At 41.7% G+C, this 144,179-nt stretch overlaps 2 protein-coding genes and 3 long non-coding RNA genes across 6 annotated transcripts in view; 3 read left to right on the forward strand and 2 right to left on the reverse strand.

The window, feature by feature from the left end:
* Positions 1-40,217: 40,217 nt before the first annotated feature.
* On the reverse strand, positions 40,218-50,732 carry LOC310892255. Its single transcript, XR_014577988.1, has 2 exons — positions 50,294-50,732; positions 40,218-41,244 (listed from the first exon to the last, which is right to left on the reverse strand). It is a non-coding gene; the product is annotated as an uncharacterized lncRNA (long non-coding RNA).
* Positions 50,733-52,250: 1,518 nt separating this feature from the next.
* Positions 52,251-72,657, forward strand: LOC310895833. The gene is made up of 2 exons (XR_014580986.1): positions 52,251-52,849; positions 70,086-72,657. It is a non-coding gene; the product is annotated as an uncharacterized lncRNA (long non-coding RNA).
* SLC38A4 (solute carrier family 38 member 4) lies at positions 71,658-93,933 on the reverse strand. Of its 2 annotated transcripts, XM_083827535.1 has the most exons (17): positions 93,782-93,866; positions 91,183-91,326; positions 89,456-89,686; positions 88,785-88,875; positions 87,537-87,652; positions 84,477-84,550; positions 84,249-84,341; positions 82,524-82,605; positions 82,340-82,422; positions 82,187-82,245; positions 81,512-81,790; positions 81,314-81,393; positions 80,112-80,212; positions 79,026-79,150; positions 76,486-76,630; positions 75,761-75,858; positions 71,658-74,290 (listed from the first exon to the last, which is right to left on the reverse strand). In XM_083827535.1, exons 3-17 carry the CDS (start codon positions 89,572-89,574, stop codon positions 74,189-74,191), a joined length of 1,647 nt encoding a protein of 548 aa, XP_083683661.1. In that variant the 5' UTR covers positions 89,575-89,686; positions 91,183-91,326; positions 93,782-93,866; the 3' UTR covers positions 71,658-74,188. The 2 variants fall into 2 exon arrangements, with proteins under 2 accessions (XP_083683661.1, XP_083683660.1); XM_083827534.1 differs by lacking the exon at positions 91,183-91,326 and having other exon boundaries at positions 93,782-93,933.
* Positions 81,797-88,791, forward strand: LOC310895837. Its single transcript, XR_014580987.1, has 2 exons — positions 81,797-81,944; positions 88,251-88,791. It is a non-coding gene; the product is annotated as an uncharacterized lncRNA (long non-coding RNA).
* A 24,794-nt stretch (positions 93,934-118,727) lies between the features above and the next one.
* Positions 118,728-144,179, forward strand: part of LOC310883482 (uncharacterized protein) — a 121,384-nt gene continuing 95,932 nt past the window's right edge. The window contains exon 1 of the mRNA XM_083803925.1: positions 118,728-118,867. The gene's annotated coding sequence lies outside the window, so the exon portion shown is untranslated. The remainder of the gene's footprint in view (positions 118,868-144,179) is intronic.

The following is a 144,179-nucleotide window of genomic DNA, read 5'->3' on the forward strand; positions in this document are numbered from 1 at the left end:
GCTTTCTTTCAGTATCAGCAGGCAATCAGAGTTTCTATGGGCCTGGTGTTAACAGAGTTATAACAGCATGAAACTTGAATAATACGGTGATGAATGAGCCTGCAGATTGGCGATGTTGGGGGGGAAATCATGTGCTTTGGAACGGAAAGATGTTTGGTAGCAAGGAGGATGCTGCCACTATATATGGTCACTCCTTTGTTCGTGTTCGTTCAGGAAGAGCCACGCCTTGGACGCTTCATGGGTTGACACTGCAGGGTGATAACTGACTGTCACTTCTCTGTATATGTGGGAAGAGCACTCTAATGCAATACCGTGATTTGGACAGGCCTGTTTGCATGTTGCAGCTTGTGTTACTTTCATTTCAAGCTTGCGATCACAAATAAGAACTGAATTTCTGCACCTCTGTCCATTGGCATTGATGGAGTGGGGTTTCTCAGCAACCATCTCTGAATAATTCTGGAAGGATTTGTGTCTGCAACATAACCACTTATTTACATTAGTAAATAGCTTATCTTTATGACTGCTTTATATCTCTACCTGTCACTGAAATCTGCATGTTTTCTTTCCATTGACAAATAGAGTTCCCTGACAGCGAATGGAAAATACCCACTGATATAATGGAATTGAGGATTAACCCATTGTCACTAAGCAGAGAGAGAAATGGGGATAGACAAATGAATCAGGTGGGAAAGAGGAACAGAGGCTACATCTATTTCAGGAAATGAATTATTATATATTAATTGACTCGTAAAGCTTAATTATTTTAATTAGATATTACATAGATATATACACATTGCTTTTCAAAAGTGGCCTTGAGGACATAAGCTGCTGCCATTTTGTTTTCTCTTGAGCATTTGCCTGTGCTTGACTATTGAGCCTGGCAGACACCCCAGGTCTTGCACGTCCCAGCAGGCACCTTCTGGCTGCTCCTGAGCTGGGGATTTGCTCTTCACGTGGGCCATGAGCGTGGCATTGATAATGGCCTCCAAAGACAGCCTGTATTCACCTGTCATACTACCCACATTGATACAGGATGAAAAAATGGAGAAAGCACAACGCTTATCTTCCATTATGCATCTCCCTGCTTGGTGATTTCCCACTTGCCCTTGGTCTTACTGAAGCCCAGCAATGGTGCTGTGTGCCACCGAAAAGGAGCCTGACTCCATCTCCCCAGCCTGTGGCTAAGGGACGTGGTAGAGCAGCACCTGGGATTAGTAGGCTTCTGCCTCGGAGATCAAGGGTCAGAAAAAATAGTTTAAAAAGATGGACGATGCATTCCAGCAAAACTTGATTTCACTGTGGTGCCAACCCTGCGGAGAGCAGCATGAGAAGATTGACTACTTCTCTGGGTAATATTTCAGGTGACTTATTGCATTAATTTAACTGACAAGACACAGAATCAGCTCAGTGATTTTCTCCTGCCTGAGTGGGTATTTTGTGAGAAATGTGACAACTATATGTCTTTCAACCTGGATCACAGCCTGTATCCAATGCACGTCACAAGCAGATAGAAAAACTGTTCGGTGCTAAGACTTGGTCTTATATGCCTACTGTAGTTACTGCAGTGAGGACTTGGACCTTTATTTGGGTTGTATTTGCATCTAAAGAGCTGTGATAAAAGGTCTGAGAGATCAAAACAAAAAAAAAATAAAAAAACGTAGTCATGGTAACCTTCAGAAGTTCCCATGCATGAAAGAAGTATGGGGGTTTAGGAACAGTCAAGGGATGGGCCATATACCCAGTGGTGGGGCAAGGTTTGTCTGTTGCTCCTGGTTGGTAGATTACTGAAATCTGTCCTTCTACCAGTCTCAACTATATAGCGTGGCTGATTGATGAGAGTAAACCACTATTGCTTCTGAATTGATTGTTTGGTCTTCAAGAGTCCATCTTTTATGCCCGTAGGGGGTCTAAAGACCTCTTCTCTGTTCAAAATTCCACCAGATTTCTTTTTACCCAGTGTCACATCTCCCAGGGTGTGTTCATGTAGCATTTTAGTTTGGATCAGGAACGCTTTTTGCAGCAAGCATTCCCATCGTCACCACCTGCTGTGTTTTGAGTCAAGCTGCCAGTCTTGGAGCACGCAATTTGATCGAATTCCTTCTGCATGAAGCTAATCCTGTCGATGTTCTCCAGAAGCACACCTAGTGGGACATGAGGTCAGGCTACAGCTAATCCAAAGTAAACCTTAAAATGCACGTGGTGTGGTTGCTGGGTCCTCAAGCAACAACTCCCTTGCTCGACAAATCTGCCTCTGTTGGGGCAGAGAGTTTACAAAAGAGATTTCTTCGCCTTGTTGTGTCTCCTACTTTCAGTAGCTCCGTTCTGGTCATTCCAGATTGTTCTTTCCTTTCTTCAAGTCCTTCCTCAAAACTGAACTTCTTCACTCTTGCACTGTTGCTTTCCAGTCACAAGCAGGCTATCTCTGAGCATGGGGAGAGCATCAAGCAGGCCGCAGAGTGGCCAAGAAGCCACAGGTTGAGTGTCTGCATTTTTTTGGAAGGAATTAATAAGCCGGACAAAGGGGAAGGTTGGGCTCCTAAGAATTTTTCTGTCTCCTGTTCTTAGTCCTCACCAGCCATGAGATTTGCTCTCTCAGCTGGGTGGATGTTTTTATAATTTGTTTTTAAATATGTGTGTTTTATTAAATTTAAAAGGAGCTAGTTTCAAAACGGGATACAGTGCTCTAGACTGAGGTCTCTGCTGGGCAGAGGGTGTGTATGTGATTCTCGCTGTCCCACATGAGCAAAGTCCACATGTTTTTACTGACCAAAAAGCAGCTAATCCAGTGATGTTGAAGATGGTTGGAACTCGGTTTCTGCTCCCGAAAATGCTGGTGTGTATTTAACCTTGTGCATGGGAGTGGTACGGATATATATTGACTACACACATATTTTGGGACCTTCAGGGAGCAAGGTGCTTAGCTAGTTAAGTACAGACATGTGCACATAGAATAAGAATGATTAAACTTGGCTGCATGAAGCCCTCCTCTGGTCCTTCTCCTCCTCCTCTCCCCAAGTCTTCCCTCCAAAAGTGCATTAAATGACTTCCAAACTAACATGTTCTAGGGATTGTGACTATTTGAGATTACTGTACTTCCCAAGCTCTGGAGGCAATTATCATTTGGCCTTATCCTTCAAAGTATGCTAGCTGGGTACAGTGCTCTTATAACTGCATGCCTCTGGAATATTCCTTACATAACTCTCAAGTTATGAAAATACAGTGTTTGATTTTTACAGGCAATGAGATTGTTTGATCTATTGTTTCCTGTTAAATACACCATACCAAATTCCATCCCATGGGAACTGAAGCCAGTCAGTAACTGAGATGTGGATTTAGCCCATTCTCTTCTGGGAAAATCAGGATCTTTGAAATTGTGCTTGTTAAGGGACAAATTCTTGTGCAGTATATTGGCTACTATGTGTGTATCAGAATTTTAAATGCACTAAGTTTCCCATTCAAACTTGTTGAACGATTTAACTTACCGAGCAAAAACAAATATATGTTTTTTCTGTACTCATTGATCCTGTCTTTTGATGCCATGCCCATTGTGCTACAATGTGTCTGGAAAACAGCCCATGATATTTCTTGGGGCAGGAAATAGTTATGCCTGTACAATAATGTTTTACAGTGCAAATGATCAAAAGATTACCAACTTCATTTTCAAATCAAGTCCAAACAATAACAGAAGCTGTCAAGCTACTGTACTTTGTGTCACAGCTTCTCAGGAATATGCCCAAAATTCTGCCATCACTAGGTATGGTTCCAACACTATACCAACACTATACGGTTTGGTGCCTGAACAGATGTGCTGCAGGCTGAGAAAGCACAAAACGAAGTGTAAAATGAAACAAATTTAGCAGTGAAGCATATCTGTAATGAATAGCTCTAATAGATACAGTCCTGCCTGTAAGTTGCCCTAAAAGAAGCAATATGTTGAGCGAGGGTGAGCAAGAATTTCTGTATGTCCTTTAATGATAAGTTACGTAGTTTCCAGGTAGCTGCATTCAGGGCTGATAATCAAGCAAAACCTTTTTCTTATAACACATGATTAGACAGTGGAGTTCATTCCCACTGTATGCTTTAGAAAATAATAGTTGGCAAAATGGAACAATTCATGTGAAAGTTCAGGTAGGCAGCTGCCGTATAGCAGTACCCTGAGAGACCATAGCAATGAGTGCAGAAAAAAACACAGGCTGTGAAATGCTCTGCCATTCTTAATGGTTAGGATAACTTCAGTGGGAAGCAGAGTCTTTACATCAAGCTGTTGCAAGGGCTCATGTATCATTTTTTCTTTAATGTGGTAGTGGTACTACTTGGGGCTAATGAACTAGCTGGAGTAGAGAGCTGGTTGCTTTTGACAAATCCAGCATTTTCCTTTCATTTTCCTTTCCCTTCTGTCTACAAAAATGTGTCATTTTGATTGTGCTGAGAGGAGGGTTTTGTGCAGGCTTCATAATTTATCAGTGTAGTTTCTGAGGGATATAGTTGTGTGAAGATCTCCTTTCTTCAGGAGACAAAATAACCCACAAACAACAGCATTAACTCTCACCTCTCAGGCTTTTTTACTGTCTGTAAAGATCTACAACTAAACTGCACGTAATATGGGTTTGATTAAAGCCTCTTGAAATATACTCTGTTCTAAAAGGAATTTGGTTTCTTATTCCTTATTTTTGTAATAATATAATATTTATGGTCTTGGGGCAGTTTTAAAGTAAGGTATCTATACAGTCTAATATCAGTAGCTGACCAGTGATGCCATTCCAGTTATGGGGTCTTTGATGAGCCCAGGGACCAGAGTGCCCCAGTGTCCTCTTTCTCCATGGTGCTGCAGCAGCAGAAGAATGCTCTGCAACTGCTCTGGCTTCTCCTCCTTTGTAGCAGGAGGGAAGAAGAAGGAGTTCACAGAAACTAGGAGCCGTATTTTCTGTCCCTGCCTTCATCTGTCCAAGGCCACCACTTCCATCGTGTGACTGTCACACAGTGTGTGTGGGCACAGGTAGGAGTTTCTCTCTGTGGTGTGAAACCTGGCAGAAGGGAATGGCAGCCACACAGCTTTCTCCTCCGCTCCTTCTGTGCCTTATTTACACTTCTGGGAATTGGGCTTCCGAGGAAAAATGCTGGAAACAGATGTTTTCCATATGGATCTGGGGGGCATACCAATTGTACGTCGTGGTGAGACTGACTTGCTCTGAAAGTTGCAGTGACCTAAGGATGCCCTAAGTAGCTCAGAGTTCTTGAAGGAGTGAGTGTGTTATTGGGATGAGAGCTGTCTGAAACCTCCTGAAAGCTGATGGCTATAAAGGCTGTCTTTTCCTTACAACCAGTGTAGAAACCTGAAGTGGCACTGACAGTTGAGGGTGACACAGGATGCATTGGAAATTACCTGGGACGTGAGCTGTATCACTGCAAGGGCTTCAGAAGGGGCGGAAAGCAAGGGATAGGATAGGTCTGGGTGTGGGCTGGATAACTGTGTAGGCAGTGAGCCGGGATACCACAAGAGCAGGCAGAGACCACTGGAGAAAGCCAAGAGTGGTCAAATGAGCTTCAGTAGTGGGGCCCTGAAAGGAGAAAAAAAAAGAAAAACAAAAAGAGTAACGTTCACACTTTTTGGGTGAAGTCCTGGCTGGTGAATAAAAGGCTTGGAATAAAGAGCAAAGAAATTCCTTCTTACTGTTTGATGATTGTATTAAGAGAAATACAATTTAATGCCCATTTTCAGTAAATAAACAGGTTTGCTACCCTGTTTATACACAATTCAATCTTCAGTTTCCTCAACAAAAACAATCTAAGCATTAGCTAAAGACTCTGGCCCAAAGGGGTAATAGTATTCTTTAATGGGAATAAATAGAGGGTAGGCAGTGCTCTTTCAACCGGTTCTTTGAAGAGTGAGCTGAGTACAGCCTTTAAGAAAGGTACAGGTACACAAATATTTACCTATTAGGACTCTATTCACCGTGGGCTCAGCCCTATTGTATTTGGCATTTCTTTGCTTCTCCAGAGATTTGCGTTCGGAGGCCGGAACTACACTTGCAAGCAGCAATGACATGGGGTGGCCACGCACCCTTGCCAGGTGTTTTGTACCTCCAGGTCCACGCAGAGCTGATGGTGCTGAGCTGCAAAACCCTGTGCGTGGCCCTCAGACCCAGGGCAGCTCCAAATTGCTCCCTGCATCAGCACGGAGCTCCTAGCGCTCATACCTGGGAGCCCGTGGTAACGCTCATGGAGGATTAGGGCCTCGTTATGGTAATTGCCAGATAGAAAGTGTCGTCTTGTGTAAACGTCTAATCACAGAGCTGCCTTTCTCATTTACCTATCCTGTAATTAAGATACAAATGTGAAAAGTATTAGGAAATTACTGCCACTTCCACATTGTGCCTGTCAGGTAGTTTGGTCGTGGTAAACCATTTTTATGGGGTTAATTTATTGTCATCTTGGGTTTGCACTTTCGTAAGATTAACTGAAGTGGTGTACTTTTTATCAGACCTGGCAGATAGTCTGGGATTAAAGTGCTCCAGCCCTGACTATTCTGAAGGAGCTTCTGAACAGTGACTGGCAAGACCTCAATGCAAACACACATCCATGAAGAACGGGGCTGGGGTTTGTGCTGTGTTCCCCGTTTCTGTTTTCCTTCATCGCTGAGGACTACGGGCAGGGCACACCAGGGCAAAGCCTCTCCCGGGAGGGCCGGGGAGGCCTCGGGCCCGAGCCGAGCACCACGGCTGACAAAGGCCCCATTAAGCCGAGTGGGGAGGAACATGATAGCTGCCTCTCGAAGCCAGGGAATCTGTAAAGTAAACCGCCGGGCAGCGCGGACATGGAGGTGAGGAATGTGAAACTGGAGTCGAGCTATTTGAGAGCAGCGCCCTTCCAGCGCTGTGCGAGATGGTGTTGGCTCTCAGAAGCGGCGTAGCTGGTTATAAAATATACCGTTGATGGGACAAATGCCTTGTTGGTATAAATAACTTAAACTCTAGTCAGATTGAGCCATCTCTGCCCGCTTAGCTGGGGTAAGCAGGCTCAGTGTCCCCATCCCAAGTCCGGCTCAGCACAAGTATTGGTGCAGGCCTATGGGGAGCTTATGGGACTGTGCAGGCGGAGGGGAGAGGGGCAGGAGGAAGGCCCTGCTGATGGGAAGCATGGTCCCAAACCTGCCCGTGAGGCTCCATCAGGGGTGGCAAGGGCTTGTCTGGGCATTCAGTGCCCTCTCTAACCGACACAGTGGCTGGGCTCTCGGATGCTGTCATGAAAGGGGACGTAACTATAGCCTGTGCTGAAAAAGCTGATGATCAGAGGGCAGGAAAAAGGTTAAAATCCTGGAAAGGCTTTTCTAGCAATTTCCCACAGAGCAGTCATCAGGTTCAAGCTACGCACCCTCTTCAATTCTGCTTCTCTACTAGACCAGCTGTGAGCAGAGCAGCCCAAACCACCTGAGAATAGTGACTGGTGCATTGCAGCCAAGGGTAACAAGAGACAGAAATGAAAATTAAACTCAGAGTGCGCAGTCAGTCTTCCCATTGATTCCCATGTTGCGTTATTTCACTCTTAAGAAATCTTGCAACTCTAAATGTTAAGGAATGTTGCAGTTGAGTAAAAAGAAAAGAAAGACCCAAAAGAACCAATTCCTTTTGATGCAAAACAAACTGATGAGCAAACAAGCAAAGCATATGGTAGGCAAACCTGGTTTTAACCACCAAATCTTCCTATCTGACAAATTTTGTGTAACATCAACTTTGTTTACAGTTCATAGCATTACTAAGAGGAGTGCTCTGAACTGAGACTTGAAAGTTTACTATCATAGCAAAGGAACAAACAAACAGAAAGTGGAATAAGATCTGTTTTAAAAGGAAAAAGCCCGATTAATACTAAGACAACTGAGCTATTGTCTAAACAGTGGTTTCAAACTTGATTTAGCTTGTAACAAAATGTAACAGTACCCACCACAACATATATTATGTCTAATGCTTTCCCTTAGGCTGAAATGAAGGAATAGTTCATTCTTCTAACTTGTTCCAGGTATAAAATGAATGCTGCCTTTTATTACTTTAAAAATGTCCCCAGAAGCTGATGGCATTATTTCATAAGACACATCAGCACCTTGTGTTGTGCTCCTGAAGAACATGCGTGCCTTGGTGGAACATGACCAGCTATGTGTTAAACCATGGGGATGAGGAATATGGCAATGATAATCTGTTGTGCGTGACTTTTGCTTATCTCTTTTGGTTTATGTCGCTTACCTGTATGCATTTCATGAACCTAAATTCTGATTAAAATCAAGCAATAAACTCTAACTTTTCAGTCATAGTGTTCCTGTATCCTCTCTTTAACAGCAATATTTTAAGGAAACTGAAAAATATTTGTAGCTTCTCCAAGCTCTGGATCCATTTTCCTTGTTTAAGTGTTTAAAGGGAACTAACTAAATATTTGTAGCCAATAAAGAGTATTTGATTTATTTGTGGAATCATTTTATTCATTCTTTGTATATATTGGAATGACTTAATTTATACTGAGGTTCTTGAACAGATGTTTAGACATTTCAGAAATCGCCTGAATTTTTAGTTGAAACAATTGTTCCTAAAATGGAAGCAATGTCTTGCTATTGGCTGATATTAACTCTTTGCTAGTGCTGTTCTTCCTAAGTTTGGTTCTGCCTGGGCATTACAGCCATCTCTCTGGTTTTGATTACCTGGATGTTATTATCTGGCAGCATGCAAAATTAATGCTTTGCAAATGAACTATAGGCTGAGACTGCATTCTTCACCTAATCACTGAGATTTAAAGACAATCTAGTAACCCAGTCACCTTTTCGTGAATGTTTTAAAAATGTGGAGAAAAGGAAATAGAGTTTATAATCTGTAGCATCTCATTCTTCCGTAGACTTTTCTCATTATTGGGATTCATGGTATTAGCTGTCAGTGGGAGCTGTTGCTTTTAGTTGTGTATTGCCATATTCTCACGTATATGCATGCATTACTTCATTTTCAGCAAAGCCTAAAATTGTTCGTCTGTGTTTCCAAGAAAGAGACTTTCTTAAGAAGGACTTAATAATTCTTCATTGCCGGAGGAGTATCTGTTTTCCCCAGCGTGTCACATGTGTTTTGTTCTTGCCTGTAGCTTGCTGGCCTAGCAATGGAAGTTGAATTCTGGCTCCAGCCTAAGTTGTGCCTATTTATGGTAGGACACAGAGAGCAAAATCCTTCCTTTCCCCCTTTAAATGTAAATCAGTGCTGGGATATGTGATGACAGTCCTGATGAAGTGTCTGAAAGCCTGTCTTCTTGTGAAACAACATGTGCACTTAAACAGAATAATTTCTAGCTTCCTTCTAATATAGGAAAGCTATTTATTATGTAACTTTCAAATCCTTTTCTAAAGATAGACTTGCTTGTGAAAAACACTTAAAGCATTGGAGACTGAAATTCCCAGTAAAGCGCTGCTGTTGTGCCTGTGGTATTTTGGCCATCAGCTTCTGGTGGGGTGTCTGAGGATCCAGAGACAGGGCAGCGCTCTGCTGCTCTCCGAGAGACTGCAAGGCTTCTAGCTGTGTCCATTCTTCTGATGCTTCCTCTGCCACTTCTCTTCCTCACCTCTCCTCTGTCCCAATTGATCTGCGTGTCCAGAAAAAGTTGGACAGAGTTCAGCCCATTTGGCTACCAGCAGATGTCTGCTGCTGATGACTTTTGTTCTATCCTCACTCGTACTGTACGTAAATCAGTAGAAATGAAACGATCCATTTTATGTTGGTAATCTCCCATGTCATCTGATCTCCACTTAGGAATTTAGATTTAATTGTTCTTGTGTAGGCTGGTAGATATTTATCTGTGGTGTGGGATAGGCAGTCTTTAATATTCCTTTGGATTGTGTATTTCAGCTTTTGCACTCTTGTGCCCAGAGCATAGGATGCACATCAATTGTTAGATCAGGCTTCCACTGCAGTCAACAGCAGTGAGAACAAGATTTGCCTCTAATGTAATATTTTATTATTCTAAAGAAATAATTGTTCATCCTTGTTCTGTTTTGCCATTTTTAAAAATATCTCATAAAAAAAGAAAAACAAAGAAATGCCTCATATAGAAATGCTTGTAACGCTTGTATCAATGTTGTATCACAAATTGAAATGCAGTGTTGCCTTTTAGAGCATCATTCTTGCTCGGACTCTTTGTTCCCAAACATTTAGGCTTTAAAACAGAGAATATCAACACGTATAATAGTATGAACTGTCTTTTGAAGTGAAAGCTGAAAGAGATGAGGGCAAAGGGGAAAGTGTTATATGTGTGTACTGTTTTAAAGCAGGGTACTGTATTGTGAGAAAACTACTGTACTTGCTCTCTTCATTCAGCTGGAGAAGAATCACAGGCCTGTTATGTCAAAATGCAGTGCTTTTCCAACTCAGCTGTTCTTACTCTCCAGAGTTGCTGCCCGGGAAACTGAATAGGAGGTTGACAAAGTATCCAGCTAAAAGGATGTCATTTAAAAATGTACTGCTGTGTTTATAGTTGTGCAAGACCAGCCAACAGATCACTTGAAAGCACAGAAATTGGAAAATGGCAGTCTAGAGTTGTGGAAAATCCCATCGCTCAAAATTCAGATGTTTTGTAAAGGAGAGAATTTTCTTCTGCAGATTTGGCTGAATTTTTGACATTCTTCTATTATCTCCTTCTGCAGAAGGAATGTAAACAGTACTCATCTGTCAATATAGCTGTTGCAGCTGGATGGCCTTTGGGACTGGGATTTTTTTTTTGTAAATGGAGATGTATCCCGAGTGTGGTGCTTGCATACTGTCAGCTCTAAACAATAAAATTTCCACTGTGATGGGTGAGGTATGACAGACATTTGCTTTGTGCTGCCCCATTGGTCTGTCTGCTGTGACTTGCAGAGGAATTAATTCCAGGCTGGATATGTAATCAGATTTGATGCTTGACTTCCTGCTCCACTAAAGTGACCGATAAAGATACCATTAATTAATAGTGAGCTAATACAAAGGCGAAAACTAAAATCCTCTTTTTGTCAATTTCTAGAAGGCTGAAAAATTTGTCCTGTAATGATTGGAAAACATTCACTTTTCCCTGTCGGCACTCTCTACAACAGTAAAATTAATTCCAGTCCTGATCTACCCTGCATCTCTGGCTATCTTGCAAAATATGATTTTCTTAACAGCTGTGAACTTCAGACTGGGAACTGCATAGCTGTTAACCACCCTTCTGTCTGCTTCCTGCTCCTTTGTCAGAGCTACCCTTAGCCATTCATTCCCATTCATTTCTTTTCTGAATGTTATGACTACACTGCAGGCAGAAGTTTGTGCAGATACCTGAACTCAGCTGGAAGAAGCCAGCTCTGGAAAACAGTCTAGAGCAGTGGAGCCAACTGTTCATCTCTGCCGTAGCTTATTACATTTATCATTTGTACATCTTGTACTAACCAAGATAGGGCACAGGAGTGTGAACTTGGGACTGTTGTCCCCTTCTTTGGCTTTACTCTTGCTCTGAATATTGTATTCCTCCTTTCTGTACACCAGTTTGTCATCTCCAAAATGAGAATTAATCTCTTCCCAGCAGCAAGGTTTTTAGGGCAGGAGGTGGCGAGTGAGAGTGCTGGGTCCACACCTGACAAGAATGAAGAAGGTGGATGAATTTTAGGCTTAAGACATGCCCACAGTGTTTTAGGCTTAACTCAGCCTAGAGGCAGAGTTTGGAGATGCTCAGAGAATGCACAAGAACTTGAACACCCCACAGCCCAGGCAGCTGTGTGGAGAGCTGATGGATCACTTGCTTGAACTTGCATACCCAAATTTCTCCTAAATTGCTCTAAGTACCTATTTATTTATTTATTCATTCAGATTAGGTCCTTTCTTTCTCTTTGCCTCAGTCTCCATCCAGAAAAGAATAATAACAATTTTCCGCCTCTCCAGGATGTTGTGTAATGAATATTCAAAGGCTTGGAAAACACCTATCCAAGATGATAGTGGGTGTTAGTATGTACCGAGCACCATTAAGTTCCCTGGTCACTGCAGCTTCTGACCCAGGAGAAGCAGACTGAAGGAACTGTTATTTCTGCCACCTTCTCTAAATGAATCTTTGTGCTAATGAGAAGTTATGGAAGGATGCTCTTTCTCCATGTATCTCCCTCTTTGTTTTCTCTCCCCTACACACACAATTTGAGCCACTCTTTACACAGTTTGCCCTATGCAATTATGGTAGAGAAAACTCTTATTTGGTACTTGTTATCATTTCTAAGTATAGTGGGATTTTCATTTCCTGTTAACATGGAGGCTTACATAAAAGTAAAAGTGCATTAATTTGTCAAAAGGTAACATGCCTGTGTGTACATGCACCCTTCCATGCAAGAGCGAGAGGCACTGCTGTGGATGCACTTAGCCCTTACTGTATAACATTATCTCCGTCCTATATTTGTAAATTAAAAAGTTTGTGTGTAAAGCCTTTTTAAAAAGCATAATCCAATTGTAAGTTTCATTAACAAAATGAGTAATCTTACTAAACGTTACAATGAAAGTGCTGACAGATCTTAAGTTCTAATCTGTGAATGCAGCATTATAATTTTACAAGAGTAGCTGTTCTTAATAAACATCAAAGTGAATGTAATTATTATGTGACTTTAGCCCTTTTTTTCCCACGATACTGTAGTTAATCTTGACAACAGCTAACATTAAGCACAATGTTTTAACTCCCCTGATGATAAAGTTTAAAAATACTTTAGGTTCAGATTGTTCCACTCTGCCATTATCCCCCTTTGGTTGCCTCAGTGGGTGACCTTCACTCTTTTGGCTTGGATGTGTTGGACACTGTCCTGTAGAGGGTGGTTTGTGTGTGCTTTGGGAGATGGAACTGGGACAGAGGACAGTGCGAAGAGCCCCATTCTCTTGTGGAAGAGCATCCCCATTTTGAAAATAAACTTGGACTGCGTTAGTATCGGGAGGTTCCGTCGTATCTCACCAAAGCTCATTCATCTCAAAACCAAAGCAAAACAAAAAATGAGCAATTGCAAGAATTGGAGAGATTACCTTCCAAAGAAAAACTGTAGATTTAGAGCAATGATGGGTACTTTGTCATGGTTGGAGCTGAGTGTACAGCCTGCCCTGCTGAGGGGGAAATCCGGTGCATGGCTGCACACCCTGCAAGGTGGTAGGCATTGGGGCTGGGCTTTGGGGAAGGGATTGTGCTTTTGTCTAAATAGCCTCTATTGAGATTGTGATAATAACTTGGTGAGGGGGAATAATTTAAATTAAATCTTGCACAGTTGCAAAGTGAAATGGACAAGGGTCTCTTTTAGGGAGTTTAAGATGCAGTTGTGGCTTAGATGGAGACTACTTGGAACAGGATTGAGATTATCATTTACCTCTGAAGATTTTAGACATGTTTTTTCCCCTCCTCTCCACTAATGATATCATCTGCTAAGCCCGAATCTGAAATATTAATTTGAGAAATTCCCCTAGAATAAAGACAAGTACATAGTGTGCAACAATTTTAGCACATCTGCTGCCACTCGCAGTCTTCCCTTCAGTGTTCTTTTCACCTTAACCTTGACTTCTTGAGCTGGTTTGAAGAGGTCATTTTCTGACAAAACACATTACAGCTTGAGCCCTATTAAGTCTTCTTCAAATCATGAATCTCATGAAAAAAATACTCATTGTAGTCTCCAGACAAATAGAAATACATTAATAGTAACAGCACTGTTGCTGCAGTTACTGGCATCTTTATTTTATTTTCTGCCTTAAAGAGCAGATACATTTGCTCTTTGTGCAAACAAATGTGTATTCAAAAACCCTGACTAGAAACAAATATTCACACATAGTACCGTATTTCTTGACCTGAGAATGCGACAAAATCAAACATTTTTTGTCAGGTGCTTTATAACCATGCATTCCTGCACATAAAGGCCCAAGCAGGATCCTTCTCGAATGACACACATGATTATTATTTTTTTCCCAAGGGAAAGTGGTATTACGGCATCAGTATTATCCACTGGTAATGAGGTGCTCACAGATGAAAAGAGGAGGGGTAAGGCAGATATAATGTGAGTGACTACCCTGTGGCAAATATTGCTTTAAAAATGTTTTCATAACACTTCAAAGAGTCTGAGTGAGGGGATCATGTGGTAATACAGTCTCTTGCTTTAAACAACGGGGACTTCCACCCCCAATCCTGGATAACCCTGTTAATATTGCTAGCAGTTCCTTTGCTTGATGCCAAGTACATGATTAAGACTCTGATTCAACAAATCAGAGGTGATCACTTAACCAGAAAGTATCATATGATAGATGAAAGGCTTCTGAAAGGGAGCTCTGTGCATCTGTAGATCTGCTTTGTGTTTTGTCCTCACCGCAGGCTCCGCCACCATTGTTAATATCTGTGAAGGGCTCTGGAAACAAAAACGCTGGGACAGTGGCTAAGCATTTTAACAGTGACGAGTGTTAGATGAAAATATGGGGATATGGGGGAGTTGTGCCAGTGACAAAATGTTCTTTGCTTTTGGTCCTCAAATGTCATGCGGTGAGGTTGCATTTTTGTAATTGCTGAGATGATGGGTGCAGCAGAGACCCAGACCTTATCATCTGCAGGAGATGGCTTCCTCAAGACTTTGCATGTCTGAAGCCTGTCTGGGGTTACTGATTTGCACAACAGCAGGAGCGATTCTCTCTCCTGGTTTCGCTAGAGATCTGATGGGGAAGGGATTTCTGAACTGATCCCTTTGCTTGTTATAAATACAGAAACACAATTCAACTACCTGTAGAGTGATGTAGCAAATAGTCAGTAGCCAGTGTTTTTTTTTTTTTTTTCTTTTTTTTTCTTTTCTTTTTTTTTTTTTTTATTTTCAGTATGTGAAACTTTCAATGTGTGTAAAAGAAACATCTCTTTGCACCCGGGTGATACACTGAGTGCTGATAAGCTGTTCCTCCACAAATGCAGGAAGGGATTCTCAAATTGCTTTGTCTGTGAAAGACCTTTTATTCTGTTCTTTTTTTTTTTTTTTTTTAATATATATATATATTATTGTGGGTGGTCACTTAACTTCAGTGACTTTTCACTGACTTTCACTTTTAGTGCTTTTTTCACTGAGCATGCATTTTAGTGATGCCTCTCCCTGGATAACTGGGCAGCACAGGTTTTACAGAAAAAGAACAGCATGGGCAAAACCCAATGAAGAGGGAGATATGCGTGTGCTGTACCACTGAGCACGGGCTGAGCAAGCTGATCTGCTTTGGCAGATAAGGCAAAATACCCAATGTTGCTACTTCCAGCTGGGCATAGCCACAAGTCCATGCCCAGATGCTGGGGGACCAGCAGGACAGGATGTATGTAAGCTGCGAATGGTCCTGCCATTGAACCCTCTGCTGCAGTAGTGTGTTTAATGGTAAATGCTTTAAATAAAGAAACAAATGGATCAGCTGGAGACTGCTGTTTCCCTGGCCATGAGGATGATGGGGAGTATACTTAGAAAAAGTGGAAAGACACAGAAAGGAAGTTGTTCACTTTCCTTTGAGGAGTGAAGAAAAATGTGGTGATAACCTTCAAACAAATAAATGGTTACTGCAGAATGAAAGGCAATGCAACATTATTATACATCCACCGGTGCCAGGGCAAGAGTCAATGGGTTTATGTTTCAGAAAAAAAAGAAGAAAAAACCACAACAACTTTAACAAGAAGTTTCAGTGGAAAAAGGTATTAGGAAATACTTTCTCAGGAAAAGGAGAGTGAAATGTGGGAAGTGGTTGCCTGAAGATGGTGAGAATTGACACTAAAGCTTTTAAAAATAGGTCTGAGAAATACCTGTCAGGAATGATCTGTAGTCAGTCCTTAAAGCGCAGAGATGTACTACTTCATTTCTCAGGCCCCCTCTGGCCCTGATTTTTATGTTGTGTTTTTTTAAGCACTTAGTGTAAAGCCTTTATCCCTCAAACTGATTTTTTTCTCTTTGCCTGCTTTTTCTTAAATCCAGCCTTGTTCTTGATATTGTGATTTTTTTTTTAAATGGCATTTCACTTCTTGTGTATGTCTATGAAATGATAAGCTGTTTTCATAAAGTGCTGCGTCAAACCAAATTCTCTCTGCTGTTTGAGGGTATAAAATTGGTTCTTACTGTGAAGAAAATGCAGGTGATGTACTGTTCAGCCACCTTCGTTAAAGATTCACTTAAGCTACTGTGAACTGTCCAGAAACACGATGAGTACAACTGGGCTGCTCCTGGATTTACATCGGGTGCTTGTGGGCGAAAGCGGGGCCATGTCAATTTACAGGTGTCTGGAGGCGAACACCTAACAGGCCACTGATGGTGTTGGCAATGAAGTCAGCTGTGCAGTTTGTTTCTGGGATGATAATGAATTACACGATCTATTGCATTATCCAGGTGACTTACCTTAATCATGTCTTGTGTGCGTTTGTTGCTCGCAGCCTTTCAGTGTGCCAGGCTGCCTGGTGCCTTTTGCATTGGGTATGCTTTTTCAGTCAGATAATTAAATCACGCATTGCACTTTGAGTAAAAATGAGTTTCTTGTCCCTCTCTTCCCAAATCCAGCAAGTAGCCAGCATCCCAGAGGTTTTCTCCTCAAAATGATGAATGCCTGACTTCCAAGCTTGGCTCTGCTACAGATCTGACTTGCAGCTCTCAGCAAATTGTTTCTTCCTTCTGCTCAGTGACTCACCCAAGTGGAGCAGATGCTGCTTACCTACATTTCTGCTTTGCCAGGTAACATGTTTGCATGTTATATTTTGCATACAGCCTAGTACAGCAACTGTAAATAAATCCTGGCAGAAGTCAATGGAAAGGCCAAATGATCCGGGGGTGCTGCTAATAGTAAAGCCAAAATTCACCCACCAGAGAAATAACTTGAGTGCTTCAGTGCACTCTAAAATCAGACTGACCTCCTTTCTGAAGGCCAGGTTTTACATCTCCACACTTGCTAGGCATTTCATCACTTCCTTCAGAGACCTTGGTTGAAGTGGTGCCTTTGGCTCTCTTTCTTTTCCCTTTTCCTTTCCACTTTCTCAGATGTTCTTGGACTTTGTTTCTTCTTTGCACTTTCTGCTATGTCGACTAGCACTGCTTGAGGACAGAGGCAGCAGGATGGTTTAAGTAATGGTCTGATATAAATCATCAGTGCAGTATTTTCAAGTATATCAAAGGGGAATACCCAGATAAAGCAACAAGCACTGTTACTATTAGTAAAAACACTTTGTGTTAGTTTACAGTTTCAAATGGTCTCTGCTCTATCAGCCAAGACTGCTCAGTTTATTCATACAGAAGATCTGATTTGATGCAGTGTAAAGATTTTATGCAATTTGGTAAGACTTGAAGTGGGATCTATTGAAATATGGATACACTGCTTGACGTTTTTTTATATCTTTCATGGTATCTCCAGTTCCAGAGAAGTCAGGTTCTTTAAAGATACCAGAAATGCCCAGTGCATCACAGAGTGTGCATGAAGAAGTCTCCGTCTTGTAATACTATCTGTGAGATTCTCAGAAACTGAGAGTGCTGGCCAAAATAACTCCAGAGGGACCAGTGGCAGGCCAAAACTAACATGGTTTTAAAATCTAGCTCTATATGCTTACATGCAGCTTTTCTAGGAGCTGTTTCTTCAGTGAGCTTGCTGATGGGATTTCTAAAACTGAAATAAAACGAGGGTCTGTTCCTCAAGTATTTGTCCATGCCACAGTCTGAAGTCACTTGCTAAGAGAGTGTGGGCAGCAGTGTATAATGTGTATAAATAGCAGCTGGCTCCTCTTCTGTCTCATGAGTAACATGTGCCAGACTGCTGCATTCCTGGTGCGCGTGTTTGAGATGCAGAATGAGTTAGGTTAGAAGAAATTGCATGGAAACTGTCTGCATAGCTTTGAAAAATTATCCAAATCTGAAAAATATACTATCATATAACTTTTGGTTACTCGCTGTGATGGAATCTGGCCTCTCGGTGACTCCCTGGGTTACTTTCCTGGGTGTCTGCCTTGGGGATAATTGTTCAACTGATGTTGCCTCTGGAGATACTTGGGAATTGCACTGCCCACCCTCTTACACTTCACTTCTTCAGGAGGTGTGTAAGAGGCACTAGCAAACCAAAAAGCTTTGCACAACACCAAAAGCTTTGCACAGGTGGCTTTTATCCCAAAGTTGCTTTGCTCAGGGTTTAAGCACCAGTCTTTGCAGGCAGAGAGCAAAGCGAGGCATCTCCTGCCTCTGGAGATCAGTGTGCCCTTGGGACTCCCTGGGAGTCTGTCTGAGCTGGATGAGCCACCTATTTCCCCTTTCCTTCACTGAGCCCCTCATTTGAGAGGCTACTGAGAAATCCTCACAGGAGTAAAAAGGAGTTGCTGCTCCTTTCGGAACTTTTTTCTTCCTCTGTTATCTCCTTGCATCCTCCTGGCTCCCTCCTGCAGGGAATCCTGACAGGTGATTTGGTCCAGGGGGACCATGGCCCTGACAAACAATATTCTCCCTCCATGGGAACCATCCTCTTGATTAGGATTACTTAATTTCAGTGGTACTGCACTGAACTGGGACAATTAGTCCAGTAATTGTTACCTCCATGCTAGAGCTCCCTGAGGTTTTAGCCCATCAGGGAAGTAGAAAGAAGAGAAGACACAAGTGTGTATGTTCAAAATGGAGCGGGCAGCTCATTAAAGTGAGACAAGAGACTGCAAACTGAGACATGAGATCATAAACTGTCATCACGCTACATCTATTGCATTTTTCTGAGAAGTTCTTCTTTGTGGCAAATCACTGTTTGTATGATCGTAAGTATTAGTGGAGGACTCTATTATTTGGATGTTGATAAAATCCTAGGTTTAAACGCATTTTTTTTTTCTGCCAGTTATTATTATTATTATTATTTTTTAACGTGCCTTCCACATTATGAAATGCTGTCTTTGCAGTTTCATCAATTCTGATGTTCTTATAGCTTCTTTGACCAGCCAGAAAATAAGGTGTTTTTTTCTTTTCCTTTCACAAACTAGAAGCAAAATAAAACTTCATAGCTGCTTTAAAAGACCTTTATTCTATTTACCATGATATTTTTACTTCTGTGAGAAAACACAAAGTATCCAAAGTTGAGTTTTCTGGTAGACTTCCCAATGGGATTATAGAGATAGACTCAGGAGCGAAGTGCCACTGGTGGCTCTCTGCTTTCTTATGAACAAACCATCACCTACTGTGTAGGGGCCCCAGTATCTCCTGGCAAACAAGTGACCATGCAGACCTGTAAATAACACCTGCTTCTGTTATTGTCTGTCAGGCTAGGCTAAATGCGGTCTAAAAGAATGAGCAACCTTTCAAATTTGGAAATAATAAAATGCAGTTGTCTGCGGAAGATCAGTACTATGAAATCTATGCGGGGCGCCCAAAAACAATCTGGTATATTTGGGCAAGAGAGACTGGGAAGAGAAAGGAGGAAGGAACTTTGATGCAATAGGAAACTTCTGAATTTATCCAGGCAGGTCCTCTGGACAGCTCTGGGGCTGAGGCCTTATATATAGTCTTTGCTATTCTTAGAGCATGCAGCAGAACAATGGCTCCATTTGAAGAAGCTCTTTTATAGCTTGCCAATATAAAGAAGTCTGTGCAAAATGATATGATCATGTAATTGAACACTGTAAATAGATATTCTGACCCTGACGATAATTTTAAATTAGCTCACTTTCCTGCCAGATCTAAACTTTGTGGACTTAACAGAATGAGAGAGATCTGATTAATTTTTCTGGATTTATAAATGTTCATCTTACTTATATGTGATTTATAAAATCAACTGAGTCAGTGGAACAATGATGGAGCCTTCTTTCTATTCATTGAAGTAGAAGCTAGATTAACTTAATCCCTTTGCTGGTTTGACCTTAATGTACAGTCATGAAATTAAGACCTGTGAATTCTGCGAAATCCAAACCTCAAATGCGAAGAAGGCCTTTTACTTTTTATAATGCTGCCACAGCTTCCCCTATTAATTAGGATTAATTGGGATTATTAAAATTGGTTCTGTGCAATGCAATAGAACTGGTGGTACAGGCTTGAGTCAGACAGATGTAGCATGCAACAGCATTTTGAATGGCTGCTGCCCAAACAGCAAGCTAATGTGACAGCCACCACTGGCTGGTGCAAGCCACAAAGTGTCCCAGCTTGCATGACATCAAAGGGTCTGCTTTGTGCTCAGTACACTGTGGGATATGAGCAGTATTGCACTGCAGAGGTGGTTTTTGGTAGCTCCCTCTCTATCAGAGCCAGCTGCTGCTCAGTGCTACAACCTCTGCAAGGCTCTCAGCAGCAGCTGCCACAGAGCAGGCATCTCACCCAACTTCTTTTCCCTGCCATCCTGGGCAATGCTACACCAGCCTGAATCTGCACCCAGTCACACCCTGCAGTTACACCAACGCTTTCTGCTCTGCAGGCAGGCTTTACTCTATGCCATGGACCACATGCAGCAGCTCATGGCAGGTGCAGAGAGGGAGCTGGTGGGGACGGAGCAGGACCTTGCACCTGCTGCTGGCCCTGGGTAAAGGTTTCTGGGGAATAGCAGAAACTGCATTCCCATTTAGGACAAAGTTTGGATCGTCCCCTGAGCACCCTTGCCAAAGGTCCAGCCAGACCTAGGGCAGACACATAGTAACCCTGTGGATCACCAGGATCCTCCTCGGAGAGGTTGCGATCCAGCACCATGAACTCACACCAGATGAATGTGCTGTGTCACGGGGCCGTGACATTTTTCTTAGGGCCTCTACATACTGCATTTCTCAGAAAGAAATCAAGAATATTGAAGTAAAGCATATGCTTTTAAAGCATTACCATACAGTACTTTTAGTGCGTGGCACCTAGGAAATTACTGGAAGGACTAGCCTGCAGCCATTTTAGCTTGGTTGATTCTTCCATGTAGTGCCATGTACCAGCTGTGGCTTCTGCTGAATTGTGCATTGTTTCCCTAAGCTGTGGGCAATGAAAGCCAAGAGAGCATGAAATCAAGCTGCATGGCAAAGGTGTCGTGGTGGCAGAGAGGCACCCCCTGTGCAGTAAGGAGCGATAAGTCACTTCTTCCTGTGGTGATCGCACTGGGTGGCTTCTGGAGAGAAAGCCTATTTTCCTGTGCTCAGTTTTGCTGTGGTGTTGGAATTCATAATAAATGTGGTGGTGGTTTCTCTTGTTTCTCTTATGATTTAAACCATGCATTTCTGACATGGCAGATAGCAGCAGAAAATGCGTGCATGGAGGGCTAAGCTGGGAATGGGAACCAGAAGTTGGAGCTGACCGACTTCTGAGTGTCTGGAGTCTCAGCTGGAAGGCTGCTTTGCGTTTGTTTGATTTGCATTGGTATACTGTTACATCATATATATGATACAATAGATTAAAAAAAGCCATGTGGCTCTTGTCAAGAAAAAGTGAACAACTATGCACTTCTAGTAATTATTACCATATGGCACTTGTGCTGTTTCTACATATATAGTTGAGTCACTTATATCCCACTGAAATGCTATTTTTTGATCTGAGAGAACAGTTGAAACAACACGTTTATTGCTATAATAATGCCTATTTTTTCATTTGAGCTCCTTACATCTGCTCTGTAGCCACATCCTATGTGCCCATAGAATCTCTGTGCAAGAAAGTGAGCTTCAGATATGCATGTTTAAAGTAATGTAACCGAGTTTTTAAGTAAATGGATTAAGCAAGTCCTATTCCTTTTAAATTGTTTTTAAACTGGTGGTGATAACACAAAGCAGAGGCAGGAACGGATTTCCATGTGCAGGGATTCGGCATGGCAAGTGGAACGAGTTGTTGCTTCACAGAGAGGTCTTACGTATCAAATCTTTTCTGAGCTAATTCACATAACGCCAGAGTGTGAATGGTCATATTTAATCTTGTCAGTGGCATTTTCGATGCTGCACAGTTTGGACTAACCTGCTTTAAAGCTCTGCTCCTTTAACTCGTGCTGTTATTGTCTGCTACAGTTGTTGACTCAGTAGATTTTCTGATGTGGTCTGGGAATGAGTTCTTTTGGACTTTCACATTATCATATTACAATATACACCACACATTATTTATACTGGGGGTTAATTACATCATCTGAATGGAATTCATTTTCCATTGTATCTTCAAGTTTGTATTTTAAAATACTATTTTCTCTTATGGAAATGCAGAATAAAAATACATTGATTCTTAAGGAAATGAGCTCTGCATCATGATTTTTGGTATATGTTTGGCTTTAAACAAACACATTCAATTGTAATAATTAACTGGGAATTGTTATTACAGGATGAAATACATCACTTCTGAACTGTAATGGAATATGGAATCTATCCAGCTAAATGTAGCAGATAAATAAAATAAATAACATTAAGCCTTCTCCAAGGGACAGAGTTGTTAAGTAAAACTTATCCATGTTTAGAGTAATCTTAACTCTTCTCTTCTCTCAGGCATTTCTATTTATTTTTAAAATAAAATCTGGAAGAGTTTCTTGTGACCAGGAACTGAAATATGTAATCTCATTCATGTGAAAAACAAGTGGAAGACAGCACATCATTGTGCGAATACTTATTTTTTGTTTGGCTGTCAACACATAAATGTGAAAATAAAATGGAGGGATTAATTAAAAAAAAAACATTTTTTGTCATGGTTTATTGGTGAATTTAAAACCCTAAAGTTCACTTTGGGTCAAACAAACATTTCATTTTCTCCCTGAAACAAAGCGCCTCATTGAGTGGCAGGAGAAGCCAAAGCAGTGAAGGGCTGGATTCACAAAATGGAGGAGGTGAGTCCTTCCCTTCCCTCCCTGTGCTGCTGTCACCCTACAGGGGTGAGGTGATGGCATGTTGCAGGATGTGGACGGCTCTGCCTTGCTCGCCTCATTTAACTGCGCTGCTCCAAGCCAGCATCACCCATCTCCTGAGAGCATGCCCTCACCACAACACTCACCTCATCCTCCAAGGGTGGTCGCTAGCCCTGGTGTGCTCCGTCCCCTTTTATGAGGGGAGAAGACCCCATGCCATCTTCTGCCAGGAGCATGCCCCAGAGAAGGACCATCCTGCCTCCGCCTTTGTGCTCTTGCATGCAGAGCCCAGCCTCCTCGCTGGTCTGTGCACCCACCCCTGACTTGTTTTCCCGGAGCAGTTCGGTGCATGTACTTGGAATTAGGTTTTAGGTTTTAAAATTTAGGTTTTAGGTTTTAAAAATTTGGGTTTTGATTGATGAGGAACTAGGTTTTTGGGCATGTGTGAGAAACTCTCAGGCGTGACTGAAGCTCAGCTTCCACACTTCCTTTTCTCCCTTTGAAAGCAAATCACTCTGAAAATGCTTTGGATATTAAAAATAAGAGAGCTGTTTTCCTCCTCTTCATCCCAAACGAAAATCAACACGGGAACTTTATTTTTTCCTCCCATCTTATAAATAAAACAATCCCTTCCCTCAGATGGCCTTGCAGGAGAGTCCTGTCTGTGCTGCACAATGGCAGAAGGAGGCCTCTGAAGTAGTGCCAGCCCGGCTCGCTTTGAAACTGGAGGCAGCTGGGCCATGTCGGCCCGGGAGAGCCTTCCTGAGCGGTGGGGCACTGGGTTGAGAAGTCCTCCTTGATGTTCCTCCTGTTCTGATGCCTGCAGCACGAGAAACGTTGGCCTTTTTCTCCTGCCTCACCGCTTCACTTTGTGTACTCGGGATGGTTTCAGCTGCAGGCCAGTCACAGGCCATGGCCCTGAGACACAGGAGTGTTGCTGCAAACCACAGCTGATACTGGTCTTCATAATCCATTTGTAAAGACAATGTTTAGTGCTTTCTGGTCACTTAATTACAGGTATGAAAGCATGACGAAACTTTGGTGCGAGGGAGTGAGTCCATCCTTACCTGGTGACCTTCAGCTGTGCTCTCTGAAGTGTCCAGGTTGGTGCACACATGCTTGGAAGTGCCCACGTTTTGCATTTTCACTTGGCAATAGTGGCCAAGAGGTCTTGCAGAGGAAAGATAATTATTTTCCACCGCCTTTGTGTTTTTCCTCACAAAAATCTGGACTGAACTGGAAACCAGTTAAACAAATCCGTTTGATCGGCTTTGTAAAGCTTTCCTGGTCGGCTCCCCGTTGTGCTGTTGAAAACTGGGGGAAGCCAGAGGAAGGATTTGTCAAGATGAAAAAAGCCCGAGCCACCAAGTGCACATGTGTGTATGTGTGTGTCTGTGCACACAGAACAAAGGAAAAGGGGGAATTATGAAGCTGTTAATTTGCTAGTAATGAACGGAGAGTTGCCAAGGCCTAATTTTCATTCATGTGCTGTGTTTAGTTGCAAAGCATAGAGGATCCAAAGCAGGGGCTTGGAAAGGTTCTCCCCATCTGTGTTTCCTCTGGAGGCACTATGGCTGGCGTGGCACTTCCAACCCCATAGGATACAGCACATCAAACTGTCATTAAAAAATTCACCCCAGGCCTACTAATATGCAAGAGCTGATTCAATATGAGCAACCAGAGATGCAAGACAGAGAAAGGAACAGAAAACAAAAGTGTGCTATGGGTCAAATTGAAAGTCGATGACTGAGAGGATTTTAATTTAATACAGAAATACTGCACGCTGCTCAGTAAGACACACATTTGCTCCTTGTGCCAGTCTGTCTAGAGGTACTTTCTACCATTCAAACAGGAAATAGTGCAATTGTCTGGGGGCCCAAATCACTTTTATTTTTCTCAGTGTCCTTGACTCCTTATACAGGGGAGCATCAGCAAACCCCCTCCTGGACTGGGGTTACTCTGGGCTAGGAAAGTAAGCGTTCAACATACTCCAAGGCGGTAAAAGCTATCTTTTGGGTCTGCTCTTTGTTTTTAACCTAGGAATGAGGGGGAAGTTCATGGAGAGCTACCAAACCATTACAGGTGGTTGCAAATATTTAACTCTGCTTTTTTAATAATAGGCAAACATTTACACTTAAAAAAAAATGGTTCTAAGATCTAGCTGACTCCCTAGAGCCATTCAACAAGTTACTGACAAGATCAGTCTGGGATGTGGGATTCACTCCACGAAAACAACCTTTTCCCTTCTTCCAGGGCAGAAATTCCCTGCAGGTGCCAGTCACCACTGCGGCCCCATCTGTATCGGCCAAAACTGAGGGGAAGCGCTCTAGCTAAAACAAACACCTACCTTGCCTGTGAGGGGTCTTTCTTCTGGTAAGTTATGAGAACTGAAAGGCTCTTTTTTAACTTTGGAGATGGGATCACATCTGTTGAGCAGTGGCAGTGCTGGGGCGGAAGATTTCTTTACCTCGTCGGCGTGGGTGCGCAGGGAGTGCTCGTTTGTGGTTCGGTTGGTGCAATGCTGACGGTTAACGAGGTTACCGTCCTCCCAGGCTGCTGCTAAAGGATGTCCTGCCCCCTCCCTCTCTTGGGCTGGTGCTGCCAAAACCTGCCTGGGTGATTCAGCTGCTCCTCTCGTGGTGAGGTTGGTGAGGTCCTCCTCAACCAGCTTCTTGGTTCGGGCTCCTCCAGGCCCAAAACTTGAGCCTAACGTGCTTGGCTGGACGTAAATCAAAGCAGAACTGAAAAAAAAAGAAAAAAAAAGTTGTTTGTGTTTCAGAGATATCATATCATTCAGACTTCAAAATACAAATTCTGTTTAAAGTCTTTTTCCCTCCCCTGTGGTTTGGGCTCGTTAGCTGCTAGACTTCCTTAGTCTCAGATACAGTTTTAGTCTAGATTAAGAAGGAAAACAGGATCTTTGTTTGTGTTATACATATATCTAGATTGCGCAATGATTGCCAATGTGTTTTTCTTCTTCCAGCTGTTTGTCAGATTGGGATGAACATTTCATTGTTGTAAAGCCACCTCTACAATGGCAAAGTACCAGCTGAATCCATCTGTGGTGCAAAGAGGAAATGAAGAGACTTCGATCTTCTCAGCAGAGCCCCTTATCACCCGATGACGGTGACCTGGATTAGCTTTTGCTATCACCTCCAATATGAAAAATGACCAAGTTTTTTATCTACCACAATATCGCTCCGCCAAGGCTATCCTGAGATGGTGTGAAAATGAGCTGCATCCACTTTGTCCTGCTCCTTGCTGTGCAAGACTGGGGTGCCACATGCAGCAGGGTGCTGTGACACCGTGTGAGCTCCTGGTGGTCTCCTAGCCCAGACTCCCAGCCCTGCCCCATGCATCCTTACCAGGGCTCAGCCTGTGCCATCTCTGTGGCCGCTGACACACAAGGAGCGGCACTGCTGGCAGTGCTGTGTGCTGTGAGGTCCCCAAAAAGTACTGCAGGAGTAAACGAGTTTTTTTTTTTTCTTTTGTTTTTCTCCCTTTCTGGAGATGCCTGGATTTCCTTACCTACTGGGCTGTTGACAAAGGTCACCATAAGGATGGCTGTGTGTCCACAGCCTCAGGGTCTGGTGAGAGTGCTAGTTTTCCCCAAAGCTGAGCCTCTGTTCCCTGCTTCTATCACCAATTTGCCCAGTCTCTCCTGTCCTGGCATTGATGCTTACACGGCCAGATGTGTTGATCACCCTTCTTTCTGCTGGGTTAAGTAACCAGCCAAAAGAAAACTGATCATGAGGCTGCAACTCCTGGCTGCCTGTTCCCTCCTCATCCTCAGGGAGATGCAGTGTCAGAAAACTAACAGAACCACAACACCAAAACCACAGTGATTTTAATTCACTTAGGGTTCAGCTCTCCCATGTTTGCAGGCTAGATGAGTAACACAGCCAGTATAAGAGGTGGGACATGGACTTTCACTTCTGGCATCAGCTCAGGCCATACTTGGCTCAACTCTGTGAAGAAGCAGAAGCCCCAGCCTCTAGCAGGCTCTGGCTGTCATTTAATATTATGTGGTACGTTACGGATTTGGCTCATCATATTTACTTGACAAGCAGCTAGAATGGGTTAAAATATGCTTCTCCCTCAGGCATACATCTGAGTTCCTTTGCCAAAGGGATCAGGGTGCCAAGTTTTTTTTTTTTTCCTTTTTTTTTTTTTTTTTAGGGCTGGCATCAGCCCCTGGGTGATGGCCTCCGGCAGCGGGCAGCACGGAGGGCTGAGGGCATTTCTCCAGGCGTCGTGGCTGGATTTACAGGAGCCTGCCTCCCCAGCCCCTTCTACATAACGGGGCTCAGGGGCTCTCCCTGGCAGTACACTAGAAGGATCCTGCGCTGCCTTTGAGAGGAGGTGGCTAGCTGCTCTATAAAGTAATATTTTTTTTCCTGAAGTGTAATGTGAATGGATTGTAAGCAGTGCACGTGGTTCCCTTGTAGGCTCACCATGCAAGAATGGTCTGTGTGCGTGTGTTACCTCTTCTGCCTCCTCCCCAGCAGCCATTTCTTCTCCAAACAGTAACAATTCAGTTTCTGTAGTTTCTCATCCTAGCTGAACCCTTTGATCAATCTAATATTTCTCTGAACCTTTTCCAAAGTTTCTCTAGACTTTCCACCTTGAAGGAGCCTCACAGAAAAATGTAAACCTTTTTTTTTAGGCAGAATATTTCTTGTTCTGCTCTTCCGTTTCTTTTTTTTTTTCCTTTTTTTTTTTTTTTTCTTTTTAATGAATGCTCGCAACACTTTATATAAAACCTAGGCTGACGTGTTGTAGGAATTTCTTGAGTATTTCTGCTCATTCCTGGCATAGGACCCAACCCATTCAAATCTTTGGTGGGCTTAGAGCAATAACCTCTTTTTGAAAATTTACGATGTCCCTTACTCTGCATGACTGCTGTATCTCAGGCTTTGCCTTCTTCAGACATACCCTCTCCTACCTTGCTCCTCTTGTCACCTATGAATGACACAGATGGGGACATTTTGCCTGCAGGAGCCGTGCAGCAGTTCTGTGAGTCCAGAAAGAAAAGCAGAGGTGCTGCAGCTGCTGGCAAGCCTCTGCTCCTGCCTGCGTCTGCTTGTGTCCTGGGCCTCAGCAGCTACCCTTCTGTTGGATGTCAGTGTTACAGTTGTTCTCAGACCTGGTTCTGTTGCAAAAAACATGCAGGAAGAATTGTTCAAGAGACTTAAACTCTGCTTAAACACACCTGCTGTTTTACTGCTGGATTTCTATTTCTTCTTCACTGCCTTCTTCTCCTTCACCCTCCGTGTAGCGTGACTGTAGGTTCATATAGTTGTGCAACGCAAAACACACTAGATTTAAAAACAAAACAAAACACAAAAAGCCTGAACTGAAATTGCCCCTTTAAAGCTGCAGCACGAAGTCTGGCAGTGATCCAGCCTGGAGGCTTTCCTTGGAACTGCTCTTTAGGACACAGATTCCTGCAAGAACCCGATCAGCTGGGCTTTGCCAGGCAGCTAAGCCCACTGCAGTCCAGCAGAGGATCTGCTTGTTCCCCTCCTACAGGCTTCTCTGGGGCTGCTTGTCTCTAACGGGGAGTAAGGGAAGGGGAAGGGAGGACAAAAATGTAGCTGTGGTTTTAAATCCTTCTGCTTCTTGAAGGATTTAAGCCATGTAGGTGAAATAGTTCAAGCTTTCTTTATGGAAAATGATTATCTGTGTTTCACATGTCTTTTCTGCTGTGCCTCATTAAAAGATTGTTTCATTGTTGGACTGTGCTGACCTCTTACTGGGAAAATTATTGCTCTTTGTTTTCTAGCCTGATCTGGTTGCCTTTAGAGCAAAAAGAAATCTGTTACGTTCAGTGGGTATAAGTAGGGAGGTGAGAACAAGTGTTGCAAAACTCAGTGCGTGCTCTGAGCGAGCAGAGCCGAAGACTGAGGTCCCTTGTGTGAGCCACAATATAATTGAGGGCAAAAAGCACATAAACAGAGTTTATTCATTTCTAATTTGGGCAGTGAAGAGTCTACCCACTTTGTACTGTCTGGCTCAGAATGACAAACAGGTGAGCCTGTCCACTTTGTTTTCCACCGGGACATGGCTGGTTTGCAGGGCCACCTCAAAACTGGCACATATTTGTGCTGCTCCTTGCAGCAAGCGCTATTTAGGGGCATATATGCACTGCTGCTATTTAAAGCATCTGTGCCAAGTCAGTGTTTGAAACACTGCCTCTGACCTGGTTGGCAGGACTGGCAGTGTGGAACGTATGGATCAACGTCTCCTCGCTCTGAGCTGACTCACAGGCCAGGTCTCTGAGGCAAGAGTTAACTCAGGGCACGCTCTCATCCCAAACGTCTCGATCATGCTTAATTTCAATGAATCTGTCATTACATTTCACTAACAAGGATGAAGTGATCTCAAACGTTAGTGTAATCTCTGCTTTTATTTATTTATTTATTTATTTTCTGCTGGGAATGAAACATGTATTTCTGCTGCTTAGAAAGCCCAGCCAAAGCTCATCCATATTTCTGATGCTGGATGCTGTCCACGAGCAGATTGTGATTTAGTTCTGTATGACATAGAGTTTTTTTTTTTGAAGGATATAGTTTATATAATTGCACATGCTAGTTCTTTAAAAGCCCATCGACAGAGCTCTTTCTTCATAGTACTCGAATGAGAACACAGTGTTTTCTGTATTGTTTGGAATAGCCTGGGAAACAATGCCTCCCAGTGTGAACAGATCTCCTTCAGTGCGCTGGCAAACTCATCTCGGAGGAATGTGGTTATCGACTAACCCATGATTTCTGATAGCAATAGCTAAAAAGAGTGGAAAAGTACTCGGCTGCCTGCAGTCCAATAGCATAGCAGCTCAGTGACGTGCATGATAAAGTTGGTTCTGTTTAAAATGGCCATAAATCCCCTTGGCCTAACGCAGCATCCTGACTGGCCAGCAGTGGTAACACAGCTGTGGGCGAAGGCCTCCAGAGGTGTAAACTGGTGCAAACTGCTGCAGTCCTGCTAGTGTCGGTGAAGCAGCCCCTTCCACACCCGCTGAGTATTTGGTCCTGCTATACTTTATAGCAGCGTCACTTGCAAAGCGCATACCCTGAGCTAATGCGTGCACTTGTGGGAAAACGTTTGGATGGAAAATGTAATCATCCATTGTTACTGAGAGTGTCTGGATTCAATGACTGAAAGTTGGCATCAGTTTGTAAAATTTAAAATAGGGAACACGAGGAAAAAATACACTTGCAGAGAGATTATTTTTTTTTTCCCCTGGGTGGAGATTGGGAAGAGAACAGGTTTTGTGCCATTTCTCCAATGAGAGGAAGGGAGCCGAGGGATTTCAGTTCTTGGAATACTACAAAGGTCACTGACACTTGTCCTTGCCTCAACTTGGAGGCTGCCCAGATTTTAGGAGCGAGCTACTACTTCCACTCAACGTCCTGTGTGGACAGCGTTCTGGTAACTTTCCGGGTGCGGACGAGCTGCAGAAGGGGGCTCTGAGAGGCTGCTCCATCCCATGCCACGAGCTCTGGCTCACACTGCCAGCTGGTCAGTGGTGGATTTAGGAGTGGGCCATGGTGAGGATGGAGGCCAGTGGTTTGTGTCAAGTGGTGAATCAAGAGCACAGGACACTGATCTGATTTCTGATGAGTGCTTGTGCTCTGACTTTGGGTCAGGAGCTTTTTCCTCCCCGTGCAAAAGAGACATGGACATACTGCAGAGAGTCCAGGGAAGGGCCATGAAGATGATGAAGTGACTGTAACACCTCTCCCATGAGGGCTGGGAGAACTGAGGCTGCTCAGCCTGGAGGAGAGGAGGCCAAGGGGGGATCTCATCAATGTCCATAAATATCTGAAGGCAAAGAGAATGGAGCCAGGACATTTTCAGTGGTGCCCGGTGCCAGGACAAGAGGCACTGGGCACCAACTGGAGCGCAGGAGTCTCCCCCTGAGCACCAGGCAACACTTCTGTGTTGGGCGGGTGCCTGAGCACTGGCACAGGCTGCCCAGAGAGGCTGTGGGGGTCTCCTCCTTGGAGATCTTCCAAAGCCACCTACACGTGGTCCTGGGCAGCCCGCTCTGGGTGTCCCTGCTTGGGCAGGGGCTGGGGCAGGTGGGCTCCTCAGGGCCTGCCAGCCTCAGCCATCCTGGGGTTCTGGGATTCTTAGTGTCCACTTCCCCAGGATGAGCTGGGGCTTCCTTCCCCCAGCAGATGCTGAAGGCTGAGCTCTCCAGGCCTTGTCAGCCAGACAGACTTTGAGGGCAGGGAGCAAGAGGGAGCATGGCAGGAACATGCTGTTGGAGCAGCACCTGATGATGTTTTCACCGTTCTTCCTGGATTTTGGAGTGGTGTTTGTGAGGAATACCCAAAGAAGCAGAAATCTGTGCAAACCCGAAGGAAAGTACTTACTGCACTGTCCTTTGTTGGAGTGATCGACCCAGCTGGGGCTGGCAGTCCTCTGCATTGTACAGCTGAAGCCAAGAGATGCTGCTAAAGCACCCAGCACCCCCAAAACCCTTGGGCCTGCCTTGTGCGGCTGGTGCCTGCATAAACACCGGCATTTGGAGCACGGCCTTGGTACCTGCCTTCAGCACTCTCATTTGTTTGGCTTTTACATAAATGGATTTCGCAAGAAACATTTTAACCAGCAGAAAGGCCAACAAAAGGCAAAGCGGCACCGACACCACAGCTGTGTATTTCATCAGGAAGACTGCCCAGGTCTGGCACCGCCCTGGGGCCCCCTCTTCCTCCGGCAGCTGTCACCGCTCCCTCGGGTTTTAGCACTGCAATCTCACACGCCGCCTGTGTCGGGGGGAGTTCAGCTCCCTCGTATCACCCTGAACATGGATTTCCTGGGTTGCAGGCTAAAGTGCAAGTTTCGGAAGCTTTTTGTTTCGAAACAAAAGGTTTTGAGTTCCTCTTTCTGAGGCGAGGCGTGCACACAGTGCAGTTGCTGGGAGCAGCCACACCACGGCACCAGCAGTGAAAACGGGCCCACGGCCAAAACCCAGAGCTCATGTCAAAACACGCTACAATAGCACATTTTACTACAGCGCAGGAATGTTAATGCGATACAATTAAATATTATGTTGCAAGGAAATTACATGTCCCGAACCACTGCAATACCGACGTGTGACCCTGGGGAGGGTCGTTCTCCCCGCGCCGTGTCTATAGCCGTGCCAACCCGCCTCTCCCACAGCTCCCCGTTGCCATCGCCCTGCAAAACGCAACCCTCGCGCCCAGCCCGTCCGGGCTGCCTCTGGCACCCCACATCTTGCGCAAGGGGGCTGGGGGCCAGCTGACCCCGCTGCTTCGGGGAACTGCCAGCTCGTTTCGTAAGGAGACAACCCCAGAAAGTGCTTTGCGGGAGGCACCTACTGGAGAGAGACCCCCAGCAGCCTGTACTTCAGCTGAGGTGGGAGCTGCGGGGCCTGCTCTCCCCCAGCCCTGCTGCAGCTCCCAGGGGATGATGCTGTGAGCAGGGCCGGGTTTGCCTTCTCCCCGTTAGGCAAGGCCTCGTCCCCCCGGCCCCATCCTCCTGACTGAGGGGACTTCCCGGAGAGGGGCTGCTGACGGAGGCGTGCTCCCACGCGAGGGCAGAAATAGAGGCACCTGATTACATTTCTCACGTGGGACGGGTGTCTCAGGTGTTGTGTCACTGACTGAGCGGTGCTGAGCGAGGGGAAGACACCTTAATTACTGTGTGTCATTGCTGCAGAACATCGAGATGTCTTTAACAGTTGAAACGGCTTTCCTAGATCCTACAGACTGGGAGAGAGCCATCACATGGGGAAGTGATGGATTTGCAAGCCAAAGCCTTACATTAGTCATTACTTGTCTCACTTTGCTAGTTCTGAGTTACAGGACCAAAACAGACTACGTCACGAAGAACTTTTAAGCAAGTCATTAATGTTTTTTCACTCTGGAGGCTGGCAGGCCTGCAGGTTTTTGGTTTCTTTGTAAGGTTCTCTTCATCACTCCTGAAAAACACCTTGTTTAATCTTACTCTGCAGGGGAGAGGAGAGGAGAGGAGAGGAGAGGAGAGGAGAGGAGAGGAGAGGAGAGGAGAGGAGAGGAGAGGAGAGGAGAGGAGAGGAGAGGAGAGGAGAGGAGAGGAGAGGAGAGGAGAGGAGAGGAGAGGAGAGGAGAGGAGAGGAGAGGAGAGGAGAGGAGAGGAGAGGAGAGGAGAGGAGAGGCATAACTGAATTAAAACCTGCTCTGACTCCTGTGCATCACAGGGGTCTCTGGGAGCAAATAAGGTGGGCTGCCCCCGAGCTGCCCCCGAGGAATGCTGAGGCGAGCCAGGCTGCTGCTGCGCTTCCCCCAGGAGAGCACACGGGGCCCGGATGCTGATCTGCAGCTTGGAAAGTTGAACCAGCCACACGAGCCTCACACAGGCAGCAGTGCAAACCTCAGGATGTGTTTGTTGCCACAACTTGTATGATTTTCATCAGCCGTTCGAACTGGAGCCAGTAATTTCCATTGTTGCCGGGGGAGGTGGTTGGGAAGAGGGGGAGAAAGGCTGTATTATGGAAGAACTTGGAAATTTTTGTCCTTTCTTCTGTCAACAGATAATTTTTTTTATTTTGTTTTTTTTTTTTGTGGTCTAACTACTGAATGTTTACTTTTTGGATTTTTCTAAGGATGAACTGCTGCTTTGGGGGAGCAAAGCAGCTATGAAAGCTGTAAACTGGTATCCTAAATTTCTATCAGAAAGAGAGAAAAAGTAATTTTGTCTAATTGCTGTTTCCAATGCTAATATACTAACTGGGCCTTCTTCATCCTCAGTGCTTTTGTCCCAGGAAATGAGCCTGCCTGTTGGCAGCCCAGGGAAGAGCTGGCTAAGGATTTCCAGAACCTGGCTCTTCCCCACCACTGCCTCCGGACGCCATTCCCTGCTGCCAGACCGCTTGCCCCAGGATGCCTCCCTGGCCAACTCCTTGGACACTGCCTCTTCTGTTCCGTTGTCTAGTTGAGCCTTTCTGGGGGGCTGATTTGGATCAGGTCCAATGCTGAGTGCATTCAGGAATATTTTTGGTGATGCTGAACCTTAGCTAAACCAGGTGCATGATTGTCAAGACATCTAGCATTTAAGGTTGAATGTCCTTTCTCCACTCCACAGAGCAGAGGTACTCACATTATTGCCTTTTCCACCCAGAACAATCCCAAATTTCCACTGGGGGATCAGTGTAAATAATCCCTTTTGGCGAGTTCTCCAGACAAAAGATTAGCCTATGAGCTAAAACTGTGAAGGCAATTCCTCCATCTGTAATCCAAGAAAATATCCTGAAATTCTGGGCAATGAGAGAGAGACTCTTTAGAGTTATGCAGACAAAAAAATAGCAGTTGCTTAGTTTTCAGACATCACGAAGCAGTTGTGTTTGCACTACTGGCTCTTTAGTGGTACTTGTGCTGACGTCTGTGCTGGATGTGTCCTGCTCCTGACGACATGCATAATTAAATGTAGCAACTTCATGGGCTTTTTAATCTCTTAAAGACTCCTTGACTAATATTTATGTTAGTTAAAGTTGTAATTTAATCACATCTTATGCAAGTCCGTGCACATTTTTATGCATGCAGCGGGTCAAGTTCTTTCCCGTAGGCAAGGTCTGCTGGTGACAGGTATTTGGAGAGCCAGTTGTAACTGTAGCTACCTACACAGCACCCTGCACATTGTCCTTACCTGCTGTAGCTGGACAATTCAGACAGCGCTGAAAAATTGCTGTGCTGTGACCACATCTTCTTCCATACCATTGGCTCCTGCCTGGCTTGTTGCCCCCAGAGCTGGAAGGGTGGTACAGGGGGACTGATGCCATGTCTCTGCAGCCTGGCCACTCGTGCTGCAGCAAGGAAATTCCCACTTGGTGTGGAAAGGGAATTCCTCTCCATTGCCCTGCCAGCTAGCTAAAAAGGGAGAATTTGGGCAACCCTTTAGGCTGTTGGCTGGGGCATCCACCCAGCCAAGGGCCATCTCCCCATTGCAGCCACAGCAGCATGACTCCAGGGGCATGCAGACCCCTTACTAAAGAAAAGGGACAGAAAAGGCTCCTTGGCATCTATTTGGTGATTTTTCAGGTCAGTTTTTGTACTTGAGGTAGATTAACAGCAACACATGTGAGTTCCTCTGCATTATGCAGTTTATTTCAGCCCCCGATTAGGTTACATGGTGTGCACTATTCCTCCCATGACACTTGACACAGCAGCTGCCAAGGTTGGTTTCTGGACAGGCCTGTCCTGGGAACAGAGCGTGCCGTGATCTCGATAAAGGGTGCTCAGCCTGCGTGTGTGTCTCTGCTTGCCCCTTCCATTGCAGCTTTGTTGTGGGAACTTTCATGAAACCCAGGCCAGCTGCTTCCTAGCTTAACACAAAGCACGTTAATTGGGGCCGCTGCCTTTGGAGAAGCGGCCAGCTCCTACAAGTACTTGTTGTCTACATACGATGCTTGTCTCCACAAATTGCAGAAGTTTACCTCACCCCAGAATTTGATACAGAGAATATTAAACATTGGTAAATGGAAACATATAAAATCTTTGCAGCGAGTCCTTCGTGGTCCTGTACCTATTAAAAATAGATGTCGACAGATCTGATTTCCACTCGTCAGGGCAAAAAAGGCTGCCAGGAGCTTCATCTGTGTCTGTCACTGACTATATTTTCTGGTTGCCCTTTTAGTCAGCTCCTTGCATGAGTTCTCCTCAAAAGGTGTGTATTGTGTAGAGCACAGTGTGTAGTGTATAGCGAAGCTACTACAGTGAAGCATCCTGTATCAGCTCCTCTAGAAGGTTTTCAGCTACGAAAAACCAAACAATTCCCATCTACAAATGTAGCAGGAGTGGAAATCTTTGCATTTTCTTACTATTCTTAACTTGATCATATTTCTGTCAATGTATTTAAGATGCTTCTTAGTGCCCTTCCAAAAGATTCTTACAAATTACAATTTCTGTGCACTTTTTAAAACACATTAACTTTTCAGAACAACGTAAGACATGTTGGCAGGCAGAGTCAGTATCTCGTTATGACATTTTAGTTTTAGGATAACCATCCCCATGCTACGAGTTCCCCCAGCCACTTGTGCACCAGCACCAGCCGGTGAGCACGGTCGGTTTTATGTTGAGAGTCACTGTGCAAGCCCTTCCAGCCTATCCTTGCCCTGCTGTGACCTTCTGAGCCCCTCAAATCAAGGGCAGAGCTCTCCTGACGTTAACAGCAGAGATGAGCTCCTAATCCCTGTAAGCACCTTTTCTTGATGACCCCTTGGTGCCCGTGGTTTGCTGCTGACTGTCAGCGCGCTCAGGGCAGCGTGGCTCTCCCGGCATCACCAGCACCCACGGGTGACCTGGGCGAGTGGTGAGGAGGGACCAAGGCTGGGGCCAGAGGTGCTCTTTGGAGGCAGCCAGCGGGATGGTCCAGGGATGCCAGGAGCACACATGCAAGGCTAAAGCAGAAGGACTCAATGCTCACAAGCCACAGATACCTCACATATCTAATATGGTAAGCTTGAGTCCTGCTGCCTGGTGCCTGGGTCACATTAGTTTCAGCAGTCAAGTGGCTGATTGCACCGCCAACTATTTTAGCTCAGTGACCTTCTGGAGAAATGAAATAGGAACTGAGAGGTTTTGTGGTTCAGAAGCACCAGTTTGTTTCCTAGCATGACAACGCTGCTGCTCTTCTCCAGGAAGGTTGCTTTCTTGGCTAGTACCCTGGCGGCAGCAGCCAGAATAATATCAGCAGCCTCATGCCTCGGTTAACTCGGCTGTACATGACATTAAAAAGCATGCCAAGGCAGTGAAAATGGGAACCTGAGCAGTGGTGGGCAGTAGCCATTCATCTGCTCCTTGATGTTTTCCCTGCTGTAGAGCCCCTGACCTAGTCTGGTTGTCCCTTGCAGTGCAGGGTAGATAAGGCCAAGTAGAAGCTGCACATGAGGAGGAATGGCCTCTTGTCCTGAGGGTGTTGTGTTTGTGGCTTGTGAAGTCATGCAGTGAAATTGTCTGGGTTTGGACAGGGTATGGAGAGACCACCCTGCACTGCTGGCTTCGCGGAGTGCTTGGGATGGCGGCTCGGCTGGCTTCCCTGGGTGACTGTGTGTCTGGTCCATGCTGATCGCGGCTTAGCTGTGGTATGACTTAGCCACGGCCCGGGGAGGGATCTGCAGTGCACGAGAGAAAACGCTGACCCTGTGCCTGGCCCATCCCTCTGCTCGCTCCTATGCAGCCAGCTGTGCATCCCAGTCCTGCGTGGTGTGGGGAGGAGGAGAGGGCAGGGATTGCTCCTGCCCCTTGCACAGAAACCTGTCTGTGTGCCATGAGCCAGTGCAGGGGCACGCAGCGGGGAGCAGGGACAGCACCGTGCCAGCACAGCGCTCCCCTTCCTGAGCTTGCAGCTCGACAACTTGTAGGCAATGAGACCCAGAGCCACAAAGATGCTTAGTCCCACCTGAGCAGTGGGGTGCACTGCAAACCAAATGCTCCCAGAGGGACTGCCACCAAGCCTGTGGGTGCTCCAGTTTTCACTGGCAATGTCCTGGAGATGCTTTAAGTTCGGTGATGCTGTGTTGTCTGATGCTGGCTCCCTGCAAAGCGCTTCCCCAGCTGAGACCATGAGTGGTTCAGCATCATGTGCTCAGATTTATCTCCCCAGCTGTGTGGTTGTCATCCCAGGCTTCCTTCCTAGGCCAGGAAGGGAATCAAGCGTGTACAGAGAGAGTCTTATCTTATATTAAAGTGGCTGGTTGCCATCATTCTTCCAGTAGTTTCATGCCTGGAGACCTGCTCGGGGTGTGTGTGGCAGGGACTGGGGTCCCCTCTCTGCCTGAGCCCCTGGATCACTGGATATAAACCACCCTGCAGGAGAGGTTCACAGCAATGCCTCCTTTCCTTGTGATGCACCAAGTTTTTTAAAGGCTTTTTCCCTAGGCCAGTGCTTCTGTGACCCCTGTGCCCACTGTGTGTGGGGCTGCGCACCCCGTGGGGCAGCAGAGCCCTGAGGGTGCTCCCTGAGCTGCTGCCCAGAGCAATACAGGGCACGGCCGTGTCAGCCACCTGCTCCCCACAGGGATCACCTTTCCTGTTATTGGCACGCTTGGTTAAGACTCAAAAAAGAGGCTGTCAGCAGCTGATCTTCCCCAATTTTTTGTCTCCGTGTGAAACTCCATCAGCTGCCCTGGGCTGCCTCACACCTGTGTTAGCACCTTCACACACACTGGAAATGAAACTCACAGTTTTATTTCTCCAGGATGCTTTTATTGCCTGCAGAGAGATGATGTGTCGTGGTCTCTGCCATGATCTGACCGAAAGCAGAGGCTGTGCTCCTGCAAGCAGCCTCCCGGCGCGGCCAGCACAGGGGATGCTCGGGAGGCACAGCCACCCAGAGCACAGCGCTGCCCAGTGAATCACCCGGCCCTGTGCCTCTCCCCAGGGCCCTAATGCTATTTTCTGGTTTTACTCACTTTCCTCATGCAGAGATCAAGACCCCAGAATGGAAAACAGAGAGCAGCCTCCAGCTTTCTTTTTTTTTTTCTTTCTTTTTTTTTTTTTTCTTCTTTTTCCCCTGTTAGTGTTCAGGGAAAACAGAACTGAAACCAAGTGTTTGGGGACAAACTAAAATTAGAATTCCTCATGAATGGTGACATTCCCACCAGAGAGGAAATTAGTTAAAATATACTTTTTCCCCATGGGGCTCGATTCTTCCCTGTGGCACACAGAGCTTTCCTGTGCAGCAGGGAGGGAGATGCCCAAGTCCGCTGCTTCCACAGCAGAGAGCTGGCTGCTGCTTCATTAGAGCAATTAAAAACAGAGTTGGTAACATGATAAGCACATTTATCAGACAAGTTTGCTCCTTAATTCCCTGGACTTTTTCTGTGAACACGATACTGGAAGGAGGTCCCATCTTGGGCATCTGATTCATATCCCCACTGCCCATGGGGCTGGGGTCCAGCTGCCCCACTTGACTGAAGCCCCGCAGCCCATCCAGGGGTGCTGGGACACGTGCTGGTGCCAGATAAAACCTCAGGCAGGAACTGCTGCTAGTGGTGACCCCTTGTTTTATGAGCCTCAACAAAATAGATGGGTCAAGGGGAGAAAGGTGCCCTCTGGAGCCTTTGAAGGGCCATGTATCTGTTGCATAAATCAAGTTTGAGAGAGCTTTTCTACTGTGTCCTCAAGAAAAGAGCTGCTGTGGAGTAAAGGAGCTGAAGTGTCTGCTGAAGCATCTATCATGACACCAAGTCTCTAGGCTTTAAATAAAGGAACTGTGCAGCTGAATGAAGTAGGCTGACTAAAGCCAATCAGCCGCTTGTACTTTAAACAAAGAAAATAGATTAAGGTCTCTGCCAGCCACGTGGCTGGGAATAATGGTGCTGCACTACGCTCGCTGAACCTGACCTGGGATACGCTGATTTATCTGCCTCTGCCAGGCTGGGCTCAACAGCCCTGCCTGACTGCAGGGAGGCTGTCAATATGTACACTCTGAAAAATGCAGCCCTCGCTTGCACTGAGGTGGGAAATGACTACTTGTTTGGGAGAGCATCTATGTCAATCAAATCCTAAAGATCAATATAAATGTGCCATAAAAAGTCCCCACAAAACTACCAGTCCAGTCTGCTAAGTGAACAGCTCTCTGTGTTTTCAAAGTGGTGATTACCATACTTGTAGAGTGAGAAATATTGATATGGGCTGCATTTCTTCACTTTAACACATATTAACAATGGAAGACATATTTTCGGATCTGGAATTCAGATGTTGAGGTAGCTCTGTGTGGCCAGGGCCTGATTCCTTGGAAGTGTGGTCAGCCTAGGGTTTGGGGACCCATCACAAACCTGTGTGAGAAGGCCTTCTAATGCTCTGTTTTCCATGAAAAGAATAGAAAAGCCCTTAAAATAGGCTCTTCAGTTCACAGATGAGAAGTTGGGTGTGGGGAGGGGTAACTACATCACATCTTTTCTTCCTACCAGTTGTGTGCTTGTTAAAACAGAGATGTTCAGAACATGCCTACTACAGATGTCAAAGCTCAAATGAAGCAGTGGATAGATGGAGAATAGCTCCTCTGGAGAGAGCTTCAGGTGTAAAGTCTGTCCTTCACATCAGGCAGGACCCTGGGCAGAACTTCTGATGGGCTGCAAAATACATATGTGTTTCTTTCATGACCCTACTTCCGTAGACATACCCTTCCTTTTCTGTTTCTGCAGGATGTTTTCCAACCAATAACTCCCATTTCCATTGCTAGGTGATACATTTACTGAAGATGAAATGTTTTCCCACTGGTATTTGTCAAATTAATGTAAAAGTTCTCTTTAAGCATGCATATGTTTAATACAGTTGTAGAGCCTTATTTTAAAACATGTCAGTTTTTGTTTAGGTAAGTGTAGCAAACTTGGTGGTTAGGAAGTAATGCTCATTACTACTGCTATTATGGTGATAGTTAAGCCAAAGCTTTTCAACATAAGTGGGTGAAAATAGAAAAAATGTCATGTAGCAGCATGTCTTCATCTCATGACAAGGATTTCTTTTTTTCTTTTCTTTTCTTTTCTTTTCTTTTCTTTTCTTTTCTTTTCTTTTCTTTTCTTTTCTTTTCTTTTCTTTTCTTTTCTTTTCTTTTCTTTTCTTTTCTTTTCTTTTCTTTTCTTTTCTTTTCTTTTCTTTTCTTTTCTTTTCTTTTCTTTTCTTTTCTTTTCTTTTCTTTTCTTTTCTTTTCTTTTCTTTTCTTTTCTTTTCTTTTCTTTTCTTTTCTTTTCTTTTCTTTTCTTTCTTTTCTTTTCTTTTCTTTCTTTTCTTTTCTTTTCTTCTTTTCTTTTCTTTTCTTTTCTTTTCTTTTCTTTTCTTTTCTTTTCTTTTCTTTTCTTTTCTTTTCTTTTCTTTTCTTTTCTTTTCTTTTCTTTTCTTTTCTTTTCTTTTCTTTTCTTTTCTTTTCTTTTCTTTTCTTTTCTTTTCTTTTCTTTTCTTTTCTTTTCTTTTCTTTTCTTTTCTTTTCTTTTCTTTTCTTTTCTTTTCTTTTTTCTTTTCTTTACTTTTCTTTTCTTTACTTTACTTTTCTTTACTTTACTTTACTTTACTTTACTTTTCACTTTTCTTTTCACTTTTCTTTTCTTGCCTTGCCTTGCCTTGCTGGATTTATTGTTTTCTTTATTGGCTTCATCTCCAAAGTGACTCTCTGAATGTGAGCAAAATATGTATGCATGCCCTAGCTACAGCTAGCTGGGGTTCAGGCATTTTTGCAAACATCTGTAGACATTTTTCCATCTTTCCAACCACTGAAACTGGTGTGCCCGAGCATATAGAACCAGGGCAGGAGGCATGGTGGGGCAGCCTGCTGCAGACCTGCCTGTTGGCCAGGAGCTGGGGGGGCTGATCCTGCCTGCACAAGGGGTGTGCGATGCTGGGCCTGAGAGCCTCCCATGCACAGCTGATTCTTCTTGCCTTTTTTTCCTTCAGGGTCTAGAAGCTGGTGCTCATGGAGTGCAGAGATGCTCACACATAAAGCAGGACAAGGGTTTCTGTCCTGAACTGGGGACAGGGCAAGGAAGAAGTCCCTGGGGGAAGATCAGTGGGGATTTAGAAACCGTGAGTCTTGCGAACAGTCACTGTGAATGTTATAAATTGAAGCCTGTTTCTTTGGAAAGCTTTTTATATGGTCTGAAACCCTTCTCCAAAGTAATTATTGCATTTATTAAAAAATTTTACAAGGCTACGTGATATGGAGGGGAACACATACATAGCAGGGACAAACCAGGAGAGGTTCCTTGGCAGGAGTCATTAATAAGCTCAGAGGGAAGAGACTGTCAGAAAAAGGAAATTCTCTGGCACGGCAGAATGGCAGGTAATTAATAATTACTGCAATTATAGTAGGTAATAACTAGCATATATTCTGACTGCTCATCAGTGGCTTGCCAGGCTTCATCACTTGCAGATTCTTTCTGGTAAAAAAAATTAAAAAAAAAAAACCACAAGCAAATCTCATCAAGTTTTTGTGCGAGTGCAGCTCTTTATGAAATCTGCTGTTTGATATTGAGCCAGAGCAGCTCTGCTCTCTTAATGAAGGCAGAGGAGTCCTGAAGGCTTCTGCAGGCTGCCTGGGGCTGGCACCACACCGGGGCTGCCAAAAACCCGGGCTCCTTCCGCCGAGCCTGCAGGCAGCGCTGCTGGGGCACGGGAGCCTCACACCCATCCTGCCAGCACCCAGCACACGCTGGCTGTCTTAAAAAACCACACGGCTCAGTTCTTTGGGGGCCAACACAATGCTACAGCCTCAGAAGATGGAGCTGGAAGAAAGTGATTTGCATTCCTGAGGCATTAGGATAAGGGAAAAATTGGGAGGTGAAGTCTGCCTGCAGAGGAGAGCTGTGTCTTGTGGCAAAAAGAGCCTCAAAGCGAGGCATTTCGTCAGTGCTGCTGTCAGAAAAGGTCACCCTTCCAGGAGCATTCGCATCATATCCAGGTTGCATGAGTGGTTCTTGGCAAAAAAAGTTTCTGTTTCTTACCCAGGGAAGTCAGAGCTGGTCAGAGAAAATAACAGGGAAATGGATTTCTCTGCGTTAAGAGGCACAAGCACAGGAGAGCACCTCTGCAGGAAGACCTCAGCTTAAAAAAAAATAGTGGAATAAGGGTACAGGGATTAAGAAATAAGAGTTTTGTGTATGTTAAAAATAGGAAGTTGAAGTTGTTCTCAGCAAAATACATGCTCTTTTAGACCACTGATCTCTGATAGCCATTAAAATTGAGTAGGGAGAGTGATTTATTTATATACATTCATGCAAAACAATCAGCTTTTGTATACTGTGATCTAACTGTATGGCTGAGAACTGTTCAATCGCTTGGCTTTTGTGGAAATCCAATGAAAAAGTTCCCGCAAATTTCTTAGATAACATGGGACATGCCTCGAAGAAATTAAGTTTTTTCTTGACTGGGGAAAGGTCAGCTACGTTTCCACAGCCACAGTGAAACGAGCTGGGAAGCTGCACGGGGACAGTGCACTGAGGAGGAGGAGTGTGCAGCTCTCGCGACTTAAATGTTCTGGGTGGGTACTCAGAAAGGTTTATTTGACTGACGGGGAATATCCCCAGTGCTGAGAGCTGCCTGCCTTTTATCCTGCTGTGTACAGCTACTGGTGTACCGAGGAAGATGCCGTTTGCAGTGCCAGTGCTGTTGAGCCACGGCTGTGTCAGTGCGTGCCATTTTCAGGTAGCAGCCCTGGCGACCCAGGACAGGAATGATTGCCTCATCTGTTGTACAAAGGATGTTGATTCTCATTGTGAACAAGTCTTGATGATAAAGGATGGCTTCTGAATAGAAGAAGAAATGTGGCATGTCTAGTGAACAATTTAAGGCTGAAAAAGTGCTTTAGACTATGAGATGCCCGCGGCATTGTTCATAGCACACACTGCAGAGGTGCAAACATTATTACTCGTCAGTGGATGTTGGAAAGGAAGGAAGGGGTGCAGAATTTACAAGGACGATTGCAAACCTCAAAGGAGGAAGAGAAGCTTTAGGCAGAATTTGTCACCTTGCTCAGCTTCCTCCCTAGGAGGTTTGGTTTGTGTCCTGAGAGGGCCAGTGCTGGCTCTGGAGGGGTGCAGACTAGAGCAGGCCAGCGATGCCCAGCACACTCCTAGGTAGGAGTTTCAAGAGCCAGGCTGTTTTGTAAACAATTTTACCACTGTTGATGATAAACACAGAGTTTTTGGATGTGAGGGGTGCCTTTCCCATGAGCTTGATGTGGTAAAAAGGTGCACAGCCCCACTGAAAAGCATCTGGCCATCGTTATTACCATATTTTTCTCAGAAAAGTGAGGTCTATAATGAGGCCTGTGTGGTACCAGGAATTTGGCAAAACAGATTAAGACCCACAGGTTTTCAGAAAACCAAGCTGACTCAGGGAGGGTGTCCAAGACACTGACAGGACTCTCCCACTTAGCACCCGGAGGACGAGGAACAGACTGCCCGTCCTGAAACTGCGTATAACCAACATCAAATGTGTTCCCAGGTTCCCCAAATCCACCGTGGTGCCTCTCCAAGGGCTTTGGGGTTGTAATCATGCTGAAGGGGAGTGCTTCCTTCAGAGAAGGATGTCTGACTGTTCCTCAGTGCCTTGTGTATATCCCAAATCACAACAACCCTGCTGCACATGTACCAAGAAGAGGTGCAATGCTGGCCTTTGGTCCATGGAAAATTTCTGTGTGCCTTTGAAGAAGAGGCTTATATTTGCCAAAATCATGGCATTTGTGTGGTGTTTTTCTCAGAGGGCCAGACAAGTTCCCTTACTCAAAGCACCCATTCAATGCAAGCAAGTGGTACCAGGATTTCTGTTGTGACTTGAAATGGAAGGACAAATGCAGCACGTTCTTGTTTGTTAACCAAGATAGAGAGAGGTGACACATCTGAGAGCTTTGTGAGGAAGCAGAGCTCTTTCCAAGCCTGGAGAAACAAAACTGAAAGTTGCTAGCTCACTGGCACAGGAATTGAAGGAAAACGGAGGGATGTCTTTAACATGGTGAGAAACAAAGGTCGTCTTTGGAAGGTCTCCTGAAGAGTTAGCTTGTGACAAACACAGGCTGTGACTATTATTATTATTATTTTTTAAACTGAATGGCCTTTGCAAAGGGGTTTAGGTGTCACAGGAGAAGGGTCTACTGATGAGACATGAGCTAAAGTGTATTATATTTGTACATAGCAAAGCAGGATGTCTCTTTTCTGACTCTCCTGAATGCTGTCAGATTTCCCCATGCACTATAAATGGTGACTTGTAAAGCCCTCAGAAAACACTAGGTTCCTGGTCCTAACTTGTGACCTGATGGTTGCTGAATTCCTCATCAGGAGCCACTGAAATGATACCAGACTCCAAGGACCACTTGTAAATCCTCTGCAAGAACACATTTACCAGCTGTTTGGAGGACGGAGATTAATTCTTAAAGTTGAAAGCGTTGCTAAAGCTATTGCTTATGAAGACACTGAGTGCATTTTCCCCCATGTCATTCTTTGGATGTTTTGCTTTGGTGACTACCATGTGCCCAGCACAAGTTTGTTCCTCCTGCCCATCACCCTAAGCAGGTATTTGTGTGGGAGGCTGGCTGTTTGTAGATGCCCTCTTCCAAACACAGCTGCACTTCTGATGAGATTAGTTCTGGCAGTCGCCCATCATCCCCCTGTGACCAGCCTGTGAGCTGCAAGGTGGCAACCTCCAGCAAGGAGCAGCAGCAAAGTGTTGCAGAGGTGGGATGCAGGGGCAATTGTGGTTTCAGGTGACTTTATTGCTGCTGAGCCCTGGAAGGTGCCATTTCACTAGGCCATCCTTCAGGCATCAGAGACCCTGTGAGCCACAAGTTAAAATACTCCAGAATTAAAAGTTACATAAATTGGGCTGTTCTTCCTGTGAAGGAATCCCTTGGAGCAACATTATTTGGTATAATAATTCTTATTGTTCCTTTTTTCTTCTGTGGTGTACAAACTAAGCACTGTGGTGTTGAAAGGCTCCCTCCAGCAGCTCATTTTACTGGGCCATCCCAACCACTTCACCCCAGGCTGTCTCATTCCTTCCTCGGAGGGAGCTTTATCAGCACAGTACAATGTTGTCATATTTGCCTTTACCTACTCTTTTTACATTAAATAGGATTTTTCTTTCTTTCTTCCTTCCTTCCTCCCTTCCTCCCTTCCTCCCTTCCTCCCTTCCTCCCTTCCTCCCTTCCTCCCTTCCTTCCTTCCTTCCTTCCTTCCTTCCTTCCTTCCTTCCTTCCTTCCTTCCTTCCTTCCTTCCTTCCTTCCTTCCTTCCTTCCTTCCTTCCTTCCTTCCTTCCTTCCTTCCTTTTCTTCCTTTCTTCCTTTCTTCCTTTTTTTCTTCCTTCTTCTTCTGTTCTATCTGTTAAAAACTCCACAGTAATTCTCTCCCCCTTTACCTTTCAAGCTGCATGTAGGCCTCTGCCTCTCAATGATGGCCATATCCAGAAAGTTTATACTGTTTTAATAAATGGTTTACAAGCCTGCTTAAAATTCTTTCCTCTGTTTAATCTGCAATTTTTCAAAACAGTTTAAAAGGCCTTAGGGATTTCATTGCCCGTCTTGTCTTTTTAGGCTTAAGGCCCAGGCACTTTTTGATAGACTGCCTGCCTCACTGCAGATGTACTTTTAACCACAGTTTTGTTTGGAGAGGTAATGCATACCTTCACCCTGGAATCTCCCAATGTGAATCTGCAGTTGATCCCTCCCATTGCTTCTTATAAAACTTAGTTTTGGGGGGTTTAGCAAAAATATAAACAGTCTATAGTTAGAAAGCTATGTTTTTACCTGCCTCTGAGTTATGATTTCTGGCTGCCGCAGAGGGATTAGGTCCTTTCAATCTTAGAACCTCACTGGGCTGCAGTGAATCCTGAAGACCCCCTTCACTGTAGACATGTCTGATAGCTGCAGTGTCACCTGCTAAGGTCAGGATGCAGGACTTGCTTGTACCACAAACACTGACATCAAGACAAAGCCCATTTTTATTAAGCAGTTGGTGAAAGATACCATTTCAAAGCAGTCTGAGAACAGAAGACACCTGTGCTGTTAGAAAGTGAGGGTCACTTAAAGTTATGTTCATTTAACATGCCATCTTAAAATCTGTGCCAAGGACAGGGACAAAAAAAGCAGCTAAAGTCTGCAGCCAGCCCCAGCTCTCTCTGGTCCAGCGCACTTCTGAGAGCTGCCATCAGCCTCCTAGTTTAGTGCTGTGGGGTGGGCTTGAGTCCCATGGGAGACCTTCTGCAGAAGACCAGCCACAGGAGGCCTGATGGCAAGACAGGCACACATGGCCTGTACCATACTTCTAGTGCAGGCTAGTTAACATCAGGTTAGGATCTGTACAATCTGCTCAGTTGTTTATATGTATCAGACCAAACATTTATTAGGGTGAATCCCAGCTTTGTACTCCTGAAGCTGAGCTCAGCTGCAAGCTGATACACATCTGAGGATGCCTGTAATAGATACTGCTGGCGCTGAGTCTCCTGAGATGCAGGAGGCTCTCTTGGGCATCCAAAGGCTGTAACCTTGGAGTTATTGATCCCTGCTAGAAAAAGTTTCCAATATGATCTGAGAAGGGATTAGGAAAACCTGGCTGGTGGTTGAATTTATGTTGCTGTCAATGTTACAAGAGGACAGCCATAGAGAGCTTTTATTTCTACATGCAAGTTCCCCTTAGAATGAAGAAAAAATACAGATTTTTGTTTTCTGCATTTAAATTTTTTGGCATGTTTAGGAAAGCATTAAACACCTAAACCTCAGCTCTTTCAAACTGCTGTCTGTTTCTTTGCCTTTGGAGCTATGACAATTGACACCAGCTGAAGCCTGCTACGCTCCAGCTCACTGATGTTCCCAACTGGTGCAGCCCAGTCAGAGAGGCAGCCCCCTGTAAGGAGGCTGGCTGTAAAAGATTGGATTACTTATTTGCAACCAGAGCCACCATTCAAGTCTCTTCTCCACAATGTACTTCTTCAAAAAGTAATTAAAAAAAAATGTTTGTGACTTTTATGTTACCTTTAACATACACCCAAATGATACGTCTGCTGTTCCTGTCTGAAAGCTTTACCATAAACTAACTGGGGCAGGGATTTTCATGGCTCTTTTCATTAACATCAATTCCGGGACAAGCAAGGAATGAATAATGCTCCTAATTTCAAGCTGGTATTTTTGATTACAAAAACTCATCCCATAATTGAAGTGTATACTTCTTGATATTTCTTAAAATCTGCTCAGAGCTCCTGAATATGCATGTAACTGAGATCATAATTGTGCTGCGGCATCTTAAAACTGTTCAATTTGGGACTCTTTGAAGTCTTGTACATCTCTATCTTCTGCAACAAAAATGAAATCAGAACAAGACATTAAGATTTATTTTTCCCATGAAAATAGCCCATTCCAGCTAGCATACTTTTAAACAAGAATTGGAATATGATAACACATGCTAGTGCTATTTGAAACTGCCTATATTTGCTTTTCTGTTGTGTTCTTACAATAATTGAAATTAGGTGGAGGGTGAATACCAGCAGGTGTCCTAATTTCAATTCATTTTTTTTTAAAGACTAGGCCAGAAATGAATACTAAAAAATGTGTACACATTTGATTCTAGGAAGATATCTGATATATTTGAGGCAACTGTCACCTTTTAGAAGCTGCAAAACTTATTTTTGGCTGCCCATTATCCCTATTTCAGTTCTGCGAATAACAGCAGAAAATTAAGAAGTGTTTTGATAGAGCAAAGCTTCCTTTATATGTTAATGTGAATTCCAGAAGGTTTGTGCAGTCTAAATGTAATGCTTACTGGGCAACTGCTGTTGCTGAAAGGGGCTGCAATAACAAGAGCCAAGCAGTTAGTTTTGGTACAGGGAGACTTGCAGGAGCCAGGAACTTCCTGAGAGCACAAGTCAAAGGGGCAACTTTTTAGATTTTTCTCCTAAATATAGCTCTTTTGAGCAATCCCGGGAGTTAAACAAGCATTAAATGTTGTCATTAGGGTTGCTGGAGTGAGGCTCTGAGGTATGCGGGAGGCTCCACCTTGAGCTCCCCTGGACTCGGGGCCAGAGAGCAGAGGTGAGGGATGGGTGAGGCAGGGGTGCACCCGCGCCCAGGGACTAACTTGGAATTTGGATAACCTAGCAGGAGTCTGTCTCGATATCATCCTGTGGGATGGGGCTGGAGAGGTGAAAGAAGTACGAGTTACATCAATAAGGGATTTGCTTAGGCTCCCTGCAGGCTCTTGATTTTGGCTATGTGTGACAAGGATGTGCAGCCCCTCCTGTCTCATGCTGTGATTTAGAGCTGTAGTCTTGCCTCTTGGTGGCTGTGGGGATTTTGACATGGACAAACTTTCCAGAAACTCATTTCTTAAATTTTCCCTATTTGTCTGTGTTTGAAAATATAAATCGCTCTTTCTTATCTTGAAATCCAACTGGATATTAAAACAAGCTGGATTTTTTTTTTTTTAAATCTCATCAAATAATTGGTGATCTGCAAATGCGGTTTAGCAGTGGGTGCCTATAGATTGGGTTTGAATGATCAGAACGTGGAAGAACTATTCAGAATTATCTGAATGGTTTGGTTTGATGTTTCAGATATAAAACAAATATGGTGAACAGAAACAGTCGTAAAAGAAGCCAAAGGCTTAGGGGGTAGGTGGTGGAGCCAGCCTCTTTACTTCTCTCTTCCATCGAATATCCAATAGTTTCCTGGCTGAGGTGCTTTCTGAGACAGAGGTTTGCAAGCCTACTCTGAATTGGACCCACTCTCCTCCTCTGAACTTGGCCTACATGTCAGGAAATGGAATTTGGAGGAGAGCCTCTATCAGCTTCTGCAGTGACAGTGTGCTGTCTGGTGCCGTGGGAGATAAAGTAACTGAAAAAGGTTAATGTTTGGCAGCAATTTTAAATATATATATAAATGAAAAAAACTCCAAACAAATATATTTTCTTCTATTTTCCTGTTCTCAGTGTACCTCCTGTGCATTGGGAAAGAGGCTGTGTGTGTGTGATCTCTGGAGACAGTTCTGCCCTTCCCTTCTCTGCTGCAGGGTTTAGTAGCTGTAGATGTTTACCAGCAGCAATGTTTGGTGCAAAGACTGCTATTCTGTGCTTAATGGTGAAGAACAGAAATCAGCTCTGTCCTAATGTATTTGTTCAAAGAAGGAGGAGGCTCAGAGGTGTCATAAAGGAGCTTGTATTTCCAAACCCAGCTCAGAGGCACTCTGGGCCCGGCATGGTGCTATGAATCCTCCAACAGACTCAGCACGGCTTTCCAGATGCAGACCAGCTGGGCTGTGAAAGGTGCCAAGGGGACGTTCCTGCCTCCGACTGGCAGCACTGCCAGCACAGCTGCACACTGTGGTGCTGCAGTGCACCCCTGCACACACATACCCTAACCCTCCCCACTGGCACAGGGCCTTGTCAAGCTTCTGACGGAGAACCTTTCTGTTCTCCTCTCCCGGAGGTGGCAGTGGTGCCTAGGAGCCACTCGTACAGTGTTTGATTTTGGTGCTGGGTCTCAGCAGGCTCCTCCTCAGGTGCCTTTGGACTTTATGATCATTGTGGGTCCCTTTCAACTTGGATATTCTCTGATTCTATGAGTTTGGAAAGTCAACATTGTGAGGAAAACTGTAAGAAGTGCAGTAGGGAAAGGCAAGGGTGCCTGCAGCCGGGAGGATCATGGCTCATTGCAATATCAATGCCCCATTTACCTTCTTTGCCATCAGCAAGTACACTAGCTACCCTGAGAGAGGCCAAGACACAAGAGAACCATGTCCCTTTTGCTCTCCTTAAGTAGTCTGCTGCCTATTCTGCCCATACCTGGAGCCAGCCCTGCCTCTGATGTACCCTAGTGCTGGTGCTGCCATGTGTGTAGCCCCTTCCAGCCAGCAACCAACCCCAAGAGCTCCCTGGATCCAGCTCCTCACTGATGGAGGGTGATACCTGTCCCAGACCAACAGCTCGTCCTTCCTGGAGCACTTGTGGATAGTTACGGCTTGCTGTATACCATTAAAGAGCTTCTTCATAACAAAGAATGACTTTTGTGTCCAAAGCACTTGGATTTCCAAGCCACTGATTTAAAACAGCAGAAGTGTACTTACTTACACACTGCCGTCCTGTACTCAGCTCTCATGCCCACGAGGAGATAAGGCTGTGTTCTCTGGTAGACCAAGCCACAGCCTACCCGGGGCAGACTTCATGACTCTGTCAGTCTGGGTGAGCCTCAAAGAGCTTTTGCAGACCTCTGTCCCTGCTCCTCCTGCAGGCTTGATCTTGACCCTTTGATCTCCGGATCCACAGCCTTAGGAAAACAAGAGTTTCACTGGGGCTGGGGCAGAGCCGTCACATCTCCCAGGCTGTAAATCTAACTATTGTGTTTGAGCCCTGCCTGTGATGCTTCTTATCGAGGTCATTGTTCTACCCTTTCCTGTTTGGTTTCTTTCACAATTTCTTTTGAATGGGCTCCCTAGTAAGTAGCCCATCATAAACAAACACATCAAGCTTTGCACAATGCAAAATAACACTGATTTCCCAGTTCTCATCCCCTGCAGTATAAGAAGTGCACCCCAAATATAAAATGAAAGAATCCCAAAGGGATGGAAAACATCTAAGAAAGTCATAGCCTCGAGGGGCAGCCACCACCAGAGCAGTTCGGTGCCCCACAAACCAGTTTCCAGCTTTCCCAGGGTTTTGGTAAGTGGGAGAAAATATTGGTGTGGGGACATGGAGTGCCCCTCAGCCCCCCTGCGGCACTCCTGTTCCAGCCCTCCACTAAGGTCTCGTGTTGATTCAGTGTCCTCTAGTGGCAAATCCGTGGCACAAGCATGGCAACAGTGGAAAATGGGGACCCCTCCTTGCCTGGCTTCGTGACAATCAGCGGGATAAAGCCTTGGATTAAATATCTTGGGGGAAGGAGGGGTGTTGCACATCTTGTCCAAACCATGTGCGTTATGTGTAGCACCTGTGTGGGTTTCCCCTGTCACAGTTCACTGCGGTCTGCTTTGGCCTTTGGTGTTCGACGTGCCAAGCAGACTTCTGGAGGGTGCTGCTATTGCAACACTACGAGATATTCTTATAGCCGGGGAAACTGTCCACAATTTTTCAGGGTTGTTCACTATGAGCGAGATACTTTCTTCAGAGTAAAACAAAACAAAACAAAACAAAACAAAACAAAAACACAAAAACAAAAAACCAAACTGCTTCATCTGGATTAAAGATAAAAATTGAAGCTGAAACAGGAAGACCGAACTGCAGCTGGCAGGGAGCCCTGCAGGGCATTTCTCAGCAGCAGCATTACTCAGGAGGGCTGACGGATCAGTCCCCAAGTCTTTCCCCTGCACGCACTGGGAGTAACACACTCATTCTTGATGTCCTCAGCATATTGGCACAAATTCTTCTTGACACATTCAGTAGGCTTTGATTACTTAAAGAATAATAACAACCAGACTATATTTAAAGTGCTTCCTTTGATCTCCTTCTCTAAGTTACGCTATTTCTCGCTCTTCCCCCTGCACTTTTATTCCCATCTTCCCAAATTCTTCCTAACTCTGCTGTTGGACGCTGTTTCCCGACTTATGATTTAGTGATTTCAAATCCCTTCAGACTCTGGGTATGTTTTCTGTCTGGAGATGAACTCTGGCTAAGCTCATTTCTAGCGGTGACATGAAGGCATGACTTGTTCTTTTGGCATGCAGCACAAAGTTGATAGAGAAATCAAAAGATCAAATGGATCTCTGCATTAGGCTGGCTTCCTGGAAAAGATGATGCACTTTTGGTTGTTATCAACACAAGCTCCCAATTAAAAATATGTCCTAACACTACCATTGAGGCATAATGATTCAATTTCTCAGATAATGGAGTATTTATCCACACTAGAAACACAGCATTTTAGTGGCTGCAAACACCTCCCCTCTTCCCCCCCAATGTCTTTCTGTGTTGCAAAAACACATATCAAACCTTTGGCCGTATTCATTCTCCCACAAATGTGATGTTGAGTACTATCTAGTGTTTTCCTTAAGCAGATGTGGAAAATTCCTTTTTATCCACTTATTTATTTTTATTTATTTTTTTTATGCCATTTGTCCTATTTCTGCTGTCCCAAAGAGGGCAAGGAAAACGCTTCAAAATGTCTGAGGCTTGTCAGATGATGCTGGCTGGCTGACTGCATTTACTGTATTGGGAGAAATCGAGACTGCATAAAATTAATTTATTTCTACTTTTGTTTGCACAACGTTTTGCATCAGACAGACTGGTTTCAAACATCGCCAACAGATTTTTTTCTTCAGCACTCCCAGCTGTATGGATAAAATGCAGAGCTGGTTCTTGGAGGTGGTACAGGAGCCAGGCCTTCCCCCTGCCTTGGTAAGTGTTGAGAAGCTGCAGAGTTCATCAAACACACCTCTGGTCTCAGGGATGCCTCTTTGTAAAGTGGAATCATTTCAGGCTTAAGGACTTCTGAGTTGATCCGGGTAGAAAGCAAGCTGCTGTCTTCCGGGAGGAACCCAGACCTGGCTCTGCACCTGGCTGAGGCTGGCACCAGCTGAGGACAGCAGACCCCTGGGATGGTAAAACAGCCCTGGACTTATGACTTTCATGGACCAAGCCAGTGCCCTGGAAAGCCAGGTTTGCTGCTTTCTTGCACTTGATGATGTGCAGAGGTAGGTGCTGAGCTGTGCCTCTGCCTCGCACCATCTCTTCCTCTTCCTCCCCAGGCAGGACCGTCCTCTTCCCAACCCCTTGAATACAGCATGGCAAAACCCACTGTTGGCCTTGAGGCTAACAAGCGTGGAGCTGGCTCAGATGGAATCCGCTGTTAGTCATGGCTGGGGGATGGGTAGAAAAGGCAGGACTCACACTGGGGAAAGGCATTGAGACTGGGCTAAGGCTCAGCTGGAGCTTTTGTCTGATTGGAAGTATTTTGCCTCAGATGCTCCTAATTCCTGCTGGATGTGGAAGCCCAGGGGAGCTGGGAGCAGCTGCTTCTGTGCTAACTGAGCCAGGGTACTCCATGATGTCTGCAGAAATAATGTCCCTTGTAGCTCTTGGCAATATTTCCATTTTCCCACTATGTTCCTTGAACCTATGTATAGAACCCTGCCCTTTTCCCTAGCTGCTGGCTGGGCAAGAGGTAATGCATTTTGTGTCTGGCTGGAGGCACAGCCAAATGGCCAAACAGGTCAGAGGAAGCAGGATCAATCTGCAGCCTTTCCCCTGGTAAAGGCCCTGATTTACATCCCTATTCTCTCTCTAGATGCTCAATTTCATGCAACTCTTAGAAACCTTAACTTCTTGAAGGCTGCTATATTCTGTCAGATTGTGCAGAAATGGGCTAAAAATTGGTGCAGGAAACAGCAGGAAGATCTGACAGACTGAGAGACAAAGAGAAATTGCACTATCTTCATTCCTGTGGGAACCCAGGCTGATGTGATGTGCTTTATCCTAGCAGTTCACTCTGAACAGTGAGACTAGATAAAAGATGATATGGTTTGTGGAATTGGAGGCTGTGGCTTCCAGCATGGCTCCATGCCCCCACGCTTCTCTACCATCTGCTGCTCATTACCACCCCGCACGGACCTCTCGCCCATGCCAGCAAGCCTGTCCCCATGGCTTTGCACTGAGCAGCCTGCACAGGGGTGGTTCCTGGCCAGCTCTCACACCCACTCACTTCATGGACTGCAGCATAGGTGGAAGCTCAACAGAGATTTGAAGATTTTTTTTTTTTTTTTGACTGGAGTGTCTAGATCATACTTTTAAGTGCCCAAATCCTTTCGTTGTTGGATGAGATCACTGTGATACAAAAACTACTGGGAAACTTTCAGATGGATCCTATGTGAGAAATTCTCTCTGAGTTGAGGCAGCCTCCTGTGAATAGTACTGATGGACCATGCTTTTCATTTGATGTGATCTTTTTCTTCAGATTATGCAAAATGTTTTTTAGGTGCTTATTTGCTCTAAATAGTTATGTAAGACAACTTAGAATCATAGAAATATCTAGGTCAGAAAAGACCTTCAAGATCATCAAATCCAACTGTCAACCTGACCTACTGAGTCAGGGACACTAAACCATGTCCCTTAGTGCCATGTCCACATATCTATTAAATAACTCCAGGGATGGGGACTCCACCACTTCCCTGGGCAGCCCTCCATTATCTTACTTAATCCTTCCCTATTTTATCCTTTCAACTACCCCACTCTTCTGTACTCTGGGGAAGATGAACAGCAATTTGATACGCAAGATGAAATGGGAAGTTTCTACACTATTCTACTAGTGCCGTGTCACTTTTCTTCTTAGACAAGGTGATGCAGTGATAGTGCATACCCCTTCCTTTAAACAGGGTTTGGACAAAAGTCCCCACAATTAGCTACGCAGTGAACAAGTAGATGAAGGTCAGGCCTGATCTTGTAACAGGTTAAAAAACAGGAGAAGCTCATCTGATAACACAGGGATCTGTCTTGACTGATGTTTTGAAAACTGTTTCTTCTTAAGCTGGTGGAAGATGGAATAATGATGGTCAGATATAAAGCTTGCTGATAACATTTTATCTAGGTAAATAAAAATATTGCGTGACTCAGTTATCAGAGGGGCCAAACTAAGCCAACCAACACAATGATACAGTAGTATCATTGCTGCATATGCATTTAGGAAGAGTAATTTGAGTTAGAAGTGATTTGTAGTCACTCAGGAAATCAGATGTCATTGTGGATAGCTCAGTGAAAACATCTGGTACAGAGGATCAAAGGCAAATGCTATTTTGGGTTGGAGTACAGAGCTATTGAAAGTAATATGATAACATAATGTTTCAATCAATAGTGCTTGTTAGGTTGTGTTCAGTTTCAAACGTAGGTATACAGCCAAAGAAGCACAGTGGAAAAGACGGTGGTGCTGAAGAGAGAGGTGGTCGCTGGGGCCATGAGATTGCTGGGCTCTCTTCCTGATACCGCTATTGGATCGTGGGACACTTACATCAAGATAATATGTATTTATGTGCAGTAATGCAGGCATCCTTGGAATTGCTTTCTTACAGCCGTGGTAGATACTGCAGCACTAGAAATCCTTCCCTCAGGTGTTGTTTCCCCATGAGATTTCAGGAAGTCTTCTTGTCTGTTCTCATAAAGATAGGTAGTAGTCCCTAGCCTTTACATATATCAGTAGAGAAGGAATAAGAGGGGAGGTAAAACTTAAGAAGAAGTTGAGTCAAAGTTTACAGATGATATAAAAGATTCTAGGAACACATCTGAAGTAGAGGAAGAAATGTAGAGTAGTTTTTTAATGAGGAAGACTAGTGAATCATAGACACAACAGAATACCTTTGTTGCTAGTTCATCCACTTTTATGTGGCTGAGTTTCCCAGGTTTTAAATCCCCAAACTTAAAATCTTTTGACCAAATTAGACATTTTTTCCTTATCCTAGGATGAAATACTTATGTGCCAAACCAACACCTGATCTTCTTCCTTTGACCAGGCTATAAAGGAAAACAGGTAGCTGAAGTATTTCATGTATTGTTTTTTCCAAACTTCTGGTTTTGATACAATTTTACCCATGAGGGGCTCAGAGCATGGACTAAAACTGTAAATATTTTGATAAATATTTATCAGGGGCTCATGGACTTTAACATGAGGGAGTGAAGAAATGCAAGGCCTAAACAGTCTAAGAGGGATGGGGATTACCATGGTGAATTTCAAACTAAATCAATTCAGGAAGCATCACTATTAAACTTTATCTGACTAATTTCATGACTCTGCCCAGAGAGGCAAAATCCAATGCAGCATTACTAATAAGGTACAAGTGCTTATGCAGCAGCAAAGCTAAAGAAGGGATCTGGGTGTTATATAGGATCACAAGCCAAACAGCAGTCAGCCACTTGTAGTCAGAATAGGAAGCACGGGGAGGCATTGTCCTTCCTCTCTGCCCTCCATAAACCAAATTGAGTGTGAAGGTAGACTGCTAGCCTGTTCTCCCATTCTGTAGACTTGTCATATAAAGATTGTTCTGCTACTGAAAAGGCTGCAAATGTAATTCTGGAGCATGTGAGCAAGAACGTTGTGGGATCTGGAACAGAAAATACAGACAAATTAGATGGAGAACAAGAGGTAAGCAAGAGAAACTCCTGAAGGTTTAGAAAACAGCCCCTGTGAAAAACATTGAGAATATCTGATACTTTGGATCAGATATTTTGTTTAAGAAGGCTGAGAGAGAAAAAAAGTAGAGTAGAAATTGGCCATTTTAATGAGCTACTCTGAATATTTAGCTTTGACAGCACAGGCCCCAGAATTTCTTATGGTAATATGTCCTTCATAGGTAATGTCATGCAGCCACCTAGGGGGTGTGTTCCAGAAGGGCATGCCATTTTGAAATAAAAACTTAGAAGGAGGACTGCCCTGCTCGTGTTGATGACATGAGCTCTGCATTTTCTCCCAGAGAACTGTTTGGAGGTGCTGGATTTTGGTTCTGCATTTTGGCCCTTAGATGGGGGTGGGCAGGGCAGACCCCATGACCCCTGGCAGCATGTGGCACCTACTACCCATGACAAGGAAATACAAAAGTGGATTTCATAGTGTTGTGCTGTTTTGGTGCATCAGGAAATGGAAGGTCTTTAGCAATGGGTTCCTCCCAAGGCAGTGTCATTAGAGAGCTGGCAAGCAGTGGCCACTGCTAAACACGTGGGGTATTATCTTCAAAGACTCTTCTTAGGCTCCTTTGTGCAGGAAAGTTTAATAACTCACAAGAAGGGTATGTAAAATACAGAAGGGTTGATTTGGCAATTACTTGCTCTTTGAAGACTGTTTAGCCTGCTCTGGAGTGGCCAACCTTTCATAGTCTGGGAGACAAGGAAACAACATACATAAATGCCATTAAAGGGCCATGGGCCTTAAAGCACTCATTTATTTTTTCATGGATGTTATGAATATAACACATGCTATTCACTTGATCTTTGCTTTCTTTGACTCTTTTAAAAGTATAGTTATTATTTATATATATTCACTAAATCCTGTTCGTGACAGCAAACTCATCAGTTCTAGTTATCTGGAGGTAGAACTACACAACAAAACCATCTAGGATTAGTCTGTGACTGTTTCATGCTACCCTGCAGCACCTGTAAGGCTTAAGTTCAGTACCCTGACATATACTGCTAACTTATCCCCAGGTGTAGTAGCCTCTCCTTGAAGTACTTAGACCCTATATCTTTACTTTCAAGTAATGCATAGAAAAAGGATTATTTTGGGGATAACTGGGATAACTGGGAGATGAGTGGTTGGAAAGCTGCCTGGCAGAGAAGGACCTGGGAGTACTGGTTGATAGTCTGCTGAATATGAGCCAGCAGTGTGCCCAGGTGGCCAAGAAGGCCAACAGCATCCTGGCTTGTATAAGCAGCAGCATGGCCAGCAGGTCTAGGGAAGTGATTGTCCCCCTGTACTCGGCTCTGGTGAGGCTGCACTTCGAGTACTGTGTTCAGTTTTGGGCCCCTTGCTACAAGAAGGATGTCGAGGTGCTCGAGAGAGTCCAGAGAAGGGAGACGAGGCTGGTGAGGGGTCTGGAGAACAAGTCTTATGAGGAGAGGCTGAGGGATCTGGGATTGTTCAGCCTGGAGAAGAGGAGGCTTAGGGGCGACTTTATCACTCTCTACAGGTACCTTAAAGGAGGCTGTAGCGAGGTAGGGGTTGGACTCTTCTCCCACGTGCCTGGTGACAGGACAAGGGGGAATGGGCTAAAGTTGTGCCAGGGGAGGTTTAGGTTGGATATTAGGTAGAACTTCTTTACTGAAAGGGTCGTTAGGCATTGGAATAGGCTGCCCAGGGAGGTGGTTGAGTCACCATCCCTGGATGTCTTTAAGAGATGTTTAGATGTTGAGCTTAGTGATATGGTTTAGTGGAGGACTTGTTAGTGTTAGGTCAGAGGTTGGACTGGGTGATCTTAGAGGTCTCTTCCAACCTAGACGATTCTGTGATTCTGTGATTGTGTGATTTAGCAGTTCTCAGCTGCTGTAAAACATAGTTTCCTCTGCTTTCCAGGCTGAAAGAATAATCCCCAGCCGCTAAGCCAAATACAAACATAGTGGAGAGCAGTGCAAGCTCAGATGCCTTTCTGGAAGGCTGACCACTGCCAAGATGCAACACAGCCTCAGGGCACAGCAGAGATGACAGTGGTTGAAGAGCAGCAGCAGCACACTTTCCATCAGGACTCTGCCAGGTATTTTTTGGTTGGAGGGATACAACAGCCAAGCAAAGTCAACTCTAGGACTTTGATACTGCAGATTGTGCCTTTGGGGTGTAAAACATGGCCAAAGCAGACATGGTAGACATAGGTGGTACCATGGAGGGGATGCATAACTTTCTTCCTGTCACACTGAGGATGTGTCAGTTCAAGCATCTGAGGAACGTGATTCAATGTGTTCAATATGGGGGCAATGGTCACCAATTAAAAAAAGCCCCATGTGTTGCAATATTTGAATTTACAACGTTATTACCCACAGTGAGCAAAGCCAGTGTGAGACCACAGATTTAGTGTGCTGTTATCAGGATTTTTTTAATGCCATTGCTGCTGTACTGAGGAGTATTTCATAAAGTTGATGGTTGAAATTTCCCACTGTTCCGCAAATTGCCATTCATACAGGGGTAATGATGGACCCTTGTATTCAGACACATGGCATACAGCTCTGAAGAGTCAGTTGTGAAAGTCTGAAGACACTTTGGGTTATTTTTCTCAAATTTGGTGCCAATTTCTGAGCCAAGGGTGTTCCAGCATTAACCACGTTAGCTGTAGGGACAGCCCTCACCTGGGAACCTCTCCTTCTCTTCCCCGGTTTCCTGGTGTAAAAGACCAGTGGGTTACCTTTTAGCTGGGTGAAGTATCAGTGATCTATGGCTATGGGCTGAACTTGAGCCCTGAGCTGCAGATAAAGTCATCGGTGTGGCACTTAGCTTAGTGGAGCCCAAGCTAGCTGGAGCCTTTCAGCACAGCAGCAGTAAGAATGTTAATAATAAATCAGTGAATGGCTGAGGGATTTGCCCTAAAAGGAAATCTCTCCAGCTCTATTCTTTCCAGCTATGTTGCTTCTGGGAGGTTGGTGTGCTGTTTTCCTACAAAAAAGGGCCCTTTTTTTATGCTTGATACAAGATGCCAAGTCTTGAGGTCCCACTGCTCTGAATAATTGAGAACACAAAGTCCTTTCCTACAAAGTGATTTAAGTCTTGTGATCCACTATGGTCTTCTCATACCTGATTCTGACTTTAAATGAGCAGATTTTGAATTCTATATGAGGGTGAATAAGTAGTTACTCATACATGCAACCTGATTTCATTGAATGGAGCTATCTGAGCATGACTGCTTAGCTACTGGCGTAAAGAGCTCATGACCTGCCTGAAGTGACAGTGTAGTCATTTTTAGCAACAGTACATTTTCCTTCCTTTTCAGACTTGAGGCAAATATGTTCCTGGATGCAGGAAAAAAAAACGCAGTACCCAAGGTCCCTTGCGAAACAGAGGAACTGACTAACCGAACAAAAAAGGGGGAAAGAGTCCTCAGCTGAGCATGTCAAACCCATGAATCAACTTGTGAAGTTGTTATTACTTTTTTTTTTTTTTTTTTTTTTTTTTTAAGCCGGCTTGCTAACACAGTGATTCAAGTACGAGGCTGGGGAGGGCAACCTGACCTCTTCTAGCCCCTGAGGGATTCCATTGCGCTTTTTCCAAAGTAGCAGGTGTTAATTCCAGAGTCCTGGCATAAGTGAGCTTGGGATTAGAGTTGCTGTCCTTGGGCAGCGATTACTGAATCAGTAAAAGCTTTCCTTCAGTAAGAGCTGGATGTGTACCAAAGACGTTCTCAGGATGTGACCGTAGAGATCTTACCTGAAATCCTTTTTGTTTTCAGTTGACAAACCTATTTTGTGGCTGTTTTCCTTCCTGTAGTTTTGCTGTTGTGTAGTTCTGTGTTTCAGCCCAGAAATGGTAACATTTACTAAGCTGAAGTACCTCATCTGTTATGTCATTGGCTAAAGAGGTGTTAGATAACGATACTTCGTCAGTTAAAGAGCAATCCCGGACACTTTGGATTTCATGGGAAGATATATTTGTAGTTGTTAAGCCTGTTGATCAGATTTACTTTAGTGGTCCTAATTTGATGATAAAAGTAAGTTATTCATACTCAGAAGGAATATAAGATAATATAATTATTGTGCAGACCCCTGTGAGAGACTGGGAGGCAACCTGAAAGAGCCAAAACTGGGAGCAGAGGTATCTGGGAACCACTCTGCATAAATCCCCTATATTATCAAATTTCCTTTTTGGCCCCCACAACCAGCAGAAATCTCTCTATCTATAGAAAAGCTTATGGACAGCTGCCAGTAGATGATGCCTGGAAAACAAGAATGGGACAGCTGGTGTGGAATGCTTGACCTTGCTTTACATGATCCCAGTTTATAAAAGATGCTGGAAATCTCAGGGCTCCCATGACTCCAGTGGGAATCACCCTTTCCAGCCCTGTGGAGCAGCCTTCTCAACAAGATCTAGAAGCCACAAGCAAAGTTTTCCATGTGCCCTGGAATCTTCCTAGTCATTGATTCACACCCCCGATGGGAATTTCAAAGATGTTCATTGGCGGTGGTTTCATTCTGTGCAAACCATTTGCAGGAGACATGGAATAAATCATGTCATTGCAGCTTGAGAAAATCTACCTAATAATCATGCAAAAGATTCAGCAAATTGCATGCACAGTGAGACTTTAAAAATCTCAGCATATAACCTGAGTGGCACGAGGGTTTTCAGAGGTGCATTAATACTGAAAATAATAAAACATGGAGGAAGAAGGGTGAGATGTATAGGAGCTCTCCAACGCTTTAGAACAGGGCTATTAACCAAACAAAACGTTCCTCTCTTTCTTCTTCTTTGTGCTCTGCTTCTGTGGTCTGTCTTCTCAATCAAAAAAAAAAAAAAAAGCTCAGACAAATTGAACACTTCAGATTAATTTTCAGAATTCCTGGGCCTTCCAGTAGAGGGAAGTATTGTTTCATTTCCTTTGGCTTTGAAAGGTTTTGTCAGTGAAATAAGGTAAAGTACAAAGAGATGATCAATATTATACAAACACAGAGACGGAAATGGTCACTTGGACCTTAGTCCTTCAGGAACATGTATGCCCCGTTGTCTTGCAGAAACATGCTCAAAATAAGTGGATGCATAAAAGCTTGGGGATTAGGCCCTAAATCATTTAGTATGCATGTGAAGGACAGAGAAACTGTACTAAACAAAAGTCCTGCAATGGAAGCTGAAAGTGCAAGTTAAAGTTTTATTTATGCTATTGTGTTTTCCTGGATGACAATTGGTATCCTAAGCTTTTGCTTGTTTCCCCACTGCTGTAGATAAACCCTGTCAGGTTTTTGCTACTGAAGGGAAAATGGGGAAAATGGGGGAAAACCCTCACAATACAGGTATTGCAGCTTCATGAGGTAGCTCTGCATAAAGCCAGCTGAATTTCTGCATCACACCACCAGAAGTGCTTGTCTGGATGGCTTCCCAGCTGTCTTGTGGCTGCCTGGAAGCTGGCTCACATAGGACCAGAGGCATCAGGCCTGAGCCAATTATACATATATAAATAAATGTATGCCCTCCTGCAGCAGAGCATGAGGGAGCAGGGTGCAGCAGCACGGGGCCAGCTCAGGTTCACCAGCACCTGGGGCTGTGGGTGTGCAGCTTCCAGCTGGCTCAACCCCCATGAACCTAATTTGGGAACCTCAGTTGTACTGAAAATATTAGGGCCAGAATATAGACCCGGATGGCTGACCTTAATTGTTCACATACTCTTTGGTAGGATTTTCCCCTCTGCCAATTATCAGCCCTGCAGGCTGAGGTGGACTGGGACAGTTTGGCTGTGGGCTGGTGACCATTCCTGGGGCAGTGAGGACATGGCCATCTTGCTGAGGGGTTGGAGCAAATTTGACACAGAATCATGGAATGGTGGAGGTAGGAAGGGACCTCTGGGGGTCATCTGGTCCAATGCACTCCTCAAGCAGGGGCACCTAGAGCAGGTGGCCCATGTAGACATGAGCTGTGCAGTCTGGTTTGTCCTTGGGGTGAAGCTCAGAACCATTTTGTGTGATAGTGTAGCCACAGCCATGTTGCCCTGAGTAGAGCTGGCTTGGGTATTTCTGTCCTGGGACATACTGTCTGCAGAGGAGACAATCTGCTGTCTGCTAACTGAGAGCTGACCAAACTGATGTTGCTGCTGAGGGCAAGCCTGGCCACAGAGCCACTCGGCCCCCCAGCATGACTGCACCCCACGTGGCTTCACCTGTTCAGGCACAGATATGGTGTGAGGCCCATCACGGGCTGCAAAACTGGCCTACCACCCTGGGTAAGCACCAGGATCCCTTCTTCTGCTGCTCCATCTGTATGGCTATGGCTATAATTACCCCATCCAAAAACCCTACTGCGCAGCTCATGGAGGGCCTCAGTGGTGGTCAGATGAATTCTGCCCTCTCGCCCCCCCCCCCCCCCCCCCTTTTTTTTTTTTAAACTTGACACATATTGAAAACAGACAGTGGCTGTCTTCTCCCCAGAGAGTCAAGACAGACTCACCTGCTCTCATCTGCTCCTTCCCAGTTCAAAGATGTATGAGCACAAAGATTGACCTGGCATTTCCTCAATTATAATTGGAGTAAACCAAGATGTATCTGAGTCTGTCTCTCTCTTTTACTCCTACTCACAACTATAGAAGGAAATTTGTTATTTTAAATTCAGCTTTGTTTGTGCCACCCCACCTGTGCTGACTACCTGGTGCCTCAGGAATGGTGTGAAATTATCTTTGCTACATGAAGCAGTATCTCATAGCGTCTTCCTCAAAACGTGAGTCAAAGGGTTGGACAGACACCAGCCGCTGCTCTCTGTGAGGCAGTGTAGAGCAGCAGTGACTGTGTATGACCTGTCACTGTGCCATTCAATCAGTTGGCAGGCGGCGCTTTTAGGGTTAGCAGTGGGTATGGCAGAAATTCCTCCTCAGCTTGTTTGTAGTAGTTTTGAGGATTAGTATGCCATGCTCTGCAGGAACTCAAGAACTTGTCATGCTCTTTATACAGACATGAGCAATCAGGAAACAGCAATATGAGATTATTCAAAAATGCTCATTTCTCTTGTGCACATTGTGTGTTATTGACTGCAGAGCTGTTTGATCTCACCAGAAATGCAGAGATATTTTTTCTTTCCCCAAACAGAGAATTGTTTTGTTCGTTACAATAGACAGATTAACTCAGAAAACAGATATTAGCCCATTTGTTTTAGTACCAGCTCCACTCTATTCATATCTCAATGTCAGGACAAGAGGCAATGAGCACAAACTGGAGCACAGGAGGCTCCCCCTGAGCACCAGGACGCATTTCTGTGCTGTGTGGGTTCCTGAGCACTGGCATACGTTGCCTGGGGAGGTTGAGGAGTCTCCTGACTTGGAGATCTTCCAAAGCCACCTGGATGTGGTCCTGGGCAGCCTGCTTTGGTGTCACTGCTTGGGCAGGGGCTGGAGCAGGTGGGCTCCTGAGGGTCTGCCAGACTCAGCCATTCTGGGGTTCTGTCTGGTTTTGATACCCTGCAAGTTAAGGGGTATCAGCTGGCTGCTGTAAGTAACCCTGCGCACGATGATGGACAGGCATGCATTTGCAGAAGAAAAGGGTTTTGGCGCTTGAAATTCTGCTTTTCCTTTTCAATTTGCTACTGCCCTTTGCTGGAAATTCAGTCCCTGCAGCGAAGCCCCTGGGACGGACACATGTGCTCATCACTCGTTTTGGATCCTGCTCATCCCTCAGTGTTCATGATGCTGCGGGATGCTGCGGGCAGCCGCAGCAGGAGATGCCTGAGCACTTCTGGGTGCCCACATGGAGGTGGGATGGTGAGCAGTGCCAATCTGTAAAGTGCATTTAACATTCAAAAAAATCTAATTGGTGCATAATAAACAAAGACATTTTGCTTTGTGTCAGCAATACTCTGTGCACATGGCTACAGCTTCCTCCTGTCCTGTGACTACTCTCGTATGTAGCTTTGCTCAACAATGTTTAAAATAGTCACCCCCAAAGGCTGGTTGTCTTAAAATGATTTTGTTCTGGGCTGTGGCTCATCACTGTGATGAGAGACATGGAAGAAACTGCATGACGCAATTCCTTATGTTGCGTAAAATTCAGCACTGGATTTGTGAGGTCTCTGCACCCCTGCAAGTTGCACCCCTGCCTCCCCTTTCATAAGGATGTAACTGTGGACAGAGGTGACAAATGAGGTTATATCTTCTTTCTGAAGATGGGACAAAATCACATAGTAATAATAATAATCGAATATTTTTGGTTTCTGATTAGGATTTTACCAGATCGACATTAAAACCTGTTTGAACTTTGGATGTAACTGAGCTAAATACTTTTAAAGGACACATTGATAATATCAGTAGATCAGTGGAAACTCAATCTAAATCCATCTGACATTCAGCTCAATTCTATTTATTCAGCATAAATGTAAATATAAAGTGATTTTAACTCAGAAGTTAGAAACATTGCACATTTTGTTCTGTATGTCAGGTGCTTGGCTCATCATATTTTAGGTTCACGATATCGATGAATGCCAGAGAACAATGACACCCCAGAAAAAAAAAAAACAGAGGATTATGCTGTAACTGATAGTTTATACAGGGGCGACGGGCTTGATGGAATAAAGCACATGCTTAGTGTCAGTCTGGGTTAGTGCTTGCATGATTTCCTTCCATTAAAAGATAACATATGGGGGTCCTCAGAAGAAGGGAAATTATTTCAGGAACATGTTTAATGTGTTCCTTCTTGTGGTTTCATTGCCACTTGTCTTTGGATGCACGTGAATTTGTCTGCCTGCTTTTTTTGGAGTAACTTCATGCCAGCCAGTATTGGATATACGGTGCATCAAGTCTGCATGCCTCAGCAGAGATGATCTAATGGTTCAAGGCAAACAGTTAACTCCATACTTACTGATTCCTCTGCATTGCCATAGGAAGACTTGGATTTTAATGAATACATTTGCTATTTAGTTAGCTCTGGACAGTTTTAGCCAGACACTGAATTTCTCACAGATTATGTCCTGTCACTTGATTCAGCCCCAAGCAATCAGTAATTCACACAATATATGGTGCATTGGCCATCGTCAGTCTCATGGGATTATGCCTGCTCTCTTATTGGTGAGCTGAAACTTTTCGTGAAGGGCTGAATGAGTCCATTGGGACTCAGACCTTTGTACAAACATATATCAGTGTGAGCGTTGCCATAGCAAAGTGTGTTTGTGTATTATCCATCACAGATTGCATATCTGCCTGAAGCAGCAGTGACCACTCTGGTGAATTCATTTGCACATCAGTGCTCTCCAGGCCATCTCCTTGCACAAACTGTCAGCAGCAAAGTATTTTTGTGTCTGGGAATGAAAAGAGCAGACAGTGCATGGGTGATATTTAAACAGCTGTTGAAGAAAAGTTAGTATTCTCCTAGTTGTCTGCCTCGTGCACGCCAGCTGAAAAAGAAGGGTTTTCATATCTCCCCTCCAAAGTTAGGGCCAGGTGAGGGAATCTGTCATTCGGACGAACCTTTGTCCCTTGTCTTCTGTTCACCAACTTCAGCATAATTATATACCAACGCGAATGTACTACTGAGTTTACCAGAGCAAGTAAAAGTTCTTATTTGCTGTTCCTTAAAAGAACAGATATTGCTGACACTCCTTTTTTTTCTTTTCTTTTCTTTTCTTTTCTTTTCTTTTCTTTTCTTTTCTTTTCTTTTCTTTTCTTTTCTTTTCTTTTCTTTTCTTTTCTTTTCTTTTCTTTTCTTTTCTTTTCTTTTCTTTTCTTTTCTTTTCTTTTCTTTTCTTTTCTTTTCTTTTCTTTTCTTTTCTTTTCTTTTCTTTTCTTTTCTTTTCTTTTCTTTTCTTTTCTTTTCTTTTCTTTTCTTTTCTTTTCTTTTCTTTTCTTTTCTTTTCTTTTCTTTTCTTTTCTTTTCTTTTCTTTTCTTTTCTTTTCTTTTCTTTTCTTTTCTTTTCTTTTCTTTTCTTTTCTTTTCTTTTCTTTTCTTTTCTTTTCTTTTCTTTTCTTTTCTTTTCTTTTCTTTTCTTTTCTTTTCTTTTCTTTTCTTTTCTTTTCTTTTCTTTTCTTTTCTTTTCTTTTCTTTTCTTTTCTTTTCTTTTCTTTTCTTTTCTTTTCTTTTCTTTTCTTTTCTTTTCTTTTCTTTTCTTTTCTTTTCTTTTCTTTTCTCTTCTCTTCTCTTCTCTTCTCTTCTCTTCTCTTCTCTTCTCTTCTCTTCTCTTCTCTTCTCTTCTCTTCTCTTCTCTTCTCTTCTCTTCTCTTCTCTTCTCTTTTCTTTTCTTTTCTTTTCTTTTCTTTTCTTTTCTTTTCTTTTCTTTTCTTTTCTTTTCTTTTCTTTTCTTTTCTTTTCTTTTCTTTTCTTTTCTTTTCTTTTCTTTTCTATTCTATTCTATTCTTTTCTATTCTTTTTTCTTTTCTTTTCTTTTTTTTCTTTTTTTCCCCTCTTCTCCCCTCCCCTCCCCTCCCCTCCCCTCCCCTCCCCTCCCCTCCCCTCCCCTCCCCTCCCCTTCCCTTCCCTTCCCTTCCCTTCCCTTCCCTTCCCTTCCCTTCCCTTCCCTTCCCTTCCCTTCCCTTCCCTTCCCTTCCCTTCCCTTCCCTTCCCTTCCCTTCCCTTCCCTTCCCTTCCCTTCCCTTCCCTTCCCTTCCCTTCCCTTCCCTTCCCTTCCCTTCCCTTCCCTCTCTTCTCTTCCTCTTCTTTTCCTTTCCTCTTCTTTTCCTCTTCTCTTCTTTTCTTTCTTCTTTCTTTTTCTTTTCTTCCTGATGATTTTTATGATAGGTTCTGTGAAGGGCAGGATGGGCTTGGATATTTGGGGTCATCTGCTACTGGTTTTGAATGATTTCTTGTGCAACATTTTATTTTATTTATTTTATTATTTTATTTTATTTTATTTTATTTTATTTATTTTATTTTATTTTATTTTATTTTATTTTATTTTATTTTATTTTATTTTATTTTATTTTATTTTATTTTATTTTATTTTATTTTATTTTATTATTTTATTTTAATTTAATTTAATTTAATTTAATTTAATTTAATTTAATTTAATTTAATTTTTTTTTCCTGTGTCCTATAGGGCAAAAATATATTCCAGATTGAAGAAGACAAAATTCTGTACCTGGCACCATGGTGCCAGAAGGCAATTCTTAGCATGTCCTGCAGGCCCTTTTCTCCTATAATTCACATTTTATTGTATTACCAATACCCTGTTGAGTTTATATTATTCACTGATAGTGAAGCCTAACGTAATATGAAAGGAAACTGAAAGTGAAACTGAAATACCTCTTTGGTGAATGGAAACAGTCCAGTTTGACTGCAGGAGAGTTTTCTTATTCTCATTCTAGTAGTTTCTTTCCTAGAATTTACAGTGATAATCCATCAAAGTATGCACTAAGTATTGTAAAAGAGTTTTCCACATATGCACATAGCCGTGAGGCCTTTCTCTGATTTGGCTTTGAATCTGGAAGATGTTAGCTAAAGGCTTTGGACTTACTTACTTACCTCCAGTGTTTAAGTAACACAGCCTTCATGGTTGTTGTGCTTCTAAGCAGCTAGAGCACAGATTTAGCTGGTATTAGCTACACACTCCCAACTCCTGAAGTTAAGGAGGTGAGCCCTTTGCTGCTGGTGGCACGATGTCCGTAACAGGGAAACAGTTTTCAGTCTCATCCAGAGAATGCTGACGATGCCCTGTTCTCTTGCAGGAATACTGAACTTGTCCTTGTCTTGCTTTTGTACCTGAAGACAAGTAAAATGTTCCCATGTAACCAAAAAATCTGTTGATGACTCTGGCAGTGCGTATGAGTTTATATGAGACAATGAGCTGCCTTGATGAGGTTGCCTGACTCACCCCACCATAACTGCAATTCGACTGAAAGCAACTTGTTGTATTTACGTAGTACCGTGTGGTCTTGGGCATTGAAGACAGTTTCGGAGAAACTTGCAATTTTTGAGTAATCTCGTCTTTTATTTCCCAATAGCTTTTGGGAACACGGTTGCTTTAATTTCCCGTTGCTGCTTTAGCTGCATGTTGTGAGGGTGTTTGCACAGCTCACTGTGGGTGAAGTTAGCAGCAGTACTCAGTGTCCAGCACGTTCTTAATGAGCAATGTAAGGAGCCACATTCCCTGCAGCAGCCTAGGGTTTGACGTATGATTTCCTGGAGAGGATAATGGGGAATGTATTATTTCTATTGCGACCAGTTACTCACAGATATAAAAGCAGGGTACTTCGTTTGCTTTTAGGGTGGATTGAAACAGGTCTGAACTGTATTTTGTAGAAAGTTTATGAAATGATTTGTAGAATGAAAAAACATTTTAAGGGCAGTGGGTGCTTTAAGCCAGCTTAGGCACCCTGGGTATATTTATATTGGTTCTCTGCAGGTTCCAGATATATGTAGCTGATGGAGGGAAACAGGTGGCTCCTAACCCCTGCAACAAGGTTTTGAGGACATAAGTAGGGCACCTATTTCTGTCTACTAGCAATGCATTAGGCTGAAGTGTCTCTGAATGGTGAGGAGGTGTTTTTGCAAGCCAAGGGGAGAGCACCAAGTGACCCGTAGAAAATAAATAATGTGGGGTGTCTGAAAAGGTGTCTGCCTCGGCAGCTACTGCTTCCTGGGGAAATCCGCAGATAATAAGAGCTGATGGCTTTTTTTAATGCTAAGGCTTTAATTTATTTGGGATGGACCAATTTAAAGGTGGGGATTCAAAGGACAAGTGTCAAATCTTAGTGTCTGCACTCACATTAACTCATAGACGTGAAGCTGTTGGGTCAGTTTGACCACGGCAGTATGGAAACTGGGCCAATTGCTTGAAGTCCTTGTATGAAAGCTGAATCCACCAACCTCAGACGGAGAGGATGGGATGAATCAGGTGTTCTGTGATGGAAGGGGCAGAAGTTGCACGTCTGTCAGAGAGGGAAATTGAGGCTGCCATCAGGCTTTCTGTGAGAAGGAGTCTGGACCCTACTTTTGGGAATAAACAGATAAGTAATAAATTATATGTGGACAGCCCGTTGTTTAGGACAGGGTAACTTTCCCAAGCCTTAAGACACACGTGCCAGGAGAGGTGCATGCTGTACGTAAAGATGAATGAATGCTGCAAACACTTTCCATTTGAGCACGTGGCATTTGAAGCATCTGTCTCAGAGTGTCCCGGAGAGCTCTGGCCAAGCAAATGTCCCATTATATTTAGTTTTGCTCCTGCTGGGAGATAAACACCTTCTGGTTTATTGTTAGTAACAGAACAAGGTCTCCAGGACGCTATATTTGTTTCCAAGCTATTTGCCGCTTTACGATGTGTTAGGTTTAGCACTTAGCTCACCACATCAGCAGGGGGATTTAGGCTCCGTCTGACGCAGCTCCTCGTGGTGCCCCGCTGACGAAGACGGCCACCCTGCAGCCCGCTGAGTGCCACCGGGCCAGGCCATGGCAGCCGGCCGTGTTTGTGGGCTCGCCGCAGGGCCGCAGCACATGGCGGGTGTGTGCTGGTGGTGGCTGTGTTGTCACTGCCCTCCTCTGAGCCACTGGAGGCAGCAGCTCTTTGCAGGTTTTAGTGCTTCTGAGAGCAGTTAGCACTGCATTTTTTTTTTTTTTTAGGTCTGAATTGACTAGCTGGAGCCAATATTTTTACCTGCAAACACCAACCCAGGAAGGCTGCTTAATCCAGCTGTGGAACAGGAGATTACTTGAGACCCCTTCCAGCTTCATGTCTTTTATGAAAACAGTCTTTCTCATCCAGGTTCCGAACAAGCTTGTAAAGTATTTGCAGTAAGTGATGATTTAGTTAACTAAAAAGCAGCTTCTGTTCTCCAGATGTCTTTTTTTTTTTTTTCTTTCCAGGGTGCTACTGGACACCGCCACGTACTGAGGACATGTTGAAGGGATCATCGGAGCAGCACTGAGGCCAAGCTCCATGGCAGGAATGCCAAGCTGCCACCCAGAGCTCACCCGGACCCCCAGCCAAAGCACCAGGGCTGGGAGCTGCTACCCTCAATGGAAAACCAGGCAGGTTTCCACTTGGGTCTGCCTGGGCTGCACCACAATTTTGTTGCAATAACACATTTTCGGGAAAACTTCCATTGAAATTTTAAGCGAAATGAATGGAAAATTTCCATCTCTACCGCTGACTAGACATCTTAGTGTGCACTTGCTGACTCGGTCTAATGACTATTATGTCAGCCATTGAGAACTAGCCGAGCATGCCAAGGTTTACTGAAAATTAACACCAGAGCCAGCTGCTTTGTGGCTTATCTAGTTCTGCTGACCTTCTTTCAGATAGATGTTGTTTAACATCATCTTTGATTACTTATGTACTAGAGAGGACTTTGCCCTCTAATGAGTGTCCCTTGCTCTGCTTCTTTCCAAATCCCAAACTGATATATTTATTGATAATTTTTGTTTGTTTGTTTGTTTTTATTTTTTTCCTATATCATTCCTGACATTCTTATCATGTCCATTGAATGACACAGCTTCTATGTCTGCTAGAATCCCTAATACATTTTCATTGCTTTATTTTTTCTCCTTGAAGACATTTTTTTTCCTTTTCTCTAACTTCCCTCATTCACTTGCCTTAACTTTATCATGTTTAATTACACAAACTCCTGACGCAAGGAATTTTCAGTTCACAAAACATGAAGACAGAGCAAAGCAGAATTAAAGGATGTGTAACCACAGGGTGAAGATCCAGGAGGGCTTCGTGCCCCGGACCAGCAGCAGGGCAGGCAGAGGCGGCAGCACGGACTCCAGGCTGATGGTGCAGGAGGGGAGGTGAGAGGGTGCTGAGGGCAGCCCTTGGATGCAATGTGGGTACCATTCATGCTGTGGGAATTTAACAAGTTTTTGGGTCTACAGTGCCCCTTGGCTAGTGTGCAGGCTGTGAGTGAGGGCTAGCTGGTGTGGGGAATGCGGTTCTCACATGAGCTCATCGGTGCTGGATAGACCCATATATTTTGGGCTACAATTGTACACCAGACAAATATGTAACGGCAGGAAAACCTACAGCTGCAGCGATAGGAAGCATTAATACAGAGCGGTACCATCTGGTGCGCGCTCCCAGCAGTGGCTATACTTAGCTGTTGTGCTGCGTATCCCGGCTAATCCCCTGCTCCAAAGAGCGACACATTCGGTGTCGTGCAGATAACCTCACTTTTAATGCCAGCCATTCTCTGCCCGGTGATGTCTGTACTGCTCCATGAATAGGTACAAAACAGGGTACGTAACAGGGTTGCTATAGGAAGGGGCTGCCATATCTGCTCTCTTGCTCATCTGCAGATTGGTGGATACACACCTTTCTCTCCTAAAAGGGAATACAGGTTTAGTGATGCTCATGTTCAGGCTACCAGATTGTCTCTGCTTGATTTTCCAAATATTCCTTCTCTTGCTACCCTAAAACAGAAGGAAAAAGATCTGCAGTCCTTGAACAAATCATTTATTGTACATTAGTGGATGGTTTTGTAATAAAAGTCCTCATTGTCAACATGACAGAACAAACAAGAAACTCCAACATCCACCATTCCCAGCAGTGCTAACAAGTTACTGTGCAACGCCAGCCTTATTCCCAGCATGAGCAGCAGCCGCACATTGCTGTGAGCCACACATGTTAACTGCAATATCTGACATTTTGCAACTCTCTACCATTAACCCGGACACCAATAGCTTTGTGCCATGGAAAGGTAGTGACTTGTGCCATTGTCCCATGGTCCTTCTGTTACTTTTCTTGAGGTCATATATATTTTAGGTGAGCTACATGAATTCCTCAGTTTCCACATGGAGCTGCGGACTACATGTACTGTACTTTTGCTCTGAAATGAAAATGCAGATACAATTTATTCCTTCCATTCACATAACTCACTAACTCCAACAGGAAGAGAGGTGTGTGGGTGTATTGCTATTAACTCTAGTCCACAGTAAAAGTCTCCTCAGAAATAAAGCAACATTACTGGTATTAGTCTTCTTAAAATAAATTGTTATTGGAACCTTTTTCTTTCAAAAATGCAAAACCAGACAGCATTCCCAAGGAAGCGTGCCCCAGTGTATTAAGGATACAGTACTCAAGTGAACATAAAATAGCACCCAGAAAGATGGTAGTTGGCATGGAACACGTCTCTGATACGCTTTTCCAGTCAACCTGTATGTGTACCCACATTTAGGTACACGCACACATAGACACACATAGACACACAGAGTGGATTTTGTGTGAAACTGACAAGTGTGCAGAGATAATTTTTGTGCGCTCTTTGGCTTTCAGAGTTCACATGTGTATGCAACAGATTTCTAAGTTGGAAAATGAAAGCTCCAATAGCAGGAGCCTGGATTTGAGTAAGCATGTTAAACCCAACAGTTGCACCTTCCCACTTGTTCCCTCTGCTATGGAGCTTGTGTCACCTCTCTGACTATTCTTCCTTGGAGAAAAATAGTACAAAGTGTATATGTAGAGTGGGTACCCCACAGCACAGACAAAATTACAGTCTGGAGGGTACTGAGTGCTAATTAAACATCCTTATAACATGGAACTTCACATTTTTTTTCTCTCTCTTGCACAGCTGCATAGCACGATACATTTGAGATTATCAGTAATATCTTTTCCTTCACATGCTGTTGCTTAATTATGCATGCTGTTGGATGCTGGCATATGCATAGCCAAGCTGAGATACAGCAACAGAGTGAGTTACCCAAATTTGTGGTTTACAGTGGTAATACAGAACTTTGATGCACATATTAAAATTCTCAGGAGGAAAACATCTTGCAATTTATTGTAACATAAGTAGTAAACATCTGAATTTGTTTTTACACAGGTAATGGATAGGGTTTGCGACAGGTATATTTCAAACACTGGTGAATAAAAATGAACCTTTTACAAACCCACCAATCTAGAATGTTTTCTTCGAAATGATATTAAGTGTGTGGCTATGAAAACAGTGACACGTAAAAAAAAAATCAAAAATCATGTACCATAGGGTAACATTTTTATAACTGGAGGAAAACAAAGGATTATATACATAAATACATATATTTATATATATAGCAAATTACAGTTTCCTGCACTGAATGTTTATCAAATAGACAAGTACTGAACAATACTGGATAGGGTGCTTTGCCACACCTCGTGGTCTCCTTAAATTCCCATAAGAATGGAAGACAAGTTTCTATGGAGGATGCAACTTGTTCAGTGATGCGATCTCACACAAGAATAAAAAAAATATTAAAGAAAACCAAAAAATCCACTCCAGAAGTGCCTGACGTTTCCAGCACAGGCATCTTTCACAGCAAAACACGAATGCTCAGCTGTTCTTCAAGCACTTGCCCCAGCACAGGGGCTCCTGTGCAAGAGAACTTTATCATCAAGTGCAGCCATCACATGCTGAGGGAGACAAATTTGGGCAACATATCTGATGCTCAGCTTTGTCCACGGTGCTTTGGCAAGCCATGCCAAAGCTGTCACCTTTCTGATAGACTGATCAGTGGGAAGCGGTCACCTTTCTGATCCCCTACAGAAACTGTACCCTTTCTCTTGGAGCTGGGCAACTGCTCCTATGTGCTTTGGGTACAAAACAAGGCACCAGCTGGTTTTCTGGCTAATTGCCTTTTCAGTGCTCTAGGAACTGTGGTTATTAATGTAATGGGAGAGGTCGAAAAGAGCAGGACCAAGCTACTGTTGAGGACTATATACACAGTTACTCTTATTTGGGTTTTGAAAATAGAAAGCATCCACACCACACATTTCATTTAACCTGGCCAGAAATGCTAAGCTCAGGTTCTTAAGGCATAAATAAGTCCTTAGTGACAAGGATGACGCAGACTCCATTGGGTTCTAGTGACCTTACCAGAAACTGTCTTCAAAATACGGCAGTTACTAGCTAGGAATAACAGTCCCATTCAGGTGTCCTTTGGAGCACACAATACAGACATTGAGGGTATAAAAAGCACTTGGTTGTCTCCACAGGTTAGTGGTGTCTGGAACTCGGGGGGTTGTAAATCCAGTCCATTACAATGAGAGTCATACTCACAATCATGAAGATTATGCCAACTATAAGAAAAATTAGAGCCTGTAATTGGAAAATAAAATTGTATTAGTGAAGAAAGTGACTGAGCAGATGATGGTTCACAGACTTTTCCATGGAAATCACGTTTATATAACACCCAGGGCCTGAATTTGGGTTGTTCTCTGGGACTAAACATAAGTAATACCATACAGGGCTATGTGCATCAAGTCAATTATATGTAGAATTTCAGTCTAAAAGGGCTGGACTTTACAAGACCAAATCTTTAAAAAAAAAAAAGCAACCTCCACAGTTTTGTTAATGTGAATAATAATACAAAATATAACTGATTAATATTTTTTTTCCTTTAAAAATTGACTAATTTTCAGTGAATGTTCATTGTTTCTGCCATCAAGAACAGCTTCAGAGTTAATCTTTTTCATCCTTATCAGATAAACAGGTAAGCCCATCTCTCTTCTCTGAAGGCATTTCTGTGTATATTAAAATGATCCAGATGCTTACTTTTCCCCTTTGCTTCAGTGGGGCTTTAGCTTACCCTAATCTGTCCACACTTAACAATATTCTGCCTCACAACACAAAGATGAATATTGTGTGTGGTCTTAGAGCAGGGTATGAAATTCTAGATATACCTAGCACAGAAACACAAAGAATGAACAAAGTGGCATGAACAAATATTCAAAGTCTCTCTCTAATGATAGTTGCTCCAAAAGTTGTCTTCAGAAATCATTTTATGATAATAAACCTTTCCTTTATACTTTCATTATGTACCAATAGAAATTCTTCCATCCCAATTAATTTGCTTTCTGTGGATGTATATACAGATGTACATATGTACTGCTTACATGATGTGCCTGCATATATATTTCACCAATATCTTTTCTGATTAATTTTTCAAAGGACGTCCTCAGTGATATTGTTAAGTGTGCAGATGGCTATTAATGTGAGCATTAACGCAAGGATAAAAGGTACTGCTGCAGCAGTCCAGCGTGACATAAACACACTCTGCGTATAAATGATAGACCTTCATACATTATCTCCTGTAGGTACGTAAATCCTTCTCAGTGGAGAGCTCACGTCTGTATCACTGCATTATCTCTGCAGTACAACCTCCTTCTTAACCTTGACCTCAGATCTGCCTGTTAATCCACAGCTGGTCTTCCAGCCTTGACCAACAGCTCCTTATGCACTGTTTATTATTTATACAAGTGCAGGTGTTAACTAGCGCTTAGACTGGATTAACTAAATGCCTTTTTCCAGTGATAAAAGACACACTTTAACCTAGCCCATTACTGATGTTTATTTATCACTAGCAGTGGGGCCCTAAACTCTTTGGTTTGTGCAGCCTGGCTCTCCCTGCTACTGTGAATAACACTGCCCGGCCTGTGTTTGGTGTGAGCCCCGGCCATTTCTGATCAATTGCCAGATGTTGCAGGTCAAAGCCCTAGGATTTGTGGCCAGTGAAAAGCACACACCCTCCCATCATCCTTCCTTTGCAGTCGCTGCCAGCATCCTTACCCCGATCTTCTGGGGAGACCTCAGGGACTCCTTCTTAACGAGCCGCAGGTAGAAGGCCGAGGGGAGGATGAAAATCAGCATGGTGGCAGAAGAAGCACCTGGAAGAGAAAGTGGAGCTGAGTACCATGCTGTGTGATGCACAGCTGGCATGGTGCACCTGCAAGGTGTAACAGGATGTGGGGCGTTCACACAGAGCTCTCCCGTGGCCACCCACAGCCCACATAGCTTCGATTCCAGGCTGCGGAAGAATTTGCTCTCTGGTTAGGGAATAATTTCAGTGGGCTTAATGGGGTCTGATTTGGGCCGTTTTCTTTGGAGTCCTGTGGTCCCATTTGTCTGCTGAGGCTCAGCCTCGAGGGCAGCATAGAGATATCCAGGCACTTATTTGAGTGCTCAGGGCTGAAGAAGTAGGCAGTCACTGCCTGTGACGCAGATGTCCACATGTGAGCTGGCCAAGTGGGGACAAACCAATTTTTATCAGTTTTTATACTGGCTTTATTTAATTCCTTGTTCTTCATGCAAGTTAGAAACAAAGGTGGATAGCATTCAGCTTTGCCTGTCAGCTGTTTGGTAATTCCTATGTCCCTTTTAGCTGATACAAAATTAAGTCTGCATTTATATTATTCCACTGTAAGACCCAAATGGAGAGTGTCATTCAGTCCACAAATGTAAATATGTTGTGGAAAGGGTAAGCACAGTAAACAAAATGTATTTATGAAACCTACCGATAAATCCAAAGATGTCTTTAATAGTTGGGACGAAAATCACCAGCAGGTTATTAAAAGCAAGAATTACTGCTGCAATCAGGAAATGTCTTATCCAGCTGAATGGTCTTTTGGGAAACAGCAATGCACTGATAGATGAACGGATCTGTAAGATGAAAACCATCAGGGAAAGCAGTTAACAGCAGTTAATTTATCTTTGCTGTTTTAATGACCTATGCTGGTTACTTTTGCTGTGAGAAGTTCTGACCGAAGAAATGTGTTTTCAGTCTTTGACTCTGTTTATGTAAATCTCACTCTGGCTTAGGTCTTTGAGAACTGGGTTCAGAATTTAGTGCAGAAACTCAAATATTTGCAGTGTAGAAGAAAGACAAGTAAATAGGGTGTAAAATCAGGGAGATGAAATCTGTTCAACTGAAAGATGCTGATATCAGCAAAAACAACAACAACAACAAAAAAACAACTCAAAGAAGCCCCCACTATGAATACTAATCAGCAGGCAAAAAATACATGGAATATATGAGTTTCTGTATTCCAGAACCTGATCCCTCTGAAAATCCCACAAGAGTTCTGCAATTTACTTTTGTGAGAGAAAGAGCAAGTTTTTGTTTCACTTACATTAAAAATACACATATACATATGAATATATACATATGTAAAAGCATCTCTTGCAATGTCATTTGGAAATTATATATATAACATTATATATGTATTAAAGCTGTTGCAGAGGATCCTTTTTGCTTCACTTTCTCACACAAGAAAGAGGTTTTTCTTTCCCATCAGCAGAGATGGAAAGTAGGAAAAAGGTCAGCTGCAAACCCCTTTGGTGGCAGGAGATAATCTTACTCTGAAGTACTCTGATAAGCTTAGAAGATGTGGAAGGTAGAGACTGAAGAAAAAGTGTTCTTACACTGGAAAAAAAACTCAAAACGAACTTCTTTTTAGTAGTTTTAAAACAAAGCAGTTTCTGGATGAGTTTGGCAACTCAGTAAGTGTATGGAGTTCTGTCGGACTTGGAGCCTGTCATTTGGAAACACAGAATGAATTTTGTACATTTTGTTTTTCAGGTTGATGTGACAACATGTTATGAAGTCAAAGGCAGATTGCAAAACTTTTATCTGGTTCCTCAGTTGGTATAAAACCGCATCACCCCTCTGAAGAACCACTGCCTGCATTCTTGTCCACTTGCTGTCAGCATCCTGTGCATTATTCCTGCTGTGATGTTACCCCCGAAATGAAGCTATCAGACTGAAATTTTACAGTCACTAACGGTTTTTAGAGTGACTAACGCTACATAGACATATACTTAATTTTTTTTTTTATAGCAATAGAATGTTTTTTTTTTCTTTTTTTTTGGGGTGGGGAGGAGGGGAGAGAGAATAAACTCTGACCACATTAAGAAAATACAAATGTAGTAGTTCATAATAAAAGCAGTCGGTACAACTATACTGCTTATTTAGAGTAATTAGATTACTAGTAATGCTGAGCTGGCTGTCCTGATGGGCCATATGAAGTTGTTTAGTATACTGGTTTTAAAGAAAATGATATTTTCTCTTTTTTTTTTTTTAGTAGGACAATTGGTGCTGTGGTATGTAACTGCTAAGCCTTTGTACACTATTTGGATATAAAAATAATTATGCAGAGAGCTAAAAATGCAAAATACTGCATCTGACAGATAGAGGCTTTTGCAATGCTTAGCTTGTTTTCCCATGAATGGTTCTCAGCTAGTTAAGGCAAATTTAAGCACTTAAATCATTGGCTTAAATGTGACATCTGGGGCAGAGCATCAGAGCACTCTTAGCTAGATGGACTGATCACTGTGGGTGCTTTAGACCAAGGCATATTTTTTTTTTTTTTTTTGCAGGCAACCTTGAATGGTGCTCACTGCTGTTAAGTATTTGCCAGCGAGCCTGGAAGCAGTACATGTGCAGAGCTCGTGTTTGCATCTGGTACAGTGGATTATCTCTTAGCAGACAGAAGCACCAGGCCATGATGCAGATCAGCAGGAACCTGCCTGCAGTGTGGTGCTGGGCTGGTGTCTGCCCCCCCAAATGGGGTGCCAGCCCCCCAGAACTCACTGGCCAGCACTGACTATTTTCTCCCCAGCTGCACAGCAGCAAGAGGAAGGCACGAAGGACAATCATGGTCAGAGCCACGTGCACCCTTGTGAGTTTGGGTGCTGTAGTAGGTGCATATGTCTGTATTAGGAAATCTTGTAGGCGGTTTGACTACATCCCCAGTCCTCAGTACGCACGCTGCTGCTCTGTTAAATATAGCACACGGAGAGCCAGGGAGAGCCAGAGCGGTCGTTGCTGATTTATTTGTGATTTATTTATAAAGACTGATTTATTTCAGTCTTTCAAAGTTTGCAACCCTAGCTGTCTAAGGTTCTTGCTCTGGGCAAGCTGCATGTGAGAAAACTGACCCTCCCAAATCAACACTGGGGCCTGCTTTTCTTTATTGTTAGTTAACCTATTCTAAGTACCCACAGTTAGTGCATACTTGCTAGGCCTGATTTCAGCTCCAGCAGCTCTGTTACTCACAGGGAAAAGGACAAGGGGCACAGTCAGGGTGACAGCCACCAGCACTGCGAGGCGAACAGACAGAAGGAGGGTGTCAAATGTGTACACCTTGGTGTACGTATGAAGTAGCTCATCTTCGACTTCTCCTACAAAAAGGAAACAGAGAGGAGTTGAGTGCCTTAAGCAGTATTTGCACATGCAAAAGGGAAATCTTTATCCTGCAGCCCGACAAGATTAGCTCTGGCCCAGCTGCTGCCATCAGATCCACATTACGGGCTGGGCACGAAAGAGGAATTTTCCCAGCATGACTGATGCAACTCCATCATTCAGAGACGATGAGGGTAACACAGCTGTGAGGTGATGCTTTTGTACTCCAGCATCTCAAATGATTTTCTCAAAGTCATTAGGTTGGTGTGGAACCTGAGGCAAAAATAATTTCTCTGTTACGAAACAGAAAACAAGTAAGTCAACTGGGAACAGATCCCTGGACCTCCACCCAAGTGTCCCAGCCCTCTCACCACAGCAGTGTGGTGCAGATTGTGCTGTGTCATTCACTTCTGTGCCGTAACAGAGGAACCAACAAGGTAAAAAGAGGTGCTGTTTGCATAAACTGGTGTGCTAATATAGGGGCTACTCTGTTTACTTACCAGTTAGTCCTGCTCATCCTTATTTTCTTTACACTAGAATGGTTTGCACCTGTTTTTCAGCACAGTTGAGGCTGAATTAGTGGCGTCAGAGCCAGGGTGGGTAGCTCTTAATAGTGTTGCGTAAAGCTGTTGAACATTAGAGTATTTTTGGTTTTGCCACTCCTGGACTTTGCAAGAGCCAAGTTTAAGGCAGCTTGCTGTCTGAGTTCACAAAACCAACTGCTCCCACTGTAGGTAGCCCTGAGACTCAGGATGGGTGAGGAGCTTGTGGCCTGGCAGCCAGATAAGTCTCACCAGTTATGCAGGAGGTTACAGACAGCACATTATTTCTGGATAATGCTTGTGCATGAATCCAGCCCCACAGAAAACACATGAACACTTGAGGCTCCATGTGGTAAATCCATCTTGTCAGATTCAAAATGAGAGGGAAAATTCTGGAGAGAACAGGGTTTTGACCTACCATAGAAGGTAAGGTATCCAAAGAGACCAGCCAGAAGATACATGATGAGCATGCCGGTGATGGAGATGTTTGAGACATTCTGCATCCGCTTTCGGGAGCGACTGAAGTAGGAGAGAAAGAGTAACAGTGCTGTTCTTACAAAGCTTCTATTTGCACAAGAAGTACTCTGAGGAGCAGTAAGTTCATAGCAACTATGTGAGTTATACAGATCTCCTGAAGCTTCACAGCTCTGTGCAGAACAGCACAAAAATGAAAATTTCAATAGAATGTTTCAATAGAAACTTCACTTCTACTATTTACTTGGTGACAACATGTAGATGGGCAATGTTCTAAACATCATTATTTCTATATCAATCTCAAATAGTGTATTTTAAATAAAATATGGAGAGATTAAAATTACAGGGCTGGTAACAATAATGAGACAAGAACTTTCAGCCAGCTTTATATGAACATGCCCTTATATCTATAGAGAGCTGTTCTGCAGGTTCAAGAACCTCCTGCAGGTCAAATCCTTTCTTTAGAGATCCCTTGGTTAAAGATTTTCTGTAAGAAAATCTTCAGCTTATGGTGCCTGAGAGCAAATTCCGAGTCATCAGAGAATTTTTACTTCTGAGGTTAAACATATTAAAATAGGAGCCTTGGTCTCCTTGAGTTTTGCAGCACAACCTCCTGTAAGGTAATTCTTGTTGCTGGACAAGTGCAATTTTTTAGCCCTTCCCAACTGTCAGCTCTGTGCTAGTTTAAGCAAATGTATTTGATTTTTGATATGTGATTATCAAAACGGGCCAGCTTAAGAGTCTATGTAAGACACCCAAACCAATGGCATCCCAGGAAACTTTAAAAGTAAGCAACAGCTGACCCGGGTGCAGAACTGATTAAGATATTTTTAGAACCCAGAATTCTCTGTTTCAGCGCTGTCTGTTGTGCAGCCAAATTCCCCAGTATATTTCATGTCATTCAAAGGACTGTCCAGACTCCTTCTTTCCTAAGTAAATATTGATCAACATGTCTCTCTGAACAGCGGCTCTTTGTCACCGGTATCTTGACTATTAGGTGAAAGCAAAGCCGATATCTGTTTACTATGGCACACAATAAATCATTAGCGGGTGGGTGTCTACACACCAACAATCAAGGCAGAACAGGTAGAAAGTGATCTCTGCTATGGTTAACTGGAAGTATGGGACAAAATTTAAGAACCTTACTCTTTCAGTTCACTGTATATTGGTAGCACCTCAGGGTGGCATACGAATGCAAATGCCAGGATGGGTATTGCATAGGCAGTCTGTAAAATAAAGCTCCCATTAGTAAGAACGGTCACTGCTGTATCTCTGACTTTTGGCAGGCAGCAGTTTAGCTGTGGTACGAATGGCAAAAGACAAATTCTACAGGATCTCCCTTACCCGTGAGTTGAAGACAAAGTATTTGGGCTGACACAAGTCACTACTGTCGCTGTGTGCTTCATATTCTACACCACTTCTGGGGGAGGTATCTCTTGGCTCCTCAAGGCCTGGCATGTGCCCAGCTGTGTTGTCCATCATGAAATTCACACCAGAGCTGAATGACTCATTTGGTAACATGACCAGGTGCATTGGCACTGTGTGGTTGGTGGCTGTCCAGTTTTCAACCCCGTGCTCCATGATGGGGAGAGGACAGGGTATTTGGGATTTCTTGAAGATTACCTGCAAAAGAGTAGACAATGTCATCTGAAGAGTACTACCATAAGAAATTACATTTATACCCATGATAAGCCAACAGGAATAAAAATAGACACACAGAAGTGAGAGGAGAAAGAGAGGGGGCAAGAAACAAAGTGCTATCACTTCTGCTTCTCGTGTGAGTATTTGTTGTTACTCTAGTTCTGTCATTGCCCTGCTTTATATTTCATCCTTTCAAGTGTTGCTTTTTAGGCTGATTTTTTAAATCTGGTTTCGTTCAGCACTAGCCTTGTTGATTTGATTCACTTGCAGGTGCTATTCTAACATCCACAATAAATTGTTATGGTAAGAAATTTAGCAGTGTTGCACAGTTTACAGGCACTGTATTTGCTTAGAGACAAGTCCTGAACAGTAACCTACCACACTGACAAAGAAAACCATGCAGGTCAGTGAAAAACCACTCGTATAACCAAGATAACCTGTGAAGCAAGAAAAAATATACAGTTCATCAGCATATAAATTCACAATCCTAACAGAAATAAGAAAAGAGGTTAAGTGGGATATTAACCTTACCTAAGGTTTTTAGAAGGGAGAGGGGAAGAATAACCCCAACTGTTACAAGTATAACGAGGTAGTTCCCATTTAGGTACCATTCTCTGAAGAGAGGGAATTAAAAAAAAAAAAGAAAAAAAAAATTATCATTGACACTGAAGTGAAAAATTTTCATCTAAGGGTCTGGTTGGACAAAGGTACCTACCCAGAATTCTCCTCGAGTTTCATAAATGCTCTGATCACTTCAGGGAGTTCGTATTTAATAATAAAGAGGTAGCTTGACATTGCTGAAAAACAAGCAAACACCTTCAGGGAAAACAGTGTAATTCCAACAAAATAATTTTTTAAAAAAAACATTGATGCTATATGAAAAGCATACAGTTTCAATAAGTCAGTTTTTGCTAAAAATGGAGAAATGAGTTTTGTTCAAATAGCAGTGCAAATAAAGAAAAGGTATGTTCTCTTGATATTGTTCTTTTATAAACATATCCTGAATGACGTCTAGCATTTAGCCTTAGAATACAATAGTCATTACTGAACTAACAACATACTCTAGTCACTGTTATGAAATTTACACTTTCAAAGTTTCTTTTGCTTTTCTGCTCTGTTTTTCTGGTGGACACTATCCATCTACTTTTTGTAGTAACTTTGGTTGTCACTTCCTCAAAACCTCTTTGTCTCCCTTGTGCCGTCTATTTCCAACTTCTTTCTTCCAGTACTCTACTCCACATATCTAAAAAGCTAGTTTTCAAGATTCATGGTAGAAGGGTCGACTTCTATATATCTCATTGAAATCTACTTGCAGAAGGCATGCTTTTTAAAAGTTATCTTACATGGGCCACAGAGAGTTCCTTGGACACCTATGGATCAACCTAGACAGTAAGTTGAATACCACTGGACTACAGGAACAGCTATTCCTCTCGCTCAGGGAAACATTCTTCCTTCAGTTCAACCACATTTGATATCCAGGCTTGGGGAAGGAAAGGAAGACCATGGACTAAGACCTTTTATGAACACAATCAGAAAGTGTTTCAGTAGAGAGATATGAACCACCTCTGTCTGGGTAGTAAATTTGCTCCAAAACGACAGTAGAAATTTGTTACTAAAGCTTTGCAAAACATTCCAAATTCCACGACAGAGACCAGAAAAAGATCTGTTGACTAATACTTTATTAGTCAATGGTAATATATATAATGATACTAATGGAACTTATGTCAACTACCTCTCCTGAAGAAATCTGGAAAATATGTACAGACTCCCCTAAGCTTTCTAATATAGTGTTCTCCAGTCTCCTATAAGGGTTTCTCCCTGTGTATTAAAAGGAAATAAGCTTTGGTGCTTGAACATGCAGTCCTTCACCTGCTACTTATGCCTGCAAGTAAATGGTCTCCATTCTGAGAGGATGGAGGTTACTTGATAGATATTTCACAGGAAGTATCCTTGTGGATGAATACTTTCAACGATCATTCTCAACCACTCAACATCTTGGAGAGATCAGAGTCTAGATATGTTTTCAAGCAGAGAATTTGTTTGGAAAATGAATTACTGAAGAGCTTTTCTTCCCTGGAGAAGTCAGAGCCATGGGCTTCTCCTTTTAGGTGGGATTCATCTTTTCTGACTTGAGGAAGATGTCTTGTCTGAGCCATGGACAATGAAGAGAAATGGACAAGCCAGGTTAGTCATCACTGAAGTCTCTGCATTGCTCATGCAGAGATCTCGGGCAACTAGCTTTCACCAGGCACTGACGTGTCAGATAGCTAAAACAAAGCAAGAAGAATTCCTCCTTCCTTTCTGTATTAAAAAGATAATGCATATTGTACCCTTCTCATCTCTGATGCTGTTTAGTCAGAGAGAGGAGAGAAAGTACTTGTTTTCTGTAGAAAAGCATTGGAGGGTAGAAAACATTTTTCTAAAAACTTTTTACCCTTACCTCCAATATTTTGCATCGTAACTGAAATGAAAACACCACACTTCCCAGGCCATCCAAATGCCTTTTCCCCCAGTTTTTCATATATTAATGAGCCTGAAAAAATAATAAAAAATAAAAATAAAAGTAAACATGGGCCACTACATTAGGTAAACTTGATGAATTGCATTCCAAGGTAAAAAATGTGAATGTAGTAAGGACTTTTGATCAGTCACAAGCTGATCCTCATACCTCCTTCTTTTGATGTCTTTAGTAAGAGGTGGATGGAGTAGAGTGACAGTATTGCTACGCTAAGCAGCAGAATTCTGCAAGGCAAAACAGAAATCAGAATCCCATGTAAGACATCAGAAACACTCAATTTGAATGTATCCTTGTTCTCAAATTTTTACATCTTAGTAAGACTCAACTAAAGTAAATTGATCTCTGTGCAAGAGTCAGGTCTTTGGTCTCTTACCAGCTCATTGACCTCTCCTTTAAATCTCTCTAGTAATGCAGATTTAAACAAACAAACAAAAAAACCCACAACCAACCAACCAACCAACTAAAAAAGACGACAAAAAACCCCAACAAATCCAGAACTGTGTGACAACTTCACTGCCAACTTATGCCTAGACTTCTGCCATTTTATCAAGTAATCATGAAGTTGTAGAGCTTAGCTTTAAATGTACTCTTTGCAAATTACATACGAAATCTTCCATGATGCTAAAATGTGGCATGACACTGGAAAACCTGTTTTTGGAGAGTTTGCAGCATTCTCTTCGAGCCTAGTCTGCTTAAAGGTACTGGTGCCTCCCTTTGTCAATTCTGATTACTGACACATTCCTTCTACATAACATTTGCACACTAAGTGATTTCAGCTATCACCCTCTCACAAAATACTGGCAAAGACTGTAGCTTTGTATGACATTTTTAGGGCACAGAACTATGGGCAGCATATCTTATTACCACAACCATCTTGTTGTCAGCTTGCACAAGTGTTGGGCAGAAGGGGACATGATGACAACATGACAGAGCTAGGAAATTCCTACTCTACTGATGTCCCTTACTCCATGGCTGAACAGGAGGTTGTGCCCACACCTTTTATTCCACTGAATGCAAGGTTTGGTATAAATATGGGAGACACTGATGGCTAAGTTTGTAAATGTATTATAGTCTAAGAGGGGACATAGGTGTAGGGGTCAGGTGATGGTCTCCAGACCATGTTTCCTTCTCCAAGAGAGACACTCAACACTAGAGGCTTCATGTGAGTGGGGTTGTCTCTCATGCTGTGGGTTCATGGTATACAGAAAGGGGTGATCATGTCTGAGGTTGCAGTGTATCATTCCAAGATGGCATCTTTCTCAAAGGCACCCATGCAGCTGCTATGCAGAGGCATGGTCTCCAAGTCCTGACACATGGGGTGCAGCTATAGTAAACTAAAGCCTACCTGGTGACACTTGCTAAACACTGCCAGGCAGCAGAAGAGACTTTCTGGTGTGTGGCCCATGCCAGTGGAAACCTTCCCCATGGAAGAGGAGGATGTAATGGGAGCTGCTGGGGAGCTTCTGAGTTTTAGAAGCCCTCTTCTTGGCTTTACTGTGTAGAAAATCTTCCAGCACGAGAGTAGTTGGGCAATATGAGAACCATAAATTAACTGCTGCCAGCATAGTCTAAATTAGAATTAATGTACGTCAGCTTCTATTTAGTAGATGGAATTTTTCTGTCCCACTGACATGAACGTCATGATCCGACAGAGGAACCTCTGGCAAGTGGATGCATGCCATGGGGGTAACAATATCCCTACAGAGTTCTGCAATTTAAATAAAACTCCTTCCTCCACCAGAAGAGAGAATGTTCTCATGCACAAAGTATGGAAGTAGAACAGAAAAGAAAATGAGCTGCAGGGTGGAGACATCCTTTGTTTTTTACTATATAAGACTCCATAGGGTTGCTGTGGCATTACTGCAGGCTTGCCAGCAGAGCACTTCTTTAGCACTGCCAGCAGAGCTAATGTCATTAGGTTCACATCCGACTTTTTTTCAGCCACTCTCGTGAATGAACAGAGCCTGAAGAATAAAAATATTGCAAAGGGAATGTGTTTTTTTTTTTCCTTTTTTTTTTTTTTCTTTTTTTCTCTCCACAACAAGGCTTGATATATCACATTTTTTCTTGGAGTGATAATTTATGGTATATCGGTTAGCATGAGTGCTCAGAGAAAGTTGGGGGAAAAAATCATACATTTTCCAGACTCTAATGCAGTCACTTGTAGAAGTAGGTTCCCTTTTTGTGTCTGTAAATCCTATATCTAAATCATTCAAGTGCAGGTGCTGGGAAGTACTTACCCAGGAGAGTGGCAGCATTTGCATCTACAATTAATTTTCAGTTATAGATTCTACTGCAAAAAAACAGGAGGTGTTTCTTAGCAACTGGAAGCAACGTGTAGCATTTCAAATGCTGTTGCTGTTCTAGTTAAACAACCTCCAGAAGAAAGAAGCCACACAGAGGTAGCCATACAACCTGATTTAAAGGCTTGTTAAGAATTCAGTAATGTATAACAATGGCCTATTGTCATATGGTACTGTCATACTGCATTCCAGCCTAAAAGGGGGATTAAAATTAAGGGCCCCAGTTAAGATTAAAAATGATTATTAAAACCAAACCAAACCCACAAACCTTTTGTAGTCTCATTTGACAGGGTTAGCCATAGATTAAAGAACTTCACAAGACTATCTGTTACTGTCTATCAAAACCCATTCTGTATAGATACTGCGTGTCAGCCGCATACCTCTGCAGTCATCTATGCACACCAAGTACAAATAGACTAGAGGAGCAGCACCAAATCTGAATAAATCTGTGCATGTCTTTGCATTCAAAGCCTACTGCCATTTCAGACTTGTATCAAATATTCTTCTCCCATTTCTACATAGTGATTGGATAGTTAGGATGATGTAAATATATATTTCATGTGTGATTTATTGCCCTTGTAGGATTCCCATACTGAACCAGCAAGATTGCTGTTGTTATTTTGAGACCAATATACTGTTCTGCCCCTCTATTTTTTTTTGGACTACACAGCATCAATGGACAGTTGTGTTCCTGAAACAAAACAGGGCTAAAGAAAAACAAAAAAGGTTTGTCAGCAGTGGATGGCTCCTTGCAGGGCAGCTAAAATGTTTTCATTATAGAAGGTCTTACAAAACATTTCAGCTAACAAAACATGGCTCTTAAGCTTAACTTACCTCTCTAACCACCTCAAAAAATAGCTCTAGCTCACTGCTTGTATTCTATTCACTTTTCTCTCTATGTACTTACACGAAAAGGATAATTCCTGTGTTGGCCATGGCATAGGACAGCCCTAAGATGCCGCTGCCCATAATGGCATTGCTGAGGTTGAACGAGGACATGCCAAAGGAAGCTCTGCCCCGGTGCTGTAGGGAACAAGAAGAGACATGACAACTAACTTGCATTTTACTGAGCGCAGTGGGCTAATTGTCCTCACTGCTGTTTTTCCCTCTATTGCTCTCTTGATCCTTAAAGGTGGAGCCTTGCGAAGCCAACAGTCTGCTGAGGTGAGATAGCCACAGCTGGCTGACTGCTGACCAGCCTCTATAGAAACATGTGCTGCTATCTAATAGATTTCCCAGTTACTGGTTTGACAAGTTCAGATGATTTACTTAAAAAAAAATTCAACCAATTCCTGAGTTTTTCTCCAACTAGGATGTATTACTTTCTCTATGGAGCTAAAAATGTGTCAGGGGGCAGGGTGGGGTGCGAAGGAGGAAGATCCATGTGGCTCAGGTGGGGGGAAGGAGAGTGGAGAGGACAAAAAACAGGAGGCAGGAGTTGGTGTGTGAGGGAGTCACACCTGCTGCCAAGAGGGAAGGGATGGGGGAATCTGGCTCTTAATTTTAGCTTGCAGTTACAAAGAATATTCTTTTCTTTAATCGGATGGTTTCATTTGAACAATCCTAATAAAATATGTAACATGACCAGTAACATAATTCCTTTCTTTGTCATCAACTTCAGGATAACTTTGAATAATGTTGAGCAAAGATAACCACAAACACACCCCAGAAACCTTTGCTGTCTTGCCATTTGCCTGTGGAATTGCCTACAGAGCTGGAGGAACACTGCGCCTGTCATGTTCAGCACTGCGAAGTTGAACATGAGTGTCCCCTCTTTCAAGGAAGGTGGATAGGTGTAGTTTCACTTACACGGATGCTGGAAACAAGCAGTACAAAAGCTAGGGCCCACCTCTAACTAGAAATGGACAGCCCCAACCCATGCTGGACATCTTGGGTAGTACAACACAGTTGTCCTACTGAGTCTGAGTGTGATCTGAGGAGTATTTCTGATTGCTTGGGAAGGGAAGACCCAGCTTTACTTGCAAGACAACAGAAAGAGTTTGCTGCACTAACTGTTAGAAAATGTATTTACTCTTCCAAAGCCAAGATTATGCTGATCAAGCTCCAGAGTAACTTCATTTACTGAAACGTTTGGAAAATGATTCAGGTCAACATGATTTAATTGTAATTACCCTTAAAAATGAATAAAACTTACATATTCTTCATTGTAGTCTTCCAATTTCTTTTTACCCAGATATCCATTTGTAAGGAACTTCTGACTTTCTGCATCATCACTAGCAAATGGACTGAACACAAAGAAAAATACGAAAACATTAGATAAGACTTATGACACGTGTTCTGTTTAAGCAGTGACTTTTGTTATTAGGGGAAACTTTCCTTTGACATTGCAATGTATATTTAAAAGTCCTCCAGAAAAAACAAAACAAACAAAAAAACCCACTTTTTTTTCTCTTGTTGCCCTCTACCCCATGCCCTGGCCAGGGCTGCCCCTCTCTCGAATGGCTGCAGCACGGTGGGAATGTGCTCAGCTCGCAGTGCATTGCGTGCATATCAGTTTACACATCGGTTTGTGTGGCTGGGGTGGTTGGGAGTTGCCAAGCGAGTGCTCAGGGCTGGGAGCCTGGAAAGGTCACTCCAGGCAGTGGCCAGCACAGGGCACCCTGGGCTGCCCCTGTTCTGCTGGGCACCGCATCTGTCGAGAGCAGAGCGGGGAGGCTTGGTGCAGTGGGAAAGTGCTAGCTAAACAATCACACTAATTTCAGCATATTACCTAGGAAACATTTTGAGTCCCAGATGCCATTGGTGAAGCTCGTTTTTCGAGGCTTTTTAGCCTTAACAGAAGAGCCTTCCCATTTAAACGCTTACCTCCCAATTGCAGCCTTTTCTGAATCAACCAGCTCCGTGTAGTTGTCTTCGAGGCTTTCCCCGCTGTTGCTCTGATCGTCGAGCTCGATGTTGACTTTTTGCAGCTCCATGCGATCCATTAGAGTGGTCAGCGCTTTCCAGCACACACACTCGCTCCTTCAGGGTAAACAGCACTGCAGCGCCTGCCTGCCGGTTCTCCCTACCATGGGGGGGCTGCCAGAACACTCTGTTCTGCAAACAACACACAACAGGACTCATTACAGTTTTCCTCAAATTAGATAAACGAGTGTGAAGCGCTGGGTTTGTGTTTGTTCTCTGTAATAGCATTAGGAGGGGAGGCTGTTGCAGGCTGGGAAAATTCTGGGCAAGCATAATGTTCCTTTATGTGCCAGCACTTGGCCCCTCTGTCTCCCTTGAAATTGTGGAGAGGGCAGTGGCCAATAGATGCACAGCGGATGCCCAGCATCTGGCAACATTACAGAACCAGAAGAAAATAGTTACTGGAATTGCTGCTTTTGCATTGCCAGTGATGGCTATGCAGAAGCTCTCACTGTTAGAAATGAAGGGAGTATATCAGGGTTTCACTACCATTGCTTCAAAACATGCATACACTTAAGGTAAATCCTTAGTGTTTTGAATCATTTGTTATAAGATGAATATTGTCAATTTTAAATGTCTTGAGGATTTCTCCCCTTCACTGGGTTCTGTCTGAGAAGGCGACAATCTCTGCATGATCTACTTTGATAATGAGGAGGTGCGGTTCTGATACAACAGTTTCTGTTCTTCAGGATATCTGTGTCTAATCCTTACCTGTCCCACAGCTGGGAGATCTGTCTCACACAGGGTTTTAAACAGATATAAGATTCGTGATCTTTACCTTTGTCATAAAAATTCCTGCTTTTAAAATTCATATGAATAAATGCTCAGCTCTCTCTATGAATTGAGGGAAAATGTCCAAATCAAAGTTACAAAGAGGACTTCACCCCCAGGATTTCAGCTCTTTCTTGTTAGTCTCATCTTCTGAGACATTTACATTCATTTGCTCATTCCCACATTCAGGAGGAAAACATTCTGCAAGAAACCTTGCAGTTTTACAATACTCTTCCCTTCCCCAAGGTACTCCTCGAGGCACCTTACATCTCTATTTCACAGCTGGGGAGACAATGGAACACAGCAGGAAGGGGAGTGAGCAGAGATCAGGTAGCATGGTAATTGCTGGCACACCTGGGGCCAGCCCTGCAGCCTCCTGGCACTTCACCTTCTGCCTCACAGTCAGGCACACTGGCTGGATCCATTACCTTTTCCACAAATGTCGCATGCTAAGTACAGACCAATGCTACATAACAACAATATCAGAAATCATTGCAACTAATAATTTCCATGTCTGGCCCTCGGTAGCACTGAACCTGCAATTATTGAATAGCCTTTTTCCTGGTTTTGCATTTGTGGATGTATATATCCTTTCTTGAGGACCAGACCTCCACTAGCCTCTGCTGTTGATCACATGCTGTCCTTAAGAACATCTACAAATGTATTTGTAGTGATAAAATTTTAGAATGCATGGGCTTAAAATGTAAACACAAACTTTACATACCAATCCTGGAAGCTAAAACCGACCCTGGGCCAGAAATTAAAGTCAGCTTCCTTACTTCTCACTAAAACCATCCACCCAGAGCAGACAACCGAAAAGGAAAAGCAATATCACAGTGCATTAGGAGATTTCCTACCAGAGGACGCGGCTCTGTTTACTCCTTTCTGCTGCCACTCGGGGAGTGCGAGCGAGGGCGACGAGCGCCCGCAGAAGCAGGGCAGGCTCACGTTCCAGCGACCCGGGGATTCTGCCCAGTCGGGGTATGAATAACGCCAGGAGACTAACAAAATTAAAAAAAAAAAAATCCAGACCCTCCCAGCTGTGGCTTCATTCACTGAACTGTCTTCAAATGCAGATGCTGCCCTGTCCAGGGAACAGAGTCCTTCCAGCTCCTGAGGCTTATTTTTAATCTAATGTGTAAAAGTCAAGCAGGCACATCTGCCTGTGCTTAGCCCTGTTCTGATAAAAGGCACGCTACCAAGTGCTCGTTGGAGAAATGTCTTTTCCAGGAGCGGCAGTCCAAAATATACACATCTTCAAAGAGTTGGGAAACAGAAAAAATAAGCCAAAAAAGTTTCCAGGAGTTAAGTTACATAGAGGTTAGACTGAGCAAGAAATTCTGTACAGCATAGCAAACACAGTTTGGAAAGGGGAGCAAAAATTGACCAGAAATATGCGTTACAGAGTAAGAATCATTTGGACATTGTCCTGTCAAACATTTACACAATGAGTAATCTGATTTATGGGCGTCATCACAAGAGGCTGTGGAATCACTGCATAAAGCAGTGATTTTCAATATACATTTTTTAAAAATATGTGAATTCCTAAAAGTCTTCCAGTGAAGGTGCAAACACTTGGGTGGCAAAATTAAGTCTATTGAGAACTCGTCTGCTTGCAGTTGTCACTTTTTAGAGAGCAGTTGGTAGAGCTCCAGGGGTCTGCACAGCTGTGAGCTGAAAGCCATTGGCATAAATGTGGGCAGGATGAGACCCATCAAACAGACTCAGCGCTAGGTTTGAATCCTGCTAATAACTTTGACATTAACTACAACCAAGAGTGTCTTTGATCTTCAGTAGGACTTGGCAGAGCAGTCCCTTAGTCAGTGGAAATCCATTTCCTGATGCTCCCAGCATTGCAAAATACCCACAAAACTGAAGGGTTTGGGAGGATGTTGAGGTCTCGCGTGCCAGTAACATGTGCCCCCCATGTACTTAGAAGGGGCAAGCAAAGCAAGGGGGGACCACTGCCACCCCTTTGCATGACCACACAGCCCTTGGGTCGCCGTTCTACCTGTGAGACATTATTTAGGAGCTGGGGGATGTGCTAGCTGGCTACACTGAGAATAAAATCCTGGCTGCAGCAGCACACTGCTCCCAGCCCAAGCCCCCTGTATGGGCTGGCAGATGGGCATGGGCCAGGGCCAGGGCCAGCGCCAGCACAGCAGGGCATGGCCACCAAGGCCAGTCAGGCCTGCGCCCTGCCAGAACACAACTCCTCCCATGAGGTGATTTTCAGGCAAGCCAAAGGTCATCTGCTTTAGCTCCCCAGTGGTTTAATGCTTTCTGCTTCAGAATTGTGAATTTGGCACCTAAAACCCATTGCAGAAACCTAAGAAACCTAAGCCCATCAAAATCTACCCAGCTTTGTCTTACTACAGAGTAATTTTGTAAGTTTGAAAGAAAGCAAAAATCTCTTCACTTCTTTCTCTTTCAGTTAAAATCAATATGTTTTCCCTCTTTGGTTACACGCAAGAAAAATCTCTTAGCTCTATGACATTCCTTAAACTTGGCTTTCAATATGGTGATGCATTTGCTGCTTCCTGTGGCATTCTTCTAAACAGAAATATTTTTCTGAAAGTATTGCGTTAAAATGGAAATACTGGTTGCAGAAGAGATTAGCCTATTATTAGAGGAAAGTTATTCCTTCCTATACAACTATTTTTCTGTTCAAATACAATTCTGTTTTGTTATTAAATAATGGTTTTCAGAAATGACTCAGAAAATGATGATTTAAAAAAATTTTTTTTGGCATCTGATATCACAACGTTATTGATTTCCATCTGGTCTGCTCTTTGAACATTTAGAGAAGGGACTACCACCAGACAAATCGTGCCAGGTCACAGATATGACTAATAGCATTTTTGTGGGTTTTGCAGTATCAAGATTTGTAAGCTCCACCATGGTATCTGATTTAGCACACTTTGCCAGATTCTTCATCTTCATGACAGTGAGTTTACAATGTTATTGCCTGCACAGCTATTTAAAAATGAAATAAGTGTTATCACTGTGAAATAAACAATTAAAATGCAAAGCCCGTTTCCACAAATTCATTTATTTACTGGAATGTTAGCCAAGTAAATCAAGAGCCATGAAATCAGCCAAAGGCTCCAAAGGAAAGTGAGCATTTATTTCTTAATTGTCTGGTCAATTTCAAACAACTCCTGCAACTTCTCTGGTTGCTTACATTTTGTTTGTCCATATTAAAAAAAAACAAAACAAAACAAAACAAAACAAAACAAAAAAACAACAATGAAAAGACTAAATTTAATTCCTGACGAAATACCAAACATACTTGCCAACATCAACTGCTATGTCAGTAAATCTTAAAAAGCCCATCCTTCAAATTACACTTAAATTTACATATTAATTGCATTTCTAATTCTCAGTTTTTGAAGACGTGGACAGTGTCTAAAATACATTGATCATGCATTGTAAAGGAAAAAGTTTTAGGTTTACCTCTGAGCCAAGCTGGTTCTCTTGCTTGCTTGCTAAGCAGGTTCTGTCTTTTAGGATTTGCACCTGTAATGAAAAGTTTGCTTATGTGCAACCTAGAGCAGTTGGACAGTGATTTAAAGACAAATGGGAGTGTATCAGATGAGCCAATCAACATCTGCTACACCCCAACAACTCCCTTTCACAAATTTGCGTCAGCTCTTTTTTAAAAAAAGGGGAAAAAAAAAAAAAAAAGAAGAAAGGTAAATCAGTTTATTGGAGCACACTGAGGGCAAACATCTCCGTTACCAGAGCTATTTGCTCTCAGAGCTTAGCGCTATTACAAAATGCATCTCTGCAGAACGTTTCACCCAGGCTCGATCATGCTTTCACTTGATAATCTTGAGTTTTGAACCACCCATGCACATTAAGCTTGCAGCAGCACAGTAGCAATATGCCTTGAAAATGGCGTTTGGGAGAAGTAGCTGAGGGCTCCCACATGGCTCTTATCTCTGCAACTGCAGAGACACCTCTCAAAACGGCGGCGGGGTGTGCGGCAGGGCTCAGTCAGAAGCGAGTGCTTTCAACCAGGCTGGGTGACCTATGGCTTAGTTTCCCAGTTGAAATATTTACCTTTAGAGCAATTGTGGCGGTGTGTGTCAAGTGACAAACGCTATTCATTTAACTGCAATATAGACCTGTGGAGAACTACTTCATTATCTGCGATGTGACTGCTATGCTTCAGAATTTAAAACCTTTTATCCAATTATATAATGACTATAATTAAAAAACAAAACAAAACAAAACCAAAAACCCACCTGCCTCTTTCCTTACCTCCCTCCCCTCTAGGCTTTGTGATTAAAACCCTGTAATTTTTAATTCCTACGAGTCCCCGTGGAGCCCTTCAGACCGCGTTAGCTCAGTCTGGGTGACAGCCTGCGGGGACCCAAGCACACGCTGCTGTAGGTTGTTCGGCATTTTTCCATGCTGTGTTTTCCTTTGAGCTGGTGTTGACTCATCAGAGCTGCAGCCACCCCAGGGGCTGTGTCTGCGGTGTCCCATCCCAGGTGCCTCCACCCCGGGCAAAGCACGGAGCCCCAGCCGGCCTGCTACAGCCACAGACCATGGTGTGCCATTTCATGATCTCCCCCTCTAAAAAAATCTGACTTCAGTATAGCCCCAGACATATAGTTTAACAAAAATAATCTTTGCCTCCTTCAGCTCTGCATTCCCATGAAAATGCGGTTGATAATGAGGACTGTTAGGCCAGAAGATGCCAAAAGCAGCACAATGCAAATAGTAAGAAATGAAAGCTTTGCAGCCAGAGGTCCTATCTTGCCTTAAACCTATGCACACTACTAGAAAAATGGACAAAATTTTGGGTTTAGACTTTCTGAATGGACTTTGAATCTCAAAGCTCTCCGTATATTCCTTTGCATCAACCGGCCTAATGAAGGAAACAGGCTCTCCCTCTAAAGCATATGGCACAGAAAAGGTGTCCTTAATAAATTAAAGCCATTCTCAGTTGCCTGAAAAAATCACATTTTGGCACCAAAATGCTGATACCTTTGGGTAGATGTGCAGGGCTGTAAGAGGGGCTGGGAGGGGAGCCCTGTTTGCTTTGCACACTGACAGAGCTGTGGGTGCGGGGAGTTTCCTCCCTGCGCTGTTGATTGTGTGGGTGTCTCATGTAACGACAGGGGAGAGAAAAACATTTCTTTAAACAAATGAAAATAGGATCGAAAACCATAAAACAAACAGCAGGGAGATTTGGGGACAGATGTACTAACAAATCAGCAACAGCTGTGAAAATTACTTGGATACATTTTTTGAACCTGATTAAAAAAATAATAATCAAGATGAGAGTTCATTTCCTTTTCAAATACCACAGATATCAATACCTATGTCTAACACCCATCAGTGGGGCATAATTTTCTCCAGGACCACATCAGGGTGCTTTCGTGGATCTTTCCTCTACACGTGGAGGGATGGGGACATCAAGCCTGATGGTGCACAGGGTTTTCTGGGAGTGCCCCTGCCCCAGCACCTGGTGCCCCAGAGACGCCAAGCACCATGAGCCATATGGGCAGGTGGGCCTGGCATAAACCATCCTCATGCTTGTAGGAATTTTTTTCTGCAGAAGAGGAGCCAGCTGTGTTAACATGGGGTTTCTTGACATTGCCAGTTCTTTCTGCCTATCCCTAAGTAGAAAATACTGGTTAGCTTTTGCCGGGGAAAAAACAAAACACAGCAGAGCAAATGTTGATGTGTAATCTTCAGCTAGAAGGGAGACACATTGCAACCCTTAGGACTGCAGAGCCCTTTCTATATCATGTCTTCAATGCGCCTGCGTTTTCTTTCACTATTTCTAAAAAATAAAACTATGCATTTGCTAGGATTACTTGAGATTGTGCATGAGTTTAAAAACAAAAATATATTTTCTTGTTTCTAGCAAAAAATAGGATTGAATTATTGATTATAATGTTGGAAACACAGCGAACAAAAGAAAAGATACCTTGGGATGTATGCGCTACCCATGCCTAGTTGTAGCTGGTGCTAACTCTCTGTGAGACATATCTTTGCTGCCAACACTTTGCTGTCAGAGGAACTTCCCATAATTTCAAAGAAAAGCCAAGTGCACTACATTCAACCAAAACTCAAAAAAGGTGCTAAATAAATCTCCTCTTTCCCAGTTAATTAGTGGGACTGCAGTACAAGCTCTAACAGTCACCTCAGTGTCTGTGGAGCCCCTCACCAGGGAGGGCTTCCCTGCTGTGCACAGCCCTGTGTTTGCCCTTTCTCTGAGGATGCTAAGTCAACTGCAGCAGGAACTGCAGCACTCGGTGGGCAGTGTATTGTATGTTCCTTCTTCTGGCTTCTTTGGCTAGCTACCATCTCTCAGAGACAGCACGTGATGCAGTAACACATGCTATCATTTACAGGAAAACATTCCAGACTTGGCAGGTCTGAGGACTGAGGGCAGATTTTTTGCCCAGAGAAGCCTCCCTGAAAAATCTGCTAAAGTGAGAAGGTGTTTCCAGAGCAGAGGGTTGCAAGTGGGACTGACACTAGTGGTGGTGATAGTGCCATTATATAGAGCTCAGCAGTCTGAGATGAGTGGTTAGCCTCTGAGATGGAGTTTCTAGGATCTGGACTTAGGCAAAACAGGTCTTGGGTGCACTGCTGGCCCTAGGAGCTGCTGCCTTGCCTGTGCCTGAAGCACATCAGCTAAAAGAGAAGGTGAAAGGTGAAATCAGGTTAGTACTGAAGGTGCAGGAGATGCTTTTACCTACACGCTAAGCACATTCCTACTGCAATTTGGCCCTTTTATTTATATATATATATATATATATATTTTAGAATGTGAGATTGTGTTAAACGTTTTATTAGCATTTTTCTGTTTTTCAAAAAGATACAAGAAATCCCACTTTCACCTATTAACTAAATATAATAATGGTAATGTGTTTTTAAGTAACTGCTGCTCTCTGAATCATACTGCCTTCCTCTTGCTACAAGAGCCTTGTGTCTGTGCTTGCTTTCAGCTCAAATACTATTCTCTGAAAAAGCAGAAGATTTTGTTGGAGCTCTGAATTTAGTTTTTATTCACTCCCGATCACCATTGGCAGGGAAGCACACAGTCTATAAAGAAAAGCAAAGTGTGTATTTTTACCTTGCCGTGGCTGTCTGCTCTTCACCAGTACACTAGAAGACAAAGTGGTTTAGCATCACTGCTTTAGCATCACTTAGCATCATTTAGACCCCTGGTTTTGAAACGATGTATTCAAGGCACCTGCCCCTATACACACATCTACATACGAGTCCAAATCCACCCTGTAGAAGGTTAGTACACCTTATACAGGGATCATTTCAGCAATAGCTGACACTTGATATTCTTTATACTTAGCAACACATGGAAATCAAACAAACACACAAACAAATAAACACACAACCCCCCTCCCTCAACTGTTTATTTCACAGGTTTCTTTTTCAGTTTAAAACCAAGAAGGGTAATGTGATCTCCTGCCACTCAAACACCCTGAATTCTCTCCTAGATCCTGCAGATTCAAGGAGCCACATGATTCAGCTGCACTAAAACATTTGGATTTTTGGAATAAAAGTGTTGGGGAAAAAAGGCTTATTAAAGCTAGCAAAGGGGAAACTAGGGGGGACATGATAGCAAGCTATAGCTATTTAAAGGGTAGCTATGTTAAAAAGATGACAGAGACAGACTCTTCTCAGCAGTGCCATACTGGCCAAACATGGGGCAACAGCCACAGGAGGTTCAGGTTGGATATTAGGAAAACGTTTTTCTGTAGACAGGTAGTGCAATTTGGGAATATGTTGCTCAGGGATGTTGTGGAGTTGCCATCGTTGGAGGTTTTCAAGACTTTGCAAGGCAAAGCCATGTCTGGGCTGAGCTGGTGTTCATGACAGCCCTGCTTGGTGGAGGCAGCTGGAGCAGCTGTCCTCCACAGGTCTCTTTCAGCCAGTGTTTTGGTGAGTCTGTGAAGCTGCTTAGTGACACAAGCAGAAATGTAAAGGTATTAAAGATGCCTTCAAAATACTGATGGCAGGAAAGTGATTAGGTGAGGCATGGCCAGACATTAGGCAAAAAACACTCCATGCATCAGAAGCAGGTTAAAAAGACAGCAAGCAACTCAATGGTGCATTGATTTATTGAGGAGATTTACCATAGAAAGTACTACAGGTTTTGGCTTAAGAAAACTTTTCTTCTTCACACATACACTGTAAATACGTAACTACCTACACAGAGCTGAAAGTGTTCTTTTAAAATAATATTTACAAATTTTGCAAAACAAAACTGAGGATTGTTGGCAAATGTATTAAATTCTTTGTAGCAGAATAACTGGTATGTTCTGAAAAAAATGCTGTTTTTCATTTCCAAAAATATAGTTCCTTCTTATCCCCAAGTTTATTCCAGTCTCTCTGAAACTAATGAGCTTCACAGGACAAGAATGAAAAGCTGCATTTGCAATTGCCCACAGTAAACTGAGGAAGAGCTAAAATAGACTGTTTAATAAAACTCGAGTGATTCAGTTTAAGAAATAAGATTCCTCATAATAAATACAAATTTCAGAACAGTGGCTATAATTTACAATATATTAATTTGTTTACTATTGTGCTTTGTGGCAATGTGCTTATCACATTCTGTATAGCACAGGACATTTATTTGTGACATTACTGCATCTCGCTATTGTAATGATTCCTGCCAATGCAGAGTGTAAACATTTATTATTATCCAATATTTTTAAGCAGAAGGTAAAGACAGAGAGGTTCAGATTCATAACACCTAGCAAAAGGCACTTCCCTGCCATGGCTGACCAAGGAGACAATTTGCCTTGGGGTCTGTATAACTGCAGTAGAGGGAGACAGGAGCCCACCTGGAGTGGGCTTACCGTCACCAGCCAGCTTCTTTGATACACTTTAGTAGGTGCTTGAAGGTTGATGGTGTGCGTCTGGTCTTTGGGAAGGGTATAGATATTATTTATACTATTTAAAAGAGAGATTAACCATGCAAAAAAGGAAAAAAAAAAAAAGACTTCTTTCTATTTGAATGATATCAGGAACGGACAAAACCATCCTCTCTACATTTTTGCCCCAGATCTTCTTGCTGTTCCACACCCTCACAGAAAAAAGATTACTTTAGTGGTGTCAATCCCCCCTCTAATATTTTTGGAACACATTTGGGAACATATTGCACTGTCAGGACAATTATTTCTGGCTTCAAGCCTGTTTGAGTGTAGACAGGGGCTACCTGGAGATTTTCGCTGCAAGCCTGTGTCTCTTGTTTGCTCTGGAAGTGCCCACGTGTGCTAGAAAGAACATATTGTCCATGCTCTACATGGAAAGAAACAGCAAACAAAGCTGCAGGGCAGAGGAATGATGAATTCACTAGATAGTGAATAACCACTGCTGGATAATATGCAGGATAATACCACAATTTTATATGCTTTTAAAATAAAATAGCTCACAGAGAAATTTTGAAGTGCTAGTTCAGTTTAGCCTATCCTCTTGCCATACAGGTATATATAAAAAGTGCTTACATCCTGATCAATTTGAGCTACATATTGCAATTTGTCTTTGCACTGTGGCATTTGCTAAATGCAGAGAACTGCTTTTTTAAGGTGACTAAGAGAATGCCAGTGCTTTCCCATAGCTGCTGCCACATTCTGCCCCAGTGTGAGCGAGTGACTGCAGGCACTCAAATGTGCCATCAGACTGATAAATATGACTTGAATGAGTGGTGCTGAGGCTCAGGCCCTAGAAGCATCCAGAGATGAGTTCAGGAGCTCTGCTTCTTTTAGAATCTGGAAAATGTGCAGGTCTAGATCCAGATGTGCCAGGTGAAAAGGAGCTAAACCTAGTTTGATATTTTGGTATCTATGCTCATTTGAGGTGGCTAATTTTTGCAGCAAATTCAATGACCTCTGGATCCTGAGATACTCATTAGAAGCAGCCCAGCTCAGACATGACCTGCTGGAGTATTTCATCCAGCTGGTCCCCAATCTCTGCTGACATATCTTGTGGAGGCCCTTCAGATCTGAGCACTTGTGAGCTAGTCCGCTGCCTGCCACTGCTTCCCTGGAGCCCAATAGGGCCTGTGCCATTGCATGAGCAGATGTCTGCAACAACCATGGTACCATGAGCTAAATACACTTGCAGTCACACAGGACTGTGGAGAGCTCATCATTCATCATTTAATAGTGAACACATACATGCAGTTTTGCTCAAGCCTACTACTCCAGAAAAGCCTATATTTATTTGGCAGTGCACCAATGCCACCGTATGTGTCAGTGTGGTGTGCCACCACTACTCCTCACCTCAGGGCCACACCCTGAAGGGCTGAAAGAGCACTCATGAAGCCAGCTGGTTTGTATTAGCTAGAGTGCAGCAGGTCAAGGGAAAGGAAGAGATTATTCCCCTCTGGAGCTTTTTGTAGCTCCCATGGTGAAGGAAAAGAAGCAGGTAAGGGGACAGGGCACAGCTTTTATCAGACCAGTGACTTAACTGGAAAAACTGGGCAAGCCCTTCCCAACAAGCATTTGTCAAGTCTATCTTTGAACATGTTTGTGTTAACCATGATTTAGCTGTTTGTATTTCGATCATTGTTACATTAGTAGTCAACAAGCTTTAATAAAACATATGAAAAAAACCAAACAAACACTGACAACTTACTTTCACCAGTCATCTTTAGGATCCCATGACTACATTTCTGTTTATAAAAATAACAACATGTTCATATAAACTAGATGAGATTAAAATCAGTCCATGAAAACAATCAGAATTCCCTTTCATTAGCAGACTCTGTGGGAGAACAGTACTGTTATTTGTACTGTCTGAGCAGTGTGTAATACTTTGCAGCACTTAATAACATTACTTAGACCCTGGGAGCAGAGTCAGCTCTTTAGAGGAAATCGGGATGAGGTACCACTCTTAAAAAGGTTTTACATTTACATGAGGGGAAAAACGTGTTCAGAGACCTGTGAGTGCTGACAGCTTACAGGGATTTCCCTCTTATTAAAATGAGTAAGAAAGAGGTGAAACTGATACATTACTTGTCCAACAGAGCAAAAGAACATTTTTCTCTTCTGGCAATGAGAGGAGATGTCATGTCCTGCTCTCCCCAGTCTCTATGGGAAGGGTACCCTACAGTTAGGTCAGGACATAAAACTGAATTCCTCATTCTGCTGCAGACTTTTCCTGCCTTCTTGAACACACCTCTAGGAGAGCTTAGGCAGTCAGAGCTTAGGAGAGCAGGATGGCAGTCAGAGCCCCCACTGGTGTGTTGGGCAGTGGTGCTGTCCTTGGGGAGGTCCCTGAGGTGTGCAGAGCCCTCAATGGCATGACCACCACCCAGGCAGGGCTGGGCGGCTCAGGACCTGGGCAAATCAGGCTTCTCAAAGTCAAAGGTTCTTCACTGTTTTGTCTGCCCAGTTCAGATACACCATGCATGCACATACTGGTGTGGGCTGGACTGGTTTTGAGCATGGGCAGCGTCAGTGCACGTCTGCCCATAACACACCTCAGAGGCAAACTTTCAGCAGCTCAGAATAAGATGTCTCAATATCCTTCATGGATTTAATACACCCTCTGTTCCCCAGTCTTCCACCTGCAAAACAAGTGCTTTACTACATACCTATTTCACTTGGACATCATAGAGATAAGTATGTTCAAGGCTAAGCAGCAAAGGATCGTGCCAGTCCTCAAGGGAAATTGGCTGCCACTTATCCTCTTCTGTTTAATGAATGAAGGATAGAGTAAAGACATGAAAATGGCAAAGTATAAAAAGCGTTAAAAAGATCAAAAGCATACTCTATGTGAAACCTTTTTTTTTTTTTTTTCTGTTGAAACTTCATATCTAGAAAGCTTTGTCTCTGTCAGTTCCACATACTTCTCTTGATAGTGTTCCTTACCCCATGGTAGTGACTTTTTGTAATGCTTTATTAGTTTATAAAATAAAATAAAATAAAATCACCAGATGACTTACAACAATGATTCATGTTATTGTTATTGCTCATTATTATCATTTGTCATATGAGACAATGCCCGGCTGTGCATTTTTCCTCTTTTAAAAGAGAAATCTGGCCCAGCTCTGAAGGCCTCAAATTGTGTTTATTATACTAGCTGGAACATGTTTATTACATTGTCATGTTTCTATATCCCTCCTGCTACCTTGTGAAGAAGATACTTTTGCTCTGACTAAACTGTGAAAACTCTGCAAGGTTTTGCCCTCTCTGATCAAGCAATCGATCCACTGAGTTCAACAGCCTCCTGTGATGGTAGCCCGTACCTGACCCAGCAGATTGTCCCCTGCCTCTCAGTACTGCACCTAATCCTGAGAGGCACTCCATGGGGAAGTCTTCTTCCAGACTTCCAGACTTCCAGTCCTAATTAATGAGATTTTAAGCTCAGTTTTAAGCTCTACTCTTTCCTAAAAAAAGTGAGTTAGAAATGCTCATGTATTGCTTGCCTGTATGGTTGTTGGCATAATGGCATTTGATCAAGGGGAGAAGCGGCAGGAGACATATGTAATAGCTAAAAATAACAATGATAAAGCAGCAGTAATGAGAACCTTACTTTCATATTGCAGCTGCAGTGAATTTGTGCAGAACCTTGGCTGAGAGGCTTTCCAGGCACTTAGCTGAGCTTTTGGGCTCCTGAACCTCGCTGATTCCACAGCATGATGGCAGAAACGCTGCCTAGTGACTTCTGAACACAAACAGCAATCAAGGAAATTCACCTTATGGGAACTGCCTTGATTGTGGACCATATCTGAAAGTTTAACAAGCTCTGTCTTTTGGACCTGGTGCCTGGAGATGTGCATGTTCCCTCCTGAGTTCTGCGGCTTGGCCCGATGAATTTCACTGCCTTTCCCTACAAATCCTGTGCTGTCAGGATTGACAGTGGCTTGATAACCAGTGGGATGTTGCTAGAAGTGTACTACAGGTTCATTGTGGCATGAAAACCTCCCAAAAGGGTCTGCTTGGATTTGCGGCGATGTCAATATTTATTGTCACTGTCACAGACCCAGGAAGATTACACAGACGTGGTCAGGACACTGCATTTGTGGCTCATGTAGGGTTACATAAAGCACTCTCCCTCTGATTTTGAATTTAAGCACCAGAACTAGTGCCAGTGAGCTGGGTTTTTCAATCACTCCAAACACTGTTGGGAAAGAAAGAGAACCGCTGACAGACATATCCTGTCTCCTGCTCCTTGCTCCACAGACCCCGGCTGGGTATGAACCCCAGAGGAGCCTTTCTCATGTCCCACAGCTCCCTTAAGTCAACATAGGCAAATGGTGATGCTAAAGGAGGCAGTGCCAACTTCCCACTGACCCAATCACTATTTTTACTCACCTTGCTTCCTCAGTGACTGCAAATAGTCATAAATACATATGGGAGGAAGAAAAAGAGGCTAGTTTTAACCCAGAGCATAGCCCTGTTCCCACTCACTATGTGGCTGCATGAACATGTGGCAGAAGAGGGAGATGCCAGGGGCAATAAGCAGGCAGAGGTGAGGACTGGAAGGTAAGCCAGGACTGCTTATTCCAGTTTAAACTGATTGTGGATCTTGCAGGTAACTTACAGTTCTTGTATTATGTTCCCTCAGGGTGGGTGTGTGAAAACGGGAGGCAGACTTCACTGGTCCATTACACCTCAATTAGGCAGACAGGATGAAACCAATTTTCTGTCTCCCAGAAAATGCCATCAGAAATGTTTAAGCTAGTCTAAACATAGACTAAAGTACCATTCACTTACAAAGTGTTTCACATTATCCATGATGACATCTAAAATCAAGTACCGATAATTTCAAGTGAAACATAACCTAGTCAAGTTGTTCTTTTAAATCAAAATTGGTCTCATCTTTTTCTTTTCTTTTTTTTTTTTAAATGAAAATTATTTGCCTCATAAAAAGTTTTTATGTTTCAGAAAATTTTATCGAGAATTATGTTTCTTAATAGTGAATCTTATAACAGCATTACTTAAAACAATTAAATCAATTAATTCAATAAAATTCTTCATCTGAACTGCAATATTTTGGCACTGTGACTGACTGAGTTTACTGCCTTTCCAATTAATGAAAGATTGGTTCCTTTGGCAATTACACTCTGATTAGTCCACAGCAAGAACATTTTCCATTACTCATCCCCCACTGCTATCAAAGGGCCTTTACTGCTGGCTGTTCATTCTGACTGTAATTCTAAATTAACAGGATTTATCACAATCCTTGTTCAGTAGAACTCTGAGAAAAATTGATTTTGAATTTTTTCAGTGCAAAACTTCATCGACACAGGCAAATCCAATGACTAACACTGTTAGCCATTGAAGGATCATCCCAGCCACTACCACCTCATGTTTTTAGCTTTATTTTAAAAATTGTGGTTGTGGATGCTCAGGGTCAAATAAGAGTTAAATAAGAGTTAATGTCAAATAGTGGGACAAAAATGTAATTGTTTATCACAAAATATTACAAAATAGCCTGAAGAATCTTTTCATAGCCCAAGTAATCAAGCTTCTGTCAAGGTGAGATAATTGTCAATCAAGCTTTCAATCAAACACAGCTGCTAAAAATCAGAGGCAAGGGAAGCCAGGCACTTCACTGCTGTTTGAGCACCTAGCTCAGAAACAGAGTATGTATGGAGTTTAGCAGTATCTGAGAACCTGTTGTAACTCCATACAGTTATAAAAGCACTCAGAAGAGATGTCTGTGTTGGGAAGTTTTTTCTTGCTGAAGTTGAAAACAAATGCATTCAGCATGCTAGTTAAAATGTTATTTAATGAGAAATTATTTTAGCCTATTAGTCTATCTCGTATTAAAGGAAAAAGAGGTTCTTGATTTCCAATAGGCAATTAGCATTTCTTTTAATCAAATCCTATTAGTAATTTTTTTTTTTTTTTTTTCTGGCTCAGCAGACCGAGTGAACATGCCAGACAAGACTTTGACCATACCACAATGAACTGTCACCATTCCTGCAAATACTCATGCTTCTTAATTTCATATTTGTCTATTGTTTATAATTTGGAATTACATAGACAAGTATTGCTAAATCAGAGATGTATTTATATTTTGCTTTTGTAAGCTGTCACCAGTAGTTCATGTGTTTTTTTTTCTTACGCTAAAATGTATTTAAAGTAAGTTTTGTCACCTACTGTTCTTGGCTGTTTTAAGTAGAGTTCGAATTAAAATCTAGAAACCAAGACTTCTCACAGGAAATTAACTTTCTACTTTTATGTGTAGCACATTCATACACCACTATTGTTTATTATACTGTTGTGTAATTTTGCACAAACATTGATTAGTCATTTCGTAAATCTGGAAAACACAATTCCCAGGTGATGACCATGACCCTAGAAAAAGTTTAGAGAAAACAACCTCATTACGAGACATACCTTGCAATAGATGTTTGTTTAACTGGAAATCCACAGGAGCAGCTGCCCAGTGCAACGGTACATATTTGCTTCTGAATCCTTTCTCAAAGGCACTATTTAAACATGTTGATGAACTGAACTGGATTTCTCCCCACCTCCATTCCAGCAAAACAAGGAGACTCAGAAGATAAAATTTGTTTTGATATTGCAAGTAGTGCTATGTGGTAAGTGAGAAATTTGCTTTCAATAACCCTATTTAAATAGGAATGTGAGAAGTTTCCATATTCCTGTACAGATGCAATGTCTCTGCGTACTGCTGCTCAGTCACATTTCTATTTGAAAATGAATTAACTTCTATTTCTAGAAGTGTTTGTGTATAGAGCTCCTACTTGTCCATATTTGGCTTGATATTAAAGATCTGGCTACTCTAGCTTCACCACTTCGGCAAGAAGGAAACAAGAATTTCTGTGTAGAGAATGTCAGTCCAGTTCAGGTTATACAACTTATTTCAGATCTTGTTCAGATTTATGTTAAACTGTAAATCACTGACACTGGTAACGAGGGTTTTATGATGTGTACAGCTGGACTAGCTATCATTTAATTTCAAGTGGCATGCTGAGAAGCAACTAGTGATAACGAGATTTTTTAGCTGCCCCTGTTCTGGGCTAAGTTCAGTGCTGTGACCTAGAGGGGAAAGTTTGTGTCTCCTGAGCCAGTCACGCTTTACAGTTCCTTTCTGGGCTCTGTTTTAGCCTTTCTTCTGCCAATGACTTCATGGGAATCCCTTCAGCCTGTCAACACCTGGCTTTCATTAGCTGGAGAAATTTCTCAAAGCGCTCCTTCTCACTTAGAGCTGCTTTCTGCAACAAGCATAGCTCCAAAGAAAGGAATTGGGAGTGACAATAAGCAGATCATCAATGGACCATGGCTGAGATGCTGTCACTCCTCCTTTCCTCCGCCCTTAGCCAAAGATGTAAATCATCAGATGGAGCTTGATCCAATGTCCTTTCTATTCCTATGGACAGCATTTATGCATGTTATCACCTTCACTCTTGCACGGAAAAAGATCTGAGCTAATTTAATGGTACAATAAGTGCCTCAAAAACAAAGTTTCTCAGAGTGGGAATGATGTTTTCCACAGTGAAGTAGAAACAACAAAAAAGCACAAAATGAATCATGTTGTAAAGATGTGTGAGAGTTCTGCCACAGCTATATCAAACAAAACTAAAAGTGTTCATCAGCCACTTATTCTTTCATTTGCTTTGTGTCTTTATCTGCACTGGTGTCTGTGGAGAGTAAACCATGAAGCAGAAAAACAGACTGAATCCAGAAATACTCATTCAGGCTAAACTCTTATTACTGGCAAGGGAAGGTCTATCTGAGTAACCTTATCTTAACTTTTTTTTTTTTTTTCCTGTAAAAGGGAAAAAATGCTAAAAAAACAATATTCCTGCTACATCCAGCAATTTTGCTCCTCTCAGTTTTTAATTAATCAGAACATTGCACACCAATCTGTTTTAAAGGCAAAGTGGTAAAACCCTGCCTCCTAACAGGACTTGTGCTGGGCTTGAGAGCCAAAGGTTTGTTTCTTTAATCTCTTTTTTTTTTTTTTTCCTTCACATTTAGTGTAATTTTCTGAGTTTTGTTAACTTACCATGTCTTTTTACCTTCTTTGCAATGCCTTTAACATATGAAATGTGGTGCTTAAATTTTTAAATCTAATTGTTGTATAAATTAAAGAAGAATCACAGAAAACAAGCTATATTAGGAATCAAAAGTGTTAATTAAGGTCATGAATTGCTAGAAAAACAGAAAGATAGTGTATTTTTTGATGCAGTTTTAAGAAAATGTCTTTTTTTTTTTTTTTAAATCAATAATTTGAAGCAAAATGGGCTATAGTAATGTATAGAGAAACCGTCCATGGTAGTTATAAAATCCAAATCATCCAATGAATAATCAAAGCAAGATGGTAGTCTTGACTACTAGTGTTTGCAAAACTCATCAATGGCAATGACTGACGTTATACTTTTATTTTTTTTTTAAAGTTTTAAGGATTTTTAGTTCTGATGATAGAAAAAGTGGGATAATTTTCTCCCTATTTCACAATGATTTTGTGATAATCAGTTAGTGCTTGCAGAATGCTTTGATTGGTTAAAATCCTGTATGAACACTCATCTTTTAATTAGTCATCTGACCTTAATGTAATATTCTTAAACATTCTTAATGTATTTCTTAATAATTTTTATATGGTCTATTGGCTGATATCTTTTACAAGGCTGTACCTACCATGATTTGAAAATGAAATTCAAAGTATTGACAAGGTGATGAATCTTCTCCTTCTCTGAACTTCACATACGCAGGTAATACTATTGATTTTTCTAATGTGATTAAAAGTCTCAGACTGTGGTTCTGCATTTTTGCTTTCTTGTGATAGTAGTTTACAATAACAGACTACAATCATGTCAAATTATTTACCAAGGTTATCTGTTGCATGATTTTCAAGATATAGAATCTGTGGCCCAATGGTGGCCTGTACACCTTTTGGTAAAGAGGTAATATATGAGGCTCAATTTCTGGATTTATCTGATAAATTTTCTGTCATAGGAATAGAAAAGGTAACAACAAGCCTTACAAACCACTACTGAAGTTCACTTAAGAAGTGCTAGATTTCTCGTAGAAGAAAAGCGATGAGAATTTATGGTTAACTTCAAAATGAACCGTTGTGGCTCAGAAAAGTGGCACATAAAGTAAATGGTATTACACTAGTATGACTTTAAGCATGGAACTAGATTATTTTTCCATCTCTTATAGGTTCGAGACATTATAATCCAAACCTTTGTCATCTCAGGGTTATACCTTCTGGTCAGTACTGTCTATGAGGAGACAGGGAATTGTCTACTGATTCAACATGTAGCCACTGACTTCCTAAGGGATGATACAAGTTGGAGCATATTGCCCTGATGCATCACACTGTTTTTTGCTTCTTTTTTCAAGACAGATCAAAGGCTTCTTTCTGGGATCTACTTACATGAAAAACTCATTCATGTCTTTATCATGAATTACAATCATGATATCATGAGATCTTAGAAGGATTTATTTGAACATTTTTGAATAAGCCTAAAAATAACGGGTATGGAAGTTATGAACACAGGATCTTCATGGAGAAAAAAGTAGATGAATAACAAGTGCTTCATGTTGATAATTTTTTTGAAAATTGGATAGGCTCCCATTTTTGTCATATTTTGTTTACAGATGTCTCCCATAAAACCTGTAGAATTCATTATGTTCTATTATTCCTTTATTTATAACTCTGGATAGTATTTTCTAAATTTTTAGTGTTGCAGATTTTGACCCTGAATGCTGTAAAGTTTGATACTGCCTTATATTTGGAAATAAGGCCTTACAACAGAAGGCTCGAAGTACATGATCTATTTCTCATCTTCTTGTGCTGTAATACTTGATATTGTGGACCTTGAGATCTGTCCTATTATAAGTTGCTGCAGAAACCAAACAACTATTTAGGCAGTAAAATCCGAGTCGTATCGCAGTTCAAAACAACCACACCCCCAAAACACTGTCAAAATTACTTCAAGGATCTCTGACTCCATTTTATCATCAATGGCCTTGATTTATGTTGGGTAAAAACCCATTTTCTACAGTTTATGATAAGGCAACATCTGAAATGCATCCCATGTTTCTGACTATGGGAGTAAATACTTAAAAAATATCCTTCCCTTCTTATTACCAGCTAATGATGTATATTTATGCTCTGTTTGAGTTTCTCCATCCAACCGTGTTCTTCATGACTTACAGGAAAGATGTGTTTGTTCAGCCTCACTGTTCAGCCAATTCAGTAATGAGTATACACTCTTACTGGCTGACATGAAGCACATTCAAGAAGAAACAGTTCCACTTTAACTTATAGTTTTCACAAGGTCAACATACAACCACATATACAAATCCCTATATAATTATCTCATCTCACAGGCAAGTTGGAAAAGGTTATTTTTTACTGTAAATTTTGACTTTTCCATCCAAATCCTTAATCCCTGCAATTTTGAGCAAAAATATGTGCATTTAAAAATACTTTTGTAGCAGTTTTTTTTTTTTTTTCTTCTCAGAAGTAGTATTTGGTATGAGGAATTTTGATTAATATAGACATTTCTTATTCTAGCTAAAAAGAAAAAAAACTCATAAAAGGATAACATTTAATCAGGTCAGCCTACAAATTTATACAAATGCATAATGCAAGAGTTATCCTGGAATACACGGGGGATCTCATAGAGAAATATCTTCTCAGAAAGTTACTTACTCTTTTTCAAAGTAAATGATTAGAAAAATAAACAGGTGGCAAAAAGATAAACGTGTTTGATTACTTCCAGCAAGGCACTGCTTTCTTATATGTTATCCTGGAGAATGACTTAAATAATTGCTCAAAAAGAATGCAGTGGGGTCTACAAGTTACATTTGTGATGCTGTTTAGTTAAATTGAGTCATTAAATACAAGAACTAAGGACCTGATTCTCCTTTACACAAAAGTCTCTTTATGCCACTCTGGCAGTACAGAAAGGCTGTAAAATAAGTAATGCAATTAATGCCTGACTGAATGCCTACTGGCACAGACTGGAACAGTGAAATAAAAATTAACCCCCCTTTTTTTCTAAGTATTTTTCTAAACGGAATGTTCTGTAAGTGTCATTAAAATCACTAGCTACAAAAGAATAGAAACAAACTCCCAGATTTTTTTTTTGACAGAGGATTTCAGAAACTAATTGAAGCTGAGAAAAAAATACACCAAAAGAGTGAAAAAAGATCTGTGGATTTCATTTAGGAACAGTTCTGTCTTTTGGACAAGTTGCAACATGAAAACAAGTATTTATGATAGAAATGCTGACATAACTTCACTAATAGCACCTCTAACAGAGATTGTTACAATGTGTATTTACTCAGTACAGCATTAAAAAAGAGATGTGAACTCACCATAGCAACCCCTGCATCACATTGCAGATATGCTGCTTCTAAGATACGGCAGACGTTTCTGAAGGAATATACACAAATATTAGGTAAACATCTATCAATTGCAAATTGGGTTTCAAAAATACTTTGCTAAACAGTATTATAAAAAGCAGTATAGCTTGATGCTATGTAAATTAATAAATTATGGCAGGACTTTGCTTTTTATTTTCTCACGATTGTTACCTCAAAATGTAATTTTAAGCAGCTCCCCAACTGTCTATGAGAAAAATAGTGGCAAGCACATTACTGAGCTCCTCCAAAATGTCACCATGAATCTTTACCCACCCAGCAGACTCATCTGTCCCTTTCAGGCCTTCTCTTTCTGCCATCCTGAGATCTTGCTAAAATACTGCTCTTCACCACAAGAGATCCAGAGGAATTATATGGATACAGTCAAGGCTGGAAGTAGGTTTTCTGCTGAGCTGTCATAGTCCATTTTTAAACATATGACTGTTTTGTCTTCATTATCACTCTACTCTTACTTTTCACTTTGAATTTTATCCACTAATATGTATTCATTTAACTTGTCTTTATTCAAATGGATTTCTATCCTTAGCATGAACAAAATGTCATTGTATTGACAACATTACTTTTTTTTTTTTCCCCTTAATTTTTTCATCCTTTTAGTGAGTCTCCTATGACTGATATAAGCATTTTCTGTGTTTAGTTTTGGCACTCCTCTTTTGGTGGCCTGATCCTTAAAGTTCCAGTATTATATCTTAATGAAAAGCTTTTAAGTTGCTACTGAGTTACCATTAACTTTAGCTTGACCAAAATCCTTGGCAGGTAGCCTGTTCATATACATCAACTTCAAATTGCTTCTGCAGTACCTAAAACAAGATCCTGATGATGTGCAGTGGGTTGCCATGCCTGCTGCAATCAAGATTTTGCTGTCAGATCTTCCTTGTACTCTATCCAACAATTCTTAACAGACTTTACTCCTGGAAGGTGAAGTAAGGGATCACACTTGCTTTGATCTTTTCTTGATATTAAGCAACTGTACTTTCTCTTCCTATATCTCACTTGCACAAAGGGAACACCTATTTTCTCCTGAGAAGACTGGTAAAGAATATAAACAGCACTCTGTTTTTTTTTTTTTTTTTCTGTCTTTGTTTGTCTCTGTGGGTTCTTTCATCACTGCTGGCCAGCTTTGTTTGGAGACACATGCAATATCTTTAATCACTTGGTTATATGTCCAGGCACAGGATCTCATGTGAGCAGGTCAAGAACTGTACGCGGCTCAAGGGCTGCAGGCTTCCTTCCTCTCCATATCTAGTCTATGGGGACTATGCGGAGGAGAAGGAGACTGAGAGAAGGCTGCTAGTTCTACCAAATTGCTACTAGTCTAAAGGCATGGTTATCTTTCTTGCTCCTTCCCTCAAGTCTACTTTTGCCTACTTGCACTGATCAACTGCCTGATTTTGTCAGTGAACTGGATATTTGAAGATATCCTCTATTTTCTGAAGAAAGGAAGAGATTACACTGGGTGTTGTTCAAAATAGTGGTTCACATGGATGCAAACTAACATATACATCGCATTTGTGATTGTTGAGGGCCAGTATACTAAGATGAACCATAATGCACCCGGATGCTCACTGTCTGTAGAAACATAGGGTGTTATACCTACAGATTTCTTCCACGGAATATCACAAAACTAAGAAAAACTTAATTTCATGATTCAACACAGAATCACCTATGGGCCTAAACCTCTGAAAAGTTGTCCAGTGTAATCATCAATAGCAATTACTTTCTACACTTCACATCAGAAAACTCTGTACTTCACATCTTGGTAGTTCTTCTATACTTCAGCATTGCCTCTGCCTCAACATCAATTGCAGGCCAACAGAGAGATGCTTCCCACAAGAACACTTTGCCACCCTCTAACATCTATCTGTAGTATAAGAGAATAGGTATTGAATACCAGGCTAGCCCAATAGACCTGTGTCCAGGACTATATTAAAGTAACATAATATAATACTGCTGTTTATCTAAAATAATGGGTCTGACAAGCATTATTTTTAGTCTTAGAGAAACTGTAAGAGTTCACATGCCATTTTTACTTTATTTTTATTACATTTCAAGCATTCAAAACTTCAGCAGAATAAGTTGCGTGAAGAACACAACCACCTGAACAAAGCAATAAATGAATTGAATCCTTATTCTTGGGACTAACAAGGAGAGAAAAGAAGCTGTTACTGAAAATATTCAAGTATCTTCAATGTATTGAAATTTCTGTGAAATGTCAAAGTCCAGAAAAGATGGAGAAATTATAAGATCCAACAGCTATTGTTCAGGTGTGTTCTAGATTCATGTCCTTCTATTTAGTATTCTGAATTATGTGTTAGAGATATTATACATCTCAGACAAGAAGAGTGAATAATCTTGAGCTATGTTAAAACAATCTGTTAAAATGTTATCTGAAAATTATGAAAATGACAGAGTTTTTGCCAGAAAAAATAATGTGAAAGTCAAGCAAACATTATAGCACTCTAAAACAGCACCGGTGGCACAGATATAAATAAAGAAATCTCAAAAGAATTAATGCAACTATTAAAATGCAAAAATTGTATGTTTGATAACAATTATTAAAATGAGTCCTAGTAAGCAGTATAACCTATTTTTTGTAAAATCCTCAAAATACATGGATGTGCTTCCTAAATAGAAAAGACATGTAAAAACTTGTTTGGAACAGGCTCAGACAAATTATTCTTTAAGGTTTCTGGTTTGTCAGAGGTGAGGTGGAGTGTGTTATCAGGAGTAAGATGAGCAGTATGTCCCTGGTTAGAGTGTCCTTGCTATTGATAAATACATGCCAACAGATACAGATCTGGGTTAAAATGGTGCTGTCATCAAATTGCTGAAATTTCTGCCTTTGAATGTACATTGTCATTTATACTTAAATAATGAAATTTATCCTTTGATACACAAGAAATGATGTTCTTTCTACCATGCAAACTCACAGGTTTGTGTGAATTTTCAGATCTACACAACTGAATTTGAAGAATGAAAAAGAATAATATCAAGGAATATAATTTTAATAACTTCTGTATGGCTAAAACTCATTTTCACTTTGCTAATATTGGATACCAAGGTACCAAAACCATGATCAGATTCTAACACTTCCTTTCCTTTTTCCCTGTCCCTAAGCTTGTCTTACATGCTGTTGAGGTAGCAAACCCATTCACTTTGTGGTTTTAACGGGACCCAAACTGTTATCAGTGGTCTCTTGAAAAAATACTTGTTGTACAGTTAGCAACTAATACCATAAGACAGATGGAAATATGTTAAGACAGTATAAAATAGGTGCAGTTTAATGAAATGCTATATATATATATATATATATATATATTTAAAGTAACAAAATGCCCTGTAATAGTAAGCTTGTTCTTCATTGTTTATGATCTGCAGAGTGATGCTTATTCTACCTCACTCTTACAGGCCACAGGTGAGTCCTCTACTGCCTTTCCTGACTTTAAATATTTGAGTGGTTAAACTGAACTACCAGGATTTGACTATAAATCTTTCAGTGGGTATTCTGAAACTGCAAAAAAACAAAAACGACAAAAAAAAAAAACCACCTTTCCAAACATATGATCACATGAATATACTCAGTGTTGTTCTACAAACTTGATTTACTAATGATCTAAATTTACTTGATTAATGATACACTTTGCAGCCTTTATCTAGTCACTCTGGGGTTGTGTCATACTATTCTAATCGACCTTCATAGCAATTTTCCTGAACCAACTGCTTAAAAAACATGTATAGAGACCATAAAGACCTGTCAAAAATATAGACATTTAAGTTTAGAATGACTGTGGACATACATATAAGCTAGTGGGATGCTGAGTACAAATGATCAATTAGTGCAGACCAGGGCAATATCATGTGAACCCTTTTGCATTCATCAGTCAGGACAAGTCAGTTTTACACACAGCTGTAGCAGAAGTAATCAGCAACTTTTAGAATAAAAATATACTCTTGTTGACCTATTATGGTGATATTCTTTATGTTATAATTTGATTTGACTTGTTTTAACCTACACTATTTCTCCTTGAAGTTATATTGATGAGTTTTAACTTTTCTGCTGTACCTGATTATAGTCATATTTATCACTTCCTTATTTTACCAACAACTTTCAATTATTTTGAATTTCCAGACTTCTAATGGCTTTTGAACAAATAGAGATTCTGTGCAGTGAATTTGATCCTACTGTCAAAAGCCTTGCTTTTCTAAGATACCTCAGAAACTGTGAAATACAATCAAGTTAAAGATTAAAACTACTGCTGTATCCCACAAAGCCTCCGTTGGCATGCTGGAACTCCCAAATTCTTTTTCTTTGCTAAACAGTGAACTATTTATTACCTTGGCATACTCCCTTCATCTATCCTAAGAATTCATGTTATTCCAAAATAAGACAGTTCGGGAGGGTCTTCTCCCTGTGGTACAGAAATGCAAAAATCTTAACTGTACTGTGAATAGTTTTGGTAGCAAATTTAGAAATTTTGTTAAAGGCTCTACATATTTGAATAAATCCAAAGGCCTCATCATCAATGAGAATATTTCCATTTCATCACAATGAAGTTTTTTTTTTTTTAAATGAACTAACGTTTCTTTACCAAAGATGTTTAAAAATCTTATGCAGAAATCTACTGATGAAGCACCTCAAATGTAATTTATTTCAATTACAGCAATGTTTCCCCACTGTGTTTTCTGTCTCCTTGTTCTTATGGAGGGTTAATGATGTCAGTGTAGTCCTCAGATGACTGAAATAATAGTACAACCTAAATTTATTATAAAATAGTAATAATCTAGATTATGTTTCAAGACCAAGGTTTACACATTCACATGAGTTTAATACATGGAAGTAGCCTAGTCACAATGGCTTTGATTTTCTTACATTGGCTTGAGATCCTTGTGATTAACTGTCACAGGGGTATATCTGTGCCATCGCTTGTTCTTGTCAATGCGAATGCAGGTCACTAAACCCTCTGAAACCTGTATAGAAGTGAGCCAAAGGTCTGCCTATGTGGCTGTCCAAACAAGTGTGACCGAAGTATACCATTTTCTATGACAGCCAGGGGTGTGGCCAGCATCTCATTCAGCTGCCTTTGAATCCCTGGCTTGAACAGCCAAGTTTCTATTTATAACTGGATTTATTGAAAATGACCTTTGGCACCAGTACAGACCAGAGCTTGGACTTTGGCTTCTAATCTGAGGAGGAGGTCCCACCCCCGACCTCTCCCCCACATGAAACAAGCACAATAGTGAGCCATGGAAATACATCATCAAATCCCACTATTCATATTGCTGTAGATATTCATCAGGTGCATTGATTCATTAAGAATCAGATCACATCTCTTTGTCTTATTAACTTTGCATCACAAGAATATATTTCTTCTTTACTTTTCCTCCACCCGCTTTCCTCCTGATAGAAACGATACATTCCACATATTGTGAAGTGGTGCCATAAATTATTGTTTTATAACATTTAATGTTTTATTTTCCTTAAAGTCTCATTTCTTATTTTCTTTCTGGAAAAAAAAAAAGTTAATGTCAACTTTACAAAAATTAAATGTCAGCATTTATGTGCCACAGAGTAGTACTGCAAATCTTACACTATTGCCATCTTAGGTTTCTGGACAACGTGACAATTTTTTTTTTTTCCCTATATCTCTGTTTTTGTATGATGCTTTCATTTGCAACATTTGAAAAAGGATGGTTCTCTTTTGCAATAAATATTTCTGTTTGACATCACATAGTAATTCCTCATCAATAGTGCTTCAAATTATTGAGCCTTAGAGACTGGTATAGTATTGTATATCTTACTGCTGAGTATGCACTGCACACCAGCCAAGAGAATTGGACACCCTGAGTCTTGAACAGATTTAGAAAACAACTGAGCTTCTCACAGAATTATTGGTACAAATGGTCCATTTTTAAAATTGCACTCCAAAGTCAAATCTGTCAATTCATATTTCTTCCCTTATGTCTTTTTCTTTGAAATTTGATTTTCAGCAATTTGATTCAAAAGAACAAAGAGATCAAATAATCTTCAGTTATCTTTCTTACTGGAAGTATTTTGAGTATTTTTTTCCTCTCATTTTCCCTGCCAGTGCAGTAATTTTTCCATCAAATATCATTGCAGATACATTTTACAATAAAGTAATGAGTAAGACAACACAAACACATTCATTCTTTTAATTAAACGAGCTACAGCTTTTTGGCTGAAACAAATGATAATATTATTTATAACTCAAATTACATTACATAAAGTTTGCTCTCATCTATAAAGAGACTATAAATGACATGGTAGGGTTCCATATTTGCTTATTTTATTTCATTTTATTTATTTTTTTTTATTTTTTACCCAATTATTTTCCTGTTGACCTCTCTTTTAATTTACAAATAAAACCATGACTTTCTTGACTGCCAGCACTGAAAATTCACCCTGGGATCTGAGATCAAGCTGTGTTCTTTCTGGTTTATGCCAAAATAGACTCTGGTTCACCTCCCCAGTGCTGAGGTGGCTCTGCAGGGCTGGCAGGAATGAAAAGCAATAAAAGTATTTTTGCCAGTAAAAAGATGAAGTGAACAAATTCTCTCAGAAGTAGGAAGACAACAATTTTAAAGTCAGCTTTATAGGAAACAGCTGTTGTTTGGAACAAATGCTCACAGCAGAGCTCGGGTGGAAAGGCTCATGGCTTGATGTTCCTCTGCAACCTTCCTTCATTTCTTTTCCTCTTCGGTCTTCCCAGCTCAGCTTGGGGCTTGCAGCAATTCCTGAAGCTGAGCTGCCTATGAGATGCTTTTTCTCTGTCAGAAGTGATGGACTTAGGTGTTTCTGCCCTCCTCTAGTTGCTAGCATGCCTACACTTGTGTTGGTATGACTGTGTCCGGGACCGCTCCATGCATTGGATGGAGATGATTTTTGTGGAAGTCCTCAGGCTCATTGCTTTGGAGCCAAGTACGAACCCAACTCTGCAAACTGTTGCACTGTCAGGCCTATAGCCTCAACCTCCTGCTTCAGGGTTTGTGGGACACTAGATGAAATCTAAAGAATGCAGTTTCCTAGTTATTTTTCCCAAATCCCAGACAAAGATAAACATTTACTGAGTTCTTTGCACTTAGGTGTAAAGCTGCACTGTAAGGAAAACGATAAAGGTAAAGCCAAGCAATGACAGGAATGTATTCAAAGGCACATGCGAACCCTCCCCTTTCTGCACTGCAGTGGGTCTCACCATGCTTTTGGCAGAATTTCCCCTCAGCTGCTTAATCCAGTAATTCGCTGTGTTGTATTTCTCATTTGTTAAAGAGGAAAGAGAAAAGGTAATGATGCCTGACAAAGACTGAGACTGCTGCCCCTGGAGCTCCTTCAAAATCTCAAATTCAAACTGTGGGAAATATTTGGCAAAGGTTAACACGGTTCTTAGGGAAACACATAGAAGGCAGGAAAACAAACATGTAAATATTTTTATTTGCCTTCTATGGGGCACCGCTGATGACCAGACCGTCAGCTCTTGCTATGTCCAGGTGGCCTGTTCCCTCCAAGCCCGTGTGCCACCCGCTGCTCTGAGAGCACTAGGCCTAGCCCTTGGTGCCACAACACTCCTGGAGAGCCTGAAGGACACTGAGAAGCAAAGATGAACAATTATTTGCATGGCAAAACATGACAGAGCTAACAAGAGAAGAGACATTGAGCCACGGGCGATGTATGCTGGCATTTACAGTTCCCTCTGCTGACACGTCCCCTGTGAAAAGTGATTCTCTGCACTGTCTCCTTGGGTTTAAGGAAAACGAAATTTAATGGAACCTGATTTTGATTTTATATGTAATTCAGCCCATTGGATATGCACTGACATGGAAACTAAGAGAAAAGGAAGATAATTACAAATGCAGATTAAAATAGCTGCTAAACAAAATGGAGATTTATGCAGAATGTCTTTCAGAAGAAATAACTCTTGTGCTTGCTTTGGCTGGCACTGGTACAATGCACTTAATTTCTTTTTCTTAATGCACTTTTATAGACTACTTCTGCAAAGCTGTGGTTGAGACTTCATTTTAATAATCGCAGCAATTTGAATATGCACTTGTTTCTGCCTGAGGGGTAAACATCTGCACGTGGTTGAAAAAGGATCTGTGACACCGAACTTCTGCAAAGCTCTGCTTTCCCACCTGTCAAAATAAAATAACCAAACAGGTAATTCTTTTTTAGGAGTGAAACCAAATGCATGGAAGTAAAGGCATCCATAGTTAAGACAGCAGCAATTTTTACCTCTTAGCTCAACATAATTTGTTTATGTATTACAGCATCAGCTGTAGGTTATGTAAGATATGTTGCAAGACCTTATGACATCTGATGAATAAAGGACAAAGTCTCAGTTTGGTTTTGAATATTCAGGGTTTAGTGCATTCTGCTGTAACCTCCTCCCAGGTCTTACTGCTCCGGTTGATACAATAGCAAACGATCTCTTTCTATGATTAATGGCAAAGTTATGGCCACTGAGTGCCTTTATGTTGCCACCCTGTGTTAGGGGTTGTACAAGTGTAATCAAAGGACATTCCTTATGTCAAAGTGCCAAAATTCAAATACTAGTTAATGGACCAATGTACTTTTGAATCGGATGAACGGCTACATTACATTATCTGAAGCAACCTTTGCATTTTATGAGTTGTAAGTCATCTAAATTATAAGAACAATCCTCAGAATCAAAATTCTCTCCTTAGATTACATCAATACCCATTTTGACATCACATAAACTAGTTAGCAATCAGAAAGCTTAATCCTATTCATTTGATTCAGACGAGTAGTCTCTCTGGGGTTAACTGAAGCGCTCATAAGAATAATATGAACACGGTTACTTCTTGCTCAGGTAATGGTAAATCATATGATTAAATTACTTTTTTCCCCTCAAGGCCACTGACAAGACAATTTAACAAGAGTCACAAATATCTAGTTATGATCTACAATCAAATATACATACCACATAAATTTCAAAGGGAAACAAAAGTTTCTTTAACATGAGGAGCTTGATGCTTTTAATGTCAGAATGGGGACAGAATTACACTAATAGATTAACATAATTAATTAGGCCAATTTCTAAAAAAACTATGCAGACAAATTGCATTCATAAGTTAAGTGGATTCTGCATAAGAATTAAATATTTTGCATACATTATTTGCAAATGTACATTTTTTCTGGGGAAAAATGAATGCGTGCCCATTTAATTGAAGAATGCATCCAACTGCATACCTAAGAACATGCAGAACAACAGACTGAAGGACACATGGACAAATTGATTATGGTATTTCTTGATTTCTTAGCTCTTGACTTGGCAATTAAAACATTTATTATGCCCATCGCACCTTACAGGTGAAATGCAGTTTGGGAAAACAGATTAATATATGCTCAATTACTACTCATTATTCCACTGATGTATAAGCTAGAGGGGGTGAATGTTTTTTTATCAGTATAAATATATATTTTTTTGTATCAAAAAGTGCTAAGATTTGTGGAGAGATCTCTTCACACTGAAGAACATTTTTAGCAAGGATTGCACCTGGAAGCATGAACTCTGTGACAAACCCTACTAACAGTCACATTGTGAGGGCTATTGGTAAACAAAGAATATGTGTAGTCATCTATTCTATATTCTATTCTATATTATGTATATTACAGGTTTTTCATTTCATAAACTCCTATTTTCTATTGCTTCAATAATAGACTGGGATATTAGTAAATAAAATGTTGACCTGTCCCATAGATGAAGCTGGGCAATTGTTCCAGGCAGCACGGTGGAATGGGGCCATCTCTGAACAGTCCTTCACTGTGGCTTCTGCTTGAGCTGTGCTAGCTAGGCAAACATGGGATAAGGAACAGCATCGTTTATTTTGACCAAATGACCAATAGCTATGGTTAGAATAAAGATTCATTGAATTAAGGTTAAGCATGCAACCTTTGGCATTTTCTGCCTCTTGGGTAAATAACTATTACACTTTGCTCATTTGCTTAAGTAGTATTTCTAGGTCTGTTTATTTATTTATTTATTTATCTCTTTAAAATACAACTCGACACCAAAAAAAGTCAACAGGAAAAGTTTAAGTCTTTTGGTTCTTTAAAATTAATTTATTTTTTTGCATGACTTCTTTACGCTCCATGTAAAAAGCTACCACTTTCTTTTGTTCAAACTTTCCAGGACATTTCACCTTCAGTCAGAGCCCAAACGGAAATTTTTAGAAAGAGGAGATTTTTTGAGGTTACTGATATGTGGTAACACAGCAGAAGCAGATAAGACATAGTTGCTGTGTTCTGAGATAACATGTTCCAGCAGGTACATCACCCCTTCGCTTGGAAAACTGGCCTGTGTTTTTCTTTCAGAATCTCTTATCACCATTTTTTATTTCCTTCTTCAGTCCTTCCTTTCAGACATTCTGTGTTTTTCTGTGTGAAAAGAAACTGTTTGTTACAGTATGAGTGAGAGGGTAGGATGATTTAATGGACAAAGGAAGAGAGGGATGGGTATATACAAAAAGGAAAATCGTGGGATAAGAAAATGGTGGAGCAGTTTGTGGAAGACAGGCAGGCTGTAACTAAATTTAGGCTGATACTGGGATGAGACCAAAATAAAATGTATGCCTGTGGCAATTATCAATATTAATATGAATTTGTAATGGCTGTTAGAGACATAAAACTAGGTGAATAAAAATTGATCATAGAATTTATACAAACCATTATGGTGATTTAAATCCTTATGATCAGTGTTTACTTATGTCTTAGGGTAGAATAATGAACCTTTAATTGCAGGCAAGCAATTTTATGTCAGAATAAATCAGAACTTGGGTGCAGTGATTCCATTTATCCAACAATGCAGTTGATTTTGGCACTCATTCAGCATTCTTTATATTAAGTTTTAATGCAAAGCATCTGAAGCACACTTAATAAAGCCATTAGATACAACCCATACATGATGAAATGTTCCCCATCCTCTCCCCTTTTTCTCCTTTTGACCCACACAAGGCTTATTTTTACAGTACAGATCCACTTTTTGATCTCTAAACTAAAAGATAGAATGAGCCAAACAAAACAAAACATATATGCAACAAACACAGTTGACTTCTGAGGCTGAAAGGGTGAAATGCAGAATGAATTCTTGTTCCAGGAATGTTTTGTTAAGCATTTAGAAACATTGTTTTCTGAAGGAACTATAGAGATTAAATGGTCTGGAACAATATCATATGAAAAGACAGATGACTGTTTTAAAAGCAGGAGATCTTAATCTTAGTCTAGAATGCAGAAAGAGAATCATCTTTTAAAATTTATTTATTCTAGTTTCAGCATATATTAAACACGATGTGACCTGTCCTGAACTTGAGACTCATTTAAGAAGTAATATAAAATGTTATTAGAGACCAGACATGCTAATAGGATAGCAAAAAAACCTTATGTCAGTGCTGACTCCTGGATGTCTCAGGCAGCTCCTGCCAGAGGTCCAGAGCCAGCAAACTAGAAGACTGGGTTAAACGCCTAAAGCAGTCTGAGCTGGGGGGTCTGAGGAGGTGGCATTTCTTTTTGTTTTAGTCACTTAAAGGCAGGTTTTGTGGCCTTTGCCATGCAGCTGGAAGAGCAGTAGCATGCTCATGGGAGATGTCCTGGCCAGGGAGCGAATGAGCTGCTGCTGGGGAGAACCTGGTGAGTGGAGGTGGTGGTGGGAGCTGCTGATGGCAGTTGCTTTGGAGCTGGCCACCACAACTCAGTTATGAGTTCTGCGCAAGCTAGAGGTCAGGTCCTATGTAACAGCTATCTCTAATGAAGCGGCAGGAGCACTTTTGTCCACATGAGTTGGGGTCACTGGGGTGGCAGTGCAGTTTTGATCCTGTTTAAGACTATGAGCTGCAGGGGGCATGGCTGGAGATGCCACCAACATCAGCTGGCTGCCATGCCCTTGGCACGATTTCAGTTGGCTGTGCTGCAAGCAGCCACCCTAGTAGCTACATCAGGAGCAGCTCAGCTCTGCAGTATCAGGCACAGAGATGACTGGTAGCAGAAAGCTGAGCATCTTCCTCAGTCATATGTCCCTGCACGCAAGACAGAGCCCTGCCAGAAACTGCTTCATGCTCTTGAAAAAAGGAACACATTTGAGCATTCCCTGGGAGGATGGGGCAGTTTTGATCAGCATGCTGGTTAAAAAAACATATGCTTTGAGGGTTTACAGTGCACCTGTTAAAATCTCTACCTGAATTACCAATGCATGAGCTAGAAAGTGGAAAACCATAAGACAAAAGACAAGGTTATTGACGTTAAAATCAAGACAAGGTAACTATAACAAACTTCCAGAAATTAGCAGTCTAAACGAAATGAAGTTCTATCTTTTTGTATAAATATTGAAAGTAAACCAGAGGAAATTAGGCAACAGTATCTAAAAAGACATTGTCGTTTTCTGGTGGATGATATTTCATAATGGCAGAAAACGCAACCACCTAGCCCCCAAAACCCTAAAATGATGATGAATTTGCATATAAATTGCAAATGTTTTGGCAAGAATGCGTATCAAGGGCATGACTAGGGTGTTTGTGCTTTTCTGTACTGCCTCATCTACTTATCACATCATCTGCAATGCCTTATGAGATATGTTTTTGTTTGTTTGTTTGTGTGTTTTAAATTAGACTTGCGAAATATGTACAAAATCAGAAAAAAATCCTGAAGTAAAATAAAAAATGTAACATTTCTGTTTCAGTTTAAACAAGGATTCACTGTATCACTGGGATATTGTCACTGGGAGGAACTGGAAAAGATAATTAGTCAGAACGAACTGTATGAATTTCTGAGCATTATCAGAGCATTATCCTAGTTCAGATATATATATGGAATTACATATATATATATGGTATTTTAAAATTTCAAATGCCTACAGCAATATCACCATAGTTTATATTTTAACTATTAACAGCTTTAATTATAACAGTATATATTTAATTATAACAGTGTAAGCAAAAATAAAGTTTGAGTGCCTTATTTTTGGGGTAAATGCAGTACTGAACTCTGTAAGTTAAAAGCATTTCTTTATGAATTGAAATGGAATCTCAGCAAGACTTTATGATTAAAATTGAAATCATTTGCCATGCCTTATATATAATTGGGCTAATTAACTGCTGGACACACATAAGTCAAATTTTCCATGTAAGCACCTGATGTACCGTATTTTATTTGGTGACTTTCTAATTAATACTGAAAAACACATTACCCTCCCCTCCCCCAGCATCCCTTAACAGAAGTCTAAGGTTGTGAGGTTAAGCACTTGAAGGACAGAGAAATGCAAGGCTCAAGGCTGTCAGTGCACTCTCAGGTCATATTCTGTTTACAAATGTTCATAACCTTCAATGATGTGATCTTTCTCTGTTCACTGTTGCTGTGCCCACAAATACAGGGGTGTTCAGGAGGTAAGAAACTTCTACAAAGTCCTAGTCAATTTCTATCACACAAATTCGGAACATTTGACTGCCAAACATTAGGAAATATTTCTTCAGTATATGTGAAGTAAATTTTTTTTTTTTTCAGAGGGTTTTCTTTGGTCAGCTCTGTAAAGTAGTAGCTCTGTCTTAAGACAGAACACTGTCAGAGCTTGGTTTTTTTTATTTATTTATTTTTTTTTTTCCCCAAAAAACCTGAAGAGACTTACAAAAAGTCCAATTCCTCCTTAATATCATTCACACATTAACATCTGAAGCATGAAAATTACATGTAGGCGTGTAAAGTATTGGTCTTAGGTTGTTATCCATTATGGAAAAATCCAGTGTGGATTTTTATAACTGTATGAGGTTAAAAGCACTTAGATCACAGGTTGATTGTGGGCATTATTGGATAGGTTGATGCTAATGGGAGCTAAGACTGACCATTTCTGCCTGGACTGAAACCCATAACAAATGTAAGAAAATAGGACCCAAAGCCATTATTGGTTTGGTATGCTTTTCATTTTTTCTTTTAAAAAAATCAATTTTCAACAGCATGGTATGTCCTTGTTCTTCTCTGTCTTGGACAGTTCTGAGAATACGACTTAAAGGATAAAACATAGGAAGAGGGAAGGCTAGATATGACTACTAGAGTGACATTTTAGCCATTTTCACTTGTGGAAAGCAGCCTGCAGCTGCTTGTAATCCTCTGAGCTCACAGAGAAGTCAGTATTTGATCCAGAATAATTAGAAAATGCCATATGAGATGGGCTTAAACTAACTATAAGTTCGCAAAATGTTTGAGCCTAAAAATACCCTGAGAATTTGTAAAACCTTGAAATATTTATTCTGAAAATTTAAAAACTGAATGATTGCAACTTTCTATTTTGAAACAATTGCTTTGTTTCAAAATTGACCAAGGTGTTACAGCAATGTCAAAGGGTTAAATAACTTTGGAATTAAATGATACAGCACAATGCAAACATCTAGTCTGCTTGAATTGCCACAGGCTACTCCATGGCCAACATGAAGAAACCGCTAACATGTTTGAGTCTCCAGTCTACCAAGGAGGAAATAAAAATAATCACATGTTGTGATAATTTAACACTGTTTTAAGTTATGCTTTCGCGGAGTTGAGCCTGGTATGACATTTTATTGTGATCAGTCTGCCTTGGCTTTCCAAAGAACAAAATGTAAACAGGTTCAGAAGAACTTGACCTCATCAACTTGAACAACTGCCCTAACTTGTGGTTGTCATTAGCTTACAGTTGTTGACCAATGAGAGCATAGAAATTGTAACAATTAATGACTGATACTGGCTTTTAAAATCCAGAGACAGGCCTGTAAAATTAATCAGCCATAGTTTTTTGGCTAGGGTTATTCAGACTTTATTTTATTGTGAAATATGAGATGACCTGACACCTGTTTTACTTGTCAGCGTTGAAGTAATGATATTCAAAAGTGGAATGATAGTTAAATAGTCAAAACATAGCTTAATGATAATTATTCCTAACCATTGAAATTAAAGAACCTTCAGGATTTTGGAGTAGAAAAAGCCCATTCAGTCAAGGAGTCTGAAAAAAACTAAACATTCAGTGGAGTTCAGATTCTAGTGTGCAGTTCAAACATACCCCTTGATTTGGGAGATCATGTAAACACATACTTGATCATCATTTTCTTGAATCAGAAACATGTTACAGTACAAATAAGACAAACAAAACCCCCAGATATTTAAAAAACAAAACAAAACAAACAAAACAAAAGAATATATCTGGGATGTAAAAGAAATTAGAAACTGACATCAAAGGAACAAAAGATACTAAAGAAACTTCAGATTTCACATAGAATCATAGAATATCCCGAGTAGGAAGGGACCTATAAGGATCACAAAGTCCAACTCCTGGCACCACAGGTTTATCCAAAAATTCAGATGATATGACGAAGTGCACAGTCCAAACGCTTCTTAAACTCCAACAGGCTTGGTGCCATGGCTATGTCCCTGGGGAGCCTGTTCCAGTGTGTGACAACCCTCTCGGTGAAGAACCTCTTCCTGATATCCAGCCTGAACCTCCCCTGTCGTAGCTTGACTCCATTCCCTCGGGTCCTATCGCTGGTCATTAAAGAGAATAGGTCAGCGCCTGCCCCTCCACTCCCCCTCATGAGGAAGCTGTAGACCGCGATGAGGTCTCCCCTCAGCCTCCTATTTTCCAGGCTGAACAGGCCAAGTGACCTCAGCCGCTCCTCATACGTCTTCTCCTCTAGGCCCTTCACCATCTTCGTAGCCCTACTCTGGACACTCTCCAACAGTTTCACATCCTTTTTGTACTGTAGTGCCCAGAACTGCACACAGTCCTTGAAATACTCATTATACTAAAGTGGTGCATTACATGTTGCATAAGAAAAAGAAAATTTAAAATCTAACTTTCCATATACATAAATTTTACACAAGGTAGATTTTTTTTTTCTTTGAAGAGTTATTCAAAGTCTTTATTGTTTTCAATATACTTAGTAAAATTAGTTTATTTTAAGTTTTTTAATTTTCTATAACTTACTATTTTGTTGTTTAAAAATTATTTTACCACCATTGTTTTTAAGAACTTACTTTGTCAGTGATTATTTGAAAAATTTGATTTTATTGATGTCTGAAATAGCAGAGAAAAATATAAATTGCATTCACTTCAAAGAGATTTCAGCTAGGTGTAAGCCACTTTCTAATAATAGTATAAGAGTTGAATCTTATAAAGTGTTTCCATATTAAAAAATTCAAAATATGTTTAATTAGAGACAAAACTATTTCTTTACTACCATAAAATGTGTTCAAAATTTTCTGTGTGGATATTGCAATGAATAAAACTTCAGTCACCTGACTTTGTTGAAAACAAAACATAACAAAACAAAACAAAACCAAAAAAAAATGAGAAAATGAAATCTACCACCTTCACAAAAGATGTCAGCAGAGACAGCATTTCAAGACACGATACAGTAATTTAAAGTGCCAAAAAATTACTAATAAAAAGGCCTTATGACACTCAAGACTGAGACCTCATAATCCATTTGCTGTGGGGGCTATGGCTGTGACTTAACTTCTGCTGAACATTGGTGTAAATTATAAAGTATTTTATTTCAAATTATATAAAAGAAGAATTTACTGCTTTCAGTACCTCTACACAGATTCATACATTTGGATTAAAAGTGCCAGGTGCCAAACAATTTCTGCTGAGGAAATGATAAGTGTGTTCTACTTTGAAAATCTACCCCCATATTCACTTATATGTACTTGGATGACCATTAGTTTTCTTTTCTTTTATCTTTTGGACTCATGTGCCTTGATGCAAAGAGAATAGGCATTGGGATGCCCACAGGAAGAGGAAGAATAAGCTTTAGCAAATGCAGATAAGTATCATTATTGAAGGGTTATGCGTGGTGGTTGCATTTTAAATACTTCAAATTACTTAACATCTTGTCTAGATCCTTCTATATAACTAGTTATTATTTAAGAGCTAAAGATAATTTTAATTGTCAGTTAAAAGCCAACTTCCATGCTAATTTGTATTTAATTTAAGGTTAATCAATATTTCTTGACATGTCAAAGAGACAAACAGAGCATTATTTTTGCTTCTTAGAAGAACTGAGAACCTAACTAAGTAAAAAAGAAGTGTAATTGCCAGGCAAATCTGTTTATTCAAATTCCATTTTCATGGACCTTCTCTCTCTCTCTGCTTGTATGTGTAAAAAGAGAGAGCAAGTGAAAGTATTCATTGTTATGTCAGTTGCCATCTACTTACTCTGTTGGGCAGCTCCTTAGAGTCATGAAAAAGAAAGAGTAAAATAAGATTTTAAAGCCTCATGTCCAATCTGTTTTTAAATTATGTCAGCTCTTTCAAGTTTTCTATTTATATTTTTAAAAAAGTGATTTGCTCTTTGGTGAAGCTGTCTTTGATTATGCTCCTTAATTCTTTAGCTAGTTAAATACACTAAGTTTTGTAGTTTAAATAAATTCTTAAAGTTCCAGAATTTGCAATGGGCCTATTTTTAGAAAATCTGTATAACCTGATAGAGAAGATAGTAATTCAGTAAGTATGTTTAGCCTTCCAGCCTGAAGAGCTTATAAAGCTTCCTTTGTTCATATAATGGATACATTTTCCAAATTTCTATTAATGTAAGTTGTGAAGCCCATGACATCTTCACAGTCAGAGAAATAAGTATGAGTGTATGGTATGATGGCCTTCTGTAGGCAGAAGTTCCCTTGCTCTGCTCATGGCCTGAGTCAAGCAAGAACTGTTATGGCTCTAGCAAATAGGCTTTTAGGCTAGAGCAGTTTGCATTAAATGCACCTACACAGCTTTCATTTGGCTCAAAACATGAGAAGAGCAAACAGGTCTGCCTCTAGAAGACCTTGTAAATATTGCTGAGGATATTATCTTAAATCTCTCTGTGTAAAGCAATTACTTGAAAAAATAGTACAGTACTGTGTTGCCACATAAAGACAATCTTGAACTATTGTAATCTCTTTCTCTCTATAGTTGTTGGGGGCGAGACATTCAAGCCTGGATTGTCCTGAAAGATGACTCTTGAAAGATGATTGCCTTGAAGTCTACTTAGGAATTTTTAAAGCAAAATACAGTTTTTGTTTAAAGCAAATAAAATTTTTAGAAACCTCAGCCACCCACAACTTTGGAAAAGAAGTCAAGTGTAGAGGCCCTCTGTGGTCTTTAGGCACCATGGGCAGAATGTTGATGGCTACTTTTACTCTAGATCTCACACTTGTTTCCCTGGGTGGAGCCATATCTCTGGTAAGGCTCACAGGCTTCCCAGGAAGCAAACTGGTTAAGTGGTTCACATTCCCAGGGATGTGTTGTAGCTCCTGTCTGCAAAGAGCAGAGGGGGAGGTTTGGGACCACTGAGTCCACAACAGTGATGGGGATGAACCAAAAGGCAGAGCAAGGGCACTCAGGAGATTTTCCCTGCTCTGGGACTTGCCAATGGAAGCCATGGAAGCCTCCTTTCCCATTACTTGTTTCTTTGTTTTAGCTGATGTTCATTTAATGTAGAATGCAGAAATGGTGCTGAGAGTCAGAGCGTTCCTGTCAAGCTAAGTGCTGACTTAAACAGTCATGTGTCCATTTTGCCCCCATCTGCTTTGGTAAATCACAGGTTTAGAGGGAGGCATCAGCTCCTCACATGTCTCTAATGCTTGGCTAAGTTTTACCTTGCCCCTACATCAAACAGTCCTGTATCACCAAGATACTGAAACGTGCATTTATGTCATGCACACATTTAGCAAGATAATTTAACATAATTTTGCAAATAAACACTAGACCAAGAAATGCACTTTAGTCTTCGAAGATCAGACAGAAAATTAGTTTTGGATGAGTTTGGTTTCCCTGATCTGGGAAGAAACTGAGCATGGACTTCTGCACCTGCTCAAAAACAATCTCATCCAGCTTACTTACTCAGGACCAGTTATAATTCTGGAGTTGAAAAAAAACCAACAAACAAACAAACAAACAAACAAAAAAAAAAACAAAAAAAAAACCCGTGGTGAACTCAGATGATTTCATTAGACTATCCTGGGAAAACCATATTAAGAAATCTAAATTCAGTCTAGTCTAAATACTGTAGATGCCCATTGTACCTACTGGAGTTTTATAATGAAAGGGTTCTACTACCTTCCAGAATCAGATAATATTCAATACTTGATATTCTTCCTCCAAAATGTTGTTATTCTGTTCCAATGGTGATGTAAAATGTGTTAGTTTGAACAGCTCAGAGGAACCAAGAAATAGGAACCAAGGAACCACACCAAGGAACAGTTACAGCAGTTTGGCGGTTGGGGTAACTTGCTGAAGAGCTTTTCTCTGTGTATGCAGGAAGGCAGCATCTCTTGGGCTCTGACTCACACAGAGGGGATGTCGTATCTCTCTGTAGGTTCCCCATCGCTCCGACTGGGGATCCTACTCTCACTTTTAATTCCCACAAGATACATCTTTTAAAGACCAAAGTATTTTGTAATTCTTCTGTAACACCAGTGACGTTTTCAGGGAGAAGATGTTCCCTTCTTTCTATTGACATGCTCACATCTCATTGTTAAAAAGATACTAAAAATAAATACTAAAAGCATTGGATTGGTAAGAGTATTAGAAAATAAGCTATTGCTTTATATAAAGGAAATATCATATGTCACTAGAATAGTCACTACCAGGAGATTTGGACCCTGACGATAAGTATTAAATTTAAGAAACAGGGTTGCTAAGTGGAGGTTTGGTTTAAACCCCAAATGTGGGGGAAGAGAGGGAAGCTCTTCAGAGGAAGAGAAATTCCCAGGAACAGAAGTCAAGTGCTGCTGGTGAATGTACTGAAGATGGTGGATGGCAGTCGGAGGTGTCACAGAAGAATAGATAGGGAGCTGTTTATTTTACATCAGAAATAGCCTTCATTTAGCACAGACACAGCTTTGCATCTGACCAAAACACATATGTGTTGGATGCAGAAATAGATTTTTTTCTCGGTGTTTTGTCAAACATGGGTTTTGGTAAATATCTATCAGTCAAACTTCATTGTTGAAAATCTTTGGGATGTACAACTCTGGCAACTGTTTCCATACATTCAAGTTATCATTTTTAAAGGTAAAACCATTCCCAGTATTTCTTTACTGCTGGCATTAATATGTGACCATGCTGAAGAGGTGATGCACATGCTACATACAGGAACCAGTGGTGCCTGGCTAAACTAGCTTGGCATAGAGAAGTGTGATCAGGCAAAGAACAGACATTTCCTTTGCTAATGAATCAGTGTGAGCAGTTCGGTTTAGACAGAAACAAACTGTAAAATGCCAGCTCAGCAGGAGCACTTCCTCGAATACATCAAAGCTGTTCCTTTCTACATGGCACAGCTGAGCTCTTTCCAAGAATTTCCAGGCCAGTATTCTTGCTTTTCAAAGTGTTTTTAAATGGGTACAAATCCCTCCCCTCCTGAATGCCCCAAAACAAACAGATCTAAAAATTAGAAGCATAAAAATATTAAAATCATCAGTCAAGCAAAGTGTGAGCACAGCTGGAAGCAGTGTCCCCTTGAGATTTTGCTTATATCCTTGCTATATTTAAAAATACATGTAGCTGTTATTCCTGTGAAAGCAGATATGCTAAACTGTGTTTTCTCTATCTGGTTACTTACTATATATATACTATATATATATACCATAATGTTGAATTCCCCCTAGATCTAAGCGCTAAAGCACTAGATACATTATTGGCATGGGATAGATTTCAGCTGCAGCAGTAACTGGGTTGTAGTTTTGCTTATTTCAGCAGGATGTGATATAATAATCTGAAGCAATATCAGAAGAAACACAATAGCTGAGTTATAATGTCTTAAAGCATTTCTGAGGCCCACTTCTGCATCACGTGTTTGCATGGCTGTGAGGTGTAAAGGAACAGGAAAACAGCAAGTCAAGTTGTTAGTAATTATACAAAAGTAGCTGGGGTGTTACCTCTGCCCTCCATGCCCCAAGGCAGGGAAAAGGCAGTGTGTTGAGAGCTGTGAGCTCTCTCATAGGTCTTCACCATTTGTTTCACGCTTTTTGGACAAATGGTGGCAACTGGCTGCCTGTCATGATAAAGACAGGGATGGTGAGTTGTGATGTGGACATTGGGCTCATTGGGAAGGGCTCAGTAGCTGCCAGGCTGCTGGTCTCTTCCTTCATGCATTGGCACAGGAGACGTGGGAGACAGGAGAGCCAAATGGGGTTTCTGGCCAAGGCTGGGTTTTCATCTAAAGCACTGAGCAGTGTTGGCCCTATGTATTCACTTCAGCACAATTTAGGTGTACTGGTTCAGACCCTGGCATGCCACGGATTACTGATCTGCTGTGGAGAAAAGTGTTATTTATTTATTTATTTATGTATTTATTTTTATAATGAGAACCAGAAGTATGCATTTGTAAGAAGTAGGAAGGAGAACTTGGGCATGTTAACAACTGGACTAAGGTACGTCCACCTGATAAGCTAAACTGAAGTAAGCCATGTGCCATGATTTTCAGGTTTTGCTGTTGATGTATACCAGTACAGCGATAGTGGTCCCACCAGAGCTGGGTGGCATCGGTGTGTGTGTGTGTGGCACAGTCAAGCTCCCTGCACAGAGCTCTGGGAGAAAAGAAAAAAGCACATTGACATGTTTCAAGAGTGGTCAAACATCTAAGCCTGCAGATATTCCTGATTGCCTCTTAGATTTGTTGACAGAGCAGCATGGTTGTGAAAGAAGCATCCTCTGACAGCTCCTGGGATTAAAACTGCTCGTGCTATTTGTTGTGGGTGAGCAAAGCAAGCAGTTGGCAAAGTGTGGAGGGCTTCTCCTGGCATCATAGCTGTCTTCCCCTAGACCATCTCAGCTGAATCTGCTGTGCTAGTAAGGCCCAAAAGGTGGTCTGGAAGATGGCCTGTACAAAGATGGCCTGCATAAATATGTCCTAGAAGACGTGGAGTGAAACAGGAAACAGCAAGATGGAAGGGAAAATGAGGGACTGGGAGGAGGAGAGGACTGTGAGGTACTGAGGTGGGGACACCTAAGGAGAACATTAAGTCTATTAAAAAAAAAAAAAGCTATCATAAAATATACATCAATAGGGTAGAAAATGTGCCCTACTGTCATCAAGAAAAGGACTAAAATATTCTTTTCTGATCACATTTTTGACTTGCATGGAGATCACTGATGCTCATAATTAGAAGTGTCTGCAAATTTTTTGTCAAAATGATTACTTAGAAAAACGTGTTCTTTTCCCACTGATATTTTCTCACTGAAGATCTGAAGATAAAAATTACCCAAAGGTTTTCCCCAGGATACTTCTATTTGCTACACTAGTGATGGAGGTTTTGCTTTGACAGTTTTTAATGGTGTTTTGCTGAGTCAGTTCAACAAAACTTTTTTTTTTCTTTTGTTTTGTTTCTGAACTGAATCAATGTTCCTTTTTAATACTTTATAGCTCATTTCCACAAAAATAATTCTGGAATTTACCATGAAACAGATTGTGTAGTTTCCATTCATGTGATATTTGCACTGAAGATGTTCAAGATATTGCTTAATAAAAAGATGACCAGAAAGGTATCTTTAGATATTTATGGATAACATAAATAAATAAACATTTCAAAATTTAGAGGAAATAAAATTATAAACAAGCCTCTAATTAAAAACACTGCGAATATTCTTCATGCTATGTGATTAAGTCCAGTTAAGGATGTAACAGAGAAAAGTGTGACTCTTGTCTATGTGTAGAACGTGGTTGGGATTCTTCACCCATTTTAGGGGCACATAACTTCAGCTGAAGCCTCCAAGTGATTTGGATCTCTGGTCATCCAGAGTCCTCTTCCTGACCATAATTTTCTATGCAGAGTAATTTGGCACCTACTCCTTTTTTCTGAGGGCAATTGAGTTCCAGAAATGAAGTGAGTCCATGCACAAGTAAATTGTCAGGCTTACCTTGCCTGACAAAAACAAGCTTCCTTCAAAAATTCAGTAATTGCAAGTATTGATGGAGATGGCAGTAGCTTCTTTATATAATGACCTCAAAATGAGTGAGATGTTTGAGTTCAGGTTCTTAGTTGGCTCTCTCCTGGGTCATAATTAGTTCAATCCCCTATTGCCTACTGACCAAAGGGTAGAAATCATTATAAGAGGAGTGGAAAGGCAGAGAGGATCTGAACAAATTTTGTTGAATCAGTGACATCTTGCAGTAAAGGATGTCTCTTCATGGGCCCAGAAGCAGAGAAATAAAGAAGGGGAACACAACATGTATCGCAGAGGGGGGAATCTGTATCACAAATGCTTGACTTGGAATTATTGCAAAAGCTGTGCTTAGAGTGGAAGCTGTAATATTCTCATCCTTGTTTTCTTAAAATAGGCACCTGGACAGGCATTTAGAGTAAATCTGATTTCAGTCCTTCAATGCATTAATTCTCCAAGTACATATATAGGGACAATAACAGCTGCCACAGGGAGGATGTGAAAATAAATTCTTGAATGTACATGAAGTTCTCAGGTAATATTCTGATATTTTCCATAGCAATGGTTGGGAGGAAATGAATCAATCTGTCTTTAGATAAGGCAATGAATCAGTGGGAAGCTAGTAAGGATAAAACAAAACAAAGAGCTGCTCATGCCTTTGCAGCGATCTGTTATTAAAATGAAGTATATGTGATAATACTGTGACAGAGTGTGATATGATAAAAGTCTTTACCAGATAGAAAACACTGTTCTCTTTAGAACTTAATGTCTCTGAAAGGATGAATGAGCTAAATTCTGCTTTTCATTGCTGATATTTAAAAGCAGACAAATGTCCTGAAAAATCCGAAAAGGTGCCTGTGTCTATATCCAGAAAGGCTGGATGGCACAATCCTGTAAACATATTTTTCTGATAAACTACTTATGTAAAGTGACAAGCAAGAAATTTTAGTATGTCCTGCAAATGGATGGAGGTTGCATCTTTTTCAGTATGAAGTCATGTCTCTGTGACTGAGCATGCCTGCATTCTCTTTTTCACTCTCAGTCTGCCATGTGGCCTATATTTAATGTGACATAAATATTGTATCTGTTTTTAGACTAGAGTGGTCTAATAAGGGGTAATATTTGAGGATGTGGAAGGTCTTGTGACAGATGGGATCACAGATATGAATAAAAGGCACACAAAGGAGCTACTGAATGGTCAGACAGCAACTTCTAAGAAGTGGTATGATAGCATTGTTGAGAGAACCACCCACTTCAAACTTATTCAGCATTTCGTGAATGGCCTTGTTTATAGAAGTGGTTGAAAATTTTTGACCAGTCTCACTTGTTTGCACACAAATTACAGCTCTGCATTCACAAATTTTGTTTATTGAAAGTTGCCTTTAGAAGTTATCCAGAATACTTGTGTACATCTTTAATTACTGTATACTGAAAAGTACTTTTTAGTAGCCCAAAACAAATTCAGTAAGAAGTAAAATGGGAATTTAATAAAAATTTTCACTCAGTAAATTAGGGGATTCCCTTATTCTATTCCACAGGAATTTAAAGTTCTCCCTAGGTAATGTTGTCATTGGCAAGCATCAGAAATACTATTTGAAGTCGGTTATTTTTTACTTAGCTCTCAACACAGATGAATAGGTGTGTATATATATTGTACCATATAGATGTGTCAAACCTTCACTTTTGATGCCCTGTATTTTTCACATTATCTTGTTCCTTATCTATAAGTATTTTATATCTATACTTGTTTTATGTATTGTATGGGAATACATCCATCCTGTCCTGTAGGCATTCTTTTAGTACACCTAGGTATTCAGCGTTCTTGAGAACTATTAGCAGTATATGACACAGCTAAGGGTGCTGGTGTTTGCAGGGTCCCTGTGGGCATTAGCTGCCCAAGTCTGTCCTATCCTCCCTGGGAAGTCTCAGAAGAAAGGGCATCAAGAGGAAGTGCTCTACATAGTCTTGCTCCTAGCTGCTGCTTGCCTTCATATGAAACCACTGGAGGGGCCAAACTGACTTGGGACACTACAAAGAAACTTGGGACACTACAAAGCCATCACTACAAAGAAAATAAGCAGCTCTGTTTTTTTTTTTTTTTTAATGCCCTCAGCTGCCCACCAAACATGACACATGATGCAGTTCAATTTTTTTCTCCCAGTATCTAAATGATGTAAGTCTTGGACGAGAAAGGGTTGGCTGAAATCTTGTCCAGATAGGGTAGATGAGATACTGGTAGATGAAGAAAAGAAATGGCTTTAGATACCAAGATATGGTGGAAGAACTTATACATACAATGCATTGTTGTTTTGCTGTCCTTAGTTGTTCCCAGAATCCCATATATCTTCAGTGTTCCGTTATTAAAATTCTCTCTCTCCCTCTCTCTCTCTCTCTCATTTGTTAATATTTATGCCAGATTCAATCTAATGTAAAACTCACCTTTGTGTATAGGTTGTTAGGTTGGTATGTTTTCTTCAGTTTGGAGCTACCCTTGCCTGACACTGCGCTAAGATTGAAATGTTACCTATTAGCTATTAAAAGTGTTTTCTGGCTGGTGGGGATTCAAAAGTGTAGAAAAGTGTCCATTGGGCCAACATACTTCAATCCAGCTCTTATTCTGTCATTGCTGGAGAGGTAATTCAGAACAGCTGAAATGTTTGTGTTAATACTTTCTACATCTAAAATCTAGATATGGCATATTTGTGGTAGACAGATCATGTGATTTCACTTTATTTGTGGAGCCACCAGAATTTCCTGATCTTCAGAGTCTTATATAGAGCTCATCCTATCCCTCAGGCTTTTTTGTAAGAGCATCTGGTGTGTATGAAGAAAGTGTTGAAACGTGGAAAATTCAGTCTTCAGTGCTTCTATTTGGAAAAGAGTCAGTCATCACTTAGAATGAGAGAATACACCTTGGGGAGATGAATTCACAGGTGAATGCAGGAGAATATAATAATTCTGCACTGAAGTAACCTGCAAAGAAAAAATGATATAACTAATTTCAGGTGTATGGTCTGAAGGTTGAGTGTCTCTACTATTATAAAAAGTGGAGATCAAAGCACTGTTAATTCAAATGAAAAATTGTTTATTTTTCAAATTTTCCCTCTAAATTAATGAAAGGAATGCAACTCTTCACAGGTATTATAGTTATAGTGTCTCTGATTCTGTGTCAAATATGAAATTTCTACACAACATCAACTAGTAGCACAGCTGTATTTCTTTTCCCTTCTTTTGAGAAGGGGAATTCACTGTTTCATCTGTCTTTTGTGGTTTGTTTATTTGGTTGGTTATTGTTGTTTTTGTTTGTTTTTCCACTTTCTCCCCCAACAGTTTTGCCACCACTTAATTTTTGTTTGACATCTCTGTGCTGACAGAGAAGATTGATGACCTCTTATGTTCCGGTGGGAGATGAATCAAAGTAACTTGTTTCACTAGATAATAAAAACAACCCACTTATTTTTTGCAAAAATAGCATAGAGTAAAGTCGTTTAGGGAACTAAGATTGGGGAATGACAGGAGAGGTAGTTGGATGTAAACTAGTGGTGGTGTTGGCTAAAAATTGAAGTTGACTCTGGGCATCTTGCCAGTTTGTTCAGGCTGGGACTTGCCAGTTTGTTCAGGCTGATACTTTGCTCTCAGCTTTGAAGCAATCATCTGAATCCGTTAAGTTGATATAACGGATATAAGTTTGGCTTTGTAACCAGTACTAATATGTTTTTAAGAAGACAAGCTATTTTTACTGAATAATTCACCTTGGGTACACTTCTGCTCCTTTTCCATTCATCAACAGTTAAAGAACATGTGATCCTTAGATACCAAGCTATAGCTGTAGGAAATAAAACCGATAAGCCTCCCATTTTTTTTTGTTTTTGATGGAAGAAGCTTCAGAACATTTGAAGAAAGGAAAAAAAAAAAAAAGAAGATGATAAAATCCTGTATGTGATAGCAGTTCTTCAGCCTCAGGACCACATACCATTAGTATAAAACTTGCTTCTGTTTTGGGACTCGAAGATTTCTCTTTGGAGTAATCTCACCAGTGATCACTTGCAGCAGACATCAAGTTACTGCAGGATTTGAGACATCCCACCAAAGCAGTCTTGGTCTCTAATATAAGGAGTATGTTCTTGTATCTTTATTAACTGTGACAGTGGTCAAAACCCCGAGGGATTTCACTGTGCTTTGTGCTGGTAGCAAATATCCATGTAATCTCTGGAACATTTTAAAATTTTCTTTTTGGCCTCCTTCTTTGAAAGGTGAAAAAGTCTTCAGCTTGGGAGGCCGTGTGTTGATGTATGCTGCGTGTCCTCCAGAAGGAATCCTTTAACCTCCAAGTAGTGGTGACCAAACAGGGAGGACACTATTTTCCAATTCCCACATCTTCATTTAGTTCATCACACAGGGCACATGGCTTGTGTGTATTAGTACTGCTAAATTATTTAAGCCTAATTTCCAAGAAAATCTTCAACAGTTTGTAGATTTTGTTCAGCAGATGTGGAGTCTACCGGGCCTGAACCAGAGCCTCCACCTGGCATTTGCACAAGGAGCCCTCTGGTATCTCCTCTGTCCTTCAGCCTCAACTACTCATTGCTAGTTAGGTCTTTCTTGAACCTTTGCACTTGCCCTTTTCCAGACTGCTAGCTCTTCTGAAGCCTATCTAAAAAACAAACCTAACTCAACCCAAACCAAACCAAAACAACTTTAAATTTAAGGGAAGCTCATAGATCTGGTTATCTTTTAGCATGAAGGTAAGGCAGACACCTACCCAGACACATGTTCTCCCTTGTTAACCAGGAGTGGTGCTTAAAATTTGCTAAGTTCTTTACATAGAAACATATTTGTATTTCCAAACAGATATTTTGATGAGTTTCTTCACAGTGTGGTCATATGCAATTTGAATACCGTAAATTGGGGTCTGATTAAAATCCCTGTGAATATTTTAAGTTTTGGATCACTGCTGACATCTGCTGTTTATTCCTACCACATACATGAAACACTGCACAGGGAATTATTTTCCGAGGTTTTTTTTTTTTTTTTGGTCTCAATTCCTGGTTTTGTTTTGCACAAGGTAACATTAATAGAATCACAAGATACAGGAAAACCTCCATGCTCAATAACAATTCCTATGGGATTTTGAGATATGAAATAAGGAGCTGACAACAAAGATGAAATGGGATATTTATTTTTATAAATGATCACTGACAATTTTAAGTGGGGAAAAGGCTTGAGGTAGGTGGCCTAAGGAATGAAGCTCTCCATGTACAGGGCAGATATTTTGTCTGGAAGCTCCTTAGTGCAGGAATCACTTTTATGTCACACATTTCTGCTGGGACCTCTAAAATGCCAGTCTCTTAATCCACAGCTGGGCTAGCTGGCTGCTACTGTAGGCTGGAGGGCTTATGGCAACAGTGCAAGAACATGGTTGCCTCATCCTCCTTGCATACTCTGAGTTAAGCCCAGCACTACTGGTCCAAGGGGGCTCAGCTGCCAGCCTGGCCACCAGCCTGGGTACTGCTCCAAGTCACCCAGGCCGGTGTCACCACTTGGCATCCCTGGGACCTGCAGGAAACAACAGGTGTGAGGCACTGACTTGTTTCATCTAGGCTATTAAATGGCTGTCGTGGTCACATAGTCACTGCTGGGCTGGGTTGGATCAACAATATGTAATGTATTTTGCACTGCAAGTTACCTTGACTCTTCCTGCTCTTGCCACTCATCCTCCCTTCTAACCTCACCCAAACAATCAGGCAGGATACAGCAGTTTTAGGTAACAAGATTTTCTCTGTGATAAGGTCACTATTACAACAGACATCAGGGAGAAGACAAGCAAGGGGTTCTGTGGAAATCCCAGATTTGTCCCAATAGCATGGCACATGACAACATTATGTTTCTGTTCTTAAGTGAAAGCCAATTTCACTCAGATGAAGTCACCACATGTACTGATCCCAATACAACTATAAGTTGCATTTCTTTTACAAGGTATTGGAATTAAGCACAAAAACATTCCAAATTTTAGGAGTTTATCTCTATGTTAAATATCATGAGCCAGAGAAAAGCAAAATTTCAGGTTGTTTTAAAATCAGAAAACCTTCAAAATAATATTTAGATATTTTTTGTCTGTATTGTGGTATGACAGTCCATTATATTTTTCCTTTTCCAAATTTTTCCCCATAACCATTAATCCTGTAATACATTTTTTTTCCTTCTAAAATGCTTCATTGTCAGTCCCATCAATCCTGGATCTGGGCTTTTAAGTGATTTCCAGTTAAATTGGGAGAATTGGCAAAACAGTGGTCCAGACCTCCTGAAGGAGACTGATAACATTTTAACACTGCCACTGCTGAGGTTCAGGTTTCTGGAGTCTCTCCAGCTTTGATTCTGTGGTGTTGTCCAGTGACTCTGGCTGGAGTTAGTAGGGTTCCCTCAGGAGAATAGATGGCAGCAGGTTACACCACTGAAAAGGTCATATAAGGTCATATTAGGTCATATAAGCAAGGCAAAACCAAAATATTAATCTGAGGAAAAAGCTGTGAATTTTAACATTCTTTGCACTAAAAAAATGTAGTATTTGTGTTACATTTCTCAAGAGAGTGTAAACACTGAAAATAGTGTGATAAAAAGACAATGATATGCCTGACATGGAAAATGCTTAACTTTTTTTTTTTTCATAAGAACTAAGTTAAAAAATACACTCAGCCTCAAACATGTTATTATGTAAAAGTGGTAATACTGAAATTTAGAAAACTCATTTAAGTTGTATGAGAGGTGACTTTACTTCTGTAAATTTGGAAAAAAACAAATGACAGATGACGCTAATTGTTTGGTATTAGAAGAGATCTGTGCCTTTAAATTACAGTCTCAGTGAGTATAAATAACCTCTCAGATGCCACTGAGATTTTCATGAACCCAAGGCTAGGGCTGGCATGACACCTCCTTCTCAGGCCCAGGCTCCCTGAGACCAAGGGAGGGCAGGACAGATTTCCAGCTGCCCATGTGTCCCCTTGAGAGGCTTACATGTGCCCGGGGAGCCAGTGGGCATGGAATTACCATCTTTACTTATGTCACTGAAGGTTTCTCTGGGTGTGCACAACCATGGTGCACTTGGGCTCCTTTTCTGTTGTACCCTGGGGTGGTGTGAGTAACAGGAGGGAGCAAATCCTTGCCTTGCTCTCAGTCCCCACTCTATGTACAGGTGGTGATTGCTTATCCCATTGGTACATGAACATACTCTCCTTTCTTGAAAGGTGGATGGCAATAAGTACATTGCTGCATGAAGGTATTTCCATTACATTTTAATTATATTCAGCTTCATCAAGTGGTGCAAGTTGTTTTACTTTTAATGACTTCATATAGATCACTTCACAGAACTGAGAAGACTACTGAGAGTATGACGGCAGTTACAGATCAGGGGTTCAGGGATATTTTGGGTCTTCTGTGCTACAGAATCTTTGCTATATTAAAAACCGAAGATATATATATATATATATATATATTTTTTTTTTTTTTCCCCCAGATCCTTTTGGTTAAACATTCCTTGCCATATCCCCAAATATTTTTTTCTCGTTTAGGACTCAGAAGATTTCTGTTTTCTGCCAATGTGAATTCTGGAGGTCAATTTCACCTTTGGCTGAATTACCACATTTCCTCAAGGTGCTCAGATGTGACTACATTATTCTGACATGAGAGTAGAGGGAAGGTACTCTCTGAGTGCTGCCTTTGTCTCAACTCTGATCCTTGAAATGGGACTTGACATTTGTGGTCAATTAGAGAATTTGGTTTAGAGCTGGAGAAAATGCAAATTATTGTAACAACTGAGATGGTCAATGACATTAACCTGTTCTGATGCCTTTCATTACCAAAAAGAAGCCAGGGATGAAGAAAATAAACCTGAGGCTTCAATGTTATGACAATCTGATGCAAACATATTGCAATCTGAGATGGCCATGATAATAAATTGTAAACCAATAAATAATACAATTCTCATCATCTATTTTAAACATAAGTTTGTCTTAAACTCCTACTATTTTAACAGGATTTGATTAAGAAGGATCTTCCTACAAGTTCAGTTGCAGGTGCTTGTAACATACCCAGCCTGCACAAATGCCTTCTCTAAGACTGAGCCTCAGAAGGGTTTCCCATATATGTGCTCCTGATGCTCAGTAGTGCTTAAGGACTGTTTCCTTGTAGAAATACAAAACTTGCAGCATTCCCATAGGAGAGAGGATTAAATTCAGCTCTACTTCTACTTATCCCAGTAAGCCAAGAGCTGTGCAATTCATAAGGGCAGATTGCCATTACCCTGATTTAGACAGGTGGTTAGTTCTTCTCTCTTTCTCTGTCTCCCATCTTTACTAACAGAGCCTCACATCCAATCTTGTCTTCTTGCCATTGCATAGACTGAGGAAGTGATTTTTATTAATACTAACGAGGGGTTACCATGAGGAGCAACATGCAGTACTGCAGTGAGGAAGGGAAAAATCTGTCCTGTTTCTGCTGCTTTAAGACGAGTAGTGATAGGTATTATACTGCATCAGGAAAGATTCAAGATAGACATTAGGTGTAAAAATACATTTTGTGAGAGCAAGGACAGGGAAGTGCTGGAACAGGTTGCCTCAAGAAATAGTGGAGCCTGTGGAAGACCATAAAAATGGGGTAGACAAAGACAGTCAGGGCTGATATAGACAGTGGTGCTCCTGCCCAGCTGGGGGCGAAGGGATGGGATTTGTAGCCTTTGCAGATCCCCCCACAGAGGAATTACTTTGCCACTCAATTTGGTTTTAGGCAGGTAAGCTGCCATTACCTGTCCCTGAACTTTGATACCTTTATGTTACTGAGATTGGGCCTGGCGCTCATGGACACCCGGGTGGATGTCAACTAACACCCCCTCTCCTTTCCTGTCCCTTTGCACAGCTGATGCACTGCCATAGCAGCAGGTTGTAAATGGAAGCTTGGTGAACCACACTTTCACCCCTCTTCCCTGAAGAGTCTTTTAGCATGTTTCAGCAGCATAAAAGCAAGAGGAGCTGGACTGTAAGTAGGAAGCAGGAAGAATCAGTGGTTAGGAAAGTAGCCTGCACCATGTGTAACCTTGGTTAAATTACTGTGCTCTTTCAAACGTAGTGCTTTGCAAGCTCTCTCTTTTGCCCTTATAAAGTCTCATACTTTGTGTTTCTGCAGTTCATAATACAACTGTGCTCTGAGGTTTTAGTGTACTGTAGCAAGCTAGAGTGAAAGGAAGCATCCATGGAAATATTGCACCTATGCTCCATCCCACTATAAGAAATCTCAGAGTGTGAAGAGCTGCTCCCTCTCCTTCTGTGTTTGCTCAGCCAGGTAGTGACTTTTAGCATGTGTATCAAACTGAGCAAACAAAAAGCACGCAGTAAGTGTGGTCTACATATAATATAGTTTCTTCCTGCATTTTCAGGTTTGAACATTAACTGCATACAGACAGTAACAAGTGTGAGTAACACAGACAGGAAAAAACTAACACTGAATTATTATGCTAGCCTAGAGTCTCTACATTTTTTCAAAAAGACTTTTAAAATACTGCATCAATACAAATGACAGAATACATCCAGGATGGAATAGGGTCTTCATATGTATCATTTGGCAATAGTGTATAATGGCTATAATATTTGTAACAGCTGCTAGGAGCTCTGAAGCTACACTACATTTATGGAATTTTCCATTGAGCTCTAAATATTCAGGTCACATACACAGTTAAATTTCCAGCAGTGGCAGTACAGATAAAAGCACTCCAACCGTATGCCATAATTGTGCTCTATTTAGAGAGTGCAGCAACTCAGGCATTTTCACAGCAGTCGTCTTAGATACGGTATACATTCTGCTTTATAAATGCCAATTCATTAGCGCATGTAACACGTTGCATGCTGCTCTTAAAAAAAAAAAAAAAAAGAGGGAAAGGGCTGTGTTTCAGTGAGGAAGAAGCATAAGAAGCATACAGAAATAACCCATTAGGAGAAGGAAAAGAAAAATGGAGAGAAAAATGCCAGATTCAGCTTCATCTTTTATATGAAGATCTGTAGAATACCAAAGTCTACTTTGTAAGAGGAAGCAAATAAGTGACAGTAATTTCAGTATCCAGCAAATAATATTAAAAAGGCTTAATTGATTAGAAATTGCCCCTTCTGGATATTGAATTTTAATGCATGAAATCTGCAGCAGAAATAGCATATCATAGAGAGGAAGTGGTTTTATAGTATAGTGAACAAGTCTATGTATTTTGGAAATTATTGGTAGTGATGCTAATCTGGCTACAGTTTCAGGCTGAAAGAATTACAACATTATTTTAATTTTTCATGGTGGAGGTATTTTACATTCAGCAAGTACTAAGCTAGCAAATCTGACCAATACCAGATACTAAAAATAAAGGAAAAATCACTCTATCACTGTAATTAATTAAAGTGTAAAACACAAAGAAGAAAACACTAGAGACAAAAAAAAAAAAAAAAAAAAAAAAAAGCTTTAGTTCACCACTCTGAATTGGCCAGGAAGGCATGTTCATCTGTTGTACTATCAGTGTTGAGACAGCCAGCACAGCTATGTGAGATC

Source organism: Anser anser (assembly GCF_964211835.1).
Source record: "Anser anser genome assembly, chromosome: 1".
In the NCBI taxonomy this organism is placed as follows: Eukaryota; Metazoa; Chordata; class Aves; order Anseriformes; family Anatidae; genus Anser; species Anser anser.

Excerpts from the sequence above, each read along its gene's own strand:
- SLC38A4 (XM_083827534.1), bottom strand. The coding sequence starts at position 89,574 with ATGGATCGCATGGAGCTGCAAAAAGTCAACATCGAGCTCGACGATCAG. Across the intron at positions 81,394-81,511 it reads ACTTTGTCTTCAACTCACGG|ACTGCCTATGCAATACCCAT; the intron begins GTAAGGGAGATC and ends TTTATTTTACAG. Across the intron at positions 74,291-75,760 it reads GGTCTCCCCAGAAGATCGGG|GCTCTAATTTTTCTTATAGT; the intron begins GTAAGGATGCTG and ends TTCCAATTACAG.